This window comes from Lepisma saccharinum, chromosome 10 (assembly GCF_977018435.1).
Source record: "Lepisma saccharinum chromosome 10, izLepSacc3.1, whole genome shotgun sequence".
Lineage (NCBI taxonomy): Eukaryota > Metazoa > Arthropoda > Insecta > Zygentoma > Lepismatidae > Lepisma > Lepisma saccharinum.
Genome location: NC_139238.1, coordinates 52,268,985 through 52,412,203, shown reverse-complemented (window position 1 = coordinate 52,412,203; position 143,219 = coordinate 52,268,985). Strand labels below are relative to the sequence as shown.

The following is a 143,219-nucleotide window of genomic DNA, read 5'->3' as shown; positions in this document are numbered from 1 at the left end:
CAGTTCATTAATATGTTGATTAGTTGGTAGAGTGGCCACTGTCTGAGTAAGTTGTTTGATCTCTGTCTGGATATTCTTGATATCTTCTGATTTCAATATGCGATTCACTGCCCTCTTAATATTTTCAAGTTCCTGTGATGTAGGCAGATTTGATACTGTATTTTGCAAAGATTCAAGTACCAATTTTACATCATTTAATTCAGAAGCATCAACCACACCACGCATAGCATCTTGGAGCCTGAGTGGGTGTGGATTGTTGTAAAATTTCAAGCTTTGTTTGGATATCATCGATCAATTGATGAAAATGAGATAGCTCAGATTCAGTGTTGAGGTTTTCAAGTTTTGTGATCTGTTGCTGGACACTGACAAGGGTATCTACAATCCCAGGCAATCGGGATTCTAGAGTTTCTTGTACATTTGTCAAATCACTTTGTACTGCTGCTATTGTACTCTCAAGATGGGTTATGGTACTTTGAATTTTTCCAAAATCTTCATATGTTTCAAGTTGCAGCTTAATGTTTGCAACACTCCGAGTTATTGCACTCAAAGCATCAGAAGATGGCAAGTTGTTCACAAAAGTTTCAAGTGTCTCAATTTTTTCTTTAACCTTGGCTATGGCATTGTTCAGAGGGTCCAGATTAGGTATCTCCAGTGATTGAATCTGTTCCTTTAGAGTGGAAATCACTAGATCAAAATCTTCTTGTGATTTTATGCTTTTGACAATTGTTTGGAGCTGTGCCTGGACATTATTAATCTGTTCTTCTAATTGGTGTTTCAATTGCTCAGAGTTGTTAGCCTGGGTCTTAAATTTGGCTTGAAGAGCTGCTACAGCTTCTTCCAAACTTTGAAAATTATCCAATGTGGCCAAGTCAGTATATTTCTGAAGCAGCAATTTGAGTTCAGAATCAATTTTAAGAAGAGGGTCCATGCATTGTGATTGTAAATTTGTAATTTCTAGTTGAAGACTGGCATTGAGTGTGGTTTGTAAAGCTTGTAAATCACTTCTTAATTTTTTCACTCTGACATCAAGCATCAGAATCTCATCACTGTGATCTTCATGCCTTGTATGGCCAAATATATCATTAGGCATTTTGTTTTAGTGGTTATTTATTATTGAATATCTGATTCTTAATTCTATAAAAAAGGTATAAGCTTGTCATAGGATCCCGGGACCTCAATATATAAGCAGTCACCAGCAGAAACAGTATATACAGTGCCAGAAATCATGTTTGAGTGCTTTATCCTGTAAATATTTCTCCCTATTGAAATCTTGACATTATCCTCAGGGGTTGTAATAAATTGCAATTGACCACCTACAGGTAATTGGTAATGATTTAAATTATTGTTAAATATGTACAATGTTTTACCTGTTTCATCATCAACATCTGTAAGTATGCTGTTCAGATGAATAATTAACAAAGCACTTAGTTTAGATTGTTTATCAGAAGAGGGTGCTGGTGTTGGCAGGTCCATAATAGCCTGTTTTTTGAATCCAAATAAGTTCATAGGCATGTTTATTTATTTCAAATCATGCTCTGTAATTGGGCATTGATTCCCACTTTTCAAATCACAATGACCCCCATGGTAGAGTATGTATGCCACATGACAAAATACATCTCTTATCATCATGTGGGTCCAGAGCTATTTTTCTTACAATATTTGTAGTCAACAAGTGATCCACACTCTGAATTCTATTTTCTGATGTTCTGATTGTGCTACATGATTTGAGGCAATTTTTATAATCTTCAAATTCAAGCTCTTTGTCAACAATTACTATGCCAATGCCCTTGGCTTTTTTTGCAACAACACCACTACATGTTTCATAACTGTACATCTTGGCCCTTAACCCAGCAAATGCCGCAATAACATCACCAAGTGTCTCATCTTTTAACTTGCCAGGCACCTTTTTGTTGTGGGGTTGAATCTTTGTATGTTCACTGGTATCAAAATATTCAAGCAATGCAGGCTGGGACATATCTTTATAAACATCTTCTGTTTGAATATCAAGAACAAAACTATCTGTGTCCATGTACATCAATTTTACACAATCACCATAGAAAGGTTTCAACACATTATAATAGAGCTCCAGCATGTGTAATTTGGCCAATTCCAATATTACAGCCTTTACATAAATAGGCTTATCAAACTTAATCTTTGCTTTTTTCGTATTAAAAAGTGCCATATTTTCATCATAAATTCTTCTGTAGTTGAAATTAGGCTTTGCAATCAATTTTTTGCTCCGGCTGGGGTCAGTAATTATTTTAACATCAATATGTTTTATGACAGTTTCTATGGTTTTGCCATACACAGAATTGACCATCAATTTAAACAAAGATTTATCAAATTGGCTCATTGCAGATGTTCGATGCACTGTGTTTGTATCAATATATGGATTCAACCATCTTGAGTGCCTGAACCTCAAAACTTTGACAACTTTGGTCACTTGAACACCATGATTCATTAGGAACTGGAGGTTTTTGTAATATAAGACATAATCCTGTTTTGGCTCTAGAGTCATCATGAGCTTCTTCTGTTTAGAGCCAGGTGAGCATTCAACCTCAGGAATTGGGGGCAGATCAGAACATATGTTGTGTAACTCATCAGGAATTGTCAGGTGAACCTCTAAGAATAGGCCATAGTTACTGTCATCAAAATCCTTAAGATCTTCAATATTGAAATCTTCAACCCACTCAAGCCCTGCATATGGCAGTTTATCCATCATAGAATAACCATAGAGGCTGTTGGCATCTACATACAGTATATAATTTGATGGCAGTGCTGGATCATAATCAGGAATATATTTGTTATTTGCTCTGGCATAACTCTGAGAGCATTGCACCATGCTCCCTCTTATACATTGCTCCATAAACAGATACATGTCCTGATCCTGGATCAGATCCAATTACATTTTAGTGTTCAAAAACACTGCAGACCATGCTAGGCCCGGAGCACTGTAAAAATACATTGGATCCAGCTTATAATTTTGCATGGAAGATTTTCTGAATGCCTGCAGTATATCAGCTAAGAGAGTGACATCAAGTTTTAAATATGCCTTGTGATAATCACCAAATGACTTGCATTTTAAATTGTTCCACATCAACTGGGCATGGTGATAATCACCATCAGTGATTCCAGATGCTCTGATTTTGTTGTAAAACTCTTGTTGTGGTGGCAGAGAACACTCATCAAATTTAGAAAAACCTGTAACATAATCATATGGATATACACCCTTCCGCCTAATTAATTTCAGGTCCTGATTTGGAAACAAAGCACATGTGATTTTGAATTGATCATCAGATAATTGAGTGGCCAGTGTAGCCAGGCTAGCCGATAAAATTCTGTATGAATCAAGAAATCTTAAGTGAATAGGAACACCATTAACTTTAATTATTTTGCTAATAGCAATATATTTCTCATTATTTTCAGCTAAAATATTTAAATTCTGCTTGTCAAACCCCTCGTACCTGATCAAATGATGGAAATCATAATTGGATGCACCATGGCAAAATATGGGGACAAATTTTGGTCTCTGGATCTTAATATTACAGCTATTACACAGGGCCATTAAGAATTTACCATCTGTATGGGAATGGTGTTTCACCTTGATATTTATATCTGAAAATTCAGAATCATATACCGGGCATTTTTCTGCATTGTTGAAATCTTCAATCTGTTTCTCTGTTAAAGGCAACATGGGTTTTGATTTTACTAAGACATTAGATGCTATGTCATGGCACTCATTTTCTATTGTATGTGCAAATTCTTTGATGGCATCTGGTCCCATGTATAAATATTCTTTACTAACAACACCATCCTGTACAACAACATAATAAAAACTGGAAGGTTCATGTAATTGGTATGGTGTAATTGAAGGTTCATCAGGATCTGGGCTGCAGAATGCAAGAGGTTTGAGATTTGATTCAAAATCACAGACTATATATGCTGGGTGTTCCAACAAGGCTTCAAATTTTTTGAATTTGGCGTTTTCACTTGGATTAGGCATAAGCATATGAACAGGTTTATGGTTGCCACAGTATTTCAGATGCTCAATTAACTTGTTTTTAGCAATTTCTGTATTCACTTTACAAACCCCTTTTATTATTTTTTTACCATCAAATACAGTCAAACATCTTCTGCACAACTTAAATATTCTATTAGATTTGTCTAGTTGTGTTCTGACTAAAGCTTCAAGATTATGTATCAGAGTGTAATGATATGTATCTTCCCCTTCAATTAAGAGCAGATCAATCGGAACAGCAGAATCATCATCTAATGTACTGATTCTGAGAGGTGCTATCAAGCAATTGCCACGGACAGTAGAACAAATAAATACATTAATAGATAATTGTTTACCATTGATATCCCTGGCCTTTTTTTCAAATTTATCAATATTCTGTAGACACATTGGATATTCTAAACCCTCCATTGCTTCATCAAAATTGTGTTCATATTGTTTATAATAACTTATTCTCTCAGGATTCCTTGAAACTGGAAACAAAGCAGCTAAAATACACCACAAAAAGAATTTCTTATCATTATTTTCTATGTTAACCACGGTTTTTTTGTTTTTAATATTGGCAGGTAATGGCAGATATGTAGATCCTTGTAATGGGCTGAATTCAGAAATATTAATATATAACTTGTGTGGAGAACCGCATAGGCTCCATCCAGACTCTTTTGCTGCAAATTCAGAGTGTTTAATATTCAATTGATCTATCAAACTGCTTATTATTTTGTCTGAATTTGTATTTGAATATACAGGTACAGTTTCTGTTATGTGGGGCTGTGTAAATTTTGTGCCATTTGGCTTCTTATATCGTGTAAACAATTTGAGGGACAGCTTATAAGAGCCATTTTGTGCATTTAGAATTGCCTGCATATCAGGATTTATACTGTTCAAAAAATTCTTAATACCACATTTTTGCTCTGATACAAACCGGTAATCCCTAAGTTGGCCAGCAAAACTGCTATGGACAGGTGGTGCATTGCGTGGCTTCTTTGCCGGTCTAGCATTAACAGGTGTTTCATGCTTCCTTTTCAGACCAGATGTAGATGGTTGTGGGGGCAATGTTGATGACTGTACATAAGAATTACACTTATGCCTTTTGTAATATGCCTTGCTTAATATTTTATGGCATCTTGGACACATTTTTGTGGCCTTTCTGCATTTCTTACGGTCACAATTAAACCGGTGCCTAGACCAATTAGAACTAGATATATTTTTTTTGCATTGATTGCAATATTTTTGATTTGGCATTTTTATTGTTTATTTATATAAAATTTCCTGGTCCAAAAAAAAAACAGAACTATGGACAATATGCCAAATCAATTATAACAGCAGTTAGTGGCTGAGCTGGTGCTTTTATACCCAGACAACAGCAATAACTAGGCTCTGATGATCCCCAATATAAAATAATTTTGCTCTATTATGCTGTTGTATAACACACTTTACCAAGTTTCAGATCTGGGAGCTATCAGTTGTATATCAACTAGCAGTGATTATTCTCAAAATCTCACATGTGGACATATTATTTTGCCACATGTATTTCAATCTTACTCATTTTACCAGGATTCAAATCCAGAGCTCTTGTTTACAAGGCAGCAATATTAACATTTTGCCATCAGGGGAGGCCTCACATTTTATCAGGATTCAAATCCAGAGCTCTTGTTTACAAGGCAGCAATATTAACACTTTGCCATCAGGGGAGGCCTCACATTTTACCAGGATTCAAATCCAGAGCTCATGTTTACAAGGCAATAAACCATGGGACTATGTCCACATTTTATTGAGTATCAGAACCCAGAGCTCTTGTTTACAAGGCAATAAGCCATGGGACTATGTCCACATTCTATTGAGCATCAGAACCCAGAAGTTATTAAGCTCTATATCAGCTAAATACAATTCAAAGTTGGACTTTGAAATGTGCAATGAATATTCTGTAAGTCTCTCTCGGGTATATATTATCAGAACAAAGCAAAACCTAAATTGGATTCAGGCATATATGACAACATGCAAGAGGCCAATGTTCTTTTTACTAAGAATTTCCCTTGGAGTTAATGACATGATGGCATGTATAGAGAATGTTCCCTGAAAGAGCACAGTGTAGATTTTATCTCATGCATGCAAGCATATAAAATCTCCCAGGCGTGCATAATTTATTGCTGGCCAGGACATGAAAATGATCAAAGATTAGAAAAAACATGAAACCATTTTGCTTGCCTGCTCTCGTCCTATTGTATTGATCTGTAAGTTGTAGAGGATGAGAATATAAGCATTTTGCTCTAGTTTTAAGTATAGTCAAAACAATATCAAGGGGGGGAAATTTTTGACAAGTTTATGGACAGCAAACTGAGAGATGTAGCTTTTACACACATGGGCAAATCTGTCTAAGAAGAGTTCTTCATTTCTACACTAGGATTCAAAATTCTTTAGATTTTAAATATGTACACACATGGCCGATTGGGCTATATGCCCTTTTTGACATAGTTTGACATAGATCCATGTCTATTAGGGTTCTTCTTTTCTACACTAGAATTCCGAATTCTTAGAATTAAGAGCTTATCACACTTGAAGAAATAGGGAATAAGAGCATCTTGGCATAGTTTTAAGTGTAGACAAATCGGGCTGTTTAATCAAAAAGCTCTTCATTTGTACAATTTTGGTGCTTATAATATATACTTTCATACTACTCATTTTACATGTGCGTTTTCTCGGAAATAAGAATATGCAGATATTTTTCGCCCAACTTTATTTGGTGATGAGGATATTTTCACAGTCGAATTTCACATTTAGCGTAATGTAATGGGTTGGTATTTATTTGTTCCAGGTGATCTAACATGGTTCTAACCCTCCAAGAACGGATCGAAATTGTTGTTATAAGTGGGTAGCGCAATCCCAGGGTCATTACAGAATAATTCAATGTCCGGCATCCAGGGAGAGACGACATCTCACATACCACAGTGTTGCGTGTAATGCAGATGTTTTCTTGAATCGGGATTCGTGTGCGCGAGAGAAACAACGGGAAGAATCGTCTAGAGGGCCGCCAAGAAACTGTGGGGCCCAAAACCGGGGTCTGTCCAGAGTCGAGACGCCTCATGCTTGCCAGCGGTACCAGCGTCCAGGCGATCTGGAGATAAGTATATGCTCTTTTACTGTGCTAATACATCGCCCCTAACTTCCCCGTCCTATTAATCTATTGGAGTGCTAGCCAAATATAACATCGAAGATCTTAGGAATTACTATAACAATGCAAACAGTGATTGCAATTTATATTAATTACTGCTTACATATCCCCAATACAGAAGCTAAACGAAACGAAAAATAAAATACTTCGTCCTTCCGCCGCTGAGGGCATTAAAATCGGAATAATCCATAAGGATGTGCCGAACACTTAAAACAACTTTACATACACGACAGAGTAATCGATTTGACCTCAACTTTATGACCTCAAATATTAAGACATTTTGCTTCACGAAATTATTGTGTGTGTGTGTTCATGTTTGCAAAATTTATCTGTAAAAAGATTTTAGCACAAGCTTATTTGGGCCTCTCCTATTGCATAGTGCTAACGTCGTCACCTTGTAATTAAGGTCTTCCTGGTACGTTACCTGGTAGAGGCATATAGTGGTTGGGATCCAACTTCGAAATGTAGATCCTGTCCGGATTAGCTTATCTGTGTATAAAGAGGACTTCAAATGAACTTCAAATATAATCTCTCTCAAATAAACCAGTGCAATAATGTGGAGTGAAAATATGTTGTGTCTAACTTTTTACTCTCGTCAATTCTCGCTGCTCGTCTTCTCATTGGCTATTCTTTTTCATCTTCGGGCTCTTTTTTCCATTTTGTACAGTAACACTTAAATCTCTAGCCAGTCCACCTCTACCTCACGATTTTATGTCAGACACTTATGTGCACCGACTTAGCATCAAACAAAACCTTTGAGTTGCTCTCTGTAAGATAATTGACCAATCAGACCTTTAACAGTGAAAAGTAATGTATCCTTCTTCTACTCAGAAATCAACTCTCCCAACATAGGACTCACATATTATAACAGAATCCCACAGGATTGTAATTTGCACACGAGATACTATCAGCACTAGCTTCCAACTTGGTCAATCAGTGGTCGACTTTCGATCTCGCCACCAAAGTTCTTGGGTTCCAATCCTGGCCTGGGAATGGATGTTGTTTGTAAGTGTTATTTCATCATTTGTATCTGAAAATCACTCATCCTCATCGTCGTGGTTAGCAAAAAAGTTGCAGAAAATGGACAGAGAATAACGGAATTACAATTACCATAGAATTGAATATTCTTAAATTTGAAATATTTATTATTTTGAAATGCAAATATACAATACATTGAAACTATATTTATTACAAAATTTTCAAGCCCAAAACTCCAAAAATAGACTTAAGAATATATGGATTCGCAATCTGCTCCATCTTCTCAAAGCTTCTGTGCAACGATGAATTCATTATCTACGTTGAGGAGTCATGTGTTTCTAGTACACTGGTATGTCTGCGGTAAGAAAGATGGTGTTATAATTAATAATGTAAATGTTATTTTTTAAAACTTAAATTTATGTTTGGTGAAAGTTATTCTGAGCACTGGATTATTAAGTACGTTAGCAGTATAATTCCGGACATTAAGGAAGTTTGACATTATCATCTACACTAGTTGCCTATGTGGCTGTCATTACAAGAATTGGCAACACCGTAGGCAGAGGCGTCGCCTGAAGGGGGTTCACGGAGCACACGAATCCCCAACAGAAAAAGGAAAATTTTCAATTTGCTCTCTTTTCTACATTTCAGTATTTATTTATTTATGCAAGTATTATCCTTCTGAAAAACAGCTGGCTGGCTTAGTACAGCAGTACATATACATGTAAATACAAAAAAGTCATAAATTTATAATACAAGATTGAATGATAAAGATGTGACTGTACAAAAGAAATACTAAATACAATAAGAGGTACAATAAAATATGAATGATATATACATTAAAGTATACATGATAAGTCATTAAAATAGGCCTGATTAAAATACAATTGATCTTTAGGTTAGTTGGAAATCATTATAACTACTGACTATGGAGTTTAGAAACTCATTATATTTATAATCTGTGGATGTTGTCAATAACGACCCTTTAGTGCGTACTCGATACGGCGTAGCTCGTATAGATATTCTCGATAAAAGCGTAGGGACAGAGTAGTAACCTTCTAAAATTTTCTCAACGATTTTTATATCATTTCTGTTTCTTCTAGCTGAAAGGTAATCAACTTTTAACTTGTTCAATAGGTTGTCATAACTATAAAATAATTTAAACAGTTTAAATCTAAAATATAAAAAGGAAAGAAATTTATCTTGTATATTCTCAATGATGTCACATTTTCCAACACTACAGGAAAAATTCCATGTCACAGAACTGAATTCCAGAATGGGTCTGACAAATGCTATATACATAACTAAGAGAAGGTGGAGGTTGTTCAGATCTTGCCATTTGTTTATGACCCAACCTGTCAGTTTTCTACTTGTTGACACAATATGATTAAGATGCACCTTAAAGCTAAGTTTCCTGTTAAGAAAAACTCCAAGATCCTAAACATCTTCTACAAGACTAAGATTCACATTGTCTATGTTATAATTGTAGCAGGAGTGCTGTCTCTTGCGTGAGAAGGTCATTACAACTGACTTAGACAAGTTGATAGAAAGTTGATTCTTATCTAACCACTTCTTAATTGCATTAATGTTCCGTTTGTAGTTTATAATGATCATTCACAACATTAATCTCTGAATACAGCTTAAAGTCATCAGCATAAAAAAGACATTTCGAATACTTTACAACTTCTTCTATATCATTTAGAAATAAAATAAACAAAAGGGGACCCAGGGGAGACCCCAGGTTTGGAAAGAGCATTTTGAAACCTGACTTTAAATAATCTGTGCCTAAGATAATTACTAAACCAGTTACAATAAATCAGTGTACAACCATAGTTGCTAAGTTTAGCAACCGATGTTTTATGGTTCACAGAATCAAAAGCCTTAGACAGATCTAGGTAAATAGCATGTAATTGGTGTCTATTGCTAAAAGCCTGAGAGATGTGACACGGTCGTGCCAGGTTCAACTATAGCATATTAATATCCATAAGAATAGATTTATCTCAATACAAATTGAGCATGAGTAACATGAGACTGTATACCGGTATACACGTGATACCTCCCAGGGCACGGGAAAATATTAAGATTTGCAGTAAATTAACAAACTCAGGACTTACGTGTTAACATCTAGGTTCAGAATATATTTATCTTGATTTGCAATTAAGAACAACATTTTACATCATAACTAAATGCACTAAAAATCATAGTAACAGCAGCACAAAAATTATCACATGAACTTCCATTAATCTCGTAACTTCTATCCCAAGATTCATATCTATCAGGCGGGATGATGTACTTCAGCAGACTGTTCATACGTCCGGGAAGGACATGTCAATCGCCCCCTCCATTGAGAAACAAAATCGACGACGACTCGTGGAAGCACTCACAGTCTAGGAGATTTTGGATTCAACCTTCTAAAAGTATTTTCCTCATGTCTGGAGAACAATTAAAAATCTTCAGATTGTCGAAATTTAACTTGCACACTTCCTTACGAGTTTTTGTGTCCAATAACACTGCCGTGTTGAATTTCACTTGGGTAGCTATGAACGGTCCTGTCCACAAATAAAACAACTTGGAAATGGTTCGGTTAACAGCTGAACTTGGACGATGACTTCTTAGCAGCACCAGGTCATCCTCCTTCAACTGCAAAGCATGGCACTTCTGCTTCAGTTTCCGCCCCTGCACAGAATATCGTTCCCTTAACTGCACTTGAACAACCTTACGTCGTACACACATGTTTCATTCCCATGGATTCGATGAAACTCTGCCATGACCTGGAAGTGAACTGGGATCCTCTATCCAACAAAATTAGTTTAACAGCTGGATAATGGGCGAAATATCTCTCCTTCATTAATCGAATTATCTCAACTGTACTAGCCTTCCGCACAGGATAAACTGTGACGAACCTGGAGAAAACATCTATAAGACTGAGAATATAATAGTACCCTGAAGAAGGCGGTAAATTTCCAATAAGGTCAATGGAAAGCATCTCATGAGGTTCCTTTCCACTAATGTGCAGCTTTTCCTTCATGATACCTAACTTGTCAGGCTTCACTTTTGCACAAATCAGGCAATCACGGATATAGTTAGAAATATCAGGTTTCATTTTTTTCCAATAATATCGGGATTGCAATTGCCTATAACACTTTCCCACACCAAAATGACCGCCGTCATCATGAATTTTTTTCAGCAGCTCAGGACGTCTGGAATTCGGAACACACAACTTGTACTGTGGAGACTCTCCACTGTAACTTCTAAACAGCAATCCATGATGAAGTTTAAAGGACTTCCGTAACCTGGTCATGCCTGCATCTTCGTTTTCAGTAGGCTGCTGAAGTTTAGCAATCATTTCACTGCAAAAATAATCTTTAGCCTGGGCTTCTTTCCAATCACTCACTTCTTCATCTTCATCTTCTTCCCACAGAAAATTTATGTGGTAATGCAGACAATCAGACTCCGGTTTGCTCTCAGTATCTGCTTTCACAGGATATCTAGATAGCCTATCAGGAATAATGTTTTCTTTTCCACTAACATACAATATTTCGAACTGATATGATTGGATTTTCAAAGACCAACGGGTCAATCGACTATTCCAATTTTTGCTATTTTGCAGCCACTGTAGTCCTTTATGATCAGTATAAATTTTAAATTTTCGCCCCTTAAGATAGACTGCAAAGCGTTCTATTCCAAATAATATAGCAAGGCACTCAAGCTCATGAACAGAAAAATGAAGTTCATCGTTACGTAACTTTCGGCTAGCATATTGGATAACGAAAATATCATGTCCATCTGTCTGGAACAAAACGCAACCAAGCCCTTTTCCACATGCATCTGACTGTAGACAAAATTCTTTAGTAAAATCTGGTTGCGATAGCGCAGGTGCACTAACCAAATCAAGTTTCGTCAATTCGAAAGCTTCATTTTCTACTTCTGTCCATTGAAACTTCACATTTTTGGACAAAAGATAAGTAAGTGGTTGCACTTTTACTGCAAAATTTTCAATGTACTTTCTCCTCCAACCGACAAGTCCCAAAAATTTCCTAACGTCTTTTCTATTTCTAGGCCTAGGAAAATTTAAAATGGCGTCGTTCTTCTTAGGATCAGTTCGGATGGAATCCCCAGAAACAATATGGCCTAAATATAATATTTCCGACTTAACTAAGTCACATTTCTTCAACTTCACCGTCATTCCAACTTCTTCTAGTGTGGTCAAAGCATAATTAATGTGCCGGAAATGTTCGTGCAAATCACAATCGAACAGTAATAAATCGTCGATATACTGGGTCAGAAATGAATCAGTTTCGGGCCCAAATATAGAATGCATAGCCGAAACAAAAACTGAAACTGCGTTAGCTATTCCGGAAGGCATTTTTGTAAACATCCACTGTCTTCCTTTATAAGAAAATGCAGTGTATGACTGGCATTCTTGCTTTACAGGAATCTGCAGATACCCGGATACCAAATCTAAACTAGTGAAGTACTTGGCACCTTTAAATTTCTGAAGTGCTTCGTCTATTGGTTCAACAGAACTTCTAGGAACAATAACAAACTTATTCAACAACCGAAAATCTACACACGGACGTACAGACCCATCCGGTTTGTCTACAACAATGAGCGGGTTCAAGTACGGAGAGTTACAAGGCACAATTATTTCCCAATCTTTCCATTTTTGCAGCTCAGTCTCTAGTTTTGCCCTTTTTGCCACTGGAATCGGGTACGGTTTTTGACTCACTGGAACGGTACTGGACAAATTAATATCACAGACTAAGTTCTTGGCAGTGCCAGGCCTCTCTGAAAACACCTTCCTATGTGCAATAAATATCTCGAACAATTCGGCTCTTTGTTCCTTAGCCAATAATTCACTGGAGTCAATCTTCTCTCTTATATCCTCTAGCGGTGTAGCCCATATATCGTAGCTAGCTTCAATCCTCCGGACGCTCATTTGCTTATCAACGGAATCATCATCATCTAGCTTTTGCTCAATTGGCTCTCCATCCACCATTAGATACAACTTCTTATGCTTTAGATTGATCTCTGCTTCATATTTATGCAGGAACGAATAACCCAATAATAAGTCTGAAGGCAAATCCTTCACAACAAAAATTCCTAAAGGTATGGTGCTCTCAGCAATTTCCAGCACGATTCTGCTCTTTCCCACAACTCGAGTTCGACTTTTTCCAGCAAAATCAATAAGTCGTACCTCTGGAGTAGCTTGTAACATGGCCCCTGGCAAATTTTGCTTTATTTTCTTCCAAATCTCGAGACTCAGAACAGATATTTCAGCTGCAGTGTCCACTATACAAGTGATATCAACATTTGCTACACGTGCCTTGAACTCAGGCGCTCTTCCAAAGTTTTTAGACTGACTAGCCTGACACAAACTGTAAAGAAACTCACTATCTTCATGATTAATAACAAACACCAGCTTCAGATCATTACTTACAGACTGGGAATTATTTTCTGCAGGCCCCAGTTCTATACGAGACCGCCCGACATCAGAAGGGGACGTTTCTATGCCAGGCGTGGGTTAAAATCCCGCACCTGGTCGAGATTTGCTCCATTCTCCTAGCAAAAATTTCTGGTCAGCTCAACGCTCTGTTGCTGCTCGTTACTAGGGTACGACACTGCAGCATCTGTTTGTAAGCCACTGCTCGCCGCTTGGAATCGTGGAGAGCTACGACCTTCCCTCAAAGGTTCACTGTGCTCCGGTGAAGATACACTGTTCTCATTTCGTGGTCTCTCACAAGGTTCGTATCTGGGAGCAGCATACTCACGTCTCTGCCTATTTTGGCTTTGTTGACGATAACGATTGCCGTCTCTATATGGGCCTGCAGGGCGATTTTCACTGTAATTATTCTGCCTCTGGACCATACGAACCCTCGGGTTTCTGTTTGCCGAGTTGCCTGGAATATCTCTGTTGTTCTGGTGAGTAGGATTCTCCTTCCTCCACGCAGTTCGCCAATCATCCTGCTCTTCCGCTTGCTCGTATCTCTTAACAAAATCTGCAAGCAAATCAACAGTTACGGGAGCGTGGGCCATACAAAATTGCTTCACTCTATAAGGCAATTGGCCGATTATGAGGTTTACCACCTCCTGCTCTGTGTAGTGGCTACTCAGGTTTCTGTAAGCAGAGTATACAGACCAAACATATTCTTCCAAACTATTGTCATTGTTTTTATTGTACCGTTTGTCCCTAACAGATGCCAACTCCCTTTCTCTTGCCTCTGAAGACGCAAAACGCCTCTTAAACGCCCTACGGAAATCTGAATATGTGTGGAAATCATTCTTATGAGAGTAGAACCAATGATAAGCCATGCCCGTTAGCAAACGAGGAATAATCTCCAGCCTGTATCTATGCGGGATCTGAAGGATCTCAAGGTTGGTATCTAATTCTTTGAGATAAATCTTAGCCGAAGTGGCTATAATATTTCCGTCGAATTTCCGCATGGAATTCAGGTCAGCCATCCGGGGAGTCATCCCACCACGCGTAGCATTGGTTCGAAATTTTCTTTCTTTTCTCTTTTCCGATAAAGTCGACTCGCTGCCTGAAGAACTGGAAACGATCTCTCTGTGGCGTCTTTTTTTTAAATGTGTACGGTTTCGTTGCCCCGAAGAGATTGTTTGGATTCCATATCATTTTTCCACTCTTCAGCATTCTCTCTAGGACCCTCTGTGCCTTTAAGTTTTTCCGCCACAGTCTCTTCAACTCGCAAATTCAGGTTTTCTCTCAGCTGATATGCCATATTGGTCACCTGGTTTTCCAACTCTCTGGACATTTCTTCTCTGAAACCGCTCTGCGTTTCACTGATTTCCTTTCGGAACTCCTCCTTGGTCTGCTCAACTTCTTCCCTCAACAGAAGAACTGTTTCTTCGAGTTTAGATTCCAGCTGCTAAGAATTTGACTGACATGCTTGATGTAAGCTCATCATCTCAATTTCAAGGCTTTCGTTCAATTTCTGCTGTCCCTCAAACATTTGCAGAGTCAGTTGTTCGATCCTCCGTCCCATCTCTGAATTGGACGCAGCGAGTTGTGAACAACTATGGGCCAGTTTCTCCTCCATCCTTGCTTCTAGCCGGCACTCAAGAGTTCTACTACTTTCTTCTAGTCTTAGTTGTAAACTGTGCTCCAAGATATTCATATTTTCCTGAAGTTTATCCTCTAACCTCCTAGAGTTCTCATGTAACTTAGCCTCCAAGCTATCAGAATGTTCCCGCATTCTAGATTCTAGATTATTAGAATTTTCAGTAATTCTTTCCTGTATTCTAAGTTCTAGATTACTAGAATTTTCAGTAATCCTTTCCTGGATTCTAAGTTCTAGATTACTAGAATTTTCTGCCATTTTAGCTTCCAGATTGCTGGAATTTGCCTCCAGCATTCGCTGCAATGACGCGAGCAAATCAGTAGTAACAGGAACAACAGGAACTGCAAGTTTTTCTTTGCATGCGAGACATGTTAATTCACAAGGAGAATTACTTTCCTTTGGTGACATTAGCTTTGCACAATTTAAATGAAAAGTATTGTGACACTCAGTGCAAACAAACGTATCATCAAGCCTTGCTGGTCTCACAGCAAAACACATGAACTGTGCTTTCGTCAACATTTAAAGCTTTGCTTCCACTTCTTAATATTTTATTTTCCATTGTTGCGCATCAAAAGTTCTGAGTCAACTGCAAATCTAAAACACGTTACCAAAGATTAACGTAACAAATGCACAATGTGTTCGGGCCCCACGTTCTGTGCGCCAAATTATTGACACGGTCGTGCCAGGTTCAACTATAGCATATTAATATCCATAAGAATAGATTTATCTCAATACAAATTGAGCATGAGTAACATGAGACTGTATATCGGTATACACGTGATACCTCCCAGGGCACGGGAAAACATTAAGATTTGCAGTAAATTAACAAACTCAGGACTTACGTGTTAACATCTAAGTAGTTGTATTGGTGCTATTACTGGGACACTTATAGCTTACAAATGAAGAGGTCATTTGATTAAACAGCCCGATTTGCCTTCACTTAAAATTATGCCAAGATGCCTATATTCCCCAATTCTTCAAGTGTGATATGCTCTTAATCCCAAGAATTTTGAATCCTAGTGTACAAAATGAAGAGCTCATACGCCCGATTTGTCTACACTTAAAACAATGTCAAGAGGGGCATATACCCCAATCGGCCATGTGTGTACATATTTAAATCTAAAGAATTCTGAAATGAAAAAAAAACCCTCATACAGATTTGCCCATGTGTGTAAAAGGCTGAATCTCTCAGTTTGTTGTCCATAAACTTGTCAAAAATATGCCCCTCTTGATATTGTTTTGGCTATACTTAAAAACTAAGCCAAAAATCCAACCACACCCACCCACATACACACCCACACCCACACACATACACACATATTTACTTCCGGTTTAAGTTTAATTGGGCACCGGGCTCAACTTGTGCAATATGCAGAGGCTCTCTAGAATTGCTCTGTGACTCTCTCATTTCTTACATCAAAAACATATGATTTTTCACCTATAAGAATAACACTACATATGGTGTCATCAGGGAGTGTATCGTGGAATTCACAGATAATTTTAATGTTTGTCCTGTCATTAACCACAACTTGTTTTCTTTTTGAAGTGTTGATGACAAACATGGGGCTCTGTGCTTTGAATTCATCTGGTGTGTAATACATGTCGGTATTGCCAGTAGTGACCCTTTTGTAGGCTGTAAATGCTTCATATAATTTAAGAAAATCATCCTTGGACATGTCTAAATTATAATTTTCTCTAGGAAATACCTCATTTCTGCCATTTTTAAGATATATGTTCTTGATGTTGCAGTTATCAAATTTACTTGAATTTTTTTCCTGATTATTGTGTCTTCCAGTCTGAAACAGTACCACCACAAAATCCGGCATGTCATATTGTATACTGGAGAATGAATTTGTAGCATCAAACTCATAATAGGTACCAGCGGCAGGCTTCTGTACACATTGATATGTATACAATTGTAAAGGAATCTGTGGATTTTTTAAGATATCAGCTTTGTATTTAAGAGCATAACTGGCTTCATATTCAACAACTGGCATTCTTAGCTCCAAAGTCTGAATAAGGCACTTGCCTTCATCAGGTAGGGTATTAGGCAGAGCTTCCCCGGTAGAGTTTAATGTACTGTACCTCATCAAAGCATTATTATCATTTGCAGCTCTTTTAAATGTGATTCTTAAACCACCCTTCCACATAATATCTTTGTAATCTGAGAAGAATCCTGGCAACAGGCGCATAGGAAACAGCATTGTGTGGCTCTTAGATATAATTTTATCACCAGCCTCAAATCCACCTATTTTGAAGTATGATGCCTCTGTTTTGGATAATTTTAGTGTGGCCAAAGCTGTGGAGGTAATGCCGGGGTAATCTACTCTGTTTATAACAACACCATGTTTTCTGATCTCAATTTCAGAGAACAGATGTGGCACAAAATTGTCTACAAGTCTTATATTTGAATTTGCCGGATAATCTGTACCATCGAGCTTTACAACATCAAATTTGATGTATAGATCTGCTCTGTGAGGGTGTATAAAGCCATCCCCTACATCAAGATCAACCTCAATCTCTGTGTTGGGTTGATTTAAATTTGCAAAGGTCCTCCTGTTTGGGGGGAATGATTGTAGCTCATAACTCTCAATATTTTCCATTTTTTTGTATGTATTTTTATTTAAATATTAATCTCTATGATTGAAGTTGTTGTGGCTCCAGCAAAATCAACTAATTCTTCTTTTTCATTAGTGACCATCAATTCAATATAATCTATTCTATTATGGCACACAGGAAAATATAATGTTGGTGATGGAGTGTAGATGATGGGCTCCATAAATTCAGAGTTAGACAAGAATGTTGCAATGATGCCAGTTTGTTTGTGAGTGCCTATGCCATTTGATTTGGTGATCATACCCTCGGCCACATTACAGTGAATATTCAGAGTCTCTATGGCTAAGAATTTAGGTATATTAATAGCAGTGTGTTTGATGGCTGGTTCAAGTTTTGTGTTGTTCTCAAAGCCTAACAGCTCTCCTATAGTACCCAGATCCACTGTCTCTGTAGCAGACCAATATCTACTCTGTGAGTGACAGAATTTTGACTTAGCACTATACCACTGGGTAACTGAGCATTTAAAGTGGACAGATTATACTGCCCTGGAGTGATGACAATGTTTTGATCCCCAACTGCAATCTTGTTGTTGTGGTGTGTAAAATTTGGGATCAAGTACATGCCATAAAATGCTCTGAGAGCTATTGTTTTGGGATACACTATATCATCATGTAATTTAAGTTTCAATATTGAATTTTGGCTGGTGAGATGGAATACCCCCATGATGTTTCAGATAACACAAGGCTTTTTGAAAATCTTCAATTGATGGTTTATTTATTTGAGACATATATCTAAGAACAGATAAACACAAATGTCCACAATTAACATCTTTGAAATTTTGAACACGGGCATTATTGTAATAAAGATTAGTTGATTTTAGATATTTTATTAAATTTTCAGGTGGAACACCTCCAAATGAATCAAACACAAATGCCTCATTGATTAAATATTTAAGATAACAGATCCAGTCAGTGCCCTGATTTTTTTACTTATCCAAATTAACTATGCCACACTCTTTGTTGAGTGGTTGTTCTGGTAAAGAATCAGACATGTACACACCTCTAAAATTTTTGATGCCCAGTGGCTTGATTAAAGCTTCAATATCTTGGTTTGTAAGCGGCTCTTGTTTTTTTTTAACTTCTTCATGGCTCTCTTAACACCTTTGCCTTGTTTCTCCATGGCCAGGTTATGGCGCTTTATTTCATCTAATTCTGCCCTATTTTTCTTGTCATCTATTACTGTTTTTGCTATGGCAGCTGATCCCCCAGCCAAGCTCCCCACAGCCACACGTGCTGCTAAGTTAGCCGGGATGGTAAATATAAATCCACCCATATGTGATTTTTTCCTGGATTGCTGTAATTTGTTTAATTGGGGGGTGCTAAGCAACAATTTCATACCATGGCCCTTGGCAAGACAAGAGCTTTTTTTCTTGCGCTGCTTTCTAGTTAAAAGGCTATCAATAGTTTTAAGAGATTTAAGACCTGCATAAGGTATCTGATACATAACACCCTTGGCCTTCATCCTAGGTTTATTATATACATATTCATAACCCCCACCCCAGTTTGTGTTTGGTGTTCATAGCTATGGTGGTCCCCAATGCTGCTCTTTTTTCACTTAAAGAAGCATCTTTGCTTACAAATCTACCAAATGCAGCCTCTTCTAATTTCTTGTCTGCAACATGTCTCTTGTCAAGATCAGTATGTGTGTTGTATGCTATGTCATGGTCTCTACAAGCAGCATCTAGGGGATTAACACCAGGATCACCTCTGTTTAATCTATGGTCCAATTTTGTACCGGGACCACAATACTGATAGCCTGGAATGTGTAGTTCAAATGGCAGCTTTTTTATGATGTCATTAACCAACCCCCGACCCTCAGAAATATTCCAAAATTTAGATGGTAGAGTATTAATAATTTTTATAAGATATCCAATCCCCTTAGTGTCATTCACTATAAAATTAGACAATTTGGTGCTTATCATGTCCATAATTCCAACTTTTTCATTGTAAAAATTGTGGTTGCCAGCATTTTCCTCCCCAGCTATCACCAGCAACCTATCTACAAGTTTCCTGACATCATCAACCCACACAAATTCCTTAGGCAGGGTGTTGAATTGTTTGATTCCACTACCTGTCTTGATCTGTGACCATATGGGCTTGATTAAATTGTTGTATTTTGCTCCACTGCTAGACTTGACTCTTTTTTGTGTGGGATCATTGTTCTGGTATAGAGCATCTGATTTTATTAATATTTCTTTGTAATGTTCATAATCTTGATCTGTATACTGCCAAGTCTCTTCCTAGTCATCAGTTCCCACAATCCAGGTGTGCCAGGATATTTAACAAAACCACCTCTCTCTCCAAGATGAGATTCTGAATATACAATCAGATCATCTCCCATAAATGTTACTCTGAAATTGCCAATTCTATGTATGATGCTACCATCACGCTCTGTGTCAGCATATAAGCCAAAGACCTCATCTTTGTTGTCTTTAGGTGTGCTTAAATATTTTTGAGCAAGAAGACCCAATTCAATAGGATCCTGACTAGCTTCAATTCTTCGAGGAGCAACAGGACTAGGTGTACGAATACTAGAAAGTGGGGTGATTGGATAATCTAATTTGTTCCTAGCAGCTACAGGCACAAGCTCTGTGATCAAATTTTGATTTTGCTCTGTAACAGTTTTGATATTTTTACCTAATTCACTAATAGCATCAATAATAGGCTGTTCTGTTTGCTTGTGTTTTTCATAGATTCCTCGGTTCTCTGATTTCCATCCCTTAAATCTTTTTACAAGATAATCTCTTAATTTAAGATCATCAATGATTGGCCTTTTCATGGTTATTTATTTATGTTTCAATGTCTTGAAAATTGTTGATTTTATTTCTGTATTTACCACTATTGGGTTTTCTTGTCATCTCAATTGTGACAAAGCCATAACTGTCCTGGTTCCAGCACCTACTGCAAAACTTGGAAAAATCATTGTAGCTCAAGTCCCCACCTACATATTCATCATGTATGTGTTTGAGGTTGGTATGATCTTGATGAAACACACATATAAAATTGCTGTTGTCTCGGATCAGCTGCTTCGGAATTTGAGAAAAAGTCTGTGCCAGGTAGAAGCAATCTATATTTTTGTGTCGGCCCTGTGTAAAGAAATTTCTAACCTTGTTTTGATTATCGAGTATAATGTCATCAAATACAACAACAGAATTATCGAGACATTCATGGAGTGGCTTAACATCTGGTTCAAAAGTGGCAATATCCAGTCCATCATATAGTTTCATCGGTTGCTGATATTTTAATTGTTCCAAGCTCTTAGAGAAGACATACAAGTGCCTGTTTTTCCAGTCTAACCAGTTGGGTGCCAATAAAAAATTATCAATCATTAGTGTAGTTTTACCACAAGCCGATGGCCCAACAATAAGACATCTAATATTATCCGGCAGCAACTTGCCATTTCTCTTAATCTGCTGTTCAGTTTCTGGCAGCCTCTTTATAACATCAAAGGTGTTCATATTATCACTTTGTTTGCCTCGATCCAGCTGTGTTCTGGAACTCCTATCCATTTGACAAGTATCTTTTTGCCTTTTCTGCGGATGATTTTTTTTATGAGATATGTGTCAGGCTGTTTAGTTTTGTTGAGTTCTTCTTCATAAAACCTGCCTTTGAGAATTTCTCCTCGGTGATCTTTTATTATATATGTGTTAGGGGTCCCAGGTTTAACTTGAACCACTGTAAATAATTCGGTGCTCCAGTTTCTTGTAAAGCCTCTTTTGAATAAGTGTTTATATTTGCTGATTCTTACTTGATCACCCACCTTGTATTTGGCTTTTCTTGTTGTTTGCTGGTATCTATGATAATAAACAGTGCTGATCAATTTTTGCTCATCAGATGAAGTTACCTCAGAGGGTTTCATGTTGATTGTGGAATGGACCGAGTTGTTATATCTATGTAAAAGTTCTGGAAGAATATTAAGCCATTTATAATTACCTTGAAGTGTGAATTGTTTATACATATGATTTTTTAGGGTTTTGTTGAATCTTTCTACAATTGAGGCCTTGAGATCACTGTAACTCGAGTAATGTTGTATTGACTGGCTTTTAATAAATTGTTGAAATACTGAATTATAAAATTCTTTGCCATTATCTGTTTGCAGAAAATGGACAGAGAATAACGGAATTACAATTACCATAGAATTGAATATTCTTAAATTTGAAATATTTATTATTTTGAAATGCAAATATACAATACATTGAAACTATATTTATTACAAAATTTTCAAGCCCAAAACTCCAAAAATAGACTTAAGAATATATGGATTCGCAATCTGCTCCATCTTCTCAAAGCTTCTGTGCAACGATGAATTCATTATCTACGTTGAGGAGTCATGTGTTTCTAGTACACTGGTATGTCTGCGGTAAGAAAGATGGTGTTATAATTAATAATGTAAATGTTATTTTTTAAAACTTAAATTTATGTTTGGTGAAAGTTATTCTGAGCACTGGATTATTAAGTACGTTAGCAGTATAATTCCGGACATTAAGGAAGTTTGACATTATCATCTACACTAGTTGCCTATGTGGCTGTCATTACAAGAATTGGCAACACCGTAGGCAGAGGCGTCGCCTGAAGGGGGTTCACGGAGCACACGAATCCCCAACAGAAAAAGGAAAATTTTCAATTTGCTCTCTTTTCTACATTTCAGTATTTATTTATTTATGCAAGTATTATCCTTCTGAAAAACAGCTGGCTGGCTTAGTACAGCAGTACATATACATGTAAATACAAAAAAGTCATAAATTTATAATACAAGATTGAATGATAAAGATGTGACTGTACAAAAGAAATACTAAATACAATAAGAGGTACAATAAAATATGAATGATATATACATTAAAGTATACATGATAAGTCATTAAAATAGGCCTGATTAAAATACAATTGATCTTTAGGTTAGTTGGAAATCATTATAACTACTGACTATGGAGTTTAGAAACTCATTATATTTATAATCTGTGGATGTTGTCAATAACGACCCTTTAGTGCGTACTCGATACGGCGTAGCTCGTATAGATATTCTCGATAAAAGCGTAGGGACAGAGTAGTAACCTTCTAAAATTTTCTCAACGATTTTTATATCATTTCTGTTTCTTCTAGCTGAAAGGTAATCAACTTTTAACTTGTTCAATAGGTTGTCATAACTATAAAATAATTTAAACAGTTTAAATCTAAAATATAAAAAGGAAAGAAATTTATCTTGTATATTCTCAATGATGTCACATTTTCCAACACTACAGGAAAAATTCCATGTCACAGAACTGAATTCCAGAATGGGTCTGACAAATGCTATATACATAACTAAGAGAAGGTGGAGGTTGTTCAGATCTTGCCATTTGTTTATGACCCAACCTGTCAGTTTTCTACTTGTTGACACAATATGATTAAGATGCACCTTAAAGCTAAGTTTCCTGTTAAGAAAAACTCCAAGATCCTAAACATCTTCTACAAGACTAAGATTCACATTGTCTATGTTATAATTGTAGCAGGAGTGCTGTCTCTTGCGTGAGAAGGTCATTACAACTGACTTAGACAAGTTGATAGAAAGTTGATTCTTATCTAACCACTTCTTAATTGCATTAATGTTCCGTTTGTAGTTTATAATGATCATTCACAACATTAATCTCTGAATACAGCTTAAAGTCATCAGCATAAAAAAGACATTTCGAATACTTTACAACTTCTTCTATATCATTTAGAAATAAAATAAACAAAAGGGGACCCAGGGGAGACCCCAGGTTTGGAAAGAGCATTTTGAAACCTGACTTTAAATAATCTGTGCCTAAGATAATTACTAAACCAGTTACAATAAATCAGTGTACAACCATAGTTGCTAAGTTTAGCAACCGATGTTTTATGGTTCACAGAATCAAAAGCCTTAGACAGATCTAGGTAAATAGCATGTAATTGGTGTCTATTGCTAAAAGCCTGAGAGATGTGACACGGTCGTGCCAGGTTCAACTATAGCATATTAATATCCATAAGAATAGATTTATCTCAATACAAATTGAGCATGAGTAACATGAGACTGTATACCGGTATACACGTGATACCTCCCAGGGCACGGGAAAATATTAAGATTTGCAGTAAATTAACAAACTCAGGACTTACGTGTTAACATCTAGGTTCAGAATATATTTATCTTGATTTGCAATTAAGAACAACATTTTACATCATAACTAAATGCAATAAAAATCATAGTAACAGCAGCACAAAAATTATCACATGAACTTCCATTAATCTCGTAACTTCTATCCCAAGATTCATATCTATCAGGCGGGATGATGTACTTCAGCAGACTGTTCATACGTCCGGGAAGGACATGTCAATCGCCCCCTCCATTGAGAAACAAAATCGACGACGACTCGTGGAAGCACTCACAGTCTAGGAGATTTTGGATTCAACCTTCTAAAAGTATTTTCCTCATGTCTGGAGAACAATTAAAAATCTTCAGATTGTCGAAATTTAACTTGCACACTTCCTTACGAGTTTTTGTGTCCAATAACACTGCCGTGTTGAATTTCACTTGGGTAGCTATGAACGGTCCTGTCCACAAATAAAACAACTTGGAAATGGTTCGGTTAACAGCTGAACTTGGACGATGACTTCTTAGCAGCACCAGGTCATCCTCCTTCAACTGCAAAGCATGGCACTTCTGCTTCAGTTTCCGCCCCTGCACAGAATATCGTTCCCTTAACTGCACTTGAACAACCTTACTCTGCCAGTCTTTCTCACCGTCTTCTGACACAGGCCATGGAAAATCTCTTAGCACTTGTGGTGGAACTGAATGGTGGAAAAACAATTCAATGGGTGAATGTCCTGTAACTTCAGAAAGAGAATTGTTAATTAACCAGGCAACTTCATAAAGATGCTTGGATCAAATCTGGTGATCGTGCTGGCAATAAACCCTAAGTAAACGAGTTAGCTCTTGGTTTGCTCTCTCTACTAAGTTTCCTTGAGGGTGGTAGGGCGTCGTACACACATGTTTCATTCCCATGGATTCGATGAAACTCTGCCATGACCTGGAAGTGAACTGGGATCCTCTATCCAACAAAATTAGTTTAACAGCTGGATAATGGGCGAAATATCTCTCCTTCATTAATCGAATTATCTCAACGGTACTAGCCTTCCGCACAGGATAAACTGTGACGAACCTGGAGAAAACATCTATAAGACTGAGAATATAATAGTACCCTGAAGAAGGCGGTAAATTTCCAATAAGGTCAATGGAAAGCATCTCATGAGGTTCCTTTCCACTAATGTGCAGCTTTTCCTTCATGATACCTAACTTGTCAGGCTTCACTTTTGCACAAATCAGGCAATCACGGATATAGTTAGAAATATCAGGTTTCATTTTTTTCCAATAATATCGGGATTGCAATTGCCTATAACACTTTCCCACACCAAAATGACCGCCGTCATCATGAATTTTTTTCAGCAGCTCAGGACGTCTGGAATTCGGAACACACAACTTGTACTGTGGAGACTCTCCACTGTAACTTCTAAACAGCAATCCATGATGAAGTTTAAAGGACTTCCGTAACCTGGTCATGCCTGCATCTTCGTTTTCAGTAGGCTGCTGAAGTTTAGCAATCATTTCACTGCAAAAATAATCTTTAGCCTGGGCTTCTTTCCAATCACTCACTTCTTCATCTTCATCTTCTTCCCACAGAAAATTTATGTGGTAATGCAGACAATCAGACTCCGGTTTGCTCTCAGTATCTGCTTTCACAGGATATCTAGATAGCCTATCAGGAATAATGTTTTCTTTTCCACTAACATACAATATTTCGAACTGATATGATTGGATTTTCAAAGACCAACGGGTCAATCGACTATTCCAATTTTTGCTATTTTGCAGCCACTGTAGTCCTTTATGATCAGTATAAATTTTAAATTTTCGCCCCTTAAGATAGACTGCAAAGCGTTCTATTCCAAATAATATAGCAAGGCACTCAAGCTCATGAACAGAAAAATGAAGTTCATCGTTACGTAACTTTCGGCTAGCATATTGGATAACGAAAATATCATGTCCATCTGTCTGGAACAAAACGCAACCAAGCCCTTTTCCACATGCATCTGACTGTAGACAAAATTCTTTAGTAAAATCTGGTTGCGATAGCGCAGGTGCACTAACCAAATCAAGTTTCGTCAATTCGAAAGCTTCATTTTCTACTTCTGTCCATTGAAACTTCACATTTTTGGACAAAAGATAAGTAAGTGGTTGCACTTTTACTGCAAAATTTTCAATGTACTTTCTCCTCCAACCGACAAGTCCCAAAAATTTCCTAACGTCTTTTCTATTTCTAGGCCTAGGAAAATTTAAAATGGCGTCGTTCTTCTTAGGATCAGTTCGGATGGAATCCCCAGAAACAATATGGCCTAAATATAATATTTCCGACTTAACTAAGTCACATTTCTTCAACTTCACCGTCATTCCAACTTCTTCTAGTGTGGTCAAAGCATAATTAATGTGCCGGAAATGTTCGTGCAAATCACAATCGAACAGTAATAAATCGTCGATATACTGGGTCAGAAATGAATCAGTTTCGGGCCCAAATATAGAATGCATAGCCGAAACAAAAACTGAAACTGCGTTAGCTATTCCGGAAGGCATTTTTGTAAACATCCACTGTCTTCCTTTATAAGAAAATGCAGTGTATGACTGGCATTCTTGCTTTACAGGAATCTGCAGATACCCGGATACCAAATCTAAACTAGTGAAGTACTTGGCACCTTTAAATTTCTGAAGTGCTTCGTCTATTGGTTCAACAGAACTTCTAGGAACAATAACAAACTTATTCAACAACCGAAAATCTACACACGGACGTACAGACCCATCCGGTTTGTCTACAACAATGAGCGGGTTCAAGTACGGAGAGTTACAAGGCACAATTATTTCCCAATCTTTCCATTTTTGCAGCTCAGTCTCTAGTTTTGCCCTTTTTGCCACTGGAATCGGGTACGGTTTTTGACTCACTGGAACGGTACTGGACAAATTAATATCACAGACTAAGTTCTTGGCAGTGCCAGGCCTCTCTGAAAACACCTTCCTATGTGCAATAAATATCTCGAACAATTCGGCTCTTTGTTCCTTAGCCAATAATTCACTGGAGTCAATCTTCTCTCTTATATCCTCTAGCGGTGTAGCCCATATATCGTAGCTAGCTTCAATCCTCCGGACGCTCATTTGCTTATCAACGGAATCATCATCATCTAGCTTTTGCTCAATTGGCTCTCCATCCACCATTAGATACAACTTCTTATGCTTTAGATTGATCTCTGCTTCATATTTATGCAGGAACGAATAACCCAATAATAAGTCTGAAGGCAAATCCTTCACAACAAAAATTCCTAAAGGTATGGTGCTCTCAGCAATTTCCAGCACGATTCTGCTCTTTCCCACAACTCGAGTTCGACTTTTTCCAGCAAAATCAATAAGTCGTACCTCTGGAGTAGCTTGTAACATGGCCCCTGGCAAATTTTGCTTTATTTTCTTCCAAATCTCGAGACTCAGAACAGATATTTCAGCTGCAGTGTCCACTATACAAGTGATATCAACATTTGCTACACGTGCCTTGAACTCAGGCGCTCTTCCAAAGTTTTTAGACTGACTAGCCTGACACAAACTGTAAAGAAACTCACTATCTTCATGATTAATAACAAACACCAGCTTCAGATCATTACTTACAGACTGGGAATTATTTTCTGCAGGCCCCAGTTCTATACGAGACCGCCCGACATCAGAAGGGGACGTTTCTATGCCAGGCGTGGGTTAAAATCCCGCACCTGGTCGAGATTTGCTCCATTCTCCTAGCAAAAATTTCTGGTCAGCTCAACGCTCTGTTGCTGCTCGTTACTAGGGTACGACACTGCAGCATCTGTTTGTAAGCCACTGCTCGCCGCTTGGAATCGTGGAGAGCTACGACCTTCCCTCAAAGGTTCACTGTGCTCCGGTGAAGATACACTGTTCTCATTTCGTGGTCTCTCACAAGGTTCGTATCTGGGAGCAGCATACTCACGTCTCTGCCTATTTTGGCTTTGTTGACGATAACGATTGCCGTCTCTATATGGGCCTGCAGGGCGATTTTCACTGTAATTATTCTGCCTCTGGACCATACGAACCCTCGGGTTTCTGTTTGCCGAGTTGCCTGGAATATCTCTGTTGTTCTGGTGAGTAGGATTCTCCTTCCTCCACGCAGTTCGCCAATCATCCTGCTCTTCCGCTTGCTCGTATCTCTTAACAAAATCTGCAAGCAAATCAACAGTTACGGGAGCGTGGGCCATACAAAATTGCTTCACTCTATAAGGCAATTGGCCGATTATGAGGTTTACCACCTCCTGCTCTGTGTAGTGGCTACTCAGGTTTCTGTAAGCAGAGTATACAGACCAAACATATTCTTCCAAACTATTGTCATTGTTTTTATTGTACCGTTTGTCCCTAACAGATGCCAACTCCCTTTCTCTTGCCTCTGAAGACGCAAAACGCCTCTTAAACGCCCTACGGAAATCTGAATATGTGTGGAAATCATTCTTATGAGAGTAGAACCAATGATAAGCCATGCCCGTTAGCAAACGAGGAATAATCTCCAGCCTGTATCTATGCGGGATCTGAAGGATCTCAAGGTTGGTATCTAATTCTTTGAGATAAATCTCAGCCGAAGTGGCTATAATATTTCCGTCGAATTTCCGCATGGAATTCAGGTCAGCCATCCGGGGAGTCATCCCACCACGCGTAGCATTGGTTCGAAATTTTCTTTCTTTTCTCTTTTCCGATAAAGTCGACTCGCTGCCTGAAGAACTGGAAACGATCTCTCTGTGGCGTCTTTTTTTTAAATGTGTACGGTTTCGTTGCCCCGAAGAGATTGTTTGGATTCCATATCATTTTTCCACTCTTCAGCATTCTCTCTAGGACCCTCTGTGCCTTTAAGTTTTTCCGCCACAGTCTCTTCAACTCGCAAATTCAGGTTTTCTCTCAGCTGATATGCCATATTGGTCACCTGGTTTTCCAACTCTCTGGACATTTCTTCTCTGAAACCGCTCTGCGTTTCACTGATTTCCTTTCGGAACTCCTCCTTGGTCTGCTCAACTTCTTCCCTCAACAGAAGAACTGTTTCTTCGAGTTTAGATTCCAGCTGCTAAGAATTTGACTGACATGCTTGATGTAAGCTCATCATCTCAATTTCAAGGCTTTCGTTCAATTTCTGCTGTCCCTCAAACATTTGCAGAGTCAGTTGTTCGATCCTCCGTCCCATCTCTGAATTGGACGCAGCGAGTTGTGAACAACTATGGGCCAGTTTCTCCTCCATCCTTGCTTCTAGCCGGCACTCAAGAGTTCTACTACTTTCTTCTAGTCTTAGTTGTAAACTGTGCTCCAAGATATTCATATTTTCCTGAAGTTTATCCTCTAACCTCCTAGAGTTCTCATGTAACTTAGCCTCCAAGCTATCAGAATGTTCCCGCATTCTAGATTCTAGATTATTAGAATTTTCAGTAATTCTTTCCTGTATTCTAAGTTCTAGATTACTAGAATTTTCAGTAATCCTTTCCTGGATTCTAAGTTCTAGATTACTAGAATTTTCTGCCATTTTAGCTTCCAGATTGCTGGAATTTGCCTCCAGCATTCGCTGCAATGACGCGAGCAAATCAGTAGTAACAGGAACAACAGGAACTGCAAGTTTTTCTTTGCATGCGAGACATGTTAATTCACAAGGAGAATTACTTTCCTTTGGTGACATTAGCTTTGCACAATTTAAATGAAAAGTATTGTGACACTCAGTGCAAACAAACGTATCATCAAGCCTTGCTGGTCTCACAGCAAAACACATGAACTGTGCTTTCGTCAACATTTAAAGCTTTGCTTCCACTTCTTAATATTTTATTTTCCATTGTTGCGCATCAAAAGTTCTGAGTCAACTGCAAATCTAAAACACGTTACCAAAGATTAACGTAACAAATGCACAATGTGTTCGGGCCCCACGTTCTGTGCGCCAAATTATTGACACGGTCGTGCCAGGTTCAACTATAGCATATTAATATCCATAAGAATAGATTTATCTCAATACAAATTGAGCATGAGTAACATGAGACTGTATATCGGTATACACGTGATACCTCCCAGGGCACGGGAAAACATTAAGATTTGCAGTAAATTAACAAACTCAGGACTTACGTGTTAACATCTAAGTAGTTGTATTGGTGCTATTACTGGGACACTTATAGCTTACAAATGAAGAGGTCATTTGATTAAACAGCCCGATTTGCCTTCACTTAAAATTATGCCAAGATGCCTATATTCCCCAATTCTTCAAGTGTGATATGCTCTTAATCCCAAGAATTTTGAATCCTAGTGTACAAAATGAAGAGCTCATACGCCCGATTTGTCTACACTTAAAACAATGTCAAGAGGGGCATATACCCCAATCGGCCATGTGTGTACATATTTAAATCTAAAGAATTCTGAAATGAAAAAAAACCCTCATACAGATTTGCCCATGTGTGTAAAAGGCTGAATCTCTCAGTTTGTTGTCCATAAACTTGTCAAAAATATGCCCCTCTTGATATTGTTTTGGCTATACTTAAAAACTAAGCCAAAAATCCAACCACACCCACCCACATACACACCCACACCCACACACATACACACATATTTACTTCCGGTTTAAGTTTAATTGGGCACCGGGCTCAACTTGTGCAATATGCAGAGGCTCTCTAGAATTGCTCTGTGACTCTCTCATTTCTTACATCAAAAACATATGATTTTTCACCTATAAGAATAACACTACATATGGTGTCATCAGGGAGTGTATCGTGGAATTCACAGATAATTTTAATGTTTGTCCTGTCATTAACCACAACTTGTTTTCTTTTTGAAGTGTTGATGACAAACATGGGGCTCTGTGCTTTGAATTCATCTGGTGTGTAATACATGTCGGTATTGCCAGTAGTGACCCTTTTGTAGGCTGTAAATGCTTCATATAATTTAAGAAAATCATCCTTGGACATGTCTAAATTATAATTTTCTCTAGGAAATACCTCATTTCTGCCATTTTTAAGATATATGTTCTTGATGTTGCAGTTATCAAATTTACTTGAATTTTTTTCCTGATTATTGTGTCTTCCAGTCTGAAACAGTACCACCACAAAATCCGGCATGTCATATTGTATACTGGAGAATGAATTTGTAGCATCAAACTCATAATAGGTACCAGCGGCAGGCTTCTGTACACATTGATATGTATACAATTGTAAAGGAATCTGTGGATTTTTTAAGATATCAGCTTTGTATTTAAGAGCATAACTGGCTTCATATTCAACAACTGGCATTCTTAGCTCCAAAGTCTGAATAAGGCACTTGCCTTCATCAGGTAGGGTATTAGGCAGAGCTTCCCCGGTAGAGTTTAATGTACTGTACCTCATCAAAGCATTATTATCATTTGCAGCTCTTTTAAATGTGATTCTTAAACCACCCTTCCACATAATATCTTTGTAATCTGAGAAGAATCCTGGCAACAGGCGCATAGGAAACAGCATTGTGTGGCTCTTAGATATAATTTTATCACCAGCCTCAAATCCACCTATTTTGAAGTATGATGCCTCTGTTTTGGATAATTTTAGTGTGGCCAAAGCTGTGGAGGTAATGCCGGGGTAATCTACTCTGTTTATAACAACACCATGTTTTCTGATCTCAATTTCAGAGAACAGATGTGGCACAAAATTGTCTACAAGTCTTATATTTGAATTTGCCGGATAATCTGTACCATCGAGCTTTACAACATCAAATTTGATGTATAGATCTGCTCTGTGAGGGTGTATAAAGCCATCCCCTACATCAAGATCGACCTCAATCTCTGTGTTGGGTTGATTTAAATTTGCAAAGGTCCTCCTGTTTGGGGGGAATGATTGTAGCTCATAACTCTCAATATTTTCCATTTTTTGTATGTATTTTTATTTAAATATTAATCTCTATGATTGAAGTTGTTGTGGCTCCAGCAAAATCAACTAATTCTTCTTTTTCATTAGTGACCATCAATTCAATATAATCTATTCTATTATGGCACACAGGAAAATATAATGTTGGTGATGGAGTGTAGATGATGGGCTCCATAAATTCAGAGTTAGACAAGAATGTTGCAATGATGCCAGTTTGTTTGTGAGTGCCTATGCCATTTGATTTGGTGATCATACCCTCGGCCACATTACAGTGAATATTCAGAGTCTCTATGGCTAAGAATTTAGGTATATTAATAGCAGTGTGTTTGATGGCTGGTTCAAGTTTTGTGTTGTTCTCAAAGCCTAACAGCTCTCCTATAGTACCCAGATCCACTGTCTCTGTAGCAGACCAATATCTACTCTGTGAGTGACAGAATTTTGACTTAGCACTATACCACTGGGTAACTGAGCATTTAAAGTGGACAGATTATACTGCCCTGGAGTGATGACAATGTTTTGATCCCCAACTGCAATCTTGTTGTTGTGGTGTGTAAAATTTGGGATCAAGTACATGCCATAAAATGCTCTGAGAGCTATTGTTTTGGGATACACTATATCATCATGTAATTTAAGTTTCAATATTGAATTTTGGCTGGTGAGATGGAATACCCCCATGATGTTTCAGATAACACAAGGCTTTTTGAAAATCTTCAATTGATGGTTTATTTATTTGAGACATATATCTAAGAACAGATAAACACAAATGTCCACAATTAACATCTTTGAAATTTTGAACACGGGCATTATTGTAATAAAGATTAGTTGATTTTAGATATTTTATTAAATTTTCAGGTGGAACACCTCCAAATGAATCAAACACAAATGCCTCATTGATTAAATATTTAAGATAACAGATCCAGTCAGTGCCCTGATTTTTTTACTTATCCAAATTAACTATGCCACACTCTTTGTTGAGTGGTTGTTCTGGTAAAGAATCAGACATGTACACACCTCTAAAATTTTTGATGCCCAGTGGCTTGATTAAAGCTTCAATATCTTGGTTTGTAAGCGGCTCTTGTTTTTTTTTAACTTCTTCATGGCTCTCTTAACACCTTTGCCTTGTTTCTCCATGGCCAGGTTATGGCGCTTTATTTCATCTAATTCTGCCCTATTTTTCTTGTCATCTATTACTGTTTTTGCTATGGCAGCTGATCCCCCAGCCAAGCTCCCCACAGCCACACGTGCTGCTAAGTTAGCCGGGATGGTAAATATAAATCCACCCACATGTGATTTTTTCCTGGATTGCTGTAATTTGTTTAATTGGGGGGTGCTAAGCAACAATTTCATACCATGGCCCTTGGCAAGACAAGAGCTTTTTTTCTTGCGCTGCTTTCTAGTTAAAAGGCTATCAATAGTTTTAAGAGATTTAAGACCTGCATAAGGTATCTGATACATAACACCCTTGGCCTTCATCCTAGGTTTATTATATACATATTCATAACCCCCACCCCAGTTTGTGTTTGGTGTTCATAGCTATGGTGGTCCCCAATGCTGCTCTTTTTTCACTTAAAGAAGCATCTTTGCTTACAAATCTACCAAATGCAGCCTCTTCTAATTTCTTGTCTGCAACATGTCTCTTGTCAAGATCAGTATGTGTGTTGTATGCTATGTCATGGTCTCTACAAGCAGCATCTAGGGGATTAACACCAGGATCACCTCTGTTTAATCTATGGTCCAATTTTGTACCGGGACCACAATACTGATAGCCTGGAATGTGTAGTTCAAATGGCAGCTTTTTTATGATGTCATTAACCAACCCCCGACCCTCAGAAATATTCCAAAATTTAGATGGTAGAGTATTAATAATTTTTATAAGATATCCAATCCCCTTAGTGTCATTCACTATAAAATTAGACAATTTGGTGCTTATCATGTCCATAATTCCAACTTTTTCATTGTAAAAATTGTGGTTGCCAGCATTTTCCTCCCCAGCTATCACCAGCAACCTATCTACAAGTTTCCTGACATCATCAACCCACACAAATTCCTTAGGCAGGGTGTTGAATTGTTTGATTCCACTACCTGTCTTGATCTGTGACCATATGGGCTTGATTAAATTGTTGTATTTTGCTCCACTGCTAGACTTGACTCTTTTTTGTGTGGGATCATTGTTCTGGTATAGAGCATCTGATTTTATTAATATTTCTTTGTAATGTTCATAATCTTGATCTGTATACTGCCAAGTCTCTTCCTAGTCATCAGTTCCCACAATCCAGGTGTGCCAGGATATTTAACAAAACCACCTCTCTCTCCAAGATGAGATTCTGAATATACAATCAGATCATCTCCCATAAATGTTACTCTGAAATTGCCAATTCTATGTATGATGCTACCATCACGCTCTGTGTCAGCATATAAGCCAAAGACCTCATCTTTGTTGTCTTTAGGTGTGCTTAAATATTTTTGAGCAAGAAGACCCAATTCAATAGGATCCTGACTAGCTTCAATTCTTCGAGGAGCAACAGGACTAGGTGTACGAATACTAGAAAGTGGGGTGATTGGATAATCTAATTTGTTCCTAGCAGCTACAGGCACAAGCTCTGTGATCAAATTTTGATTTTGCTCTGTAACAGTTTTGATATTTTTACCTAATTCACTAATAGCATCAATAATAGGCTGTTCTGTTTGCTTGTGTTTTTCATAGATTCCTCGGTTCTCTGATTTCCATCCCTTAAATCTTTTTACAAGATAATCTCTTAATTTAAGATCATCAATGATTGGCCTTTTCATGGTTATTTATTTATGTTTCAATGTCTTGAAAATTGTTGATTTTATTTCTGTATTTACCACTATTGGGTTTTCTTGTCATCTCAATTGTGACAAAGCCATAACTGTCCTGGTTCCAGCACCTACTGCAAAACTTGGAAAAATCATTGTAGCTCAAGTCCCCACCTACATATTCATCATGTATGTGTTTGAGGTTGGTATGATCTTGATGAAACACACATATAAAATTGCTGTTGTCTCGGATCAGCTGCTTCGGAATTTGAGAAAAAGTCTGTGCCAGGTAGAAGCAATCTATATTTTTGTGTCGGCCCTGTGTAAAGAAATTTCTAACCTTGTTTTGATTATCGAGTATAATGTCATCAAATACAACAACAGAATTATCGAGACATTCATGGAGTGGCTTAACATCTGGTTCAAAAGTGGCAATATCCAGTCCATCATATAGTTTCATCGGTTGCTGATATTTTAATTGTTCCAAGCTCTTAGAGAAGACATACAAGTGCCTGTTTTTCCAGTCTAACCAGTTGGGTGCCAATAAAAAATTATCAATCATTAGTGTAGTTTTACCACAAGCCGATGGCCCAACAATAAGACATCTAATATTATCCGGCAGCAACTTGCCATTTCTCTTAATCTGCTGTTCAGTTTCTGGCAGCCTCTTTATAACATCAAAGGTGTTCATATTATCACTTTGTTTGCCTCGATCCAGCTGTGTTCTGGAACTCCTATCCATTTGACAAGTATCTTTTTGCCTTTTCTGCGGATGATTTTTTTTATGAGATATGTGTCAGGCTGTTTAGTTTTGTTGAGTTCTTCTTCATAAAACCTGCCTTTGAGAATTTCTCCTCGGTGATCTTTTATTATATATGTGTTAGGGGTCCCAGGTTTAACTTGAACCACTGTAAATAATTCGGTGCTCCAGTTTCTTGTAAAGCCTCTTTTGAATAAGTGTTTATATTTGCTGATTCTTACTTGATCACCCACCTTGTATTTGGCTTTTCTTGTTGTTTGCTGGTATCTATGATAATAAACAGTGCTGATCAATTTTTGCTCATCAGATGAAGTTACCTCAGAGGGTTTCATGTTGATTGTGGAATGGACCGAGTTGTTATATCTATGTAAAAGTTCTGGAAGAATATTAAGCCATTTATAATTACCTTGAAGTGTGAATTGTTTATACATATGATTTTTTAGGGTTTTGTTGAATCTTTCTACAATTGAGGCCTTGAGATCACTGTAACTCGAGTAATGTTGTATTGACTGGCTTTTAATAAATTGTTGAAATACTGAATTATAAAATTCTTTGCCATTATCTGTTTGCAACTAGCGCGGTGATCTTCCACTCTGATTGATGATTGTCCTGAAGGCTTCTGTAACACATTTTCCAGTCTTGGATTTGAGTGGCACAGCCCAGGCAAATTTTGAAAATGTATCTATGACAGTGAGTAGATACTTGTAGCCCTTGTTGATCTTGTCTAAGTTTTTCAGCTGTCCACTTGCTTTTTCCACCAAGTCACTCTGCCATAAATCATCTATGCCTTTTGTAACCACGGGCAATCTCTTAAAATTATGTCTGCCTCGTCTGTGTAATTCATCAACAATAATTTGTCTAGACATAATATGTAAACAAGAATATTGCAACTATAGGGTGTTCAGCAGCTGATACTACAGGATTTTCTAAATACAGTTTGTCTCCTATTTGTATATAAAATTCCAGAGAGCCATCATCTTCAGCATAAGATGTTTCTAATGTATTGTGGTCTGTAAAATCCTCTAACTCTACACTGGTGATTTTTGCTTTGTTATCAGCATTTGTTATTGATAAGGTAGGGTAGTGGTGTGCCTGTGGTTGAAGCCAATATTTGATCTTGATTGGTCTAAGTGTGCCCCCAACAAAAAATTGGTAATAAAATTGTGCAGGGGACAGCATATATATTTTACCACCTGGTGTAAATGGTGAATCATATTCTTTGTTGGGGATACTGTATAATTCAAGAATTACTGTATGTTTAGGATTCTCGATTATGCCTGTTATTTCTTTTTCTGCTGTAAGCAATCTACTTGTTACAGATTCAAGGTGCTCATTGATAGTCCTAACAATCTCATCGTGCCCAGGCTTGATCCTTATGTCCACAGCAAGTTTCTTGTATTGTTGCACAATCTTTTGAAGCTGCGTGGCAAAAACAGACAAAGCATTTGCTTGATTGGATTCCATGGTCCCTAGCTGTTGCTTGTTATTAGCTACAATTTGCTGTATATTTTCAACAACTGCCAATTTTGAATTTTGAGCAGTAATATCATGGACCTGTCTTCTGATATCCTCAAACAGGGCATGCAGTTCATTAATATGTTGATTGGTTGGTAGAGTGGCCACTGTCTGAGTAAGTTGTTTGATCTCTGTTTGGATATTCTTGATATCTTCTGATTTCAATATGCGATTCACTGCCCTCTTTTTAATTTTAAGTTCCTGTGATGTAGGCAGATTTGATACAGTATTTTGCAAAGATTCAAGTGCCAATTTCACATCATTTAATTCAGAAGCATCAACCACACCACGCATAGCATCTTGGAGCAGGGCTCTATCTGCCTGAGTAGGTGTTGATTGTTGTAAAATTTCAAGCTTTGTTTGGATATCATCGATCAAGTGATGAAAATGAGATAGCTCAGATTCAGTGTTGAGGTTTTCAAGTTTTGTGATCTGTTGCTGGACACTGACAAGGGTATCTACAATACCAGGCAATTGGGATTCTTGTACATTTATCAGATCACTTTGCACTGCTGCTATTGTACCCTCAAGATGGGTTATGGTACTTTGAATTTTTCCAAAATCTTCATATTTCTCAAGTTGCAGCTTAATGTTTGCAACACTCCGAGTTATTGCACTCAAAGCATCAGAAGATGGCAAGTTGTTCATAAAATTTTCAAGTGTCTCAATTTTTTCTTTAACCTCGGCTATGGCATTGTTCAATGGGTCCAGATTAGGTATCTCCAGTGATTGAATCTGTTCTTTTAGAGTGGAAATCACTAGATCAAAATCTTCTTGTGATTTTATGCTTTTGACAATTGTTTGGAGCTGTGTCTGGACATTATTTATCTGCTCTTCCAATTGTTGTTTCAATTGCTCAGAGTTGGTGGCCTGGGTCTTAAATTTAGCTTGAAGAGCTGCTACAGCTTCTTCTAAACTTTGAAAATTATCCAATGTGGCCAAATCAGTATATTTCTGAAGCAGCAATTTGAGTTCAGAATCAATTTTAAGAAGAGGGTCCATGCATTGTGATTGTAAATTTGTAATTTCTAGTTGAAGACTGGCATTGAGTGTGGTTTGTAAAGCTTGTAAATCACTTTTTAATTTTTTCACTCTGACATCAAGCATAAGAATCTCATCACTGTGATCTTCATGCCTTGTATGGCCAAATATATCATTAGGCATTTTGTTTTAGTGGTTATTTATTATTGAATATCTGATTCTTAATTCTATAAAAAAGGTATAAGCTTGTCATAGGATCCCGGGACCTTAATATATAAGCAGTCACCAGCAGAAACAGTATATACAGTGCCAGAAATCATGTTTGAGTGCTTTATCCTGTAAATATTTCTCCCTATTGAAATCTTGACATTACCCTCGGGAGTTGTAATAAATTGTAATTGACCACCTACAGGTAATTGGTAATGATTTAAATTATTGTTAAATATGTACAATATTTTACCTGTTTTATCATCAACATCTGTAAGTATGCTGTTCAGATGAATAATTAACAAAGCACTTAGTTTAGATTGTTTATCAGAAGAGGGTGCTGGTGTTGGCAGGTCCATAATAGCCTGTTTTTTGAACCCAAATAAGTTCATAGGCATGTTTATTTATTTCAAATCATGCTCTGTAATTGGGCATTGATTCCCACTTTTCAAATCACAATGACCCCATGGTAGAGTATGTATGCCACATGACAAAATACATCTCTTATCATCATGTGGGTCCAGAGCTATTTTTCTTACAATATTTGTAGTCAACAAGTGACCCACACTCTGAATTCTATTTTCTGATGTTCTGATTGTGCTACATGATTTGAGGCAATCTTCATAATCATCAGATTGGAGCTCTTTGTCAACAGTTACTCTGCCGATGCCCTTGGCCTTTTTGACAACAACACCACCACATGTTTCAAAACTGTACATCTTGGCCCTTAACCCAGCAAATGCCACAATAACATCACCAAGTGTCTCATCTTTTAACTTGCCAGGCACTTTTTTGTTGTGGGGTTGAATGTTTGTATGTTCACTGGTATCAAAATATTCAAGCAATTTTGGCTGTGACATATCTTGATAAACATCTTCTGTTTGAATATCAAGAATAAAACTATCTGTATCCATGTACATCAGTTTTACACTATCACCATAAATAGGCTTCAACACATCATAATAGAGTTTTAACAAGTGTAATTTGGCCAATTCCAATATCACAGCCCCTACATAAATAGGCTTATCAAACTTAATCTTTGTTTTTTTCATGTTGAAAAGTGCCATATTTTCATCATAAATTCTTCTATAATTGAAATTAGGCTTTGCTATCAATTTTTTCCTCAGGCTGGGGTCAGTAATTATTTTAACATCAGTATGTTTTATGACAGTTTCTATGGTTTTGCCATACACAGAATTGACCATCAATTTAAACAAAGATTTATCAAATTGGCTCATTGCAGATGTTCGATGCACTGTGTTTGTATCAATATATGGATTCAACCATCTTGAGTGCCTGAACCTCAAAACTTTGACAACTTTGGTCACTTGAACACCATGATTCATTAGGAACTGGAGGTTTTTGTAATATAAGACATAATCCTGTTTTGGCTCTAGAGTCATCATGAGCTTCTTCTGTTTAGAGCCAGGTGAGCATTCAACCTCAGGAATTGGGGGCAGATCAGAACATATGTTGTGTAAATCATCAGGAATTGTCAGGTGAACCTCTAAGAATAGGCCATAGTTACTGTCATCAAAATCCTTAAGATCTTCAATATTGAAATCTTCAACCCACTCAAGCCCTGCATATGGCAGTTTATCCATCATAGCATAACCATACAGGCTGTTGGCATCCACATACAGTATATAATTTGATGGCAGTGCTGGATCATAATCGGGAATATATTTGTTATTTGCTCTGGCATATCTCTGAGAACATTGTACCATGCCTCCTCTTATACATTGTTCCATAAACAGATACATATCTTGATCTTGGATCAGATCCAATTACATTTTAGTGTTTAAAACATTGCAGACCATGCTAGGCCCGGAGCACTGTAAAAATACATTGGATCCAGCTTATAATTTTGCATGGAAGATTTTCTGAATGCCTGCAGTATATCAGCTAAGAGAGTGACATCAAGTTTTAAATATGCCTTGTGATAATCACCAAATGACTTGCATTTTAAATTGTTCCACATCAACTGAGCATGGTGATAATCCTCATCAGTGATTCCAGATGCTCTGAGTTTGCTGTAAAACTCTTGTTGTGGTGGCAGAGAACAGTCATCAAATTTAGGAAAATCTGTAACATAATCATATGGATATACACCCTTCCGCCTAATTAATTTCAGGTCCTGATTTGGAAACAAAGCACATGTGATTTTGAATTGATCATCAGATAATTGAGTGGCCAGTGTAGCCAGGCTAGCAGACAGAATTCTGTAGAAATCAAGAAATCTTAAGTGAATAGGAACACCATTAACTTTAATTATTTTGCTAATAGCAATATATTTCTCATTATTTTCAGCTAAAATATTTAAATTCTGCTTGTCAAACCCCTTGTACCTGATCAAATGATGAAAATCATAATTGGATGCACCATGGCAAAATATGGGGACAAATTTTGGTCTCTGGATCTTAATATTACAGCTTTTACACAGGGCCATTTTGAATTTACCATCTGTATGAGAATGGTGTTTCACCTTGATATTTGTATCTGAAAATTCAGAATCACATACCGTGCATTTTTCTGCATTGTTGAAATCTTTAATCTGATTCTCTGTTAAAGGCAACATAGGTTTTGATTTTAATAAGACATTATATGCTATGTCATGGCACTCATTTTCTATTCTATGTGCAAATTCTTTGATGGCATCTGCTCCCATGTATAAATATTCTTTACTAACAACACCATCCTGTAGAACAACATAATAAAAACTAGTAGGTTCATGTAATTGATATGATGTAATTGAAGATTCCTCAGGATCTGGGCTTCAGAATGCAAGGGGTTTGAGATTTGATTCAAAATCACAGACTATATATGCTGGGTGTTCCAACAAGGCTTCAATTTTTTTGAATTTGGCATTTTCACTTGGATTAGGCATTACCATATGAACAGGTTTATGGTTGCCACAGTATTTCAGATGCTCAATTAACTTGTTTTTAGCAATTTCTGCATTCACGTCCCGAACCCCATTCACCATTTTTCTACCATCAAATACAGTTAAACTTCTTCGGCACAACTTAAATATTCTATTAAATTTGTCTAGTTGTTTTCTTACTAAAGCTTCAAGATTATGTATCAGAGTGTAATGGTGTGTGTCATCCCCTTCAATTAAGAGCAGATCAATCGGAACAGCAGAATCATCATCAAGTGTACTGATTCTGAGAGGTGCTATCAACCAATTGCCACGAGCAGTGGAACAAATAAATACATTAATAGATAATTGTTTACCATTGATATCCCTGGCCTTTTTTTCAAATTTATCAATATTCTGAACAGACATTGGATATTCTAAGCCCTCCATTGCTTCATCAAAATTGTGTTCATATTGTTTATAATAACTTATTCTCTCAGGATGCCTTAAAACTGGAAACAAAGCAGCTAAAATACACCACAAAAAGCATTTCTTATCATTATTTTCTATGTTAACCACGGCTTTTTTGTTTTTAATATTGGCAGGTAATGGCAGATATGTAGATCCTTGTAACGGGCTGAATTCAGAAATATTAACATAGAGCTTGTGTGAAAAACCGCATAGGCTCCATCCAGACTCTTTTGCTGCAAATTCAGAGTGTTTAATATTCAATTGATCTATCAAACTGCTTATTATTTTGTCTGAATTTGCATTTGAATATATAGGTACAGTTTCTGTTATGTGAGGCTGTGTAAATTTTGTGCCATTTGGCTTCTTATATTGTGTAAACAATTTGAAGGACAGCTTATAAGAGCCATTTTGTGCATTTAGAATTGCCTGCACATCAGGATTTATACTGTTCAAAAAATTCTTAATGTCACATCTTGGCTCTGATACAAACCGGTAATCCCTTAATTGGCCATTAAAACTGCTAAGGATGGGTTCATAGCGTGGCTGCTTTGCTGCTCTAGCATTAACAGGTGCTTCATGCTTCCTTTTCAGACCAGATGTAGATGGTTGTGAGGGCAATATTGATGACTGTACATAACAAGTACACTTATGCCTTTTGTAATATGCCTTGCTTAATATTTTATGGCATCTTGGACACATTTTTGTGGCCTTTCTGCATTTCTTACGGTCGCAATATAAAATAATTTTGCTCTATTATGCTGTTGTACAACACACTTTACCAGGTTTCAAACCTCAGCTGTTTATCAGCTAGCAGTGAATATTCTCAAAATCTCACATGTGGGGATATTATTCTGCCACATGTATTTCAATCTTACACATTTTACCAGGGCTCAAACCCAGAGCTCTTGTTTACAAGGCAGCAATATTAACACTTTGCCATCAGGAGAGGCCTCACATTTTACCAGGGCTCAAACCCAGAGCTCTTGTTTACAAGGCAACAATATTAATACTTCTCCATAGGGGGGCCTCAAACACAGAAGCCTTTGATTACAAAGCATATAAGCCATGGGACTATGTCCACATGCAATACACATTGAATATCAGAACCCAGGAGTTATGAGCTCTATGTCAGCTAAATACAATTCAAAGTTGGACTTTGAACTGTGCAATGAATATTCTGTAAGTCTCACTCGGGTATACAGGGTGACTGGTAATTCGATGTATTCCCTGAAAGGGGTTAAAGTAGAGACAATTTGCAATAAATTTGACCATATGATACCCCGTCCGAAAATTGGTGGCTTTCGAGATAATCGAGTTTCAATTGTTTTTTTAAAAAATGACAATTTTCCACATAAAAAGATGAATTGAGAAAAAACTGCTCATTATACGGAACTTATTTCAGCGTTTTCTGATAGCTAACAAATAAGTGGTTCGTTGAAAAAAAGTTTTCCCCAAATAACAATCGCATGTAAGTAACGGGTGGGTCTAAACTTACAAGTGATGATAAAAAAATGCACTCTTAGTTTACTTGGCAACGTATTAATAACAAAAATGGTATGACACGAAGCGTACAAATTACGTAAATTACTTCCTTGTGACATCTGCTATCCAACAAGATACAAATGTTGCTAACATACATATTTGTGTACAAGAAATAATACTTCATTCATCTTCATGTGAATGGAATCAATGAACAATAAAATTAAAGAACATTACACGTGTTGCTCAAAGTGGGCACCTCCGTTACGAATGCAGGCACGCAGGTTTTTACGGACATTTGGTCTCTTAACTCGTGATGTGATGGTGTCCTTGATGTGTTGACCAGCTGTTAAGATCCTCTCCCTGAGTTCTTCTTGCGAGTTTACCGGTGCCTTGGCATGTGGCTCCAAATGTAAAAGTCGCAAGGCGTCAAATCGGGGGATCGAGCCGGCCAGGGAATCGGGCCACCTCGGCCAATCCATTTCTTTCGGTAATTTTCATCCAGCCACTGTCGCACGCCCAGGCATAAGTATGGATGGGCGTAATCAACAATCATTTGATCGAGCCATTTTTCCTGCCCCAAATCTTCAATGGCATCACTTATGAACAGTTTTTGAGGAACGGGATGGCAATGTTGTTGGAGGATGTACCTCTAGCTACAAGACGTGACATGATTTATCAGCATGATGACTGCCCAGCTCGATCCCCCGATCGATTTGATGCCTTGCGACTTTTACATTTGGAGCCACATGACAAGACACCGGTAAACTCGCAAGAAGAACTCAGGGAGAGGATCTTAACAGCTGGTCAACACATCAAGGACACCATCACATCACGAGTTAAGAGAACAAATGTCCGTAAAAACCTGTGTGCCTGCATTCGTAACGGAGGTGCCCACTTTGAGCAAGACGTGTAATGTTCTTTAATTGTATTGTTCATTGATTCCATTCACATGAAGATGAATGAAGTATTATTTCTTGTACACAAATATGTATGTTAGCAACATTTGTATCTTGTTGGATAGCAGATGTCACAAGGAAGTAATTTACGTAATTTGTACGCTTCGTGTCATACCATTTTTGTTATTAATACGTTGCCAAGTAAACTAAGAGTGCATTTTTTTATCATCACTTGTAAGTTTAGACCCACCCCTTACTTACATGTGATTGTTATTTGGGAAAAACTTTTTTCAACGAACCACTTATTTGTTAGCTATCAGAAAACGCTGAAATAAGTTCCATACAATGAGCAGTTTTTTCTCAATTCATCTTTTTATGTGGAAAATTGTCATTTTTTTAAAAAAAAATTGAAACTCGATTATCTCGAAAACTACTAATTTTCGGACGGGGTATCATATGGTCAAATTTATTGCAAATTGTCTCTACTTTAACCCCTTTCAGGGAATACATCTAATTACCAGTCACCCTGTATATTATCAGAACAAGGCAAAACCTGAATCCAATTCAGGCATATATGATAACATGCAAGAGTGAAGTTTTATGCTCTTCCAGTAAATTGGAGTTAATGGCATGATGGCATGGCAATTTTCCCTGAAAGGGCACAGTGTAAATTATATCTCATGCATGCTAGCATATAAAATCTCCCAGGCATGCATAATTTATTGCTGGCCGGGACATGAAACTGATCAAAGATTAGAAAGAACATGAAACAATTTGCACGCCTGACCTTGTCCTATTGTATTGATCTGTAAGTTGTAGAGCATGAGAATATAAACATTTTTGGTTTAGTTTTAAGTATAGTCAAAACAATATCAAGAGGGGGGCATATTTTTGACAAGTTTATGGACAACAAACTGAGAGATTCAGCCTTTTACACACATAGGGGAATCTGTCTGAGGGGAGTTCTTCATTTCTACACTAGAATTCAAGATTCTTGGGATTTAAATATGTATACACATGGCTGATTGGGGTATATGCCCCTCTTGATATTGTTTTAAGTGTAGGCAAATCTGTCTATTGAGGGTTCTTCTTTTCTACACTAGAATTCAGGGTTCTTGGGATTAAGAGCATATCACACTTGAAGAATTGGGGAATATAGGCATCTTGGCATAATTTTAAGTGAAGACAAATCGGGCTGTTTAATCAAATAACCTCTTCATTTGTACGCTATAAGTGTCCCAGTAATAGCACCAATACAACTACTCATCTAGGTTCACAATATATTTATCTTGATTATGCAATTAAGAACAACATTTTACATCATAACGAAATGCACTAAAAATCATAGTAACAGCAGCACAAAAATTATCACATGAACTTCCATTAATCTCGTAACTTCTATCCCAAGATTCATATCTATCAGGCGGGATGATGTACTTCAGCAGACTGTTCATACGTCCGGGAAGGACATGTCAGATGTCAGTTGAGAATACTGAATGATTTGTACTTATTGATCTCCCAGCCATAAATCCATGTTGGTTGATACTAATCTTATTCTTAAAATTAAAATAGAGTGATTTGAAAACTATTTGTTCAAACAACTTACTAAAGATATTACTAATTGAAATAGGTCTAAAATTAGATACCTCAGTGTTTCCTCTCGCATTTGGGATATGAATAATTGTTACTTCTTTCCACATTTTAGGGTATGTACCACTTGATAGAGACCTGTTGAAGATGCTGCACAAAACAGGAGCAAGTAAATTACTGCACCCCTTGAAAATATAATTAGGAATGCGTTGAATGCCAGAATCACTTCTGGGTATAAGTTTACGAAAAGCATCTAAGATTTCCTTTTCATCAATAACTGGAGGAAATATTGGCATAGTAGACCACTCTTTATTTGCATAATTACCATTTGAAGGAAGAGAAAAATTCTTTTCGAACATTTCAAAAAATGTATCAGTTATATTTTGTTTGTCAGTTAAAATTCCGTTAACAGGATCCAGGATACAAGAATCATTGGATGTTGAAGATTTAACTTTTTTCCAAAATGATTTTTTGTCATGCATAAGACAAGAATTTAAATCATTGTAATAATTAAATTTCGCATTTCTTATCTTTTTCTTTACTGCTTTCCTAATAGACACAAATTTCAAAAACCATGAAATGTTTATTGTCACAAAATATTTATAATAATATTTTTTCTTTTTGTTCAGCAATCTTTTAATTTCAGTGTGAACCAAGGGGATGCGAATTTTTGATTGATAGACTTTCTAGTTGACACATTATCATTAATGACCTGCGCAATAAATAAATGCAAAAGTTCTACTAATGAATGTAAATCTAGGCTGGTATCTATGAAAGATACCTTATTTTCAAGATCTTTAAAAAGTTGAAGAAAATTACATTGCTTAAAATGATATCTAAAAAACTGGCCTGATTCTGATGATTTATCAGAACTTGTGTGAGGGACATGAAAAGGTAGATTCGCTAAAAATGGAGGATAATATATATCAACCTTGGACACAGGAGGATTTGAATTATTAAGTTCAATATTTACAATATCAGTGATGAAGAGATCCAGTGTAGAAAATGGATTGTTTGAATTGTAAGGCTTACAGTGCTGTTTACATTCAAGAAAGTCACACAACTCTAAAATTTTCATATCATTTAAAGATGGCTTAACCTTTGGGATACAACTTCCAACAAACTCCCAGTTGATATGAGTGTTAAAATCCCCAAGTATAATTACCTTTTCTTTTCTATCTATAAACTTCCCAATGATAATATCAAAATAGTCATTGAACAATTGCGTATCTGAACCAGGAGGGATATAGTGCAGGCCTATGACTATAGGAATGCCATTACCTATCGTTACACTGATCCACAAACACTCTATATTGTCAAATGTAATGCATATTAATTCATAGTTAAGATTTGAGCTAATAAGAAAGGCACAGCCACCACCCTTAGCTTTTAACCTATCTTTTCTTAAGACTGCATAATCATCAACTAGTTTATCAAAATAAGTTTGATTATCTTTCATCCAGGTTTCAGTAAAAGCATAAACATCATAATTAACAACTAAGATGTTCTGTTCTATGGTAAGATATTTTGTATTAAGACCTCTTAAGTTCTGGTAATATAAGCTTAAATACTTATTGAAAGATGAAGTATCCATCCATTTAGCTAGTCAGTTAATTCCAGGCTTATTACTGCCAGAGCCTGTGTTTCGGATTTTATCATCCACTGAAGAATTATTTTAAGATACTTCATCTTTTAGAACATATTCCATTCTAAGTTTACCGTGGAAATAAGTAAATAAAATGTTTTCCAGTCAAATCTCCGGATTAAGGATATTTTCGATGTCCGAAACCTTGACACCAACATAAAAGGACGCGTACGAGTTGTGTTTAGTCTTACGTTTGCAACACTCATCCACTACTATGTCCGTGTTGTCTTGTAGTTAGTTCCTAAGTTCCTCGGTGGTGACGTCAGGAGAGAGTCGTGTGACGAAAACTCCCTTAGTGGGAGTAAATTTCTTATTAACCGGTAACGTATTATCCAATTTGTTTCCAGATTTCAATTTAGAGCGAGACGCGTTAATTTCATTACGAGTATTAAAAGTACTAGCATACCTCGAATTCAGACCACCGAATTGCTTCTTAAGCCTTGTCAATTGATTGTCATTGGGAAGACTTGGTCCACTTGGAACTTCGAAGTTGCTAATTTCACTAGAATTTGGCACACGTTTGTTTACATTTGAAATATTGGAAGAACCGCTTTTATTTTCTAGATCTTTGTCTAATTTAAGGCCTTCGTGCACCATAGTACACTTCTTATTATCACTCGGGATAATATCTACAGATGAAAATGTTTGTTTTCAAGCACTGGTCTGAGCATTACTAGATGGCGGACAGAACTTGGTTCCGTTGCCATTTTCACTGTAGCTTACTTTAGATGGTTTATTGAGAATCGATGCATATGAACCATGATTAAATACAGTCGATACTTGGTCATGCAGGCTAATATTGGAGCTTTTGAGAACAACAACTTCAGATCGAAGAGATTTCACTTCCTCGATTAGGTGAGAGTTCACTCAAAACTGAAGCAATACTAATGCAATTGTCACACTCATTAACTTGAGAGTTACGTTCACAAAATCTTACATCACTATCAGCTCAAGAATCCAATTTATCTGCATCTTTGCGACCAACACGATCAAGAGAGCTGGGTGTAGGAGTGACGGGTGTTTTATCATCTCTAGCCTTGAGACAGGAATCACATTTAAATAAACTTTTGCCATCAACCATAAAAAATTCATATTCCACTGGACCCAAATTCAAACATGATTTCACATGGAACTTAATGTTGCACATAGAACAGGCCAGATTCATTTGCTTAGCAAATATCGGCTTTTTACATTTTCCGTACGAAGTTCGTGAAGAACCACCAGCCGCCATCTAGGCACAACTTGCGAGTACTTATCTTATAAAGCAGATTTTTTCGTATATAAAGTCTTCACAATGCATCAAATTTCCCAATTTCCCCCGACTAGTGACAGGGAAAGATCACCAGATTAGGCACCTAGAGCCCGGGACAAATGCGGCGGTGTGAGCACCCTCTGCTGTATTCCCCCTGTGTTGTAGCTCTACCGAAGGAGCCGAGATAAACCAAGGGAAAAAATGGAAATCGGAGCACATGTCAGCAAACTGTTCGGAGATTGCCGATAGCGGTGGAAAACATTGCATGGCAAAGGTTTTAAGTTCTAAAACACTATATCACCACAATTAGCAGATTTACACTTACATCGATAGTGAAAATGTGTTGCTTAAATCTTTAGATAATTGACATGAATCAAAACGAAAGACGACTAAGACACTGTTAGCACATTGGTACACATGCAAAACGAGTATGGATAATTAACAATTGCATTTTTTGGAAAAGAAATTATAATTGTTATAAACTCCTACAGAAAAGCTTTAAGCCATAGCTGTTCCATAAGAGGGGGAAACAGGATCATGGTGTTACGACAATTTAGACTAAGATTGTCCAGGTAGGAAATTGAAACTCCCCTTAAGGAACCCCAAATAATTTAGTCTTCGCACACCTATTGATGGGGATTATAAATATTTTCAAATAGGGTAGACCAGGGCATTACGGATCACAGGGCATTATGGATCAATGTAAGGTTCACGTGACCTGCAAAGAAAACTGTTGCAGGCACAAACTTGAAAAATATAGCGGGTCATGCTGCCATCTGTCCGCTTACTAGCGGCCTGTCTTTGTTCGCTGTGGCAGTTGGCGCGCGTCTGTGACAAGTGATTGTTGTAAGCAAGTTGGTGGAGATGGTGCAGAAAAAGTACCCATTGTAAGTTTTGTTCGACGTTTTGTAAGGTTGCATTGTAGAATGTAGGGGTTTAAGTGCTCTACAATTTAACATGTGATAAGGTAGGGTGTGTTTTTGCGATGTACCAGTATTTGATATGACTAACCCTATTTGTTATTATTTAAATGGACATATGTCGAGAATATGCACATCAGGGCATTACGGATCGGCCAAAACGGGGCAAAACGGATCTCCCACTTTCAGTACGTTTTATGTACTTTTACTTAACAGTATCTCTTCTAACACGACGCTTTCAATTTCCAGATAGTTCGCGATTATCAAAAGAAGTCCACCAGAAATTCGTGGTCTGTAGTAGGAATGTGTGAAGCTGTGCGTTTGGTGACATATATATGGAGAAAAATCTATTCGACAATCTGCGGAACTTTGTGATGTGCCATATACTTCATTGCATCGAAGAACATCTGATGGATCAGATGATGTTGGTCGTCCTGGTGTAAAGCAAGTGTTTAGTGATGAGTTTGAACAGGCTCTTTCTTCGAGATTGTGTGATTTAGCTCGAAGAGGATTCGGGCCAACACCCAAAGCTGTGCGAAGATACGTTTTCAAGTTTGCAGAGAAAGAGAACATACCGCATCCCTTTAATAAAGAAAAAGGACTAGTCAGGGCGTACGAACAAATGTCATGTCGAATGTAGACATGATTGCTAGCAATTCTTGTAGTTTTTTAAGATTTCATATGATGATCCAAGATGTGCACAGATGGGAGATTGGATTCAATGTAAGTCCTGTCGTAAATGGTATCATGAGCGTTGCGTAAATGCTGTCGGAAGAAAACAATTTGTGTGCGGTATATGTCAGATCCCAAAACTCTAATACAGTATACGGTACTTGTTTTTATGTTTTTAATCTTATGTTATATACATAAAATTAAACTGATCCATATTGCCCCGTGGTACAGTGGTTAGTGATCCGTTTTACCCCTGCTATCAGGGCAATACGGATCAATTGCAGTGTCCCACAAAATATTTTTTTCTGAATTGTGGTTCTTTCAATGCTATGCACATGTAGTAGAAACTATAATTAATTTTTTGGTAGAGTTTTGTGTTGCTAGCATAATTCCTTGGCCAATAAAAACTGTTGTAAAGAAAAATTGATCCGTAATGCCCTGGTCTACCATATTTCACAGCTATTATGATGTATTTTCTTAAGGGGGTTCTAAAGCCATGCTAAATCATAGACCCAAATTTCTAAGGATAACCGTACAACTAATATAGATTCGGTAAGGAAGAAATATTCCGATATAAAAGATTGTTTTATTCACTAGAACATGTGAACCTTATAATTTTGTTACGATTGAAGGGATTTAAGTAAATAACAGAAAATATAAGGCCTCCGTCATGTTCAAACTGCTGTGTACAGATGGCGCTGAAGTGGTAGTTTTGTTAATACCGGTGCATTTTCTTTCTTTTATGACTAGTATGGAAGATTTCGTGGCGAAACAAAGATCACATCTTCTTCCCGCAATAATTTGAAATACTATGTGAAAAAATGAAAACATTTCGTACCTTCAGAGAGTAGTGCTTATCATTAAAGTTTTTGAAGTGGCGTTTCGTCGCAATATACTCCGTGGTGCAGATTTTAGCCAACACTGTTGTCGAGATTTCACTCCGTGCTTTCTAACGATAAGATCAATGCAAGTTCTTGAAAGAGTGACAATCAAACCAATCTACCAGAGGATTTCAAATCCCGTACATATACCAGAACAAGGGAACTAATATTCCACGGCGGATGTTAAAAATCTGAACAAGCTCGAAGGTAAGTCTTAATATTTAATTGCTTGTTTCTTAATATTATCAATCAAAAGCTAAATGTTTGAAATATAGGCAAAATGTATAATTTATTTACATGTTGAAGAAATATCTTCTGATGTAATTTCCGTGAGAATATTACTTGAACCTATAAATTTCGTAAACACTGTATGACTTTTTTTTTACTTCCAAACGAAGTTGATAATTCTTTGTAAATGTAAAATCAGAATAGAATGTTATATTTTACGTTAAGCATAATCCTAATAACTACCGTTTTGAGATCATTACTAGAGCATACAATATACGTAGCCTAATATAGATTATATCTGATATCATTAAATCAATATTGCATAAAATGCTCTATTTTTATTCCTGTAAGTTAATTTCCAAACCTAGGAAACTCGTGCTATTCACATGTACAACATCGGAATGTTTATTACAAATCAGTAGTTTGTTTAAATGTTTTTTACTTTACCCTTGTACGTGGTTGAAACGAGTACTTTCTGACCTATTTTCTACAATTATTTCTCTTTTTATTTTTGAAGCAGCTCGCAAATATTCATATGTATTAAGTAGGTCAGGGTAAGTTAGGTTTGATTCGAATAGATGTAATGTGAGATCCCTGAATGTTTGCAAGTTTCGGACACAGTTCTGTTATCTTCCTTTACAGAAACATGTCAGAAAACCGGTTCTGTAAACTGTATGAAGCTCTACTGTTTTCTTGTCCTTTTATAATTTAGGACAGCTCATAATGAGAGTGCATTTAATCCAATAACTTGATGGTGTATATATTTAAAGTGTAAAAGTACACCCTACCAGTTATGAGACTAAAATCGGAGCGAATTGACAATATAGAGAAAGTCTCCAATTTTGTTGATTTTTGGTATACTAACTAATTTTGGCCTCCTAATCACGAATCTGTTGTATAAAACCGGGGGTCACGTCTGGAAATTTGAGGAAAAAGCAGATTGATTTTTTTATATATAGGTGTATATGCGTAGTTTTACGAACGAAAATGTAATCTCCTATCGTTGTTTCCAACCACGCCGTTGTTTTACAAGAAAATGATTTATGATGTTCAAAATTAGTAAGAACTCTATTTTTCGATGAATTTAGGGGTGAAATGAGTGCTAACCTAACAGGTCTAACCTAACCTCGTGTGAATAGTTCGTGGGGCTACCCGTGGATCGTTTTTAGGGCTAACGTGAATGGTTTGTGGGTACCCGTGGATGGTTTTTGGGGCTAACGAACAATGTTTCATCAAAATGTACAATTTCCAGACGTGACCCCCGCTTTTTTACAACAGATTCGTGATTAGGAGGCCAAAATTAGTTAGTATACCGAAAATTAACAAAATTGGAGACTTTCTCTATATTGTCAATTCTTACCCTAAAATCTTACAGTTTATCGAATGTATGTCTCTATGTTTACTGAGAATTTCCAAATGAGTACCAGTATAGATAAATGAAGATACTAGTTCCCATACTTGCAAGTACAAGGGCAATAATTTAATTGTGGATGACACAGAGCTTCATAGAAATCATAATTTGTCCTGATTATGCTACGTATATTTGCTTCAATATCAGATTGGATTTCAGTAGCCGTTTGTACTAAATAGTTTACTTCTACTACCAGCGAGTATGAAGCTTGACTATTTTGTCTCTCAGACCTATGACTGATTGATTTTGCATGGATGTTTGATAATATCATTCCATACAGTTAAATGTTTTAAAAATGCTTTTTTTTGCTTCTTGGATGGTTCACTATGTAGGACTCCCGTGTATACAAATTTAGGCTGATTAACTTTACCCCACAAGACTACTTCTGACATCGATATTCTGACCTAAAAGTATCACGAAACAGTTTGTCTCGTCCATAACTTTCATTTGATATATTACATGAACATATTTGGACGAGTCTGAAATTTGAAATTTTATGGTCAAAATATGACCTTGAAATAAGGTCGAAATTTTTGGTGGCACCCACCCTAGTTTTTCTGTCAGATCCATAACTGATTGATTTAGCATGGATACCTATTATTTACATTCCATGCAGATAAATGTTTTTTTTAAGCTTTTTTGCTTCTTGACTGGTCTACTATAATAATTCAAATAAAATATAGTAGGAACTGAATTTCCATTTCATAATGTATTTCTGTTATTTTACCTCCAACTTCTGCTCCTTGGGACAATGATGATCAATAATGATTTGATAAAATGGATGATTGGAACAAAGATAATGATATAAATACATACATGAAAACATGATTCGAACCTGGAGGAACCTCACTCCATACAGCGTTGCAATCATCACTCTACTATGAAAATATTTCTAACAATTATTTTGCAAATTTCTGTTTTAGGCTCATCATATTTAATATTCATTATAAAGTTAGATATCTGAAGTGAGCTCATATCGTGAACTAAACAGCCTTTTAATAACAGAACGATATCGTTAAGCATTATAGTGCCGATTGAATCCATTATTTTCAAATCCATTTACACAACATCTGTAAGTTTCATTATTAACTCAACTTGTCTAAGGTTGTAACAATGCAATATCAATGTTTTTTAAATATGTTTTGTAAGTTCATAGTCTCATATACGATGTTAAAACTATTTTAATTTGTTCCTTTTGCACTTTTACCCCAATACTATACAAAACCTTATCTACCAAGGGAAATTAAAGTGTCCTTGGCCCCTCCCAGTTTTGGAACCCAATCACCAAAACTCCTCTCAGAGAACGCAATAATGTTTTGCAGAATACGATAAAGAAAAATAATAAATATGCATTGAAACAACAACGTAAATATGATTTTATATATCCCGAGAATCTAGTTTAGTAGTCCCTGTAAATAATTATTTGTAAGCTATTGAACTTCTATTCTAATGGTATTTATTACTATATTGTATCTTCCCTCGAAATACGTTTTTTAAATCTACTTTATACACAGAAAGGCTAATTGGGGCTGGACCTACAGTTTAAAGTGGGATCCAAACCACTATATACAGTCACCGGAAATAAAAATGGGACACCTATATTCTGAAATCCCTGCATCCCTCCAATGCGTTGTTTGTGTTGCCTAAATCAACGGCAGTGACAGAACTTGCCATTGAAAATTTGCAATTACAATTCACTCATCGCCGTAGATTTAGACAACACACATGATACATTGCAGAGAAGGGAAACTTTCAGGATCTACTTGTCCCATTTTAATTTGACGATCACTGTACACTCACCGTCTATCAAACCTGGGACTCCTGTATTACAAGGCTATTACGTTACCACTTTGCCAACAGGGAGGCTTAACTTCCCTCGTAATTCATACCAATATGTTGCTGAACTCTATGATATATCAGCAATGTTTGAATAGTTACTCTTTAAAAGTAACTCCGAGTTAATCACTTGAGAAAGTAATATACATATAATTACTGTTATTACTGTTCTTTAGAAAGTACCTGACGTAGTTATTATTACAGTTACTTTACTCTAGATTTGTTTCATCTCGTAAGACGTTGTTCGGATCATGAATTCCAAGCGCGATGTCCTTTTCACCACCGATGACCACCAAATGCTTAGCATTAATTTTCATGAAATTATAACTTATTTCTTACATTTCATGCACAAACATTGATGCAATAAAATTCACAGTAAACTTCTGTTACAAAGCAATGACGATTAACATTTCATTTTATTTTGTTGAGCAAACCAAATATTTTTTTAGAATTTTTGTTGAACTATAAAATTACTGTGTGTCCATGAGAATTGTTGGAGATTATGTATGTTGTCTTATATGGTAAGTGTTCTAATACAAATAAACTTGGGATACATCCTGACTCTTGACGAGAAAAATACAAAATTGTCCTCATGGTCTCAAGATTTTAATAATCATCAATTAATTGATTGATTGATTGATTTGCTTTATTTTACTTCGCTTTTTGTGCCACTTTTGGCTAATTTACGATGATGGAGATGAATGGATATAATGAAATTGATGAACAGACACTCTCGAACATCCATGCCCAGGCCAGGATTCGAACCCGGGATCCCTGACGTCGTAACGCGATTTGCTAACCATTCCACCACGGGGGCCTGCTTTAATAATCGTCAATTTACCCATTCTTTGAGGAGAACATTTGGTTCAAGTTAATATTACTTTCCATGCAGTAAAGTAATTGTACAACTTACTAGTTAGGTGGAAAAATAACTGAGTTACAATTACTAATTTCATAACGTAAGTAGTTTACAGTTACTGTTACTTGAAAATGTTACTGATACTTCCAAAGATTCTACATCAGCTGCAGAATTGAAAACCAGAATAGACCAAATCCGTAAAGAACTATGAAACAGGACATTGTGTGGTGACATGACATACAAATAAATTAGATGCGCTACAAAACTGTATTTAATATTTAACTATTATAAAAATAACAAATTTGTCTTCTATTGTGTATCCAGGATTCTTCTGACATTTTTCTTTCAAAAACTCAGTAAAAATAAGGGTGCAGAATTACATGTTTATTCAATTCAAGGATAAAAGATTGAGGATCGTTAGAGAGCGCTAATATTTATAAATATTTACAAAATGTTCACTGAAATTCTGAAAATTTATGAAGAAAATCTGGTAACGTCACCGATAAAAGATATAAATCTGTTCAAGTACTGTCATATGAAGTGAATTCTAGAGTCAACGCAGCCAGCATTCGCTTCAAACGTAATTGCAACATGTTTTCAATTATTTCAATTACTCTCCTTACTTTATGCATTCCGTGTTTGAATTAACTTCAGTTATCTTTGTATGTTCTCTTCTGCTTTCGAAATACTAAAAGAAATACATAATACAATACAAGGGATTTTATATTACTATTACGACTATTACTATCTTCCGTTGCTGATAAATTGTTGTATTTTTTTCAATAAGAACATACAACTAAAATCTCACGATAAACATTTACGTTGCTCCACATCTAATTAGATTTTTCAATAAAATCTGCTAACCAACGTGACGTCATATCCCATCAAGGAGTATCCTAATAGACCAACCTGTATGTATCTACCTTGATTAAGCGGAGATCTGGCAACATGGCCCTCGGTTGCCATAGCAAACGGTGCTGCCATCTGTTATCGAAAAATTACCACAAAATTGCCTTTAGTACGGCATTAAGGGGAAGAAAATACCAACATCGATCTTCGATTTTGTCATTTTTAGTGTAATGAAGAGAAGCATACCACAGGGTCTTACTAACATTAAAGTAAAATGGCAACATGGCGTCTAAATTTTATAATTTCAGTTTCACAAGGAGAAATAGCTCAATAATTTAAAACAAAATTTACTTAAATTTCCATTCATAAATTCCAATGAAGCTCAAGGACGTACCAAATATAAAAATCCAACTTTTTACGGTGGTATATACTTGCGTCTATATCGTAGTTTCATAAAACCACCCAAAAATATAAATAATACATAAAACTTGCACATAGAAATGTACCACACTTAAAATATAAAAGCTGTTGTATTATGTCTTGAAATGCGCCACCATATTGCATTTAATCCATTTTTTTTGCATAATAACCAATGCTGCCTTGCATAAGATCACAAGCGACTTACTGTATACTAATTTGAACAAAGTCCCTTAGTTGTTATATAAAATGTTCAAAATATTATTCTGAATGTGGCATTATGTATTTACCTAGAAGGGGTGAAGGCGTTATCATGCAGTTTATGTAATTCACAGATCTTTCTTATTACAAAGATTGGCAGTGTTATTATTTGAATGGTGTATTAGTACTTGTCTGATTGATTCTGTCGACTCTTAATAATTCAATTATTAAAGTATTTAAGAATGAAAAACAACATGAAAATATCATTTTTGTAAAACCCGTTATTAATATTTTTGATTGGTTTTGTTATTAAACTTCGCTTTCTGCATCTATTGGCCAATATCAACGATTTGGATTAGAGATAATTAGATGATATTGATTACTGGGCGCTCAAAAATAACAAACCATATCAAGTTGGGGAAATAATCCGTGAAACTTCGGTAGTAAAATCATAGTCCACAACTTGCTCTTAAATTAAATTGTCTTCCATGGATGGCGAACATGAAAGGAAATCATCAACTTCGTGGAATAAGAAAGGCATGCAGAAGGCTATTAAGGCATTTAGGGAACGTACCAAGAACATGAAGTCCTATTCGTGTTTCCAAAGAAGAATACAGAGAGGCCAGACAAACCCCTGAGACAAGGGAATGGGTGGGAACTACTTTCGATACTAGCATTCTGATCGTGTGGTTTTGGCATTGACTCCAACATGTGAGAAAGGTTGCGTTCAAATTTGCCAACAGCAGTTCGAACAGAAATATTTACTTTCAAACAAATGAAAATTGCTTTGAATTCATTAGCTGCATGATTTCAAGAAATATAACATTTTCAAGGCAGCAACTCTAGCACGTACAGAGAGTAGTTCCCGTTCGCCAAGTGTTTCATCCTCTGAATGAACGACTTTATGCCTCCCACAACCACATACTAGCAGAAGACGTAGATGGGTATACTGCTCATTGCTTGTTCTGATCCGTCGACATCAAACACGTTGCATGATCTGCTGCCGTCTCCAGTAAAGACGATGCCTCTATAATATCATCCTAGAAAGAAGCACAAAGCAGTTCTTTTGACATTCCTTGAATACATCAAGGGAGTGCAAGGCAAAATGGACTATCACAGAAAGATGGAAGTGTGACAATTGCCCCCGTGATTTCATCGTCATTGTCATGTTCAGAGTTGGAAAAAAGTCAGTGATGCCGGAAACGATATCGTTTGAATGTACTCTAAGGTGGTTACTAATATAAAAGTCCTGTTTCTCAAATTGAGTGACTGGGTACAGTTCCAGGGGCAATCCAAGAAGAGGTGTCAGAAGTAACGTACGTGCGCAAAGGAGAAAAACATTTCTCTCTTGATGAAGTGCGAAGAAGATATGTCTTACACTCTGAACATAAGATTTGCATTGGAAATTAAAGATAACTATTGAGAATTCCAATGCTAGGTGACAGACCCGCTTCACCATAAGATGTGACTTGACTCACCCAAACTCTTAATGGGGAAAAGGGACATGCAGAGTTGAAACCTAATGGTGAGTGGAAAAAAGAGGAGGACCTATCAAGTAATTAGTTACTGCCAATTGTAGTTCAAAGATCGGTTTATTTTCCATCAAATGTAAATTTGGATGAAATTATAGAAATATTTACATTTAATTAATTTTATGACCCGATTCACCCTGTTACCCCTATACATACGAACACATTGATAATGTTTGTATGTGTGTGTGTGTGAGAGAGTTTGTGAGTGTGTGTGTGTGTGTTTGTACATGTATTGGAAATTTTACTAATAATTGCGTTTTAGGCCACTAGGGATACATGCAGTCTTTCATTCCTGTTCTATAATATTTTCTGCTCTATTGGAATATTCACTATGCGATATCTTTCTAAAATAGATACAGGTAAACAAACTAGTCCATTGTTTTCGTCTACGTATACTCGTGCCATGCATTTAGTGTTACCTCCTCACCTTGAACAACATTTAGGATATTAATTTGATTTTATCACATGTTTAAAAAAAAAAGTATATTGGTTAGAACTTTAACCTACACAGACATACTTTTCCCCATTCCTTCCGTGTATTCCAAATATTTCTATTGTGTATGTGGAACCACCATACGCCTGGTGTAAGAAATGTTGCTTAGTTTAATATATTGTTATCCTGAATTATTTGATGAACGTCGTACACACATAATAAGCAAAGAACAATTGAATGTGATCTCGTATTTTGGGAGAAATCTTGGGTTTGCATAGAATCTTACTGAAATGGTCTGACGGAAATGAACTGACGTAATACTAATTGAAAATTAAGAATGTTGGGTAATGAAGAATGTTCATTATTCTTATTATAACGTAAATTATTTGTGATTTTCAATTTTGTATAAGATGTATTCGTTAAGTGACGGCCATATGTATTGTATTTCAATCGAAAATGCTCGTCGATAAAAAAAACGCTACTTAATATGTTTCTCCAGTACTATACACAGAATATAGTACATTTCTATGTATTAATGAATTATAACTCTCCAACGAATGGTTGAAAATATCAAAACGTTAAGGCACACTGGAATTTCGACTAATGGTATTCACACACACATGCAGTTCAATTAACTTATCTTACCATCAGGGATGCAGACGCCGGTAATATTTCCAAATGGAGTGTAGCAATAGTAGCCTTCACAGCATTTTTTTGTACCGCACTGAAATACAAGTAAGAAATATGTATTAGTAACAGTCTTCTGCCTTTAATACATGGAAAATGTTTTTTGCTGTGATATCGTACGTACCGAACACATTGTACAGATACACGTATAGATATTTTTACGGATACCCACAGATACAGAGACTTGAATTTTGTAGCAATTTTAATTGTTCAAAATATAAATAAAGATTAATGGGTCAATATTCAACTCCAATTAGACATTGTAAGCATCAACATACGAAAGATTTGATTTAAAGTTTCGACAATTTCATCAGAATATAAAAAATTCCTGATATGTAACCACAAAATACAGTTTTTACAAATAATATTGCTTTCATTAACATAATGTTCGAAATGTACAAAATCCATGGAAAATTCTAATATTGCTTTCACTTCCAGAATAATTAGTCTCCGTAAACATGTCGCTTTCTATTTCTGCCGACTATGGGATAGATCAAAACTACAGAAACGTATCGGCAAATCAAATCCACAGGACGCTTTCCGATATCGATAATACTCGTACCTGTCGTTGCCGACATATCAGCAGGTATTGGTTCTGCCCTCATAATAATATTAGGCAGATATTGTTAGTAAATACAAGGAAAATATACAAGAAGCTTTACGCAGAGAAAGATGCATTTATAGAATTAAAATTAGGAGTATCTAGTAAATATGTGAAATTTCAAAGCAGAGACGATTTAATGAAAAGGTAAAAGGGCAATAACGGAGTTGAACTAGTCGTCTAAGACATATTTTAGTAGCTGGATCCTAATATTTGAACGATTCTAAGTTTGTACTATGAGAGAAATATTTGAGCATGTAAATTATGTAGCACATTTCTTTAAACGAAGACAGATTTCTGATGTAGTAAAACCGGTAACCATGCAAACACAATTCGAGCCTTTAGCCTTTAAAATAATTGATGGTCAAGCTTCATGCACTCAATGAAGACTTAGTATGGTTCTCAGTAATTATTCGGAGCGTGTTTTTAGAGGTTTCTATGCCGCATAGCTTCTCATTTGTTATGTATTTATAAAAATACTTTAAAATACCTTATTTTGATAACAGACATTCACTAAATTTGCTGAGTGATATTTTTTATTTGGAGAGGGGAATTTTCATAAGGTGAGGAATTTTTAAACAATGTTCGCTAGTTTCAGAAAAGTAGGATTCTTTCCGTACCGCAACGCAGATCTCATTGAACTGCTCGTTTACATTTTACAACTTAATGCTAATGCAAATGTAGGTAGAGTCCTGCCAGAGGACCCTTTCTTCTAAGGTCTGAACTTGATGTTCTTGGCGACAATCTGATGAATGTTATCTAGTTTCGAACGTTTCTTGATATTCTTAAGTTGTCCAGTCCATAAACAATGTGTCTAGTTCTGTCAGATTAATTTTAGTAGGGAGTACAGTTATAGTGTTTCGTGAACTTATTTCTACTTAACGCAGTATCTTCATAATCGAGTTGCAGTATTGGAGAAACAGTCTTTTGCGCCAAGTGGTCCAGTTTTCGAATTGATTTCATTACATCGATTACATGACAAAATGAAAAATATCTTAGAGGTTGCTTCCAAAATTCAGATTTTTCAGGGCATCTAATTGCCTGCTGTACAGTGCTCAGCCTTTCTGCAATGATGGTTATGGCTGTTGCCTGACTTCGATCTTGGCAACACCCGCCTGCAAGCGACCTGATACGGTCAAGGTATCAGTGGATGGCCACGAGGTTTGAACTTCACGGCCAGAAGAAGAGAAACCATAAATAGATTAATACGGGCATAGCTTTCTGTATCGTTCAACATTGCATTTGTATGTTACGGACATAAGTTAAGTTATCTTTTAAATATGTCGTTTGTTCACCACCGTCTGGATTTATCTTGCTCCGCTAATATTGTCCTGCATTACCATGTCCCTCACTCGAACCTATCACGATCCAAAAGGTTGTATGTTTTCAACTGCAATTTAATATCAGTTAGGGGTCATTCCATGTCAAATCATCCAGAATTTTGTGAAAATGTCACCCACCATCTCCGATTTTGATGAAATTCGGTATACTTATAGAACCTTTGATGCTGATTACAAAAATTACAACTTTTTTGAGATTGGTCAAGGGGTTCAGAAATTACGAGTTTTTAAAAATCTCCGTGTACGCCACATGCGGCTCCACTTTGAATGACACGCATTAGGTTATAAATTATAGTTTCTTCTCTCAGATTTGCCGTAGAAACTTCAGGTTTCTTTTCTTTTGCTCAGGATAGTGTAAGATTTAATTTAAATAATGTTTCAGATCAGTGTATCAATAATCATGTATTTTATGTATAGTTTCATGTATTTTTTTATAAAAATAAATGACTAACTTCAAGAGCGAATTTCGTGGAATGCCTCCCGTTAAATTTTCCCCAAATTTTATATACAGGTAGCTCAGAGTGGGTAATAATGTTTGATGGAAAAATTGGGATGGGCGGTTCAGAGACAGGGTGATAAAAAAATCATTTGCATTAAAAGTTAATCTTATTAAAAATGCTTATGTATTTAGCACAAAGTCTGAAGTACAATATGTTTTGAGGTATAATATTCAAAATTTCTGTTCACTATGTGTGAAGATAAGCATAGGCGTAACCTGGCGGGGGCAAAGGGAATCATTTTCCCTATCCAAAATTTATAGATTAATTAAAACCTACAAGTTAAATATATTTTGTGAACTTCCTGGCACTTCAGGAACAAACAAAAGAACAGTAATTATTGTGATTTTTCAAATGTATTTAGCAAATAATCTTTGACACTATTTTAATGGGACGGAAAACTTTATAATTCTCTCAACCCAAAGATAGTTCCCAAGTTACGCCCATGAAGATAGTACCGAAAAATACTTACTCGATTGTATTCTATGCATTGCCAAAATTTCATGCACTATAAATTGTGCCGTTCACATTTTCTGTTCCCAACTGAAAAAAAAATATATCTGTACCTTCTCTGGATGCTACGTAAAATGATTTTCTTTGAATTCCCGGCCTTTCAAGGAAGCTATGCTTTGTTGCATGCTAACTTCATCCACGCTTTACTTCAATTCATATCTACTTGTATGTAAAAACTTCAGTGTTTTAGGTGGACTGTCGAACTAGGAAAAAATCATCGTCGAAGTAGTGGAAACTTTGAATCTTGTTGAACGTGGAATGGAGAAGAAAGAAATAGGTGCAAGTGGAATCAATGACACCATATTCAAAATACCGTGGTAAGCATACAAATTATTTCTTAATTAAAATCGTTAAAGCAAAGTCGACTGTGTTTCATCATTTATTTGCAGTAGTAATGTAAGTATATGAAGACATGTTAGTACTAGAAACGCAATTTGTAATTTTTACACAAATCAATGATCATTAACTGTAAGTTTCTTTCACAGTAACTGTAAAGTAACTCACAGTTACTTTCAAAGTACCACTAACTGAAACTGAGTTACTTTTTAAATGAGTAACTGAAACTCGGTTACTTGTAATAAGTAACTTACCGAACTTGGTAAATAGCCTGTAGCCTAAGTTCAAAACAGTGCATACTTAATCTTCCTGGTGCTGTTGTATAGTACTATGCAATCGCTGACAAATTGTACTGCAGGTTGTTGATATTTCACCTTACGTGATTAATAAGAAATTTATGCCTCTAATACTATTTCTATGGAATTGGTACTTCATTGCTGAACTTGTTACTTGATACTGTTGATGTCTATACAAGTCATCTAAGTGTTCCAACCACCCCATCACAAGAAGATTCTCTGTGGTATGTGGCAAGAAAAGTTCCATTTGGAAAAACTTCAATCAGCACAAATGTGTATTATTAATCCTTACTTCACATTACGTATCTCCGCGAAGAGTAGCAAAAAAATCCATATTGAGATAAAATGCACAAAAAGAAGAATGTACTTGAAGAAAATTTGCTAAACTTGGGAATGCTAATGATGAGGATTATATTTTTTTAAAAAAAATTGAAGACAGTTGAAACTAACTTAGATACAGTGAAACCTCGATTTTACGTTGTTCAGGGGACCAAGCTGAAAAAATCTTGAATGTGAGAAAATGTAAAAACGAGGAAAATTTCTTAGAAATTTGCTATGTTGGGAACACCAAGAATGAATGTAAAATGCAGGAAAATGTAAAATCGAGGAACCTGAAATCTGGGTTCCACTGCGATTATTATTTGTAGGTTTTAATTAATCTATAAAGTTTGGAGGGGGGAAATGATTCCCTTTGACCCCGCCAGGTTACGCCTATGCTTATCTTCACACACAGTGAACAGAAATTTTGAATATTATACCTCAAAACATATCGTACTTCAGACTTTGTGCTAAATACATAAGCATTTTTAATAAGATTAACTTTTAATGGAAATGATTTGTTTATCACCCTGTCTCTGAACCGCCCATCCCAATTTTTCCATCAAACATTAGTACCCACTCTGAGCTACCTGTATATAAAATTTGGGGGAAATTGAAGGGGGGGCATTGCACGAAATTCGCTCTTGAATTTAGTCATTTATTTTTCTAAAAAAAATGCATGAAACTATACATAAAATACATGATTATTGATACACTGATCTGAAACCTTATTTAAATTAAATCTTATACTATCCTGAGCAAAAGAAAAGAAACTTGAAGTTTCTACGGCAAATCTGAGAGAAGATACTATAATTTATGACCTAATGCGTGTCATTCAAAGTGGAGCCGCATGTGGCGTACACGGAGATTTTTAAAAACTCGTAATTTCTGAACCGCTTGACCAATCTCAAAAAAGTTGTAATTTTTGTAATCAGCATCAAAGGTTCTATAAGTATACCGAATTTCATCAAAATCGGAGATGGTGGGTGACATGGCCTGGATGATTTGACGTGGAATGACCCTTAGGCTTTTCTATATACAATCAAACTCATCTAGTGCAGGTAAATTGTTTTAAAGTATCCTCGAGCGCTTCGAATTCAACTATAAACTCCACAAGAGCATTTGTGAAACATATTCGTCTAAAGTTGATCCATAATATTGAATAAAATGACCCGAAGCGAAACAACCCATGAAGGAAGAGCCTACCTACCGACTGCAGGAGAACAGCAGGACGAACATCCAGGTTGTAGGTTTCCATGGTTGAGGTACGCTACTTATTCGTAACTCCTCAATTTCGTCACGATGGTGGATGGCCACCGGTCCCAATCTCAGGGAAAAGTTGTTAAGCTTTTCCCAGGAGATTCGAACCGTTGCGCGTCCCTCAGATCGAGCTCAAAGCATGACGCCTTACACCGCAGGGTCACCCATAATATTGAATAGAGATGAAGAAAACTTCCACTTCCTCACGTAGGCTTTTATCGCTATTTGTTAGTTTAAATTGCTTTTTTATGTTAACTTTATTCACACACAGGCTAACCGTGACAGGACGTACATTTTGAAGTGGGATCCGAACTACTTTCCACTGTGTGATTTATCGCTGTGTTTAATCTTGCAAAATCATCGGTGGTGACAGTTTTGTATTGTAACTTTGTTTTGAATAATAGCCTTTAGCTGATTCCAGTTTATTTCTGTTTTGTGCTAATGTTTTGGATTTGTTGTTTAAGTTCCTCCACATCTTTACTTTGAACTTCCTGCAATTTAAGTAAATCGGCTTGGAGTTTAACGACGCTCTGTTCCATGTTCTATATTTTTTTCCATTCGTCTTCGCGAAGATCGAGACAAAAATTAAGAGGACTCTCCTCTGTGGGAGATGGAAGTCCGGGAAAGGTTGTAGAGGAGGAACGTGTGTGACGCGCATTGACTCCAGGGATGTGCGAGAAACAACGGTTTTGCGATCTAATAGAATAATTTGTGTAAGGGAACAAATCGCTTAAACTAACGTTTAATAAACTAGTATTGGTTTAGAGGCTTTCATTAAGTGGACACCGGAAATTTTACAAAGACTAGAAATTATAGGTCAAAGTCCAGAAGATCGGACTTGAAAAAAAAAAAAAACATTCATTAAAAATATTAATAACCAATAGCACAACAGCATGGTCGTGAAAATACATTTCAAGTATTCATAATTATCACAATGACTTTGTAGTTGCAGAAGACACATTGTAGAGTTTTGTTACCGGAGGATACACAAGAAACACTGACGACTACAGGTCAAATAAGGAATAAGGATATATTGAAGAGACGATTAATACAGAAGGTCGATCCGCGTATATGTGTCCGATTTTGAACCGTCACTCCTGTGCACAGAATCGACTGATCCAAGCTGTTAAAAGCGTGGGAGGACGGCTAGAGCCTGTAGTATCGTGGCACTATCACGAGTGTGTGTTGTGTGTATCATGGCTCCACAGGTGAACCGTTTTTGGGAAGGGTACGTAATTGCACTTTTCCAAATATCCGGTGTCAAAAATTCAGAAACAGTGCAAAGAACATGGATGTGCCTTGGGTTCGACGACCATCAAGAAAATAATCAAGCGGCATAAACACCACAAGGTTCCAGCTATTCAGTCGCCCCCCAGTGGGACGAGGAAGGGAGTGTGCACTGCAGTGATGCCACCCGTGTCTCGGAAGCTGCATCGAATGGCACTAAAGGAAACCTCCCGACGCAACGTGTGATGGCCACACTACTCCACGTGGCCCAGACAACTGTGAACCACTCCCTGTGTGACAAATTAAACATACGGAAGGATTTAAAAGCTGTGAACATTACCTCAGTGAGGCCTATCGGTGTAAGGTCTCACGACATACATCTCGTTCTACTAAGAACTTTCTGCCACAACATCTGCATTCGGGGTATTCCATTTCACGATATACTGGTGAAGTCATCGGATGCGAGTCCCATGAATTTCTGTGGGTTTGGTCTACTGAAACAGGCACTTTCCTCTCATCGTGTCACCACTCTTCGGGGCCTGTGGAAAGCCTGTCAGGAGGAATAGCAGAAGATTCCACTTCCTGTACTTCGTCGTAGCCTCCTACAATGGAAGTTACGGTGCAGGGCTATTGCCAAGACACACGGTGATCACATTGAGGACAACCGATGGTCATCCCGTGGATTTTATAAGGTAAGTGCTAGTCCAAAATCGGACACATATACGCGGATCGACCTTCTGTAAGAGAAAACTGGATTCATGAGAAGAGTCAGTGTTCGCCGTCAATGTAGTAATATCCCAAAAGTATTACCTTTTAGTGTGAAGTATTAATAAAGAGAAACATTTGAACATTGAAAATTGTATTACTTTTGTCTTGCTCGTAGAAAATGTCTGGTAATTGAAAACCATCTGGATCTGCAAAATCGTACAGCCATGTTCAAAAAATCTGTCGCATGGATTTTTTATAAGTCCAACGTCTTACGAAATTATGTTGGTAGCTCTGAAACAAGGAAGTGTTGTGAAATATACGATCCTCCAATCAGAGTGAAGTTCGATTCGGAGGAGCAGGAGGCGTGACTCACGGTCTTGTCCGCAGGAAGTTCAACCAATGCAGGATTTCCAAATATGAGATAACGTCCCATTGGTTAAATATTGTTTCAATAACGCCAATCGGCAAAAAGATTGCCAAAAAGTTTACTTTGTCGTTTTAATTTTAATTGCTTTTAATCGTTTCAAATTAGTATTAAATTGTCCCAATTATAGTTCACGAGCTTAATATAATGTATTCATGTATGTGTTTGACAATCATATATCACTCATTAGAACAATTTTCACATTGTTTTCACTACGTGAGATGACATTTCATTACATTTACGATAAAATAGTGGTTTGGGTGTAATAACAGTTTTCATTCATTAATGTAGAGATGCATTTTTATTTGGTGAGTTAATGATTAGGTTAATTCATTATTTCTCGCAAAAAGAGGGAACCACAGCTGAAAGAAAATACACAACTTGTATTTTTGAGGTGAAGAGTTAGTTTTAACATCACTTTTTACACACATAGGCTAATCACGACTAGGGATACATTTAAATTGGAATCTGAAACATTATGCAACCTGACTATAACTCGGAAAAGGACACACTGATTACAAGACGTCGATACATTACCACTTGGTCTGGCGAACGTCGATAATAATGAGGGGTTGTGGGAGTGGGAGATGGGTGACGGAAAGTAGAAAATAAATAGTATTTTTGGGGGTATTTAATGTTATATTTATACACATACAAACCTAAGAAAATATGAAAATATTTATTTTGATACATGTGTGTGGGGGGTTGGGGAAGGGGGAAAAGAGAGGGACAGAACGATATTGGGAGAGATGGAAGGAAGAGGTGATTGTGGAAAATGTTTTATTTGACGTTCAGTAATAAAAACAATCAAATCAATGATGATTATCTTATAAATACCATATTTAATGTAAATTTGTTTTAAAAATTGGGGGTAGGGAACTGTTTGTTTTACGTTCAGTGCAGGATAACAAGTGGAGACACATCGTGGTTCGTATCTCACTTTAAACTGTAGGTCCAGGCCCCATTAGCCTATCTGTGTATAACGTGGATTTAGAATTCAGGAGAAAATAACGTCGATCTAGTATTTTGGATTTTAGATGCGTTGAGACCACTAAAATGTCCAATTCTTATAATAAGAAACCTGTCCTCATATTACCATTTTGAAAGAGAGAGAGTTAATTGTATAGTCTTTCGTTGTTAGTTTCAAAGAAGACTAATTCATATAGTAACAATGGGAACGAATAAAGTTTACGAAACGTTTTTGCCACTGTGGGGATTTGAACCTAAGACCATTAAAGTGACAACCCAGTGCGATAACCACTACCCCACGAGTTCGTTCCTTCTTACGGCATGATTATGAGTTAAGATCAATTCGTTCAATATGCATTAGAAATATAATCCCCACCTCGCCTCTTTATAAACAACACACCCAAACGCTCCTTTGTAGCAAATGAAATAAAGGTGGTATGAATGTCACAAAACATTTAAGCAATATCTACTATATTTACGACGCAATCGTTTTACATGGAGAGGCTACAGCTTCGAAAATTGATGTTGTGACTTTTTTTCTTCTAGTGGTAGGGTAGATATTCGTATGGCAAGGTTCTAGCGTGCACTAGCCAGTAATTTCCGAGAAAGAAACTTCAATTTTTTTTTATGATGGTAAAGTGGTTCGGTGATAGGCTATCAGTATTACACGCCGAAGATTATAGGTTTGACTTCTGTTCGATTAACCCTATTATTATTATGTATAGCAACTAAGTATTGTATTTAATTAAGAATTTAAAGAAATAAAAATTTTATATATTTTTTTAAAAAAATAACACTCCTCTCTAATGATTTTTCAATGTTATTTTTGAAAATAATTTTTCAGAATATGTTTTTGAATTTTTCATCATTTTACTAGGATTTGCATAAAATGATCCATGTGTCATATTCGACGAAATGTCATGTACAGCAAAAGTTATACATTTTTATTTTAGGGAAAATTATCAAGAAACAAAACAAATAAATACTATTGACATCCTTTTGTGAATAGTATTTATTTTACGTTATTTTTTGTTCACCATGCATAGTTGTATTCTTGTGAAAAGCATGAAAAACAATATATTCTCTACATTTCGCAAAGCAAATAATATACGAATTTTCGTAATAAGTAAAATGCAATAAATAATTTTTCGGTTTAATAAGAAATAAAAATCGCAGAGTCAACCGAACGATGAATCGAACACAGAATTTTACAACCCATAAAATGCCTTGTATCCTTTGCAATGAAGTGATGTAGATTCAAGTAATAAAATTTCATGCAAAATCGCACGTTATAAGATTGTTCAAATATATTAAATCAGTGTGTCCATAAGTTATTATACTGTCAGCCATTTGGCACATCTCGTTACAAAATCTCAGCATATCACCATTCACTAATTAATCGAATTGAATATTGATTCACTTCACAGTTCAATGTGCAACAATAGTTTTGACTCATATCATGTGAGATGTAAACTCAATTCAATTCTCTCATTGTATGTAACTTGTATGTTGAGCTCATGTAGAAATATCAATTATGAGCTCTAAGCTAAAATTGACGCTACAATCGCTTGATCAACTCTTTCGTCTCGCTGCCAGACATTCTACGTTCCTGTTTGCTCCAGGTCGCTTCTGCATTTCATTATCATTGTTTTTCCTCTGTTTCATTCTCAAAGTCGTTATAAACCTACGTAATTTCTACTGTTTACAGTAGACAGAATCTACTGTTACCAATTGTAGTACTCTACTGCGTCTCTCGGAAATCTACTCAAAATCAATGATTTCCTACTGAACACTTTTAGTAGGCCTAATGTGTAATTACAGTTGAGGAACTACAAGTGAAATATTCTCTTCAGGACTACATGTAATATTGCATGTAGCGTGAATTTGAATTTGAATTCAAAATTTTGGGTGCGTCAGCACTTAGGCTATTTTGCACCTGTCACATTATACGGGGTCCAGCCCCTTACCAGAACTAAAATAACATAACTGTGACGTCGTGTTGTAACTAAAATATTAAAATATTCTGAATTCGGTTAAAAGCTGAGGCTGTAAAGAGGCACTCAGCACCCACAAGGACCAAACACAGGACAACACAGAAAAGTATACTGGGTGTACTAAGTGGAAGCAACAATTGGGTGTACATACTTCGTGGAAGGTCATCCCTTACACCCATGTAGTGTGTTTAGCTCAGCATGGTAGCTGTAAATATAACTTTTTATTCCTCCTCACCAACAATTTGTTTTTATATCTATTTAAAATTTAAACCAACCTCACTTCCATGTAGTACACCCTGAACTGCATTTTGCAGACTAACGAGGCTCTGGTGACTGGACCTACTGTTAGTATAATCTTTGTAGGACTGTGTGTGTGTTGTCCTTGTTTGTGCTGACTTTCTGCCCTTCATGGGCTGTTGCGCGACGGATTATTATTATTAAGGATATTTTAGTTTTCAGACACGCTTTTATTTTTGTCATGATAAGGGGCTGGACCCCGTATAGCGTGACGGGTGTAAAATACCCTAAGTTTTCAGGCACACAAATTGTAATTCAAATTTTAAAAAATCTTAACATAGATGTTTAAAAACACCTATTGATCTATTGAAACCAGTACAGTAGAGAAACTGCAAGTGAAAATAATTTATTCAGTATAGTGTATAATATGTTAAGTTTAATATTTTGGCTGTAAATATTAATTTCATACCCCCTTATTATTTTTTTGTATCTATATCTTTTTGAAAATCTGAACACAGTAGATGTTTCAAAACAACTATTGATCTACTGAAAACAGTAGGCAAAAGTTCCATTGGAGTAAGTAGAAAAGAGCCATGAAATAATACCCAAAGAAGTCAACCATTATGAATTAATGTTACATACTTTTTTTTATTTCACTTTCCAGAAAATAGGCGCTCGAAATAATACATGGCATGCGATGTACTAGACAGTTCAAGGTAAAAGGTGAAGAAATCCACCACAGTACCATGACGTATGAAGTAACATGTTCACAGGCATTCAATACAACTGATAAGGGTTCACCTGACCTTGGAAGTGTGGGAAACACGTTTCACGCTAGTTTCCAGAATGCTGTGGCTAAATCTGGAACTAACTGTGGAATAAGAAATAGTTTGTATCATTTAACAATGACATTTCACATTTACAAAATATGAGATATGTAGACTTTGATTTATTTATTATAGTAGACGGTAGAGAATTACTTACCACGAAAGTCAAGTTCTAAATTGCAGACATCAAAATCTACTCCAGGTTGTAAAGTACATTTGTGATAGACAGCAGATAGGTTAATAAGGTTTACAAGATTGCTAACGACTCTTAAGACAAACGTTCAACGAAGGTTATTGAGTGAGAAAATGGGAAATTGATAAAAATAGCAGCCTAGTTGAGTGAAGATCGAAGGTTCGAATCTCTTATAGAACCGGCTATTTTTTGACACTAATTTTTGTTGCGTAATATATTTAATGTATTGTCGACATTTATAGGAAACGAAATATGAAAACTCTCCTCCTCTGTAACGGTGCGGTCTAAGACTCTGTGCTTTGGACTCCGACTGCAGCAGGACGGCATGGATTCGAGTCGTCCTGGGTTCTCGGCCTGTTATCTGTATAGGACCGGTGGCAACCCACCATCGTGAGGAAATCGGGGAGCTACGAGTGACTGGTGTAACCTGGTTTCAGATATCTGAGGGTTCGACGTGCTGACCAACGTCACCTCGTTGCCAGTTGAAGATAACTCTAGGTAGGATTGTGGAAGGGAGACCGACAGTCGGGAGATAGCCCAAGGCTCTTCGACGATTTAAAATATGAAAACTATTCCTTCCGTAAATCTAATTTCTCGTCATTGTCACGTGAGATTTCTTTTCAGTATGCCTTCTGCAATACTAATTAGTTCCTAAGTGAGATAATGAGATGGACAGAGAGATATTAAATTATGAGTTCACTGTTTAAAAAATAAGCATTAACACATTTTTATATTCACATACCTCTTTACAAATTCCTGAGCACGTCACTACAAATGAACCAATCTAGTGCACACTAGAGCGTTGGCTTATCGATACCTATGGGGTACCCTACAATTACAGTCAAACAACAACCTCAATTCTCGAAGCAGTAGCCTCTCCATGTAAAACGATTGCTTCGTAAATATAGTAGATTTTGCTTAAATGTTTTGTGACATTCATACCACCTTTATTTCATTTGTTACAAAGGAGCGTTTGGGTGTGTTGTTTATAAAGAGTCGGGTGGGGATTATATTTCTAATGCATATTGAACGAATTGATCTTAACTCATAATCATGCCGTAAGAAGGAACGAACTCGTGGGGTAGTGGTTATCGCACTGGGTTGTCACTTTAATGGTCTTAGGTTCAAATCCCCACAGTGGCAAAAACTTTTCGTAAACTTTATTTGTTCCCATTGTTACTATATGAATTAGTCTTCTTTGAAACTAACAACGAAAGTCTATACAATTAACTCTCTCTCTTTCAAAATGGTAATATGAGGACAGGTTTCTTATTATAAGAATTGGACATTTTAGTGGTCTCAACGCATCTAAGATCCAAAATACTAGATCGACGTTATTTTCTCCTGAATTCTAAATCCACGTTATACACAGATAGGCTAATGGGGCCTGGACCTACAGTTTAAAGTGAGATACGAACCACGATGTGTCTCCACTTGTTATCCTGCACTGAACGTAAAACAAACATTTCCCTACCCCCAATTTTTAAAACAAATTTACATTAAATATGGTATTTATAAGATAATCATCATTGATTTGATTGTTTTTATTACTGAACGTCAAATAAAACATTTTCCACAATCACCTCTTCGTTCCATCTCTCCCAATATCGTTCTGTCCCTCTCTTTTCCCCCTTCCCCAACCCCCCCCACACACATGTATCAAAATAAATATTTTCATATTTTCTTAGGTTTGTATGTGTATAAATATAACATTAAATACCCCCAAAAATACTATTTATTTTCTACTTTCCGTCACCCATCTCCCACTCCCACAACCCCTCATTATTATTGACGTTCGCCAGACCAAGTGGTGTATCGACGTCTTGTAATCAGTGTGTCCTTTTCCGAGTTATAGTCAGGTTGCATAATGTTTCAGATTCCAATTTAAATGTATCCCTAGTCGTGATTAGCCTATGTGTGTAAAAAGTGATGTTAAAACTAACTCTTCACCTCAAAAATACAAGTTGTGTATTTTCTTTCAACTGTGGTTCCCTCTTTTTGCGAGAAATAATGAAGTAACCTAATCATTAACTCACCAAATAAAAATGCATCTCTACATTAATGAATGAAAACTGTTATTACACCCAAACCACTATTTTATCGTAAATGTAAATGAAATGTCATCTCACGTAGTGAAAACAATGTGAAAATTGTTCTAATGAGTGATATATGATTGTCAAACACATACATGAATACATTATATTTAGCTCGTGAACTATAATTGGGACAATATAATACTAATTTGAAACGATTAAAAGCAATTAAAATTAAAACGACAAAGTAAACTTTTTGGCAATCTTTTTGCCGATTGGCGTTATTGAAACAATATTTAACCAATGGGACGTTATCTCATATTTGGAAATCCTGCATTGGTTGAACTTCCTGCGGACAAGACCGTGAGTCACGCCTCCTGCTCCTCCGAATCGAACTTCACTCTGATTGGAGGATCGTATATTTCACAACACTTCCTTGTTTCAGAGCTACCAACATAATTTCGTAAGACGTTGGACTTAGAAAAAATCCATGCTACAGATTTTTTGAACATGACTGTACGTAAATCAGAGGAATGTGCAAGACTTTTACATTTATGAAATGAAGGACTTTGTCATGTCATATAATATGTATGTGCTAAATTAATAAAATATATAACCTTATTTTACAAATCAAGCTTTTATTATCAATTAACTCGTCAATTCCCAGTGTCAACATCCAGGTTCAATGATTTCGAAATATCATTGAAAATACTAGTCACAACAGAAAAAATTTAATTTTATTATATTTTTTGTCGTAATGCTTTACGATAACGGTGACATGCCGATGGACAGTGCTCCGCTCTTGCGTCGAGCTCTGTAACTAATTGTTCAAGCTGGTGGATTGCAGAGACAAAAGATCTCCCACTGCCTGCAGTTCAAATGTCAACCCAAAACGTATGTCACTATTATCATATTCGCATATTCAGTTGCAAGAACATCAATAGTAGTGATATACAGTATATATTTTTAAAGTAGTAATATGTATTTTTGTTTCATTCCTAAACATTTAGTGTCACCTACGGGTGACAGTTGGCATTATATCTTAACGACACACAGTAAATTAGTAGTGCAGAATATGCGGTGGAATAGATTTTATGAGATCCAACAGTTCTTACACTGATGCAACAATTTTACATTTACCAAAAAATGAAGTTAGAATCTATTTTGATTTAGCGAATTCTAGTTTTATGAAAAAGATTTCCCAACGTGTTTCTCAAGTCAGACGATTGAACCATCATACTATGGGCGACACCCTTCAAAGTAACACATGCACTGATAACATGTAAAGTTAGGTTTCAAGATATGGTCAGCAGCTACAAGAAGTTTTTACCTGATATCCTTTGAACCTTACCAAGGTGCAAATCAAGATGAGCCAGCTAGCTATATTGTATTTTTTAGAAGCAGCTGTATTGAATATGGAATCTCGCTTGTTAATGATCTAGGTCCATACAAACTATATTTTGACAATTAATTAACTGACATTCCATTACTAAAAACACTTACTGCAAAAACAAAGGTAGAACAGGAAGTATTCAAGGAGACACAGTTCATAATCGCCTCATACAAAGTACAAAATCAATGAAGAATGATACACGTCTGTTTTTATCATTCTGAACAACCAACAAGCTGATCGATGTTAGTTGGCATGACTACTAGACTTACTAGAGTCAAACTGTCAAGAAATTATTGATTGATTGATTTGTTATTTAAATCCACTTTATGCACAGTAATGCTAATCGGGACTGGACCTACAGTTTAATGTGGAATCCGAACCTCTATGTGCATCCACCGGGTTTCGATCCCGGGACCCCTTGATTATAAGGCAACGACGATACCACTGCACCATCGACGAGGCCCCAAACAAATTATTCCTTTTACAAAGGTGGATAGGGTAAGATCAGTTGTGGCAAAGAAGTCAAAAATCGAAGTGAACTGTCCCTCTGTAGGACAGAAATACAACACATATATGTGTGGTGTCGATCATTTCGATGAAAATGTGGAGTCTTAAGAGTTGGTCTTTGGGGTAAGAAGTGTGGTTCCCTCTTTTTGTATTGGGATTAGATTCAGCATTATAAAATGCGTGGTTATTTTTTTTAAAGATGTGAAACATTGATACGTATAGCTAGTGTGACTTTAGATGAAATATAGTATATACATACTTTGGGCTATATGGAAAAGGGTGAGAGCTAAGTGTGTGTTGCGGAGTTCCATTGAGTGGGAGAGATCCAGCTGAAGTACGTACAGCTTAGCGAACAAGTTGAAGAACATGTTCGTGTTGTCTGCAGTCAGGGAAGATGTAGCTACTGCCATAAATACACCAGAATTACGTGCCAGAAGTATAGTATTGTTTGCATGCAAAATGTTGGTATAATTTCCACACATGAAAAATATAATATGAAAGATTTGATTTCGTCTTGCATATAATTACTTAGTTTGTTTCTTGTTGTGAAAACAAAGCTATGAAACTATATTTTTTTAGCTTTTGTCTACATAAAAATATGTATGTAATTGATGAAACAATTATATTGGAAGGCAACTATGCTGACCATTATCAATGAGTATCTGGAGGCAAACGTGGGGGTGAAGGTGGCTGGAGTGCGGTGCTGATGACATCACCTCCAAAACGGCCGAGCTTTAGAACTTGTGGGACACTACTTACATCCCTTAAAAGTGCCTTCATGGCACGGCGCTATATGCAAGGGTAATGACGTCAGAAGTTGTAAATATCAATTAAGTACTCAGAAGTTTGAATTTTTTAGGAATAATGCCCAGTGTCACCTGCAGGTGATACGTAAATATTAATGGAAATATTATTTCATTTTTTAAAAAAAATCCATGCCAGTCATATATATTAACATTATATAAATGAAAAATAAAGCCGAGATAACAAAAAACATTGTTCTCAAAGAAAGGTGAACAATTTGGTTAATTTTAGGGTTAATAATGCTATTAAGTAATAAGCAATTAGATAACTTTATACATATTACAAATTTATGTTAATATGTTTCCTTGGAAAGATTATTCTGAAAATTTTTTGAAAGCAAGAAATAGACTCTTTTTTTTTTCAAGCGAAATGAAAATAATTAAAACGCTCATGAATGATCCTCTCTTGAGTTAGAGGAGTCTGTACATAGATTCCGCTTGCTGCCAAGCCTGTTTGCTTACCAAACTTGAACACTTCACACACACGGTGACCAAGAAAAGGAAGGCGACGAGAGCTAGACTCAAGGCTGCTGCAGGCATTGCGTCCGTTTCCTGATTGACTGAAAAGGAAAGTGGAACAGCTTCATAAGGCTTTGCGTGTCCCAAGTTGAGTACCCTTAGTACGCCGAGCGTTCTGACGAAAGTAAGCCCAGTGTCGCCGAGGCTTTGAACGCGAAATTTGAATTCGTGTACATAATGGAGAAAAATCGTAATAACTCTAGCACTATGGGACCAAACTACTTCGGATAACTTTTGTTTTGCAGGTAATTCATCGGTGCACGCAACCATATAAAATTTGGATGCCCCAACCGCGGGGGGGGGGGGGTTACGGCCGGGGGCTGTATCCCCCGAATTTCAATGAAAAAAGCATGAACATGTGGCGTTTGCCCTCTCTTCTCCAGCTACTTTGGGGAGAAAATGGAACTTTTGGTTTTTTTAAAGAATGGGACCTTCCGCAACAGAACAAAACTTGATTCATGTTCGTGGGTGAAATACAATTTGAATAATTAGGCAAAAGGTAAAACTCTAGCGAATTTTAGCCAATTTGCGTATTATTCAAAAAATTGTTATAACTCTGACCCTATGGGACCAATCTACTTCGGATAACTTTTGTTTTGCAGATAGAACATCAGTGCATGCAACCATGTAAAATTTGGATGCGACAACCGCGGGGGGGGGGGGGGTTACGGGCGGGGGCTACATAATCAGAATTTCAATGAAAAAATCATAAAAATGTTGAGTTTGCCCCCTCTTCTCCAGCTACTTTGGGGAGAAAACCCGAACTTACTTTTTTCGTTCGCACTTGCATCTTGTGTAGCTACGGTGAATCTATTTCTTCCCTGTTGATTCGGCTCTTTGTGGAAATATGTCATTGTGGAAATATGTCCGGAAGGAAACGATTAAGAAACGATTGTGCAACGATTGTGCGTTAGGGAAGTCGATGAGCTGTTATATGATACGGACTGTTTATGGTGAGGCCTTTCCTAACAGAGGAGGGAAGGGAGCCTTTGCAATCTTTTTGTCTATACTTCTGGACAGACTCACGCTTCTGGAATCTGGCCGGCTATCGTCAAGCTTCATTGCATTTCTAACATAGAGGCGACAGAAAGCTGACACCGCCAAAGCTCATCCAATCCCCTCTCTCCTTCCCTCCCCCCGGCCACTACTTCAGCTGGATCACCAGGTCTAAACACAAAGAAGAATGTGTGCCTTATCAGTATTAAATCACAGCGTTGGAAGCTTGGAGGAAAACATCATCGTAAATACCAAGCATTTATTGTGTCTGTCAACTGACCAGCGAACACGTGAGCCCAAAGCCCAAACACGTGACATATTCCGAGAAAGGAGGGGGGATTTGGAATTTTCGTAAACACGATTGCAAAACCTGTTCCCGAACGAACTGCCAGTGTTTCAACCTCAATATACAAATATAAGTGTGGCAAACCCTCGATAATTGTATCTAAAGCTGTTTGTTGCATATGTGCCACAGCGGCTACAAGGGACATACTTTTTGTTGCATATATGCGCCGGGGGTGGACTAAGGTAATCGAGATAACTTCTCTAGGTAATAGGAAATAACTTAGATATGTAATATTTATTAAGGAGTAAGTTTTACAGGCCAAAACTTTCAGAAACATACAGGCATCAGAATTTATACTGAATGGCGAAACACCTTTCGTAACCATTTTGTTAATTTTATACCCTAGGGACACGTAATGAGTTTCTCGCATTATTAACCTTGTAGTCATGTTATCAAGGAGTCTGCGGTTCGAAAAACGGTGGGTGTACGTAGATGTTCGGATGTCACATTGGACTGTTGGTCCACAATTAGCTTTCTGTTGCGTAAGTAAACTTGAAGATATACAAACAAGAAAAATTAGACACTTATGATCGTCCTGAAATATATTTTTTTATTCTGGTACACAGCTTTACTAAATGTAAAGTAGTACTGTTGGGATCATTTTTAAATAATTCTATCTCTGCCAATATAGGTGAGACAGTCCGAACCACCTCCGCAGGTATTAAGGAATTTCTATAATTTTATTTTTGTATATATCAGTACATAATATTACATGCTGCTTGATTTTGATTGTTAATTATATATCTTGAATTTAACAATCAGAATTACAACGTTAATAAACACAACAAGAACAACTGAGGTAAAAACAATAATAGTATTAATATGGATACGTCTTTCATGCACTTGGACGAATAGCCATTGGAGGCCATTGAGATAATGGAATTTCATTTTAAACAATGAAACCCATCTCTTTCCTTCACTCCTATAATGCCGCAAATGTTCAAGTGATGTCCTCGTGGAACCACTGCTTCTTAATTAGCTGAAGTTACAGTTCTTTTCTGTTTGCAATATTTGATAGCGAGGAAAGTATATCTTATGAATTTGTATTACTGAGGTATATTATTACCAGTTTGAGACACGAAAGGGTTATTTACATGAACGCTGTAGTGGAAGGGATAAACAAAATTTGAAGTTTCCTTAGAAATATATTTATCCTCATTTACGTACCATTTGGAACATTTTTTTCGGTGACATATGTCTGTAGTTCTCATTGGCGTACAAGGGAGTCTGTTTGTTTTTAAACGATGTGCCTTGGGGATTACCTGTCTGTAACATGTCTGCAATTGTTTTCCGATTCCAGATATCAGCATTGACTAACACTTATTCTGCTAACCAGAATCTGAATATATGTTTATTCATAGTGTTGTATCCAAGAAGCCTGTGAAACCTTCTTTATTGCAAATGAATTATATTTTGGTAAAATGTAACAATGGGTAACAAAATCATTTCTGCGGCCGTTTAAAATTCACATTGTAGCTCTTACCAGATTTCTAAACTTCTTTACTAGCACTGATTGTCAGTGATATAGTAGGACGTCAACAATGTAAAACAACCTTATCCCCTTCGATTTTTCCAAGGAAGAAATGCGATTTCTATCGAAACACACAATAGACTCCAGGCTTCATATTTTTCTCAGAACTGCCAGGAAGGAAAACTACCAGGAAAATACTCACTCACTTCAACTTCTCCAAGGCAAGTGAAGTGTGTTGTTTTGTCTGCCCGTAGCTCTGCATCTGCGAAATGGGAAAGTTCGCAGCCAAGGCAGTGATGTCACAGTTGTCATGGCAACAAGGATAACAAAGTTACTATCTTTGTGTGCATGAATATCGCTCCCCCCAGATAGAGCTCTCCAATTCCGGATAGTTAGGTGCAGAAGAACTTTTGTCGAGAGTTGGCTAATTTGCGAGGATGGAGATCAGTCATGATATGATGAGATTAATGGAATGGACTTTCACAAACATCCATGCCCATGCCAGGATTCGAACCCGGGACACCTGTCGTCGTAGCGTGATCAGGTAACCAATCCGCCACGGGGGCCAACAAGTACTTTTCTTTAATACTAATATATGTGATGAGGATAATTTAATAGAAATGCATTTTGAACATTAATATCTTGTGAACTGTCACTGAACCTACAGTACTTCAACTTAATAGCCGCCACTGCGAAAAGTATAAAAATAGTGAATAGAGGTCTGAGGTTTCGATATTATGTAAGAATATAACCCAGAGTTTGCGCTTATTAGTTAATATTGAGTTCTATTGTCGCTGTTCGTGTTAGTTCTTAAAAAGAGGTTATTTACTTTCTTAAAAATTTGAAAGGTTTGCTTCCTACATATATCTTAAAAGATTATTCCTATCTATTATCCTTCGTATACATTGTATTTATAAATTTAAATTTACTAGAGAAGAAAGAAAGACTAATGAAAGGACATGCAGTAAACAGTCATATTATTGACGTTCACTGGCTACAAGGAGAGAGAGAGAGAGAGAGAGAGAGAGAGAGAGAGAGAGAGAGAGAGAGAGAGAGAGAGAGAGAGAGAGAGAGAAATATCTTATTTTTGTGGGATGCACAAGAATTCATTAACGAGATTTTTATTTTGCAAATAAAACAGTCTATATGTTACTTTGATAGAGAAAAAATAAATTGATGGTATTTTATTTACACTTCTTACTATAATTTTCTCGATAATTTCTAGATTGTTTGAAAGTCCACGTATAGCTATGCCAGCTAGATAACAAATCGTGATATTTTAAAATATTTTCCCCCTTTCAATTGACGTTCCTTTGAAGTTGGTATTGCCTAACTTGACTGAATTCAAGGTACTGTCTCCTTCGATCTCCTTCAATTATTTCCAGTACGGCTATTCCTCCTGCATAGACGGAAATTGTGTGTGGAAAGGTTTGCCTATAGTAGAGGGAGGACATGCTAAGGGGGGAAAGGTTGAACAGCGTCATTATAGCACAACAGATTGTCAGAGTGCTTTGCTTAGCAACGGATACAAAACACAATCTTTATATGGTATGAAGGGGTTTTTATTTTCCATCAAAATCTGTGGGAAAGAGTAGCTACATAACTGTGTGTTCTGTCTCTTTACATTGATTTGCCCAGCCGGTCTTCTGATGTGGACGAAGACCGAGCTTGTCTAGACACACCAACAATAAACACGAATAAAATATTCTTAGATAAACACCGTTGGACATCAGCGAACATTCTCTGGAGACTGAAATTTAATCAGAAAGAACTTAATAAGTACATTATAAACAAATAATTCATAAAATATATAATATCTACCCTAATTATGATATATTTATTTCCCAGTTCTAACTAACCTTCTGTATGATAACTTTTTTATTAATATTATTTATTTAAGCTCTACATTATGTAAATATCTCACGTTTAAGATTTTAATCTTCATTAACCCTTTACTAACCTATTTAATTATAATTATATTTTCATAATTATGCTGATACTATATCATATATTTCCCACACAAATAAGTAACAAATAATTGTTAATCATACTCACTACCTGCTCATCATAGTTGTGACTGTTTTCAAATTGTAAAATATATAATCACTTCTTGTGTAAAAGAAAAAGAAAGAAATGTCATAGCATACTGTTTTGTTGCGTAGCAACCAGTTGTAAGAAACAAGTGAAAAGAGATAACAAGAACGTTTTTTGCCTATAGTTCGAATCATAGTAATTGGTGCATAATTAATGTATTTATTCAGTGCAAATAATAAGTATACTCATCAGAGAACAGTGTTGTGATTTTGAACTATATATATTATTGTTATTTCATAATTTGCTGTGAAGTAGAACAGTTATTTACTGAGTATAATGTAAAATGCTCAAGCCTCTACGACACTAGCAAAAAGTGGCGACCGTGTGACAGGACTCTGAAGTTAAGTAGTTCTTCGGATAAATGATGTGAAATATAATCTCAGTAGGTCTGGGATTGAAGCGGATTCTAACTGCATTTGATTCATATTCAAGTATTTAAGTGTGTGTAAGTTTTTTTTTCGTTAATGAAAAATGTCTTCCAGATATTCATCTAAATCTCGTAGCAGAAACAAGACTGCTAGCAACGTTTACAAACGTTCAAGGTCAAGAAGTTAATTCTGATGATAAGACTGATACCAGTACTCGCAAGGTGGAATGTTGTGGTGATACGAAAGCTGACATCAGATTTGTTCAGTGCTATAAATGTCTTTCATGGTTTCACTTTTCTTGTCTTAAGTTGTCACTTGTTCATTGGTCTATTTATTCTACTACGGTAGAGAATTACTTTTGTAAATCTTGTGAACCTAGCTTTAATCCATATGAATTGTCAGCTTACAAAGAGAGTAACATTATTAGTCCTAATTTTAACGATCTGCTAGAAACAATCAAGAGCATTCAGTTCGTTGCAGTTAATTCTAGTAAAGAATTAAAATCTCAGCTTGAGGATTCAAACAAAGAATTAAAATCTCAGCTTGAAGCTTCCAATAGAGAATCGAAATCTTCCAGCGAGGAATTAAAATCTCTGCTTGAAGCTTCTAACGAAGAGTTGAAATCCAAAATTGAAGCTTCCAATGTCGAATTACAGTCTAAAATTGAATCTATGAATTTTGATTTTAAGCAGGTTAATAACCGTATAGACATGTTGGCTTCTGATGTAACAATAAGAATCGAATCCTTAGCAGAAACGTGTGTCAGTTCAAATGCAGAATTAAGCCAGAAGTTGCAAGAAAGCATGCAAAATTATGACTGTAAAATATCAAACATCCTTAGTATACAAGATCTTCGTGAGAAACAAATAAATGACATTGAAGGTTCTTTACAAGGTGCAAAAGACGATATAGGTAAACTCAAATGTGGAATTGATGATTGTTGTTCGCAAATTGGAACATTCGATTATAAGGTTTCACAGTGTTTCGAAATTGTTAATCAGTACGATAATAATTTGAAACAGCTTGCATTACGTTTTGATGTCATTGAGAATAATATGCACAAACCAGTTAATGTAAATTATGGTGGTGCTGATTGTGGTGTTACAGGTACTTCTCATAACAAATATTCTAATACCAACACTCAAGTTCATGGTATTGATAATGTTACAAATCTCCAATCGAGAAGATTAAATGTAAGGAATGATTCTGGAACTGGTAATAATCATGATTCTGGTTTGAGTGATTCAGATGGAAGTTCTATTAACTCTACGGATACTACTAAAGTAAAGACGTTTTATGTAAGGGAACCGCATCTTAATCATGTAAGTTGGAAGCAAAATCGCAAACAATCTAGTTTACATAATGCTAGAAAGACGCAAGTAAATTTTAATTGCTCTTGTATGAATAGATCTAGTTGTATTTTAAACGAAAGCAGAGTACAAACAGAGAATAACATTGATGTTTCCTCGAATAACGCATTTCCTGAAACAACATCACATATGTTAGGTAGGCCAGAGGACTTCCGCAGTTATGGAGGATATTGTAATTTAAATTACACAAACTATCCTTGCACTTGGTCTTCCGGTTCTACTAATTATACGCAAATTCATCCAGACAGGTCTGAAAACACAGCTTTAAGAATGAATAATACACAGAGAGCATTTAATTCTCATAATGATAACGATGAGTCTAGAAGGAAACTGTTTAATCGTTCTTACCCTTGCACATATTTTGCTGGTAATCAACAGTCACCAAACATTCATTATAGTGCATTTGTGAATGGAATAGAAAATTGTAATGGTGCACATAATTTTCAAGAATATTGTAATGCAAGACCGAACTCTGATTCTTTGCCCTTGTACATGAGGAAAGATAGACATTTGAAGTTAAATGAATTGTCTTTATTACCAAAGTTCTCAGGTCGAGTTGAAACGCAATCTGCAAGAGAATACTTGGAACAATTAAACTCAACGTTAGATCAAATAGGAGTGTCTGCTGATAAACGATTGCAGAGCATTCAGAATTGTTTTACAAATCGAGCAGCTTTTGGTTTAGAACACACAAAAGACATTTCTGTTCGTATACTGATTTCAAAAGTAAGTTTATTCAACAGTTTGCTTCGCCTGAAATGTTACAGTCACAGTTAGCTGTTTTAAGGAATCAAAAATACGACCAAAATGCACATGGAAGTTTAGAAACCTTTGCACTAAAACACATTCCACATATTGTAATTTAGTGAACAATCCGAATGATGTTGATGTTATACAATTGATAATGAACCAGTTGCCTGATAATGTTGCTAACAATATCGCTTGTCATAGTGTTCAGACGATGGATCAGCTTACAAATATGCTTCGTAAATTAGATGTTATTAGAACTAGTAGGAAAGGACTTATGCATTTACCTGAAGATTTAGATTGCGACAAGTCTAACAAAGGTCTTAAGAAGAACGGACATCAAATATTAAATGTACGACAAGTAAATATTCGACAAACAAGAAGTACTAGTTCTTCTTCTACTCAAACTCTGCCCTCTGATAATTTGTGTGCCTCTGTTGGAAATGGTTCAGACAATATAAACCAATCTATGAGTTCAAGATATAATGCAAATAATGCTACTAATTTTGGAAATTTCCGACGAAATAGAAATCAGATGTTTCCTAGGATTTTTTACAATACTAGCAGGTTTTACCGTAATAATAATAATAGAAATATCCCGAATGAGAATTCCAGACAAGATATTGGTCTTAATTTTAGGCAGCCAAATTACAGATTTTCTAGGAATGGTTACTATAATAGTAACAGATCTTTGCTTCCCTCTGTTTACGAAAACTATCCACCACAAAATCGAGATGTGCCAGTGATGAGTGATACAATGAGGAATCAGCCCAGCAATATGCAAAGTAATATAATGACGAGTACATCTAATACTGGTGTAAGTCCTAATTTGACTCAAAATCCAACTTCTGGTGTTCAGTCTTTACAATTAAATTATGCTAGGCAACAGCAGTTGGAAAGGCAGTCTACTTTAAATTAAAGTGGCTGTCGGAAGAGCCTCTTTCCCTCTGCACTACCTACAAGAGGTACAAGGAAGAGTCAAATGATTTATTTAATGTTTGTGATGCTATGCAATTTTCAAATGAAAATGCATTAAGTAACTTGCAAATTAATTTTTTGTTAGAATGGTTTGAGGAAGAACCTGACTGGGTTATTAACGATGAAGATATTCCTGTACCTTTAACAGAAGTTCCAATTATACATGGAATTATATGTCAATTGCCTATCATTTGTATAATAGATTGTGGTAGCCAAGCAAATGTTATGAATTATGAGGTTTGGTGCAAGATATCATCATGTATTGGTAATCTTACGTTCGACAAGGTGGATGACATTAAACTATCTGGATTTGCTGGAAATAAAAAGTGCAAAATTGTCGGTTGTAAGACGATATATATTCAGATTGACTGCGAATACTTTCCAATGGAATTTTTCATTTTAAAAGAACTTAATGCAGACATTATTTTAGGTGTTCCTTTCTTACGAAAGTACAAAGCAATTGTGGATTTTAGGAATCAGAATATAAGTTTAATAACTTCATCAGGAAAGCAAGTGTGTACAACATTAGATAATAAGAATTCTAGTACGATAAGTGTTGAATCTGACAAGCTTGTATCTGATGTCAAGCACGATACTGACATAACTGAGAATAAATTCCAGTCATGTAGAATGTTAAAATATGTACATATGTTAGATATTGAAACAAATTATATGCCTTCCCAGAGGGATATTCACGTGAAAGTATTTGCAATTGAAGATATCGGTGACTCACAGAAACGTAATTTATTTTCACTCTTATGGAATTATCACGAACAATTTTCTGACAAACCCAGACATGCTAAGGTAGAACCATATAAGATACAGTTAGACAGTGACGTACCTATTGCCACGGCACCTTATCCTATACCAATTTCTAGGAGAAAGAATTTAGAAGAAGAACTCGCCAAATGGGAAAGTTGGGGTATCATATATCAAGAATCTTCCCCATATTTAAATCCTCTACACATTGTGCCAAAACAAGGTGGTTTATGGAGACCAGTAGTGGATTTTAGAAATTTGAATAAGCATGTCATCATTCCTCAATTTAGAGTTGAACCAATTCATGAAACGTTACAACGATTTTTGGGATCAAAATATTTCTCTTGTATTGATTTATCGTGTGGTTATTTCCAGATCCCATTAACTCCAGAATCACATCTTTATACTGCTTTCTCATATCGTGGTAGAAAATATTTATTTCGATATCTTCCCTTCGGCATACGATCTGCTGTGTCCATTTTTCAAGACAGGATGAACAAAATTTTCACGAGAGAATTCAACAACTTTGTTGTTTGCTATTTAGATGATCTCTTGATCTTTAGTAAAACTTGGCAGGAGCATTTAACACACCTGGAAGCTGTTCTGCAAAAATTGAAAGATGTTAATATGTCCATAAAGTTTTCAAAGTGCAAATTTGCTTCTAAAGAAATTGCTTTCCTTGGACATATTGTTTCTGGAAATGAAATTAAGGTAGATAGTAGCAAGAATTCTGCTATAATAAATTTTGCAACACCAAATAACAAAAGGTCACTTCGAAAATTCTTGGGTTTAGTTAACTGGAGAAGAAATTTCGTGAATAAATTTGCAGAAGTTACCCATCCGCTTTATGAACTTCTAAATTCGAATATTCTCTGGACGTGGAAGGAAGTGCATGCAGAAGCTTTTGAAAGGTTACGTGATTTGGTTAAATCTCCAGAAGCTTTAGCACAGCCTAATTTTTCTAAAACTTTTAACATAAATGTAGATGGTTCAAAGAAAGGTATTGGAGGTGTTTTATGGCAAAATGGAGAGACACCAGAACATAATAACAGGATTATTCAATATGCAAGTAGAGTTCTTCGTGGTAATGAGTTGTCTTACAGTACACATGAAATCGAATGTTTAGCAATTATTTTTGCTTTTGAGAAATTTTATATTTATGTAGCCGGAACTAAAATTAATTTGTTCACAGATCATAAATCTCTTTCTTGGCTGGAGTCAGCAAGAACTTTAAATACACGTTTAAATAGATGGTGTTTAAAACTGCAAGGTTTTGATTATAATATCCACCATGTTTCGGGGGTAAACAATCAAGCTGCTGACACATTAAGTCGATGTCCCGATACTACAGGGTGTTCCACGAACGGCGCAACTGGGAATTAAGAGTGACGTTACTTTGTAACCGAAACCTGTACATACATAAGTCATACACCAAATGTTAGCCCTGTTCAAGTAGATATTTTTAAACATAGAAACAACAAACGGGGTGCAGTGTTGTACATGCAGTGTTGCCAAATGTAGTGAAAGTGTAAATTTATTTTTCCACAAAGCATGGAAAATTGCATGTCAAACATTCGTACGGAAATTTGGACGTCAATTTCCACCTTGGGTAGGTGGACTATTTCGCCATCTATAGTTCAGAGAAGAAAACCGATCGTTTTCGCGTATAGCCAATCCTGAAATGCCTCGTAAAGGCGTACCGGTCCAAATGGGTGTTTTAAAAAAATTATGAGGTACAGTGGCAACACTGTTGATGTTTGAAGGCAACAAAAGGTGTGTTTAGTGATGGTCTATGACATGGAAATACTGGAAACAGGAAAAAAGGAAAATTTTCATTTTCTTTTTTTCCTGTTTCCAGTATTTCCATGTCATAGACCATCACTAAATTTTCATTTTCTTTTTTTCCTGTTTCCAGTATTTCCATGTCATAGACCATCACTAAACACACCTTTTGTTGCCTTCAAACATCAACAGTGTTGCCACTGTACCTCATAATTTTTTTAAAACACCCATTTTGACCGGTACGCCTTTACGAGGCATTTCAGGATTGGCTATACGCGAAAACGATCGGTTTTCTTCTCTGAACTATAGATGGCGAAATAGTACACCTACCCAAGGTGGAAATAGACGCCCAAATTTCCGTACGAATGTTTGACATGCAATTTTCCATGCTTTGTTGAAAAATAAATTTACACTTTCACTTACATTTGGCAACACTGCATGAACAACACTGCACCCCGTTTGTTGTTTCTATGTTTAAAAATATCTACTTGAACAGGGCTAACATTTGGTGTATGACTTATGTATGTACAGGTTTCGGTTACAAAGTAACGTCACTCTTAATTCCCAGTTGCGCCGTTCATGGGACACCCTGTACTACAGGAAATATTTCTTTATCCGAGTTGTTTATTAACAACTTAAAATTAGATATTATTGAAGAAGATACTTTGGAATTCTGGAAGGAGTCTCAACATCGTGACGCATATTGTAGTGCTTTAATTCAGAAGATTAAGAACGGAAATCTTTCCAAGTCTTGTAAGACTCAATATGCTTTCCAAGATAACATTTTATTTTTAAAATGTGTTTCTTAAGGTAATTGGAGATTAGTTGTGCCAGTTTCATTAATACCGAAAATCTTACATAAACTGCATGATTTGCAAGGACATTTTGGATATAGAAAGTGATGAGCGTTTAAAAATAGGCGATGAACCATGTACAATGATTTCGGCTTCATTATTTAAGCATATGGTTTTATTACCCACAAAACAATATTTTACACAATCCGTGCATTCGCCTTCATTCACATTACCGACATCTTACCAATCAACAAAACAGAATATACTCTGACAACGTGCAAGTTGTCTTCTTCTTCTTGAGAGTGTAATATAAACCAATCATTCCTCCACAGAGTACAAAAAATATTAAAATTGAACTTTAAAATTAAATACAAAAGATTCTCTTTGTCACTGCATTGTATGGGAATCTTCAACATTTAAAATGCAGGTATGTACGTAAAATAAAATTACGAAATACACGTTAAAAAGATCATCGGTAAACCATTGTTATAATCAGGCCGATTTCCTATATTCCTCTTGCATTGTACTTCATGTACCACACTCCAAATTCGTACTCAATTCTCTTGATGTGTCTGTCATCTTATATCAGTGATCCTCTTTCTTGCCCGTCACTAGATGTAAAAATGCACCTAACCGTCGATAGACTTCAACTGATGTTTCCAGAGAAAATTTACGCAAACCGCGTTACATTGTTGATTAATACGCAAACCGCGTTACATTGTTGAATAATACGCAAACCGCGTTACATTGTTGAATAATACGCAAACCGCGTTACATTGTTGAATAATACGCAAACCGCGTTACATTGTTGAATATTACGCAAACCGCGTTAAGTGATTTATATTTCGCAAACCGCGATAAAAGTTAAATTATATGAACTGTACTTTCTACAGCAAGTTCCTTTGGTAGTCCACCAAAATAATCAAGCTTCTGTAGTTTATAAATATTATACTCTGGTCTAATGAGCACCATTCTGATAAGTATCACTTCGATTTCGGTACATGTATAATTGTCACATTATTCTGGATTGGCAGTAAGCTGTTAATGCCATTCTTCTTTATCAATTGAAAGCAAACAATATTAGACCTAATAACGATGTAATAATAGTTTGATAAGCAGTTTATGTACTTGCATTTTTCCCGTTAGTTAATGCACTCTAATCACAGAACACAACAAAGAGTAAAAAGCACACATAATGTTCAACCTAATAAGTTTTGCCCTTGCACATTTCAGAGTAGCTTTGCCAATACTTGTAACGAATTGAACAAATAGATAATGTTGTGTTGTTAATAAGGACTAAGTTGATGATTCATTGAGCAAGATTTTTTCACAACACTGACATCTCACCGAATATTTCGATTAATTACCTTCTTCGAAATTTCCGGGACAAATTCTCAGACATAACCCGCGATGAACTTCGTGACAAAACCTGTCGTCCAACCCACTTTTCGGTCGATTTTTTTCTGTAGTGATGAAGCAATGATCTAATTCACAAACCTTGAAGTATGTCCAAATAAATTATGTCAAATCCTGACAGTTCTGTCCGCTGAACCAAGATTCCGAAACAATAAATTCCTTTCACGTGATGAGGTTAGTGTAATCCACACTTCCATAGCTGGTTCAAAACTTAAATATCCTTGCTCAAACTATCATTCTTCTATCCATCCTACCATCCTACCATCCTATCGACTGCGCCATAATGATGATCGTTTAAAAATAGGCGATGAACCATGTACAATGATTTCGGCTTCATTATTTAAGCAAATGGTTTTATTAACCACAAAACAATATTTTACACAATCCGTGCATTCGCCTTCATTCACATTACAGACATCTTACCAATCAACAAAACAGAATATACTCTGACAACGTGCAAGTTGTCTTCTTCTTCTTGAGAGTGTAATATAAACCAATCAGAAAGGTTTTCAGTAAATGTAAGAAATGATATTATTGGCCAAAGATGAACTTCAGTATTAAACAGTATTTGAATAATTGTTTAACTTGCGCCAGAACTAAACAAGCTGTTTTTAAAAATGAAAAGAATGATTTACACGTTTATTCTACCAGTCCACATTATTTGATTTCAGTTGATTTGATAGGACCACTTCCGAAATCTCAAGGGTACACATTTATATTGACTGTAATAGATGTAATGTCTAAGTTTCTTATGGCATATCCTTTAAGGAAAGCAACATCTAGAGAAGTAATTAATAAATTTAAAGTGCAATATTTTTATCATTATCCTGTATGTAATAGTCTACTGTTTGATAATGGTTCGCAATTCAAGTCAAAAGAATGGAAACCTTTTGTGGAAGAATTTAAAATAAGGCATATCACAACTTCAGTTTATTCTCAGTTTGCCAATCCTACTGAACGATACAACAAGGAGTTAATTAGATTATTAAGACTGTACATAAGCAAAAATCATGAACATTGGTCAAAATATTTAAGTTTCGTTTTAGGACTATTAAATAACTCAGAAGTAACGGGATACACTCCAAATGAATTATTTTTGCATCATGAAATAAGAGACCCTGTTTTAAACCAAATTGATTGGCCTGAGATATTGAAAGCAGTTCCTTCGAAATATAAATGTTTAATTGCCAAATCTCGTTTGAAGGAAAAGTATAAAATCAAGCCTAAGGAAACTAGTGATAGATACACAAGGATAGAGAAAAATGATATAGTATTAGTCAAAAACCATGGACAAAGCAGTACTGAGTGTAAACGAATACACATATTTATGGACTTGTGGCTTGGTCAATATTTAGTTAAGGAAGCCAATGGTAACTGTTGTAAACTGTTATCGTTGGATGGAAAGGGAACTGTACAAACACATAATGTATCCAATTTAAAGAAATTCAATTGTAGTCAGGAAAGAAAGGACGAATTATGTAAACTTAAGTAATTTCAAAAGATTTCAAAAGCCTTTCATTAAGAAATGTTAATATGTTTTAAATAATTATGATATGTTTTAAATATTTTCTGTGTTAATTAATGACAATATGTATGTCATGAGAAAGTTTGTTTTCTTTGTAATTTTTTCATGTTATCTAAAAATTTTAAAACCAATGTTCTAAAATTTTTCTCCGAGGGAGGGAGAATACTGTGACTGTTTTCAAATTGTAAAATATATAATCACTTCTTGCGTAAAAGAAAAAGAAAGAAATGTCATAGCATACTGTTTTGTTGCGGCCCGACCCTGTGGCCGAGTGGTTAGCACATCGCGCTGCGACGCCAAGGGTCCCGGGTTCGAATCCCGGTCGGGCTTGGTTGTTTGTGAATGTCCATTCATCAATTTCATCATTTCATCACTCATCCCCATCATCGCAAATTAGCCAAGAGGCACAAAACGCGAAGTAAAATAAACTAAATCAATCAATCAATCAATGTTTTGTTGCGTAGCAACCAGTTGTAAGAAACAAGTGAAAAGAGATAACAAGAACGTTTTTTGCATATAGTTCGAATCATAGTAACTGGTGCATAATTAATGTATTTATTCAGTGCAAATAATAAGTATACTCATCAGAGAACAGTGTTGTGATTTTGAACTATATACTTTATTGTCATTTCATAATTTGCTGTGAAGTAGAACAGTTATTTACTGAGTATAATGTAAAATGCTCAAGCCTCTACGACACTAGCAAAAAGTTATGTTATTAAAACACGATACAACATAAAATCATATCCAATTTATGTTTAGATAAATTTAACAGCAAAAAATACACCGATAATCCTTTTCCACCATCCCTCAGTGGTTTCATAGCTTTCTTACTACAATCTCGCGGCTGCATTGGTATGTGCGGACGTTGCAACTTGGACTACAGACATCTTTGCTCCAGCGAAAGAATACTTACGCGACTCTTCTAAAACGGGCGCGTGTCCTCGACACGCAACACTGCATGTGTCAGCGATGAGGTTTTTGATCCCCACAAGGAGTAAATGAGACAATTTGTTAAATACACAAAAGAAAACAAAAAGCAACGAACCATAAATGAAATTACTTTGTCTAGTTCAAGTTCCGGAACCCAGAGCGAGTACAGAGAGTCCGGACATGCTAAATCGCATTCCATCCTACCTAACCTTTCCACAACAACACTTCATCCCCTTGCAACATACGTTTGCCACGTCCCATACATATAAACCACTGTTCTGGACTCCAGAATATTTTTCAAAAATGGATAACTCAACACTGTAATATTATTAAATGCAATAAGACGTATCATTACAAGAACGTTATAAATATTTGTCACGGTATCCAGTTACGTCTTAAAAACACCGTTCGATATTAATCATTTTAGTTTATTTATTCATATTACGTTTAAATGTAAAGTGTGAGGTTTGGTTTATTTTGTGGAAAAATTTGTATCCCAGCCAGACGACGGTAGTTGGGAGACGGGTTTTCTGAGTGACAGCCGAACTGTCAATACGGCAAAGTACATAACATATTTGCACCAAAACGGGTCGTCACGGAGAAAGGGAAGACTTATTTTCGTCGAGACCAAGGGAGAATTCGCCGCGGGAGGTCGAAACTATTTTTCACGGATGACCAGGATAATCAGCTGGAGCCCAAGCTTGCAAGAACCGAGGACGCGCCTTGTGACCGCATTTCGAGACAAGGGACCAGAGGTCATTTCTATCTCTTCGGAAACCTAAGCCAAGCCACTCTAACGTGTTTTCAACGGAAAGTTTTATCCAGATCTTGTATAGAGAGCATCTCCGCTCTACACTCTCGCGTAACTATTCTTTTGTCTCCGTGGACTTGTTTTTCTTGCGTACCGTGAGCGAGTTACCGATATTGAGTTTACCATCGTGCCCTTTATTCTGTGAAGCATTTCGCAGTGGTTTGTAATTTACCAGGCGTGGAATATCATAAGGTTGGCCGGCTAAAAAGATAGAGGAAGGAGGCCGTCGCCTCCCCGACTCCCGCAACGATGTACCACCACAATCCGGTGAAGCCAGTCAACGCCCGCAACGATGTACCACCACCATCCGGTGTAGCCACCCGGCGCAACGACCAACGACCGACACGCAACGCTATGAAGCCAACCATTGCCCGACGCCCAGAAGGACGTTTCATGTCCGACGTCTAACAGAAGCCCGTTATCAGAGAGAGAGAGAGAAGGATGACTTCAGATCAACTCCCGACAAACTCTCAATGACAGAAGGGGAGAGATGATTACAGGACGACGTTTGATTGATGCCCGACACACAAGAGAGAGTCCGGACCGACGCGTGAGAATGTACAGCCGACGCTTGTGAGATGAGAGACAAGTGGCGTTCTATGAAAGTAAAAGTGCCCAATATCGTCGCAATCATCCTTCGCCGCGTTCGACATCGAAGAACATTTTCGCCGCAAAGGAACCTTGTTCAAATTCCCGCATCCAGGAAAGATGAACGATCACACGATGTAGCAGAGTCTGGTAGAGTATTCTTCATATGGTCTATGTAAGCATGAATTGTTTGTATCAACGCCGTACCGTGTAAAGACCCTGCTTGGTCTCCATTTAATTATTATTAGACCTTGCGTGGTCACTATATTCTTTTTAATCTGATGAAAGAGTTAAGCGGAATGTCCCTGCGAGGCGTACGCTTTTAGTTTAAATGTATTCTGTGAACGTTAATGGTTCCACCTCTACGTTTACTAGCTTCACTCATTATTAGACCCTGTGTGGTCGCTATATTCTTTTTAATGTTATCAATTATTGTCGTTTACATTGTTCAACGTGTTGTTTAGAATAGCAGAGTCCTGCGAGACTCATTATTAATTGTATTGTCTGAATTCACACAGTTTTAGTTTATATTGTCACGTGCATCTAGTGATTTTCCCACTAGTGATTTCTCAATGTCAAAACCTTGATATTCCTCAGTACGAAGTTTGCAATATGTAAAAAAAAAAATGAGTTAGCAACGCGTACTTGTTGTTAACATTTTCACCACCCATGCGCCACCGCGAGTATAAAACCCAGCGCAGCGAGACCGGAGCTCAGTTGGCTCCCTGATGTCAACAGGCAAACATCCAGGGTTAACTGGCCTCCCAGCCTGAGAACTAGAAGCCATCCCAGAAGGAAGGACGGAGAAAGAAGAAAGAAGAGCCTAGCAGCAACCTACCTACCTGGTCCGCTCGCTTAGGCTGATAGGTGCCCAGGTTCTACCTGCCCGGCTTGTCTGGGAGCACCCGGACCTTCCTTTCTAACCTGCCGTCCCTTCATAGGAGACACCGGTTGGCTTGCCAATTCCCAGCTAACGCCGGGGGTGTCGCGGCATCCTTTAATCCTTTTTACCCTGCGCCCGTTATTCGGGAGTACCGATTGGTTTCTGCCAATTCCCGGCTGTGGTTGGGGTACTACGCAAAACCTACTCTCTTTTACAGGGCAACACATGACGTTAGCGGCGACCAAGGCCCTAAATAAAATTAGGTCCCCATACTCCCCCTGGCGCCTCACAGCGAGGAATAAATTGGATGTTCCCTGCCCCCCCTTATCTCTTCGAGACCAAAGGTGGTACAGTTAAAAGAACGTGCGTGGTACAGGTAAAAGCACGTGTGTGGTACAAGTAAATGCACGCGCGTGGTAAGGGTTTCAGGTAAAGAGACGTGTGTAAGTGTGCAAACGGACACTCTTGTGTTGAGACTATAATAAACATATATAAATATATATATATTAAGCTGGTATAGTCTTTCCTTACACCCAGCAAGCCCTGAGATATTTCTGAGTCCATGTTCTACGACTGACAAAAAGTTAGCGCATATGGGTAGAATTTTGCCGTCCTCCTAAGTGAAGTGTTTAGAGTGTGGTAATAGTGTGTAGGTGGGACGTTGCAAAAGTTTTTGGCGCCATAACGTGGGGCCCGACAGAACTGTGCAATTAAGTGAAGTTAACCGAACCGTACATTAAAAGGACTGTCCAGTGAAAGTGAAAGTGTGGACTGTATTAAACATGGATCAAGAATTTACTGGTACGAACCTGAGAAGTAGAGGGAGGAAGACCATGGATTCAGAATCTGGATATGGTTGCTGTGAAGAACTGGGAGAAGAGGCAGCACATTTCCAGTGTTGCCAGTGCCAGCGCTGGATGGAAAAGATGTGGCTACCTTCCCCGCTGTAGGAGTTAAATGCCAGAGGTGTGAATCTGCTCCGCAGACTCAAGTAGCGGAGACCGCAATACAAGAACCAAGTCCGCTGACCAATCCTCCATCAGACCATTGGTTATTGGAATGGCTGACGAAAGATAGAGAAGACAGAAAGAAGGAGAGACTTGAAGAAGAAATACGCCGAGAGAAAGAGAGACTTGAAGACGAAGAGCGCAGAAGGAAAGAGAAACAGGAGGAAGAGAAAGTGCGCAAAAGAGAGGCAGTTCAGGCTGAAAAACTGAGGAAAAAGGAACTCATGGAACTTAGATCCCTAATAGAGTTTCATGAAGAGAAAAGGGAGCTAGAGAAACGAGAGATTGAAGAGAAAAGAAAGGTAGAGAAACGAGAGATTGAAGAGAAAAGAGAGCTAGAGAAACGAGAGATTGAAGAGAAAAGAGAGCTAGAGAAATGAGAGATTGAAGAGAAAAGAGAGCTAGAAAGAAGAGAAATTGAAGAGAAAAGGGAAAAGGACTTTGAAAATCTCCGAGCTTTAATTGAGAGCCTAGAGTAAATAAGAAAGAAAGAAGATGAGGAAGAAGAAGCCAAAATACTAAAATAAAAAGAGGAAGAAGAAGCCAAAAGACGGAGAGAGAAAGAGGAAGAAGAAGAGAAGCGTAGGAATGAACTGCAAGCCCTCTTTGCCCAGCAGAGGACTGACATAGAAGGTCTTAAGGCAGGAGTAGAAAGTATCCAACTTACTTCTCAGCAAGAGATAGCAAAGGTTGAGATGAGAGTAAAAGAGGTACTTCAGGAAAGACTGGAACCATTATCTCAGTGGCGCGGACAAGTAGAGATTACAGTGGAGTCCATTGAGAAAGCTGTCCAAAACTTGGGTGACAAGACCGAATCCATCGAGAAAGTCGTGCAGGAACAGAAGGAAATGATGGAGTCAATGACCTCAACTCTGCGGAAGGACGTAGAGCAGGCAGCTGAAGAGAAGGTGAATTCTCTTAGGGTAGAGACAAGGAAGCTTGAAGTATATCTGCGAAGAGAAATGCAAGATCAGACAGGAACATTTGTCCAGAGGGTAAGTGAACTTCAGATTCAGTTCCAAAGATTGAATGTTCAGCCAGAACCCACTCCAGATGTTCATTCCAGCCCTTTTACTCCGGATAGAGATCTGAATCCGGATGCTACTCCTTATGAGCCGCCCACGTTAGCTGAGAAACCTCTATTCGCTGCCAACAGAATGAAGGCTGATGGAAGAAAGAGGCCTCGATACGATGATACTTCAGATGGATCGCCACCTAGAAGAAGGCCAGATTTTAAGATGCCTAGAATGGCGGATATCGCCCACATTCCTAAATTTAAAGACGACATTGAGGCTCAGTCAGCCGAAAAATATCTTCGGGAGCTAAACGTCAGCTTTGAACTTATGCTGGTACCCGAACATTATAGGCTAGAGTTGCTTCCTAGAGTCTTCACTGATAAAGCTGAACACTGGCTTGCAGGAAATATTGATAGTTTCGTGAATTATGCTGACTTTTGCGCCAGGTTCAAAGAAGAATTCGCTTCTGAGAAGGCTAGACAACGGCAGCTAACAGCTGTGAGAAACAGGAGATATTCCAGACTTGTCGACGAAAGTATGGAGAGCATTGCCTGGAGCGTTTATGCGGCCTATAGAAACCTGAGTGATAACTTTAATGAGGGAGAAGTACTTAATTTGATCATCGGACAACTTCCTTATAGAATGCGAAACCTTTGTTTAGCACATGCGCCCAGAACGGTAGATGACCTAACCCATTTCCTGAAGGATTTTGAAATCTATGATGAGCCAGATGCATGGAGGAACAAAGATGAACCGAAGGGAAAAGAACAGAATCCCTCAAGGAACTATAAAATCCGGAACATAGAAACGAGGTCAGAAGGTAATTATCAGCGCCCTCAACGTTTCACTAATGAAAGAGGAGGCAGGCGTGAATTTAGAAGAAACTCTTTCCGACCTTACCAAAACCAAAGACGTAGATCTCCTGACCCAAGAAGGATCCGTGAGGGTAGAAGTAGCCCTAGTCCTCCGAGATGACGATTTACGGGTGAGCAGAATGAGATTCGCGGACCTCCATCTCCTAGACAAAACATTACATCGGAGCAGGAGGATGCCGTAGAAACAGCTCGGGAGTTTCATCAAAATCAAAGGTCCCAGTCTAGCCAGACAAACTAGGACCTTGTCTAAATGCTTCGTTCCTGTTTAGGCAAGGGACTTCGATGGAGCGGCCCAAATTAATAGATAAAGATGTCCAAGAGTTACTAGTAAATTTCCAGCTAACAGAAACTGAAGAGACCATTTTAGAAAAGGAATTGAAGTCTGCAAGGGAATCCAAAATTAGATACAGATCTCCAGTAGTGCAAGCTAAATTAATGGACTTTACAGTGACCTGTGTGATTGATACTGCAAGTGAATGCTCGATCCTTAATTATTCAATCTGGACTAAGTTAGTATATAAGATACCTGGCATACAGATCCAGAAAGTTCCAGAGGTGCGATTGGTAGATTTCTCTGGAAGTCATAAGAAGCGTGTATGTGGAAGCAGGCGTGTGGAGTTAGAAATTGGTGGTTTAAATTTCAGTACTGAGGTTTTCATATTAAAAGGATTTGGAACTGATCTTCTGTTAGGAATGCCTTTCTTGAAACAGCACGAGGCTGAAATCAACTTCAGGAAAAATATTGTAACGTTGTCGTTCGGAAAAACTTCTGAGCAGAGCGAGGGGAATCCATTAAATATTGATATAGTGCGGTATATCCAAAGAATCCAAGATGAAGAAGTGGATTGGATGTATAAACCCACTGACCTCAGAGAGAAGGCCGATACGATAAATAATTTGCTCGATTCCCAGAAACAGGAGTTATTCAGTGTGCTGCTGCAGTATCTAGAGGTATTCTCAGAGAAACCAGGAACCATGGAAAGTGCTGAATGCGAGATCGTACTGAAAAGTTCTGAACCAGTTTACCGCCACCATTACCCAGTACCGCTTTCCAAAAGAAAAGCTTTGGAAAAGGAATTAGATCTCTGGAAAGCATGGAATATCATCCATCCATCTGTGTCTCCGTATCTGAACCCATTATTAGTGTTCGACAAGCCTGACGGAGGTGTACGGCCTTGTCTGGATTTTCGTCAACTCAATGCAATCATGGTGGTCCCTAAGAGCTCCGTTCCACCAATTGACGAATCTTTACAACGATTCCGAGGATCACGATACTTCACTAGTTTGGATCTGGCCTCAGGTTACTTGGAGATTCCCCTAAGAGCAGAGTGTAGAAAATATACAGCCTTTTCCTACAAAGGTCGTCAATATGAATTCCTAAAAATGCCCTATGGCTTATCGAATGCAGTTTCTACTTTTGTATCTGTTATGCACCGTGTGTTTGGACCTGAGACTGAAAGTTATTTAACGGTGTATATTGATGATCTCCTTATTTTTGATTCGGATTTTCCAACTCATTTAACACACATAGAAGAAGTTCTTCGCAGACTGGAAGAAGTCGGTCTCAAGGTGAAATTAAGAAAATGTAATTTTGTGAAAGGAGAACTAGTGTATCTCGGACATTTAATCTCTGGTGATCAGATCAAGGTAGATCCAAAGAAGAATGAAGCCATTATAAGGTTCCCTCGCCCTAATAGTAAAAAGGACGTTAGATAATTTTTAGGACCAGCAAAGTGGAGAAGAAAATTCATAAAGAACTTCTCTGTGAAGACAGAACCTCTGGTGCAGCTGCTTTCCAAAGCTACCAAATGGAATTGGAGTCCAGCTCAAGAAGAAGCTTTTTCTCAGTTAAAAGAAGAATTAGTAAGTACTCCAGCGTTAGTGCAGCCGGATCTAGATAAAGAGTTCTGTATTCAGAGCGATGCTTCAACAAAAGGTTTAGGGTGCATCCTATTTCAAGAGCAAGGAGAAGATAAAGCTGTTGTTCAGTATGCTAGTAGAAAATTAAAGAACAATGAAAGGCATTATTCAATTCATGAGCTTGAATGTTTGGCCATCTTATTTGGAGTGAATAAGTTTGAAATTTATTTGAAGGGTAGACATTTCAAGATTTATACTGACCACCGTGGATTAGTATGGCTACAAAGCTCTAAGAACTGGAATTGCCGTCTTACTAGATGGTCCCTCAGATTGCAGTCCTACTCTTTCGAGATTATTTACATCCAAGGAAAAGAAAAATTAGTACCTGACGTGCTTAGCAGATATCCAGCGGAAGATGAAGACGTGGAACCAGAAACCATAAATTTCCATGTAAACTACATCTGGCAGGAGCGAGATGAAATAGAGGAGGTGGAAAGTTGGATATAAGCTCAAGAAGCTAATGACTTTTGCCGGCCTATCATCAAAATCCTAGAACAAAAGGACGAGCAAGATTCGCCTGCAGAAACAAAAGTTAAGAAATTGTACCAAAGGTATGGTAATCTTTTGTTCAGGAAGAGTTCTGGAGATGAAGTAACGTGGAAGTTGTGTGTTCCAGAAAAGTTCAAGGAGAAAGTTAGGAAAGAAATTCACTAAGAGCAGGGACATTTCGGCATAGCCAAAACCTTAAGCCGAATTAAGTCCCTTTATTTTTGGCCAAAATTGAAGGCAGATGTAGTTAAGCATGTCAGAGATTGCCTCACGTGTGCTAAGACTAAGATGGATAAACTAGGAATTCTTAAGGACAAGATGCACATAAATCAGAAGGATCCTCACCAGCTGCTGTCCATAGATTTAATTGGAAAGTTACCTTCATCTCAGGGATACCAATATATCTTGTCCCTGGTAGACGTTGGTACAAAGTTTGTCTCAGTTTATCCCTTACGGCGAGGGACTGCAAGAGAGATAATAAATATAATGGAGAGAGGATACTTTTCCAACTTTCCAAAAGTTAAGGCCATCTTGTCAGACAGGGGTACCCAGTTTACTTCAGGACTATGGAAAGACTACCTTGACCAGAAAGGCATAAGATATTTGTTCACGACCGCCTACCACCCAAGCAGTAATACAATTGAAAGGATGAATCAAGACATTGTAAGGTTACTCAGATTGTTCTGACATCGTGAACATCAAAGTTGGTCTAAATTTTTAACTGAAATCTTTTGGCTACTCAATAATTCGGCATCTGAAGCCACCGGCTTTGCTCCTTCAGAATTATTCTTCAACAGACCCGTTCCTAACGAAGTCCTTGATCATTTCAACTGGCCTATCAACGAAGTAGACCCGCAAATCTCCAACTGGAATCAAAAGCTGTTTCGAGCCAAGTCCAAAGAGCGCTCTAGAAATATCAAACGAAAATTTAAGACTAAAGGCCATGCGCTCGAGCTGCAGGAAGACGACTTGGTTCTTGTTCGAAATCATAAGCTTAGTTCGAGAAAGAATAAAACAATAGCTAAGCTCTTCGAAGTGTATATTGGACCTTATTTAGCCACTGATCTTCGGAACAACACAGCAATGTTAGTTCACCCCAGGACCAGGCAACCCGTCGACCGAGTCAACTTCGACAACCTTCGCCTCTACAGGTGTTCATCGGAGCGAAGAAGAGAAGTGGTAGGGGAAAAAGATGACCTAGTGACTAATGTGTAGGAGAAACAGACTCTTATTACTGTCATTTTTTCTTTTGAATTTGAAATCAATGTTACATGAAAATTTTTCATAAATTGTAAGATTTAAATTTCTTCAAAATTTTCGGCCGAGGAAGGGGCATATGTAACGACCCTGCTTGGTCGCCATTTAATTATTATTAGACCTTGCGTGGTCACTATATTCTTTTTAATCTGATGAAAGAGTTAAGCGGAATGTCCATGCGAGGCGTACGCTTTTAGTTTAAATGTATTCTGTGAACGTTAATGGTTCCACCTCTACGTTTACTAGCTTCACTCATTATTAGACCCTGTGTGGTCGCTATATTCTTTTTAATGTTATCAATTATTGTCGTTTACATTGTTCAACGTGTTGTTTAGAATAGCAGAGTCCTGCGAGGCTCATTATTAATTGTATTGTCTGAATGCACACAGTTTTAGTTTATATTGTCACGTGCATCTAGTGATTTTCCCACTAGTGATTTCTCAATGTCAAAACCTTGATATTCCTCAGTACGAAGTTTGCAATATGTAAAAAAAAAATGAGTTAGCAACGCGTACTTGTTGTTAACATTTTCACCACCCATGCGCCACCGCGAGTATAAAACCCAGCGCAGCGAGACCGGAGCTCAGTTGGCTCCCTGATGTCAACAGGCAAACATCCAGGGTTAACTGGCCTCCCAGCCTGAGAACTAGAAGCCATCCCAGAAGGAAGGACGGAGAAAGAAGAGCCTAGCAGCAACCTACCTACCTGGTCCGCTCGCTTAGGCTGATAGGTGCCCAGGTTCTACCTGCCCGGCTTGTCTGGGAGCACCCGGACCTTCCTTTCTAACCTGCCGTCCCTTCATAGGAGACACCGGTTGGCTTGCCAATTCCCAGCTAACGCCGGGGGTGTCGCGGCATCCTTTAATCCTTTTTACCCTGCGCCCGTTATTCGGGAGTACCGATTGGTTTCTGCCAATTCCCGGCTGTGGTTGGGGTACTACGCACAACCTACTCTCTTTTACAGGGCAACCCGTGACGTCAGCTTCGACCAAGGCCCTAAATAAAATTAGGTCCCCATACTCCGCCTGGCGCCTCACAGCGAGGAATAAATTGGATGTTCCCTGCCCGACGTGCTTCACCACTTATCCTAGCCCGATGACCTCCCAGCGCTCCTCACGCTGCTTCAGGGACTGTACAACATAATTCAGACGTCTTGCTCTGACGAACAGCAAATGGCCATTGCCAAGCTTGCCGACAAATTTTGATAGTGTTTTATGTCTGTTTTGTTTTTGTACTGTCTGGGAACAACCATACTCTCTTCCTGGCTTGCAACAGTTGCTACCGGTTTCCACTTATATCTTGACTGAGTTCCCGTGTACATTACCTTGTAATGGTATGCCTTTTTATCGTATTTGATATTGTTATGTACATGACATGTCTATTTCACATGCAAGCTAAATATTGTATTAACACTTGAATAAATATCACCCATGAGTTCTAATATATGAATATTTATTTCTATGAAAATAAATATAAGATCAAATTGCAACTGGCAACATCGAAGACTTAGGTCACTTGCTGACACCTTATTTATATAGACAAGAGGTGTCAGCAAATGACCTAAGTCTTCGATGTTGCCAGCTGAAATTTGATTTTATATTTACTATATATATATATATATACATATATACATACATACATATATATATATATATATATATATATATATATATATATACACAACAGTTGTTAGCAAATGACCTACGTTTTCGATGTTGCCAGCTGAAATTTTATCTTATATTTACTTTCATAGAAATATGTCAACCATTTCAATGTGGATAAATTGTTTTTAGTGTCCTCGGCGTCTATAATTCATCTGATTTATGTTGTTCGTTAACAGTCAAAAGAGATGCAAAGAAACCCACTTGGTCACAGTTTTGTCTTGTAATTTGGTTTTAAATGACACTTTGCAGCTCATTCAAGGTGCTATATTGGGCTCCTGTGTCTCTAGTTGTTTCTTCAAGTTCCTCCACGTTCTTAGTTTGGATGTACTTCCTACAATTTTGAGTAAGTCTGCTTGTAATTTACGGAACCTCAGTTTTATGTCTTACATTTGTAACAATTTTTGGCAATCTTCTTCTCGAGTATAAAGACAAAAAATAAGTGGACTTCCCTGTGTGGAACATGGAAGTCTCGGAAATATTGTAGCGGAGGAAAGTGTTTAAAGCTTATTGGTTCCAGGGAAGTGCGAGAAAGAAAAGTTATGTGATCAGAAAGGAAAATTTGCTTAATGAAAGAATCGAAGAAACTGTATTTTAAGAAGATACGATTTATTTAGGGTATTTAATTAAGTGAACAAATTTTACAAAGCCTACAAATTTATATCGGCGCTTAACTTAAAATTTAAGACTTCATTTGAAAGATATAAAATAATAATATTATTAACCCGTAGCGTAACAACACGGTCATGAAAAGGGTTTTCCAGTATTCACCATTATCACACGAAATTTGGTGTTGCACAATATGCATTCCACAGTTTAGTTAGCGGAGGATATATAAAAAATATAGACGACTAATAGTCCAATAAGGAGTAAGGATATATTGAAGAGAAGATTAATAAAAGAAGAATACTGGATTACAAGACCCGTAGATGTGCTAGTGGTCGCCGCCATTGCAGTAATACCCGGAAATTTTCAAGTGTCAGTGTGAATGATTATTAAAGAGTAAATTGATGAAATATATCAAGTATTTTGAGTTCACCTGAGACTAAAACTAAAGCTAAATCGAGTATGATTTTAATATTTTAATCCTGAGTAACATAAATAACCAAGAGGTCAACTTCGTTCTCTTCAGGGCGCATGTAATTGTCATTTTTAATTTCCAGCAAGAACGGCGAGAATGTATGGAGAAGTTACTACTTCCAAATAACGATATATGTGAGAAATTGGAATATTTTGGTATTCTGTGGTAACAGTGTTGAAATAATTCGCAGTATTTAAAAAGAAACGATACATTTATATCGTGTACAGAAAATGTATTACTTTCTTCCTCCACCACGTCCGGAATGGACTTTGGAGATGATGTTTTAATTGCATTAATTTTGTTCCTAGAATCTATCTAGTAATTTAAGACCCTCTCAATCTGCATAATTTTACTTAAATTACAAAGAAATGCGCATAATGCACGTACCTCATAATATGGTAAATTGAGCTTCGAAAACATTTAAAATGTTTGTATTGCCGGCCTCCGTTGCGGAGTGGTTAGCTCATCGCACTACTGCGCCAGGTGTTCCAGTTTCGAATCCTGGTGTGGGCATGGATGTTTGTGAATGTCCATTCATCAATTTCATCACATCACCACTCATCACCATTTTCGCAAATTAGCCAAAATTTATACAAAAAGCTAAATAAAATAATTCAATCAAACAAGGAAATCAATCAAGACTTTCACATACAAAAATAACTTAGTCATCTCATGTCATATGTAATGCTAAGTTAATAATATACATAAAATATAAGAACGTTATTGCAAAAATAGGGCTTTTATGGAAACCTAAGCTATCCCTCCTTTGAATGTCGTACATTTTGATATTCCCCATTAGTGTTACTTAGACGTTGAGTTTCATTGTATTCTGTTCAATTGTGTTCGAATATCATGTTCACATTATCAATTAAATTTTAATTCCAAATTTAACAACAACATGCCAATATTATTCTTTGAACGACAATTTTAAGAACATTGTGAAATCAACCAACTCACCCTGTTTCTATTCAATTCGACATGGAAACATTTAATACAATCATAGAAGGTCCTCCTTGTGTTACCGGAATGGTAGTCTTTACACTGATTGAGTATTCTGCCAAACCTGAGCGCTTACCTTCTTCTCACATCCCGCCCACACGGTGACCAAGAAAAGGAAGGCGACGAGGGCTACAATCAATGGTGCTGCACTCATTGCGTTCTTTTCCTGCTCGACTCAAAGGAAAGTGGATCCTTTTGAAGTGCAGCAGCTTTATAAGGCATTGCATGTCCCATGGAGAGCAATCGAGATAAGGTCCTTAGGTAATAGTCAATAACTTAGATAACTTAGTAAATTTTACAGGCCAGACTTTCCAGAAACGCATAGGTTTCAGAATTTTTACAAGTTGGTAAGAAAGCTTTCCTAAACATCTTGATAACAATCTTTACTTTGGATCCTAGGGACATATAATGAGCCTCCCAGATGTCGTATTGGTAACCTCTTCGTCATGTAATCAAGGCGTTACCGGTTCGATACCCGGTTTTCTCATAAAGTGGTTAGGATCTCATTTTACACTTTATGTCCATAATTAGCCTTCCCTTGCATCAAGTTCACTTAAGAAAATTTGCAATATACAATCCTAGACACTTTCGATCTTAAAATTATCCGACTTTCGATAATATTAATTGCAACTTCATGTCTGCACATTTGAGTTGACCTGCAGACATCTAAATGGTCAACATCATTCTTACAGTTGGGTCGCCGTATGTTGCTCTACTGAATAGTGCCAGATTTGACGAGCATGCGCAATCACATTCACAATTGATGTATAAACTAGGAGAGTTTCTGTATCTTGTAATATAAATATCATAATATCTTCCTCCGTTCTTAACACACGAACTACCAAAGGGGTCATTTTGACCCCTCAACGTCATTCATCATTCTTTAATTTGAACATTAATTAAAATATGCTCAACAGGTGGCGCCACTTTTCTTCTCTCTAATCATTGTGATTACACCCTAAATATCAGATTTAAATTATTATTGGTTTTCTTTAAAAATGATGATTTACCTAGAACTACCAGGGGGGTCATTTTGACACCTGCCTACTTTTTAACCCTGGATACAAAAGCACGACTTTTTCGATTCTTGTAGATACCTTTTTATGAAGGTGCATTATAGATGCCCCTGAAACAATTGTGAACAGCCATTGTGGTTGTTTTGAAGCAAGGTGTTTTAGTGTTTGGAAATTGTGGAGTCTGCAGGGAGTAAACGACTTACAGGGGCAGAAATTCTAGCAAAGTTGCAGGATATTGACGATATTGTTTCTGGTGATGAAGGCAGTGACAGCTGGACTGAAAACCAAGATGATACAGACCTTGACCAAGAAGGTGTCTCCAGTAGTTCTGACATAGATGTCGAATGTACTGATTGTGATTCAAGTGATTCAAGTGAAGAATCTGCACAAGGGAATTCTACTCAAATTAGTGGTAGTAAAGTGGCTCCGGATCAGATTGTGTGGACGGTATTGGATGTAAACAACAAGACATGCGGAAGATTACAAAAACATAATATACGCGTAGTTCGTATCAAACCAGGGCCCACGTCACACGCCACCCGTAATGTGGATGATACTTGTGCAAGTGCATTCAGGCTGATTGTAACTGATACCATGTTGCAAAATATTAAAAAAAAAGTGTACAGAAGCTGAGGCCAGTCGAGTTTTAGTTGATCCTAACTGGTCGATTTCTCTAGATGAGCTTGATGCATTTATTGCCTTGTTGTATTTCCGTTGAACAATTGGGATGAATGGCGTAAGTGTAAAGCGTCTCTGGTGAAAACTTGGGCTGCAGCTTCTTTTGGAATGTCATGCCCAGAAATAGGATTGAAGAAATAATGAGATTTATAAGATTTGATCTCAAATCTACGAGAACCGAAGACGTAAAACTGATAGGTTTTGCTTATTTTCTGATATTTGGTATCAGTTCATTGGAAATTCCCGAAGGTGCTACAATCCCGATACTTATTGCACCATTGATGAGCAGCTCTTTCCTATGAAATATCGCTGTCCGTTTATTCAGTTCATGGGTAGCAAGCCTGACAAATGTGGCGTAAAATTTTGGATGCTTGTTGAAGTGAAAAACAACTGTATTGTAAATAGTTTTCCATATCTAGGAAAAGATGAATAGAGTAAAGTACAAGAATGTCTTTATGATTTTGATTTTGATTGAAAAACTTAATTTTAGGAACAAAGATGGTTGAATTGTTCAGATACGCATTGAAATATATACCTATATGCCTCATCATTATACTATTACTATTATAAGAACTTAAATTTACTCTTGACACTCTAACCTAACCTGACTTAACCTTGTACTCGTTTATTTGCTCATATCTTATATTTTTAACTAAATGTGTAATCTATTGGTATAATACATATTCCTGAGCTTATCTTTAAAAAGATTTCGACTATATATTTATACACATATTGTTTAACCGCCTTGGGTGTGGGAGACCAGAGTTTGATACCTGGTTGAAGCTAGTGTGGCTTGTAATGCATATTCATTTTTGTATCCAGTCACATCAAGTCTTGGTTGCTAAAGGAACGCTCAATTACAACCTAAGAAAACTTTAAAACACAAGAGGTCAAAATGACCCCTTTGGTAGTTCTTGTATAATCAATTTCCTGGTAGTGCTAGTGTAAACGCTGAGCATATATTTCTTGATTCCTGCTAGGGGAACAAGTTGAATTATTTATTCTGGAATACCGCTTTAATAAAAGTAAAATAGTTCTATTGCGTTTAAGTTTATCTTAATCCTAGCAATGCCAAGGTATTTTTTTTAAACGGATAACCAAGGTGGGGGGGGGGGTCCCTCAGAGGCCCATGAATGAAAGTTCAATTGAACTGGACTGATGTGTTTTTTCTGTCATTTGTACACATAAGTTAAATAATTAGACACTACTTTCATGTTTTGTTATGGATTATACATGTAAGATAAATTACATAATGATTTTTAAGTAATTATAGTAAATCACTGTAACATTTATTACTTTTCTTCAATTACAATGTTGATACTTAGAACAATGCTTAAACTGTGCAAATTTTCTAGCAATGTTATCTTTGTTTTTCTTTTTCTACTACCCATACGTTCATTATTTCAAATTGTTACTAGAGTTTAGCAATTGAATATATCCTCTCATGTATTGAAACCTTTAAAACATCATTGCGAAATATTGCCTTAGAATTACAAGGGGTGGGCCTTTGAGGCCCATAAACAATATCAACGAAATAAAGTAACTTTTTAATGAACATTTTTGGGAAAAATCACGCGATGTCATTCTAAATATTGCAAAGAACAATTACTATTTTTTATGAATTTTTACACTGATGGATATACATGTAATACGCAAAAAATGAATCACTGGGCCTGAGAGGCCTCCGCTTCTTGGTATTGCTTTAATGTTGTGGGTAATTGTGGGTAATTTGTTTGAAAATAAAAGTTACAACTGATTTCTATCCCTCCCATTGGCGGTTATACCATATCCCCCTTCCACCGCCGCAGTTATAAAGTGAATTATATAATTTTCCTCTGTAAATTTCAGTGCATATAGTACATGCTACATACTTTTGAATGTAAATCGTATATTGTAAATTCAACTATCAGTATGACACCTTTAAAAATCTTAACAATGAAGGTAATAACAATAACAATATTAATATCAATACGACATTAATATACTTGGACGAATAGCCATCGGCGGCTAGTGAGTGACAATTTGGAGAAAAATGGAGTTATGGAGAAAATTAGATAAATAGTTACACATGCTTATTTTAGCATTGGAACCCGCCTATGTGTTACATAAAATTCATCTTTCTGTTCTTTAAGGCCCCAAACCTGTCAGTGATGTCTTCGTGGAACTACGCTTCTTAATTAGCTGAGGTCGCAGTTCTTTGTTGTTAGCAATATTCGCTAGCAAGGAAATTCTCTCTTGTTAAATTGCTTTCCATTTTATATGCTTATGAGCTTGAGACACGAAACGTTTATTTCAACATACACATCAGTGGATTGTATTTAGAAAATAAGGGAGAACATTTTATAAGTGTCCGTAAGAATGTATTTATCGTCACGTACCATTTAGAATATTTTTTCGGTGAGGAATATCTCTAATTCTCATTGGTGTACAAAGTACCGTGTGGCCAGAATTAAAGTTACCCAACTCAGAGCCCTCAATAGCCTGTTTGATGCATCGTAGAACTCTGAAATTTGTTGAATCCACTAGGCAGACCATGGGGAAGAGGGTGGCGAAAAAAATAGTTCAATTTTCCGCCACCAGGTTAAAATGTGGCGCTGTAATAATGAATATTTATAATCATATGTCAGGTGTACAAATCTTTATTGTTGGTTTCTGTCAGTACAACAGTGTTCAATATGCGTGTCAGCAATATTACTGCCGTTCTGATAAAACAACTTCACCAGCAGTGCACGTTCTATCTTATTCAATGGCATGGTGATCACTTTCGAACTTTTGTTCAGCACTCACGTTAAGTGGTTTAGCTGAGTTATTAATTAGAAATACATTTGTTAGGGGCTGGAAGTTGTGTCAAAATAATCTCTAATTTATTGCAAGATTACAAGGTAAAGGCAAATCCATAACCAATTGGAGCAGTTTATGTCATTATTACAACCCATCATGGAAGTAAAGCGCCAAATTTCAACCTGGCAGAGGAAAACTGAACTATTTTGTATCGCCATCCTCTTCCCCATGGTCTGCATTGTGAATTCACTAAATTTCAGAGTTCTACGATGCCTCAAACAGGCTACAGAGGGATCTGAGTTGTGTAACTTTAATTCTGGCCACCCAGTAGTTAGTTTTCTTAAGAGCCCGTATCACTGCTGTTGACGATACCTAAAAAATAGGTTGTTGCGTCGACGTTCTGTGCTCGAACAGTCAAGTGTGTGGCATTTAAATTTTACTGAGTTAAAGATCAAATATGAAATTAGTTATGTCGCGAAGCCTTTTTTTAAATACATTATTTTTACGTAGTTTTCCTTATCTCAATTTCGTAAAATTCACTTGCTCGCCAATTGTATGTAATAACTTAAATCAACATTTTGAAGCACAAGAAAGCTTCAACTGTTCTTCTACAGCAAAGAAATGAAACTGATCTTACATAATTTTCTTTAGAATGTCTGTAGTTTGTCGACGTACAGAACAATGTATGTAAATTTTAACTTCGATTTTTCTTAGTTGGTCGCGCTAACCGTTTCCCCTTTCTGTACCGCTCGCGCTCAACCCCGCGGCCCCCTCCAAACTCCTCCCCGTCCCTTTTTTCTTTCACAATCGGTCAGTCTTCCAAGAAAACCGCATAATGAGAGCTAGGAAAAGAAAAAAGAAGGCAGGGAAAGGTTTTGGGGGAGAATCAATGGTTTGGGCGATGCTTGTAAACAGTTCTTCACTATGCGATATCCTAATACTAAATCACGATGGAGTTGTAGTGCAATGACAACAGTGAAGGACGGGTTTTCCCAGTATATTGTTCACAAATGGGAAGAGCTGGTTGCACAGACTGAAGTACATCTTTACAAAAGGTTTGCCTGCAAAAGAAAAATTGTGCCAAATTATAACTTTTTTTTTGTGAGAACACGAAAGGGATTTTTTTAGGGGAAAGGTGACTTTACCCAAAGTTTTTAGGTAAATATTGTGTAAATTCTATCTGGTGGTGGATTATCAACCAGCCATGCAAATGAATGACTTTTTAGCTGTCGATCATAAATAAGTTCAATGAACGTTCATTGTCAGTTTGAGATATTTCTGAGGGTCAATGGTAAAAAATACTTGATGATCTGTTATGGAAATAGTGCTATTTTTAAACATTTTAAACGTCCGTTCAATTTAATTTCGAATTTGACTCCTTTCATGATTTGTAAGTAAATATATTTACTTAATGCTTTACTCCGTTATTTTATCACCAATTATATATATATATATATATATATATATATATATATATATATATATATATATATATTACAGTCAGACCCAAAGAAATCACAACATAAGATAGTTCTGTGTCGTCATATACAAAAATACTTTTAGGCATAGGTCTTATGTAAAATAAAATACATTAATTATATGTTGTTTTTTCTTTTCCAAAGACATTATTTAGTGGAATAATATGACAGACTTACTATTGATAATGACCATACAAAACACACCATAAAAATTTCATTCACTTTCAACTTTCTGGGGCCGGCCACCGTGGGGGAGAGCTTAGCACATCGCGCTACGACGCCAGGGGTCCCGGGTTAGAATTCCGGCTTGGCCACTGATGTTTGTGAGTGTCCATTCATCAATTTGATCATATCATCACTCATCCCCATCTTCGCAAATTGGCCAAAAGTGGCACAAAAAGCGAAGTAAAATAAAGCAAATCAATCAACTTTCTGGATATACGACAAATAACACTATTTCTGTATAAGGAATTTTAGGCGTGCTCAGATCCTCCGATTATGGGGAGCAAGGGCCTTGATAAGAGTTCAGCTGACGAAATAAAGCCCTCATTCCATCTCACTGTTTTTATTACATTGGTGGGAACAAAACAGGGTCTTGTGTGTTCCGACCCACCTAAAATCACTTTATTAGATGAATTTCAACTTCAGTGGCACCATTGTTCTCTGCTGGCGCTTTATTTTCCATCTCTGTCGTTCAAAGACTAATTTACGTATAAACGTGGTTTAGTACCGCAAATTCAAAAGAACTACACATAATTTATTCATGTGCAATATATGGGCAATTTATTCTGCAGACACATACAGATAATACAACTAAAGAATAAAATATGTGGAGGTGTTAATAAGAAATTTGCTAGTGGGAGAGTCCAATTACATAGGAAGTAATTCACTACCCTTTCCTTACGTAGTTACTTGGAACTTTCGTAGGTTTGAAAATAGTATTTACTTTTATTTATAAAAACTAAACCCACAGCGCTACAGCCCTTGAAGGGCCTTGGCTTACCTACCGACTGCTGGTCTCCCTACCACACTGTTCCTCCGTCACCTGTTGTAGCATAATGTTGTTTAAGAACGGTTATTAGATTCCTCTGCACTAAATTTCTAAGTGAGACTATTAAGGGGCAACTTCTCCCTTCCCCCCCCCCCCATTTACTCACCGTATGCAAAGAGTGTGAATACTTTTTTGCTGAAATGGGAAAATGAACTACAGCAAGAAACTAATAAAATACGTCTGTTTTTATGAACAGCTGCAGAATTATCTACAAACTTGTTGAAATTCACAGTTTTGCTAGGTTGTACAGTGGGATCCATGAGTATTATTATGCAAATTGTCCATGACTATTTTCATTAATTTTTCTCTTACATCCTGTGTGTTTTTAAGCGATTGATTTTTATGTATGCTGGTGCAGAAATTGTCAACAGCTTGTTTTGAGTTTTCTTTTAATTCTTGAAGTTCTTATTGGGTCAAATAAAGTGCACGAACATGGTGATGGATAATTTGCACGGTAATACTTATGGATCCCACTGTACTCATTGGACGAAATACATACAGCCAGGGACGGCGCTACAAAGAGGTTAGTGGGGATGAAACCCCAACAACGGATCTAAGCTCCCTGTAGCTGCCTGATTTTTATAGTACGGTAGACGCCTTGCGATCGAAATTTAAAGAAGTAGAAGCTATCTTACGTAATATTTTCCATTATAAAACTTCCCTTAGGGCAAGGCCATTGCAGTGTTCAAGTACATTTCCTGCTTTTTATAAGATCGCAAGATTATTACAACGTGTTGTACGTAAAATCGTGGTTGGAGGTGGCAGCTGCAGATCTGCATGGATCAACAACGGACCAAAGGCTCCCGTCTACCAACCTACCACACACAAACATAAACACAAACATACCCTCTACGCTCTATAATATGTATGTGTGTGTGTTTGTCTGTATGTATATTATAATGCATGTGTGTGTGTGAAGTTCTTGATTTCATGTTGACAAAGTCACATCTAAGAGCCTAGAGGGTGATTCAAAAGTCCCTCAACAACTCATATATAAACACATTGGTGTGTTCCAAGTGGACGTCATGGCACGGTGCTATATGCACAGGGAACTTTAACTTTACCTTTACCCAGTGGCGGCGATTGGGTTCCAAAACCGAAGGGGGGGGAACAGTATATTTCCTATTGTAGATACTGTACGGTTTAGCATAGTGAGGGGACAAAAGTGGCGAAAAGTGGGGGCCGACTGTCCCCCTCGCCGTCACTGCCTTTACCTGTATATGTTGTATTCGTTTCTGAACCACTGAGTAATTAACTTTAGTTTTTAAATACGCATATACGAACCCTATACTATGTCAATCACTGAGGGCCTTCTAGAGACTTACTTGTCTCTGCCCCCACCCCCGCACTGCGGGGTCTTGCGGCTTGTAGATCCGGCAGTGCTCGTTTCTGTGTTCTTCCCCTGTTCTTGTATTCGTGTATTTAATTTATTTTTGTATGAGATCCATATCTCAGTGGCAGTGATGATGATGTATTATTGTCCTGTAAACACATTTCCAAATTATCTCATGAAAACTGAAAATTCTGATTTTTTTACCATGCATTTCCGTCCGAAGTTAAAAAAAAGAGCAAATGCTGTCGAAAAGACAACTTTGAGGTTACTAACTCGAGAATTTGTTATGCACAATTTTCTACCAGAATGTTATGAAGTCTGAATTACTAGGAATTATCACACTGATAATTACACTTACACATCAGCAGGTCAGTGCTCGCGCAAGACGTGTCAAGTAGGGATGGCCAAATCCAGATTTTTTTTTTTACTATTCGGGAATCCGATGGAAAAATGAGAGAATCCGGATTTCGGAGGTAATCTCCCCATTTCGGAGACAATCCAGATTGGTCTACAACCATAACTTACGTAGAATTTTCAGTGAAAAATGCAGGCTGAACGAGAACTCGAACCCAAGGATGAAAGGATGGAGAGAACATCGCTGACAATTATACGATTGTCAAGCAGGCAGGGTTTCGGAGCTAGGTCGCGGTGGTACTAAAGGAGCCCTCCGGAGCGGAGTGATTCGTTCTTTTTCACATGCATGCTCGGATCCGGAGAGATAGTTCGCAACTATGAATAATAGGAGTGTACAGTTAACAGAATCAAGCATATCTGGAAACTAGTAAGCTGCGTGAAAACTGGCATACGTGTATTTCAGGATAACTATGATAGATATGAACAAGAAACTGTATTAGCCTTATCTGCGGATGTTTGAAAAGTCCTGTAGTAAATTCACAAATTCGTCGTTCCGGTTCAATATGAGTAATATGCAATGGCTCTAAATAGTTTTAATTGTATCAAAAATGCTAAAAGTACACATTTTACTAACTACACGACTTTCTCAATGATTTCAAATGGCTAACTTGGAGTGATATTCATGTGCATTAGCACTGGGTTCTTTGTGAGTGTCCGTTTATCAGTTGCATCATATAATTCATCCTCAGGCGGAGCACAAAGCACGACGCCTTAGGTTGTAAGACACGTTTTTATTACGGTTAAGAAAAGAAAGAACATCAAAATCATCTCACCTAGGATAATCCACCAACTGCAGAAAACACAAAAGAATGTCTTCCGCCTGTTCTGCACATGGGTCACAACAGGCTGAATAGCTATGCACTACTACAAAACATCGTCATTATTTCCCTAGTTTACAGCACAATACAGGAGAGATATCCTGCTACTCGATGTTATAAACTATTCCATATATGTTGGTCATAGGCATGCGCACGGGCGGAGGGGGGAATTGCCCCCTAATCACAGATTTTTCCACAAAGGGACAAGAAAGGTATTTTTTTTCATGGGGCATATTACCCTGATACTAGTGCTGTCCCCTCTAAAAACACCACTTGAATTTGAAATTATCGCATTCCTGCGTCCCCATTACATAATAATTGATTTAAATTACTATGACTGAAATATAATTATACTTGTGAAATATATACTTTTAGGTTGACCTTCGTTTTCGAGGTGTGGTCATCCTTGCCCCCTTCCAGACGTTCCATGCCCCTATATTATTATACTTTCACCTAGAAATTTAGTGGAGAGCAATATTGTCGCTGTTATTAAACAATATTATTTATACTCTAAAAAGAAATGGTGCAACCACAAGGGGACAGGGGGGCATTGCCCTTTTTGCCTTTTTCCAACCTTGGACGGAAATCAATTATAGGGGGGGCATACATTGAAGTAAAAAAGCAAGACTAGCAGAATCTATACTAGTAGCAGGACAAAAGGATACTCAAGACGGAATTAGTTTTCACGTCCATCTTGCATTATTTCTTCCAGACGGTCAGGATCACTTGCAGGGGGTTACAGAGGGACAATTGTCCCCTCGACTTTAAATTTTATACAAATAAAAATACATTTCGTAAAATTTCCTTTCTCGCTTCGCTCGCGGTATCTGCTTTTCTTGCAGTCTTGTCAACTTCCGAGCCGTAGGTAGGAAGTAGCGGGAGTTGGCCCTGGGCGCCGAACAATCTGATTGAGAAAAATTGTAAAAGAGAATGCCATGCCGTCCCATGAAATTTTTTGCGCCCTATTAAATCAATACTGTTTTCAACTTTCAAAAATTTGGATCGAAAAATTTTCTTGCTCGCTTCGCTCGCAGTTTCTTTTCTCCAATACATTGTAAATTACCAGAGAGAAAGTAAGAACAAATAAGTAATGCAGACAGTTTCTGCTATAACAGTTTGGTTTGGAGGAAAACGAGCAATCACATTTCAGAGACAATCTATATAATTTTTGCTGTTGGTTTGTTAAGGGGCGGATGAATAGATTATGTAATGTATTTAAATAATATGTTAATACCTAGGTGTATATATATATATATATAATATACACGCGCTCGCGAACACACACACACACACACACACACACACACACACACATATATATATATATATATATATCACATCAATGCAAAAAACTAAACCAGTGAGATAAAATGAGGTTTTTCTTTCCCGATCTGACTGAATTTTCAAGGCTTTTGCCCCCCCTTATCAGAGAGTCTGCGCACGCCTATGATGTTGGTACCTTCTTCTTCTAATAAAAACAAATTAAATTAACTGTAATATTAAATGAATATTTAAAATATTAATTAATATTGTTATTACATGAATGGGAAAAAGACGGCATATGATTGATTGATTGATTGATTTAGTTTATTTAACTTCGCGTTTTGTGCCCCTTGGTTAATTTGCGAAGATGGGGATGAATGATGAAATGATGAAAGTGATGAATGGACATTCACAAACAACCAAGCCCGACCAGGATTCGAACCCGGGACCCTTGGCGTCGCAGCGCGATGTGCTAACCACTCGGCCACAGGGTCGGGCAAGACGGCATATGAATAGGAATATAACAGCACATATTCATTATCTAGCTCATGAATAGTTCACATCGCTTCAATTTGTATAAAAACAACTGCCCTGGCAAGGTGATTGTGAAACAGATAAGGAATTGAATATTTATTGAATAACGAAAAAGGATGTTAGATCCATTTGACGAAATGAAAAGCTCTTAATTTAATATTTAATCATATTACTTAAGTAGTGGTGTGCATAAATCTTATTTGATACAGTCATCCAAAGTTGTTTGACCCCAATGTAATCCTTCCCTTAGAATATGTTTGACGGAAATACACGTCTCTCGATTATACGACAGATGCTAAACAAAACAAGCATATTACATTATTTAATTTTAGTACTTCGTAAGTCTCTCGTGGGAGATTCGGACTCCCTGGACACCCCGCCTCCCCTAAATAGTCCTTGGCTCTCAGTTGTATTGCGATGTTCGTCAATGTGTGTTTTTCTTCTTTCCGACACTCGGAAAACGTTTTGTCTTGTAACAGGTCAGACTCTTGAGCGGAGGGAGAGTAGCGGACAGGGAACCTTGGGGTCTGCTTCTTTCGACAGAGCAACCCCTCCCTCCAGCAAAGTCTCAATAGGTCTCCCATGCAATGAATTTGCTTTCGAAGGGGGAAATGGAATCAATATTGGTAAGACTAGGAAGAATAAATGACATCTGTCGGCTGCTTTCTTCGAGCGACGCTGATACGGGCTCTTAAACGATGTGTTTTGAACATTATCTGTCTGCAACATATCTGCAATTGTTTTTCGATTCTAGTTTTCAGCATTAACTGACACTTATTATGCTCAACAGAATCTGAATATCAGTTCAGTGATAATGTTGTATACAAGAAAACAGCGAATCTTTCTTTATTGAATACGATTTATTCATTGGTAAATTGGTGGCTAACAGAACTATATCTGCCATAATTAAAATTCACATTGTAGCATTTACCACATTTCTTAACTTCTTTACTAGCACTGATTGAGTGGGCACCTACAATGTAAAACATCATTATTATTTTAGTTCTTTCCAACGAGGAAATGGGGTTTGTATGAAAACACATAATATACTATTGACTTTATATTTATATCAGAACTGCCTGAATGAAAACGTCCAGGGGAAAAAAAGCAATCAGTTCATCTTCTCGGAGGGAAGTGAATTGGGTTGCTTTTTGTGCCCGTAGCTCTGAAGTAGCACAACGGCAAAGCTCGCAGCCCAAGCAGTGATGTCTCGGTTGTCATGGTAACAAAGCCAATACCTTTGTTTGCATGAATATCGCTTCCCCAGATAGAGCTTTTTACTTCCGAATGATTCTGTGGAGCAGAGTTGTTGTTGAAGGCGCGCGACGCTTAATCTTCCACAATGTACAAATACGTTTATTTGATACTAATATATGTGATGAGGATAATTTCATAATAACAAACAAACATTTTCAACATTAATATGTGGTAAACTGCCACTGCTCCTACTTTACCTGAATAGCTGTTTTTGCGAAAAGTATAAAAATATTGAGATAGAAATCTATGTTTTTGATATTGTAAAACACTACAGAATGGAACAGAACTCTACTAACAAACTTTCACAGGTTGTTCAAGAATATTGGCTGAGTGTTTCTACGTAAGGAAATAACCCTTGGTCCGGGGTACCTTATTACAGAGTATTTGCATTTCTGTCGTTTGTTCAAACTACTACCTTTGTGTATATTAACAAGGATTATCTTTCATTTCTCGAGCCATACTACATTTGTGAATCTTTTCTCGGCGCAGTAAAATTTGACTGATTGCCACGGTATTCGCTTTGTGATCGAGACTCCAGTCGACACTCCCATGGGCCTGGTTGCTAGGAATCTTGCTGTCGCTGAAGATGCGGGTCAACATGCTGGGCCCATGCTGCGTTTGTCGTGATCATGGCGGTTGACATTTTTAACAGCTGTTGTAAAGAAACAGTGCGTATTAGAAATTACACAGTGTACTGTACTGCACGTAAAGTATATTTTTTTTAACAAAAAAGACGAGTTTTGTCCTACGTTTGGTACCTTACTCATGAAATGTATATGCATTGTTTGTATTGCTATTCATATTACAGATGATGACGAGTAGTTGATTATTTTTTCTCTTTGACTTATCAAAACCCATTTATCACAGTGCAAGGGACATAATACAACTTTCAAACAGCAACATCACATCGCACTATAATACGTTACCGGGAACCATGGGTTCTTTGTATCTAAATACTCAGCCAACATCCCTTAACAATCTGCGAAAGTTTGTTGGTAGAGTTTGGTTCCACCATGTATAACAAACTCTATGCGCGAGATATATTACAAGATATTATGTATCTATTTTTTCGTATTATATTTACTTTCATTGAACCAAAAGGTAATTTGACACTCTATAAACTAATTAAAATCCGTTGATTGAAATTTTATTCCCATCGCATACCTTAATAATTTTGGTATACAAATCAACCAGGCTGGAGGAGAGAGGCTGACCGTTAGTGTCAACTGCCTCAAAGGTTATCAGAGCATAAAGACTCTATTTTGTGAATCCATTGTATGGGTTCTACGTTTTAAGCTTGTTTTATGTGTTTTAACAGTTGCAGAAAATAACTAAATGTCATAGGTACAGATTTCAAAATTTCAGTTTTGGTTTGGTAATTTATGCATGAAATGTTTTAACGACATGATGAAGAGAATTATGACCTTCTTAACTGCATATTGGGTTGAGTCTTCGTATCTGACCGACACATTTATTTTCTTCTTTTTCTTGTTATCTGCTTTCTATACAGAATATTAGAAACAACACATTTCCATTAACAGTATTTCATGTTATGCAGAATATTTAAGTTTATACACCATAGGGGGTGGGATTGCAACAACGTTACCATTACGTCATCCGACAAAGGTCAGGATCGGTATTGTTATATTTTATTGCTCAGGTCATTTATTTTATTTCATACGTACAGCTATAGGTGAACATAGTACGAACTTAAGCCCTCAACAAATATACACCTCTGTTGACTGCCTTGTGTTGGGGAAGGGGGGACAATTGTAGCTGTTGGTGCAATACACTTTGAAGTTTTGTTTTCTAAGTACCACACATCAATTTCATCATAATTATCATTATGCACCCTCATCGTTGCCATTAGCCAAAATTGCCTCTTCTTTTTTACAAATTTTTGTACTGATATCCGTACACCCTGGGCCTTAGCAGATTAACAGAAATCGTCTGAAGTTTGAACTCGTGACCCCTCCCAATACCGTTGCAAGCTTATTTGTGATTGTTCTCTTCAATTATTCAAAGTACCTCACTTTCATATTCAAATACACACAAGTAAAAGAGATTCATATCACATTAGTGATTTTAAATTGTATTCTTGGGGTCATGCACACACTTTCTAACATTGTTGCCTGATATTAAAATAAGCGAAAACACACTGCTATGCTTAATAAAAGGAAACATCCATTCATTGCCAAATTGTACACCTGTATAGGTCGAGGTTCATAAACCTCGTCCATCTCATTCTAGGGACTGCATATTTTGTATAAAGTTTATAGTGGCATCACAACACAGGTTTTAACTCATTATTTAGTCTGTTAAAAAATCGTCAGTAAATATGAGAATTCTGGCTGTGAAATTTTTATGCTGTTTAACCTAATAGAATTCGAATCCCTGAGGGAGCCAAGTACAGAGCTTTTGCATTCCATATTAGCAAAACCTTTATATTTATAACCTCAATTTACTAATCGGGAAATTCCGCTTAGTCAACCAATCAGCACGTTCACATCACCTCCTATACAGAAAGGAGCTGGACGCATAACATTCCTGAGCTAATATTATTGATGTAACATTCTTAACAGATTAATGTCCACACATAGCTGTAAGTGCATCAATCTCTACGCACACACTTAGGAATGTTTGGAATGCAAAGAATTCTTGTAACAAAAGAAGTAATTGGAAAATTCCCCTTAGCCAACCATTCAGCTCAAATCACATGACCCTCTCTCTCTCTCTCTTTTTTATAAAGAAAAAGAAACTGCATAACATTCCCAAGACAGTATTATCGATGTAACATTCTTAACAGATCAATGCCTTAATGTTTACACCCATACATAAGCGCATCAATCTCTACACACATACACTCACACAGGAATATGTAGAATGGAAAAGATTCTCAGGAAATTCCCCTTAGCCAAGCAAACCACAAGTTACATGACCATCTCTCTCTCTTTTTATAGAGAAAAAAGAAGGCCATGACATTCCCAAGCTAGTATTATTGATGTGACATTCTTAACAAGGTTCGACCATGATCCGCCTATGGTACCTGATAGACGACACCTTTGGGTTTCATGGTGATGGTATTTTATTTATATATCATGCGAGAGTAGATAGAAAACAGGCATTTAAGAACATCAAGTGTCATGTGCCATCGGGCACTTAACAAGTGCAAACAGGTATTTAAAAACAAACCGGTTATAACTGGTTATACAAAATGTGTCATGTGCCATCGGGCACTTAACAAGTGCAAACAGGCATTTAAAAACAAACCGGTTATAACCGGTTATACAAGTGTCATGTGCCATCGGGCACTTAACAAGTGCAATCAGGTGACCCTGTGTCGGGATGTGTCATCTTGCATCTTGGAACATGCATGTTAGAACATGTTATTTCCCAGTAGGGAACAGTGCATCTTGGGCTAAACTGGTTATAACTGGTTATACAAGTGTAACTTGTCATCGGGCACTTAAGAAGTGCAACTTAAGGCTATGCCTACCCCTCTGCAAGAGGCTACCCCTCTGCAAGAGGCCACCCACCCCCACTTCCGGTCCACTTCCGGTCCACTTCCGGTCCACTTCCGGTTCACTTCCGGTCCACTTCCGGTCCACTTCCGGTCCACTTCCGGTCCACTTCCGGTTTGCCTACTTCCGGTCCACTTGTGGCCTATTTCTGGTTTATATATATTGCATCATGCTGTGCAACAAATTATTATCCAATAAATTATTAGATACGTGTTGTTTTCTGATTGGCTGCTTATGACATAATGTGATGATGTCGTGTTTTCTGATTGGTTTAAATAAGCAGTGTTTCTATTGGCTCTGTAAATCTATATAAGCCAGGGCACAGTGCAGATTCTTCACCATTGCTGGATCGGCAGTGGAACCCACAAGTGGGGGGCAGAACCTGAACAGGCTCCACCAAAGTATAGGAGACTTGAAGCACATAATTTGGCGGAATAACCCAAGTAAGGTCATAGAAACAATATACACTGATACAATAAAAGCCAATTTTTGGCAGGGGGGCCAAAGTGGTTCCTAAATACAAAATCTCAAGAACTAATTGACATAGAGCTATGCAGTTTTTTTTGTCTGCCTGGTACTCAAGTGCTCTATCATTGTAGACTATAGTCGAGAGCCCCAACTCAATTTTCTTCTCTGATTCTTGTTGTTCTATAGCTGGTCTAGGAGGTTTTTTAAGTGCTAAAGGTGTGTGAATATAAAGCTCTGTTCTTAAATATTGTATATTAATAATTTATTGCCTGAAATTATACAATTTGAAAAAGAAACCTATAAAAATAAACATATACCCCAGTATAAACTCTATTTCATGATATTTGTTGTTTTTTCTATAATTTTTATTAACATAAAATTATAACAATTTTAGTTAAGTGTGAGTTATTCCAACATTTTTTTCTAATTGTATATAAATAAACAATAGGTGAAAAAATGAGTAACAAAATAATTAGATCAAACCAAAAACAAGAAATCTTGTATAGAAATGAATATACTACAACAGACATAGATGATGATCTCTCAGATATTCCAAATTTTCTGGCTAAACTGAAGCAAAAAATTATAGATGCAATTCAAAGCATGCTTTTGAAATGTTCCCTCAAAATATACTTCACTCTATCCTCACTGTATATAAATCCTCGTGGTGAACAAGAACAATATTCTCATTGTACCCGTGTGTCAATTTTACACCGTGATGATATCACTTGTTTGAATGATATTTATGATAAAATGTGTGAACAACTTAAACTAAAACAACAAGAATTTGAAGGCAGAGGTTCAGGATGGCGATTGTGTAATACTGATCATAAACTTGAAATTAAATTAGCTCGATATACTCCCCTTGGTGGTGGGTCTAGTTATATTGAGCTGCCCAAAAAGATTAGAAACAAACATGCTGTGTTAAATATTCAAAATGAAGATGATATGTGTTTTCTTTGGTGTATTATAGCACATTTTTATCCAGCACCAAATAATAAACATCGTGTCTCTCACTATATGAAATATTTTGATGAGTTTGAACAAATAATGTTTGGTATCCAATATCCAGTAGGTATTTCAGCTATCCAGCAATTTGAAAAACAATATGAACAGCACCACAATCAACCATTATCTGTGTTTGTTTATGGCTATGATGAAAATTTTCACATTAATGTACTTAGACACCATCCACCAGCTAATGATGCACATATTATTAGATTGCTGTATGTTTCTGAGGGAAATCAAAAGCATTATTGTTTGATACAGGATCTCCCAAAATTAGTGAGAAACCAAATAACATTATATCATAATAGAATTACCATATGTGATTGTTGCCTATCAATATTTCATGGCACAAGTATGAAAACAAGAGAAGAACAATTAAAGGAACATATTGAAAAATGTTACCTCCACCCTTGTGTGACTTATAAATTTCCACTCAAAACTATAAAATTCAAAAATTTTAAATCACTAGTGCAGCATCCATTTGTGATCTATGCTGATTTTGAGACAATACAGAAACCAATGGCAGTATGCCTCCCAGATTCAAATTCATCATACACAACACATATTGCTAAACATGTCGCTTGTGGTTTTGCTCTGAAATTGGTAAACGCATATCACACAAACAGTCCACCCCCTTATATTTATCGAGGTGAAAATGCAGCCCAAAAATTTATCCAAACTCTTCGAGAGTGGGTGGAAACACTTGCTCCAATTTTACATAACACAAAACCGATGAATGATCTTACACCAGAGCAACAAGACCAACATAATAATGCAACACAGTGTGCATACTGTAACAATAAATTCGATTCACATTGCCCAAAAATTCAACATCACAATCACTATAGTGGGGATTTCATTGCCAGTATTTGCAATCCATGTAACTTGAAAATACAGAGATACAAATTTATTCCAGTATTTATTCACAATTTGCAAAATTTTGATGCACACTTGTTTATCTCAGAATTGGGATATGATGCAGAGGATATTAATATTATACCACGCAGTAAAGACAAATATATCACCATAGAGAAAACTATTAGATTAAAAAATGGAAAAATTGTTTCTCTCAGGTTTCTTGATTCATACCAATTTCTATCTAGTAGCTTGGCAACTCTGGTGAAACAATTAACCGATAGTGAATTTGTTCACACGAAGAAATATTTTGGTGATGATAACATGAAATTGCTGAGAAGAAAGGGTGTCTACCCTTATCAATACATGGATAATTTTGATAAATTTAATGAGACACAGTTACCACCACGAGAACAATTTTATAATCATCTTCAAGATGAGGAGTGTAGTGAGGAAGATTATCAATATGCCCAGAAAATTTGGAATACACTAGATTGTAGAACAATGGGAGATTATCATGACAAATATTTGATTCTGGATACCCTCCTATTATCTGATGTGTTCGAGGCTTTTAGAAGTAGGTGTTTCCACATATATCAACTAGATCCTGTATATTATTACACAACACCTGGTCTATCCTGGCAGGCTATGTTTAAGTATACAGGAGTTGAAATTGGTCTTGTTGACAATATTGAGCAGTTCATGTTTATTGAGTCTGGTAAACGTGGTGGTATAGTACAGTGTCCTTTGAGGTATGCAAAAGCCAACAATAAATATCTAGCTGATTACAATCCTGGCAAATCTTCTACATACATACTATACATTGACATGAACAATTTATATGGTTATGTCATGACCCAATCACTCCCAATTGGGAACTATCAATGGATGACTAATGCAGAACTTGAAAACCAGGATTTTCTAAATTGGGGTGAAGATCATCCAGTGGGTTGTCTATTAGAAGTTGATTTAGAATATCCATCTGATCTTCATGATGAACACCATGGATTTGCTATGGCTCCAGTTTCTCAGAAGATTCCGGGTACAGGGGAAACAAAATTGGTGTTATCTTTTGAAAACAAATATAATTATGTGCTTCATTATCGACTGTTACAATATTATGTCAAGCATGGTTTGAAACTCACCAAAATCCACAAGGGATTGAAATTTGAGCAACAAAAATGGTTAGCCCCTTATATTCAAGAAAATACAAATCGTCGCATACAGACAAATTCCAAGGTTGAGAAAAATTTGTATAAATTAATAAACAACTCTATTTATGGGAAATGTCTAGAGGATAAAAGAAATAGGGTGAGATGCTCTTTGGTGTCTGATCCTAAAAAAATCCAGAAGCTTATTAATGACCCCACATACAAGAGCTTTAACAGCATCACTGATGATCTACCTCTTATTGAGAGGAACCCTGTCAGTGTAATATGTGATGCACCAATAGCTGTGGGTGTTGCAGTTCTAGAATTAGCTAAATTGGAGATGTATAAGTTCCATTATGATGTTATGAGGCCCAAAAATAATATTCAGATAGCCTACATGGATACTGATGCTTTTGTATATGTAATAAAAATAGATGATTTATACAGTGATCTGTTTTCTATGAGAGAACATTTTGATTTTAGTAACTATCCAAAAGATCATCCACTGTACAGTGTTGAAAATCAGATGATCCCAGGAAAAATGAAAGATGAGGTGGAAGGGTCCATAATATCAGAATTTGCTGGCCTCAGGCCAAAAATGTACTTCTTAAAGATAGATGGCAAAAATGAAATAAAAAAGGCCAAGGGTGTGAGTCTAAGCTGTACTGCTAAACTCACAATAGAAGATTTCAAACAGTGCCTATTGAAATATGAAACCTTATTAATGTCAGCTCATCATCTTACTAGTAGATTGGATGGTGTCCATACCACTATAAAAAACAAAATAGCACTCAATGGCAATGATAATAAATTGCAAATATTAGATTGCAATGTTCATACAAGAGAGTATGGACACTATAATACAAGCAAATCTTGCAACAAATGTTCATCATAGATAGATGTAACTTAAAAATTGTTATATCTCTATCCCTAATTGAGCTAGGAGGATGGTTGATAACTTGTTAAACATATAGAAATTAAAATTGTTCTATTATTCTTTCATTCTTCACATCATATATGTATGACTTCTCTACAATTAAAATTGCACTGCATGTAGTGTTCTCTGGTAGTGCATCATGAAATTCACATACTATTTTAATATTAGTTCTATCATTTATAACTACTAATTTTCTTTTTGAAGCATTTATTAGAAACATTGGCCTATGAGCTATGAATTCATCTGGATCATAATACATATTCATATTTCCTTCAGTAACTCTCTTAAAAGCAGAGTATCCTTCATACAATTTTAAATAATCTCGATTTGCTATGTTCAAATTGTAATTTTCACGGGGGAACACTTCATTTCTACCATTCTTTAAATATATGTTTTTAATTTTACAGTCATCAAACTGGCTGCTGTCTTTTTCTTGATTGTCATCTCTTGCTGTTTGGAACAGTACAGCTACAAACTCTGGCATGTCATATCTTAAAGATTGAAACTGTGTTGTAATATCATATTCAAAAAACTTGCCTTCTACAGCTTTAGATATGCACTGGTAAGTATAAAAAACTAAAGGAATTTTTGGATTCTTCAAGATGTTGGATTTATACTTGAGAGAATAATTTGCTTCATATTCAACAATTGGCATTCTTAGTTCCATGGACTGTATAACACATTTTACAGCCTCTGGCAAGCTAGCATCATTTGCTGTACCATCTGCATTTAAAGTTTTGTACCTCATGATGGCATTGTTATCATTGGGTGCTCTACGAAATATGATGCTAAGACCTCCTTTCCACATGATCTCTTTGTAATCACTAAAGAATCCAAATAGCAATCTCATAGGGAACAACACTGTGTGAGATTTTGTTAGAATTTTTGTACCTGCTTCGAATCCAGCAGCTTTGTAGTAAGCACTTTCTGCTTTAGATAGTTTCAAAGTTCCTATTGTAGTGGATGTAATACCAGGGTAATCAATTCTGTCTATGACTGTGCCATGCTTCTTGACTTCAACTTGTGAGAACAAGAAGGGTACAAAGTTATTTATAAGTTTCACATTAGCAGTAGGAGGAAATTCTTCACCAGTGCTCTTCTTAACAATATCAAATTTTATATACAAATCTGATCTGTGTGGATGAATAAACCCATCCCCTGCTGTGATTTCAAACTCGATCTCTTTGTTGGGTTCATTGAGGTTTGCAAAGGTCCTCCTGTTTGGAGGGAAGGACTGTAATTCATAACTTTCAATATTTTCCATTTTGGGTATTTATTTATATATTTATTTATTAAATATTTATTTCAATTACTGCAGTGGTATTGGCACCAGCAAAATCAACTATCTCATTCTTCTCATTTGTAATTGTTATCTCTATGTAATTAACTTTGTCATGTGAAACTGGAAAATAGATTGGTGGGATGGGGGAATAGAAAATTGGCTCCATGAATTCAGAATTTGGTTTGAATGTAGCTATGATACCTGTTTCCTTGTGTCTACCAACTGAATTTTCTTCAGCTTTGATAATCATCCCTTTAGCAATGTTGCAGTGAATGTTCAGTGTCTCTATAGCCAAGAATTTTGGTATGAATTTACCTATGTGTCTAATACCTGGTTCTAGTTTGGTGTTGTTGGGAAATCCTAAAATCTCACCCATGCTAGACAGGTCTACCGTTTCTTGAGCAGACACAATCTCCACTCTGTGTGTTACAGAATTCTGAGATAGGAGTACACTGTTGCCAAGTTCTGATTGTAAAGTAGATAAATTATACTGTCCAGGGGGAATAACAATTTTCTCATTGCCCACAACTATAGAATTATTATAATTTGTTACATTTGGAATAAGATACATGCTGTAGAAAGCTCTGAGAGCTATGGATTTTGGATATATGATATCATCATGGAGATGTAGTTTCAAGATCGATGTCTCACTAGAAAGATGAAAAATTCCCATGCTTAATGTACCACACAGCTTTTTGAAAATCTTCTAATTTGATGTTATGTATTTTATTCAAAATTCTGAGCATGGTAACACAAACATGACCACATATAATTTGATTGAAATTTTGTATACGCTCATCATTGTAATAAATGTTTACATGTTTTAAATAATTAATTAATTCTGTAGGGGGCACCCCACCAAAGGAGTCAAATATGTAAGCATTGTTATTCTGTTTATAATAGCATATCCAGTGTGTACCAATATTTTTGGACATATCCAAGTTAACCACACCACATTCTCGAGCCCCCCAAGAGGGGGGAGAACTATTTTTAGGGAGAGCGTCACTCATGAAAACACCTCTGAAATACTTAATTTTAAATATTTTAACTAAAGATTCAATATCTTGGTTGGTGAGTGCTTCTTCTTTTTTTTAAATTTTCTGAGAGCTTTGGATTTCATACCACTGAGTACCCTAGACTTTACACCACTACCCCCTCGTAGGGGGCTCTCCATAGCTAGATTATGTCTTTTCTGTTCTTCTAGTTCTGCTTTATTCTTTTTTGAATCTATTACAGTTTTGGCAATAGCAGCGCTCCCGCCAGCCAAGCTCCCGATAGCCCCTAGAGCAGCTAAGATGGCAGGGATGCTAAATATGAACCCACCACTATGTGATTTTTTTCTTCTATTTTGCAACCTTTTTAATTGTGATGTGCTAAGTAATAATTTCATTCCATTCCCTTTGGCTATACATTGTCTCTTCTTCTCTTGTTGTTTTTTAGTTAAAATTGGATTAATTTTTAAATTTTTAAGATTATGATATGGAATCTGGTAGACAACACCTTTAGGTTTCATGTTGTTTATTATTATTATTTAAGGGTATTTATATATATTTATATTACAAACCCCACCCTAACTTTTGTTTTGTATTCATAGCAATTGTTGTACCCAATGCAGTTATTTTTTCACCCAACGAAGCATCTCTGCTGGTTAATCTTCCAAATGCTGCTTCTTCTAATTTTTGATCAGCCACATGTCGAGTATCAAGATCTGCATGTCTATTGTAAGCAATGTCATGTTCCTTGCAGGCTGCATCGAGAGGATTAACTCCCTTGTCTCCCCTCTTCAATCGCTTGTCAAGTTTGGTACCTGGACCACAGTACTGATAGCCAGGAACATGTACCTCAAATGGCAGTTTATTAATAATATCATTAACTAAGCCTTTACCCTCTGCCATGTTCCAGAATTTAGGTGGTAGAGTATTGATAATTTTAATCAAGTATCCTATGCCTTTAGGATCATTTGCAATAAAAGTAGCTAGCTTGTTACTAATCATATCTACAATCCCCATCTTCTCATTGTAAAAATTGTTGTTTCCAGCATTCTCTTCCCCTGCTATCACCAACAGCCTGTCTATAAGTTTTCTTACATCATTAATCCACACAAACTCTTTAGCTAAAGTGTTATATTGCTTGATACCACTTCCAGTCTTGAGTTGGTTCCAGATGGGCTTGATAAGGTTCTTGTACTTGTCTCCACTACTTGATTTAACTCTGTTCTGACTAGCATCGTTGTTTTGATACAAGGCATCAGATAGTATAAGAATATCTGAATAACTTTGATAGTCTTCTTCAGTAAAATGTTTTGGTTGCTTCTTGGTTAAGAGCTCCCATAGACCAGGGGTACCAGGGTACCTTGACCAACTGTTTTCATCACCCAAATTGACTTTTATGTTGTCCCCCTCGAATGTCACTCTAGACTTCCCTATTTTCCAAACTGCTCCTTCATTAGGTTTCATAGTAGGGTACAGTCCAAAGACCTCATCTTTCTCAAACTTGCCTGTACTCAAATAATCCCTTGCCAAGGGCCCCAACTCAATTTTCTTCTCTGATTCTTGTTGTATAGCTGGTCTAGGAGGTTCTTTAAGTGCTAAAGGTGTGTGAATGCTAGATAAGGGGGTAGGAGGGAAGTCTGCATAGTTTTTAGCAGTGAGAGGCACCAAATCATTGATGAGATCTTTATTTTGCTCTGTGATGCTTTTAATGTCTTTACCAAGACCACTGATAGCATCTATAATAGGCTGATCTTGATGCTTGCGCTGCTCATAAAAGCCTCTGTTCTCATCCTTCCACCCCTTGAAGCGTTTAGCAAGATACTCATGTAATTTTAAATTATCTTCAATTTTATGTTTTGACATATTTATATTTTTTGATTGATGGTTATTTATAATGTTTCGACGTTCAAAAAGTCGTTGATTTTATTTCTAAATTTCCCATTGCTAGGTTTTCTTGTCATGTCGATCGTAGCAAATCCAAAATCATCGCTGTTCCAGCATGAAGAGCAGAATTTTGAAAATTGATTATAATTTAAATCTCCCCCAACATAGTCATCGTAAACATGTTTCAGATTAGTATGACCTTGGCGAAATAAACAAATTAAATTTGTATTATCTCTTAATAACTGCTTGGGAATCTTGGAGTAAGTTTGAGCTAAGTAAAAGCAATCTATTTCCCTATGTCTACCCTGTGTAAAGAAATTTCTTATCTCATTCTGATTTTCTAGAATCACATCATCAAAAACAACAACAGAATTCTTCAAACAGTGATCGAGAGGTTTTACTTTTGAATCAAATGTAGATATGTTAAGTCCCTCATACACCTTCATGAGTTGCTGGTATTTTGGTTGTTCTAAACTTATTGAAAATACATGCAAGTGTCTATTTTTCCAGTGTAACCAGTTAGGGGCCAGCAAAAAATTATCTACAAGCAAGGTAGTCTTCCCACAACCTGAAGGCCCTACTATGAGGCATCTTATGTGATCAGGCAGCAACTCACCATTTCTCTTAGTATTTTTTGCTATATCTGGCAATCGCTGTACAACATTCCATGTTGGTGTCAAAGAATAACTTTGTCTGCATCTATCCAACTTTTCTCTGCTAATCCAAGCCATTTAACATAAAGTTTATTATTATTTTTAAGTAATACTTTTTCAATTAGATATGTGTCTGGATATTTTGTTTTACTGAGCTCCTCTTCATAAAATCTCCCTTTTAGTATTTTATTGCTACTATCTTTTATCATATAGGTATTTCTATTCCCTGGCAAAACTTGAACTATAGTGAATAACTCTGTAGACCAATTCTTAGTAAATCCCTTCTCGAATAAATGTTTAAATTTACTAATTCTTACTTGTTCTCCTATTCTGAATTTTGGTTTCTTAATTGTATGTTTATATTTATTACAGTAAACAGTAGAAATCAATCTTGCCTCATCAGCTTTAGTTACCTCAGCTGGTTTCATGTGAATAGTACTGTGTACTGAGTTATTATAATTATGAACTAGGCTAGGTAAAATATCTATCCACTTGTAATTACCCTGTAGAGTAAATAGCCTCCACATTAGATGTTTTAATGTTCTATTGAACCTTTCCACTATACTTGCTTTGAGATCACTATATGTAGAATAATGTTTAATATTATACTGTTCCATTAACTTGCTAAATCTAGAATTATAAAATTCTTTTCCTCTATCTGTCTGTAGATATTTTGGTGTCCTGCCTTTGCTAAATATCAATTTAAAAGCTTCAACAACACAAGCACCTGTTTTGGATTTTAGGGGAATTGCCCATGCATACTTACTAAATGTATCGATAACTGTAAGCATGTACTTGTAATTATGATTTATCTTATGTAAATTTTTCAAAGTTCCTGTTGACATTTCTATCAGATCTGCTTGAAACAGATCATCTACACCCTTTGTCACCACACTCAATCGCTTGTAGTTGCGACGAGCTGGCTTATGTAATTCATAAACTATATCTTGTCTTGACATCTAATAGTATAAGAGAATATGACATAAAATGGATTATCCTCTGGGTATAATTGTTTCACTTCAAATAATAATTGATCACCTGCTTCTACATTAAAAACAGATAATTGTTCATCCTCATGTACTTTATATCTTTTTGCAGATTCATCCCAGTATGCAACAGGTATCTGAAGTGCTCTATGAACACCATCTTTTCTTTGTATGGTGAACTGTGGTACTTCAAAATGCTTACCACTCTTCAAGTAACCAAATTTGAGAAATTTAATATTACCATCGAGGAAAAATTCATGAGACTGATTGTAAGGGTACAATTTGTAAACATTGCCTGCATTGACATATGTCCAGCGACCTCTAGTATTTGGAATACTCTGTAGTCTAACAATATCAACAGTAAAAAAATGTTTTAATTCTTGTTCCTCCAACCTGCTTAATATTTGTTCCAGGTGTTCCTCTATGGTTTGTACTACTTCACTGTAGCTAGGTTTGATTCTCACATCAACATGCAATCGTTTGAACTCTTCCTTGAGGTTGTGGAGTTGTGTGGTAAAATTAGATAATGCTGATTCTTGAGTAGATTCCAGAGTAGCAAGCTGTAGCTTGATGTTTGATATAATCTCTTGTAAACTCTCTACAAGTTTCAATTTGGTACTCTGGCTTGCAAGATCGTGCACTTGATTTTTGATTTCCACAAATAATGCATGAAGTTCATTGATTATCTGGTTGGTAGGTAAAGTATTAATAGTATTTTGAATTACACCAATCTCTTCCTGTATGTTTTTGATGTCCTCTGACTTGAGAATTCTATTCACTGCTCTTTTTACAGATCTTAACTCTTGGGAAGTGGGCAAATTAGCTACAGTATTTTGAAGTGTGGTCAAGGCTTCTTTCACAATATTTAACTCGCTGGCATCTGCAACACTGCTCAAGGCATCCTGAAGGTGCTTTAAGTCATCTTGGGTTGGTGTAGATTGCTGTAATATTTGCAATTTGTTCTGAATGTTATCTATGAGATGGTGAAAATGCGATAATTCAGTTTCGGTATTCAGATTTTCCAATTTGGTGATTTGTTCTTGAATAATGTTTAAAGTTTCGGTTATACTTGGCAACTTGAATTCTAGAGTTTCTTGTACATTTGTTAATTCATTTCTCATAGTAGTCAAAGTATCCTCAATGTGAGCTATGGTACCCTGTATCTTACCAAAATCTTCATAAGTTTCTAACTGTAGCTTGATATTGGCAACGCTGCGTGCAATAGCATTTAATTCTGAAGATGAAGGAAGATTATCGATAAAATTTTCTAATGTTTGTAGTTTAGCTTGAACTTCTGCTATAGCTGTATGCAACTGATCTGTTTGGAGTTCAGTTTTAATATTTTCCAGTGAAGGGGTCTCAAAAGATTGAAACTGCTCTTGTAATTCCGCAATACTGGCATTGAGCTGTTCATATTCCCCCTGAGTTTTGATATTTTGAATAATAGAAAGCAGTTCTGTGCGAAGAGTATTCGCTTGATTGTTTAATTCTTGTTTTAATTGCTCTGTAGCAGTTGTTTGTATTTGTCTAAATTTCTCAAGTTCAATTTTCAATTTGCCTACACTCTCCCCCAAGCTTTGAAGGTTGTCTATGGATGCTAAATTTGTATATTTTTCAAGTAGGGATTTGAGTTCACTATCAATTTTCACTATGGGGTTAATCAATTGAGTTTGGAGATTAGTAATCTCTGTTTGTATATTTAAACTTAGTGAATTCTGTAATATTAACAAGTCAGCTTTAAGCTTTTTTAATCTTTCATCTAGTCTGGCAATGTCACTTGAATTATCTGGTATTTCTTGTCTTCTTCTGTTTCCAAATATATCCATTATGTATATTAATTTTGAATATGTATTATTTAATTTTATTTTTTATTCACGGTATTTTTATATATTCATGAGAGAATAAATTAATTTAATTTCCATGAAGAAGGGGATTAGCTTGTCATACTCGCCAATAATTTCTGCATAGAGATAATCATCTTTCTCTACATCGTATGTGCTGTCGGGGTTCATATTATTGTGTTTAATTCTATACAGATTTCTACCTATATGTATATTTACCCCCGTAGGGGGCCTCCCTTCCCCCGTGCTAAAAGAAACAGATATTTGAATTTTACCTGTGACAGGAATTCTGTAAGATGCAAGATTATTATTGAACACAAGCAATTGTTTCCCTGTATCATCATCAACCTGATACCAGATACTATTCAGATGGATGATAATTATTCCTTTTAATTGGCGATGAATTTCTTTAATTACATCCATGTTTACAGCTGTTTTCTCTACAGGTTGAATATGTTTCTTAAATCCAAACAGGTTCATTGGCATTATTTTTCATTGGGTTATTTATTATCATGAAATAAGTATCAGAACTTTATGCCCAAGATGCAAAAAAATAGGTGTAGGTAAACTTGGACCAAGATGCAAGAGGGATCATGCGACACACCCTTGACACAGAGTCGCGTGATTGCACTTGATGTTAAGTGCCCGATAGGGGCAAGTTACACTGTATAACCGGAAGTGGACCGGAAGTGGACCGGAAGTGGACCGGAAGTGAACCGGAAGTGGACCGGAAGTGGACCGGAAGTGGGGGTGGGTGGCCTCTTGCAGAGGGGTAGGCATAGCCTTAAGTTGCACTTCTTAAGTGCCCGATGACAAGTTACACTTGTATAACCAGTTATAACCAGTTTAGCCCAAGATGCACTGTTCCCTACTGGGAAATAACATGTTCTAACATGCATGTTCCAAGATGCAAGATGACACATCCCGACACAGGGTCACCTGATTGCACTTGTTAAGTGCCCGATGGCACATGACACTTGTATAACCGGTTATAACCGGTTTGTTTTTAAATGCCTGTTTGCACTTGTTAAGTGCCCGATGGCACATGACACATTTTGTATAACCAGTTATAACCGGTTTGTTTTTAAATACCTGTTTGCACTTGTTAAGTGCCCGATGGCACATGACACTTGATGTTCTTAAATGCCTGTTTTCTATCTACTTGCGAGGTTAGGAAGAAAGTTTGCGCCTCAGTCAAAGCTATAAGTTGTGTGATGATGTTGTCTGTTTCCGCGTTTGACTCCTACCAATCGTCCGTATATCGTCTCCTTCCTTCCCTCGCCTCATGAAGCTCGTCCGTCCTATCGGCCAACTTTTTGCCTGCAGGCCGTAAAAGAGAATCAGGATTCTGCAAGTTTTTCATACAGTATATTTTGCGAAGATTGTCAATAAAAATCATCTCGCACGGTGGACGAAATTCAGGCGCTATTTTGCTTAAGTCAACGAGCCCCGCGACATCCTCACCTCCGTCGAATGTGTACGCAAAAATCTTGTGCAGCAGTTCAAGTGGTAAGTCTGTTATACAAGTTGTCATTTTCACGAGGTGTTATTTAAATAGAAGTTTCTCGGTATTTATATATAAATTTTCTCAGGGAAAAATACAAAACGCACAATAAAGTCAAAATTCAATAAGATTCTATTTACGTGAAAAAAAAACACTTTTAAACTTTCGATAATTGATAGCATGTAACTTAAAAGACAATAGTTATAATTATAACATTTTTTCAGCTCTGGTATTTATATATAAATTTTCTCGGGAAAAAATACAAAATTCAATACAAATACAAATTTATACAAATTCAATCTGTGTGAAAAACAACTTGAACCACCTTCAAAATAAAATAATTTTAGCTATTACGATAAAATTTTCAGTTATGTTATTTATACAGAATTTCCGGAGACAACAAGAAACATCTGATCAGATCAAAACCCAATATGATCGAAATTACTATGAAAAAAATCACTTGATACACTTTTTAAACTTAAAATAATAAATAGTATGTAGCTTTAAAATAAGTTAAATACTTAACTTTTAACAAAAAAATATGAGGAGCACTGCAACAACACGTCCGTACTCTACAACTGATCTCGCAAAACTGACTAATCTGTCACGTCACATCTTATCATGACAGGTTAGTATTTTATTGAGTTTCAGTTTTTTGTAAGACTATTCCTCAGTATGTTTGGTCTTTAGTGTTATTTTTCATGTTGGTATATATTGTAAAATGTCAAGAAAATGTCAGATTCTGCAACTGTCGAAGAGTATTTAGGTGTGGTATTTAGATAGGTTGCATAAATTCAAATAATGTAATACAAAAAAAACTCTTTAAGTAGCCTAAAAACATCTGAGACAAAAAGCTAATCAGAAAACACCACGTCAGATACAAGTCATTATAATATTACGTAATAACCTGTTTGCATAAACATGATGCAACAAGTTACCTTCTGTACCATTGTAACGTTGCGTAATGTTATGTAGTAGCCTGTTGCATAAGCGTGATACAATAGTTTACACTTATAGAAATGCAATAAAAGAAGCTTAATGTGGAGGCATCACAATATTATGTAATGTTACGTAATTTAACTCACAAGAAATTATAACACTCGTATCAAGTATGAGATGAAAAATCACAGATTTGCAATAGTATAAAATCGACAAAAACATCATCAAAATAGGTTTACCATTGTACTTAAATTAATAAAGATAACACTGATTAACAAAAAAAATATTGGCGGATATCTTGGTATCCAACTCGCGTTCTAAGACAATTGAAACATGCTGATTCAAAAATGCAAACCATTTGTCTGTAACACCCACCATTCTTGAGATATACGACATCAACCATTTATAGGTGTTTAAACATTGTATCAAGGCAAACAACTCACAGACATAGGTTTCACTAGAACACTTATTGCTACATGGAATACCAATGAACATGTCTTTAGCTAAGAAAATAGTGCAAATGCGTCACATGACACATATTCTATATAGTAACATCTAGTTGAAGGTATAATACACATATTATATATATATATATATATATATATATATATATATATATATATATAGAATATACTTCCTTAATTTGAGGTGTGTTTCGTTTGAATTTCTTGGCTGTAGATTTGCGTTTGTGCTGAGCATTTGGCATGTCGCGCTGAAGCATCCAACAGTAATCGGCCAACATTGCTGCACTCCATCGACACTGATATCATGACTCCATCACCAAGATGTTCTGATGAAAACCTTCACCATGTTCGTCGCTGACTGAACCTAGGTTCTCGGTGAAGAAGTCAAGATGTGAGTCAAGGAGATGAATTTTGAGGGACATGTTGCAACCCAGCTGTCTGTACGCACTAATGCACTTCTGCACAACATTCACATAGTCAGCAGATTTATAATTTCCAAGGAAATTGGCTACGACTGACTTGAATGCCACAAATGCATCTCTTTCAGTGCCACCCAGTAAGTCCTGGAAGTGGCTGTCAGCAATGATCTTCCTTATTTGTGGACCTATGAACACACCTTTGTTCAGTTTCGCATAACTCAACTCCGGAAACGTGTTGCACAGGTACCGAAAAGTATCTGAGTCGTTGTCTAGTGCCTTCACAAAATTCTTCATGAGCCCCAGCTTCAAATGAAGTGATGGCATGATAACTTTTACACGCTCAACCAACGGCACAGGAAGGACGTTTTTACTTCATGCCTGCATTCTATCTCTGATCGGCCAATTCTTCTTTATGTAGTGGTGCTTTCAATCTCTGCTATCCCACTCGCAGATGAAGCAGTATTACTTCCTCGCCTTCCTTATCCAAACGCGCAAGTTGCATGACCATGTCAAACACATGAACTGTGATGACCACGATTTACCACTATCCACCTTCAAATCAAATTATACGAGTTCATATGCTTTCTTCAGAAATGGTGTAAAAGACTTCCGATGGGATTTGTCTGTTAGATAGCCGCACACTATCTAAGTACATATACATTAAGTATAACTGTTTTTACAAACGACGAAAAAAAAATTCGGTGTTGCACGAAAAATAACGAAAAACGACGAAAATTTTTTCGACGAACGGTATTCCATGAAAAATAAAATGTTGTCGATATCTCCAAAACCTGACGTGATAGAGCAACATGGTTTTTGGATTTGAAATCAGCATGAAAAACTGCATTAGAAAATGTAAACATAATGTCAGATATCTACAGCTTGTTTATCAATGTAATAGGCCTCGTACCAAGTATTGGTTTGAACATACCCGATTATACTACTAATATATCTTAATCAGCAATTTTTAATACGGAAGTTGTAAATCTAATTGGATACAAATGAACATGATTATTGAATATCGATCAAAACTGAAAGGACCATCTGCGTAATGGTAGCATTAAACATAACATAACTTAATAGTGCACAAATGAAAACAATTAACTAAATGAAGTAATATGAATCATAGACTAAACTTAAATATATTATAATTATACTATCAGTACACAGATGATGACTTCAGCAGACCGATTCTACCAGTTCAAGGTAGAGCTACGAGATGTGAACCCAACCGCTGCCAGTGTAAGAGAGAGAGAGAGAGCTCCGCAAGCCACGTGAGAGCCTTCCCTTTCCATAGTGACATGACCTGGTGACGTATTACTTCTCCAAAAAAGGGAAACAAACGAATAACGAATTGCACACAATCTGACTCATGTTCCTTTGCGAGCGAGGAATAGCGTTACATCCAGCTTACAACTATTGACGCGTTTCCTCTTCCTTCCCTATCCTGATTTTCTATTGATCTTTCTGGTATTTAAAAAATCAGATGTTGAAGGGTGACAAGTCTTATCTTTCTCACCTTCATGTTGAATAATTTCATTTGACCGATCTATATACATTTTCTAATTCTTCTGTAGTAACGTCATTAACCGGGGGGGGGGGGGGGGCTGTTAATCACTTAATATGTGATCAGGGTCTTCGTACTGAACTCGGAGTCTATTATTTTTTTAGACGGTTCCTCACCGCTTTCATCTCCAAGACATTCATCCTGCCCTTCCACGATTTGAATAATACCTTCGTCGTCAAATACATCCGTTATTTTCATGGAAAGACGATAGGAGTAATGCATGATTATCCAGAATGAGAAAAAATCTCCTTTACTCATTCATACATACTGGCCATGAGTGAATTTTACTCCAATAATGCGTGGTTTTTACGCACATAGCAGTAAAATTAAAAATATATGTGGAAAAGTTTATATGTTTGTAAATGCTCTTGCCGAAGTTGCCTCTTGCTTGGTAGCACGCTTTTAATCAGTCTCAGCAGTGCGTTAACAGGTCAAATAAACAACACTACACATTACACATGCACAAAACTGAAACGCTGCATGCTTTAATGCTAAACGTGAGTACATTTCACTCAACAGATTTTCTACACATACTATGAGTAAAAATTACCCCCTAGCTTCTATTAAGATAGCAGTGGTGCACAGACAGTATATCAGGCAAACCACTCCCTTTGGCGTCTTGTTGCTTACTAATGTGTGCGAGGTATATCTGGGAGCGGGCACAGTAATATTAAATGGTAGTCACAGTAAATACCAGCAGTGCGCTTATATCTTCTGGCTTGGAGATTTCCGCATTATCTTCTACTTATTATCGTATGATATATTTTCTGTTTTTTTTTTTTCAATATGCATCCATGTAAACTTAGGGTCATTCCACGTCATTTCAACGAGGTCATCACACCTACAAACTCCGATTTCGATGAAATTTGGTATACACCCTTCCTTTAAGGTTGAAAGAAACTCCATAAATTTGTTTCACTCTATTTCAAACTGTTTTCATTTTACAGCACTTTGAAATGTCATCAAATCAGTGTTGTCTGTCACTCTTGAGACCCTCTACACAAGATACCCTTGCTTATATTTTATTTCTTTTCTCCTTAACCAATCATCAAATCTCTTTGAAACTTTACACATAGTTCAATGAAATAATGAGGAGTTCAGAAACAAATACCACAGCACTCACGAAATTTTACAAATGCCTATAAAAAATCTCTTTGAAATTTTACACATAATTCAATTAAATAATGAGGATTTCAGAAACAAATACCACAAATGCCTATAAAAAGACTAATAATGGGTTTGCAGCCTAATCTTTGTGGTGGGAAAACTAGGTTACGAAAATCTGAATTTTCATCATGTGGGTATGATGGAACCAAAAATTTTTGATATTGAAAATCATTGCAAAGACATGCTCTTTCTCTACAAAAAATGAATTTTCGTTTATTTCTATTCCTTCTAACGAAAGTTTAACGTTTTTTGGAAATTCCCTAAAATTTCAGGGTCAATCTGTTTAAAATTTTTCATATGTTTGTCATTGTAATCCCTGTGCAAGGGTAGTTCAAAACAGGCATTATTTTTCTAAAACTAGACTTTGTTTGAAAATGGCGGCCATTTTTGTTTCATAATTTGCAACATTTTTGGCCTATGCAGAGTGTTGCGATAATTATGATAACTCAGCTAAGAAAAATTATAGAAATCTGTGGTAAAACTATTGTTTTCAGTACATTTAGGGCTACATTGTATATTCCGTATCTTTTTTCAACACATCTAATGCAAATGGCTGAAATGTAGGGTCGAAACTGACTGATATTCAATTTTGAAGGGAAATCAATGTAATGGATAATTTTATTGTAGATAAACAATGAAATATCAGAGCTATAATTTTTTATATCCGCCATTTTCAAACGAAGTCTAGTTTCAGAAAAATAATGCCTGTTTTAAAATACCCTTGTACAGGGATTACAGCGACAAAACAAATGAAAAATTTTAAAAATGGTCGAGCGACCATTGGGTACGGATTGACCCTGAAATTTTAGTCAATTTCCGAAAAACGTTAAATTTTCGATAGACGGAATAATAAACAAAATCATTTTTTGGAGAGAAAGAGCATGTCTTTTCAATGATTTTCAACATCAAATATTTTGGGTTCCATCATATCCACATGATGAAAATTCATATTTTCCTAACCTAGTTTTCCCACCACAAAAATTAGGCTACAAGTCCATTATTAGTCTTTTTATAGGCATTTGTAAAATTTCGTGAGTGCTGCGGTATTTTTTTCTAAAATCCTCATTATTTCATTGAACTTTGTGTAAAATTTCAAAGATATCTGATTATTGGTTAAGGAGAAAAGCAATAAAATGTAAACAAGGGTATCTTGTGTTGAAGGTCACGAGAGTGACAGACAACACTGATTAATGACATTTCAAAGCGCTGTAAAATGAAAACCGTTTGAGATAGAGTGCATCAAATTTAGGGGGTTTCTTTCAACCATAAAGGAAGGGTGTATACCAAATTTCATCGAAATCGGAGTTGGTGGGTGTCAAAATATTAGTTTTTGCGTTGATTTGATGTGGAATTGAATGACTCCTTATGAACATTCATGTGTGGGAAGATTGTTTCGAAAATTATTATACTCTGTTGATAATTACCCATTTTCGATCATTTCCTCAACTACAAGACTTTCCATTACATTTTCTATATGGTCACTTACCTTAAAAATGTGTGATCTCCAATTATTATTATTAGTATGTACATTTTTTATTTTGAATGGTGTCCTTCGTTGCCTTATGCAAGTCTTCTTTATCTGATTTATTTGCCTTCTATGGAAGTATAACATTGAATAACAGATATGGGTCTAATTTTAGAATAGAATCGAGTCATAAAAATTTTATCTGATATTGGTGCCCAACTCAGTAATGATTTCATAGCTAAAGGCAACAATAAAAATCTAACTATATGTCTGTGTTCTTCCTCAACTTCTTTACCTGAGTAGAGAAATGGCACTTGATCACTGGTTAGCTCCCCATATTTTTTTTCATCTCGTTCCACTTATTCCCATGATTTATATCTCTTGTCGTTCAGCTTCTTGTATCAGCTGCTACAGTTTACCTGCATCCCTCAGTGTACGAACATTCAGTGAAGATATTCTTCCTCCACGGGCCAAAATTTGTCGTCGATCGATCAGTCTGATTTGACTCCACTTTGTTCTTTTTTAATATCAAAATCTACAAATTTTGTCTTTTTTCTGTTAGAGAAACAAAAGTAGCTGTTGCTTACTGAAATTGACATCCTGAACATGAATATGCACTTCATTTTAGAAACTGGCTTTTAATTTTAAGTTACGGCATAATTCATGTTACCCATAAGAAAATCATTGCACTTATTTTGAAGATATACATATTTTGCGTTGCATAACAATTAATCATAAGAAATGTGGACATTATTTGATAAACATATTGAGAGCGTTAGTAAAAGGAGGCCAGGGGAAACTTACCCCCAGTCAATATCTGGTAATAATAAATAGAATTCAAAATTTGAAATTCAGAGTGAAAACATAGATGAAAGATACCGTGAAAAACAAGTTATAGCTTCTATGCAAATTCACCTTGTGCTGGTGATGCTTTATGATAAACCTCTTAACTGGGGGAAAACATAACGCTATGATTCCTCGACTTTAAAGACTGCCGCTTCGCCCAAGACGAACAAACACACAAAATCCTGCAAGGTTCTTGAAATAAATGGTTACTGCATGCTCGTCAAGTATGTTTTTTTGTTGTGTTGTAGAAAGCACCATATCTTCACTGAAATACATTCCTTGAACAATAAAGAACACTAACAGCAAAGCACAAAATAAATAAATTAAGTAATACTAATACAATGCGTGTTGAATTTCGAGCCAGTCTTTTGATAAGACGTCGAAAGATCTCCACGGGTTGTTCATAGTTTCGTGCTCACGTATTCTCCATAAAACTATGACACACTTGTCGAAATGCATTCCATGCAGTTCACCTACTATCACCAAATAATTTCCTTCATGTTTTCATAAGTTTCCTTAATATCAACTACATGTACAACAGGGATTGTTGTTAGAACAGCAAAACTGCTTTAAGAGGGAACTTGGAGGAATCAATAAAAAGTCTTCAGTCCTAGGTCTTATGTGATACATTCATCGATGCAAAGAAGCCTTTATCATTGCACACATTCAGGTCACTTTTTGTTTGGCAAAGTGGAAGATATTCTTTGTCTGTAGTAGTAGTACCTTCACATGATCTGTGAAGTGATTCCATTGTTGCAGCCGTAAGGCCAACATTTGTGCTTATTTTTTGGGAAGTTCTAAGCCCCTGATTATCTCATTTAGTTTACCATGTGTTATGGTGTGGTTTACATTATTCTTGTTGGTAATTCCGGATGATAAGATACCTGTAGGAAGACGAAGATGGAGAGATAACGTTGAGATGAACGTAAACAAAATCGGCAAAAATGGAAAAGACTGGATTGATCTGAAACAGGATAGTGACAGATTTAAGGCTTGTGTTGCTGCAGCCATAAACCTTCGGATTTAAGAAGGCTGGAGAGTTCGTTAGTTAGTTAGGTGTCTTATGAGGTTCACTAGCAGCCAAAGTTGGTGAAATATTAACACAATACATAACATGTCGGAATGAAGTACTGTTGTTGGGATGCCCCGTTGACAAACAGTCACCAGAATTGCCACGTCGCTAAATATACTGTATATACGAAATCTAACAATACTCTGGAAACACTGTACAACTGATTACAAACTGGCCAATGTTGAGGGGGATCTTGAACAGCATAGTATGGCGTGAAATACTGGAATGCGACGTGTCAGGCTGTCAGCAGTGTTGCCATATATTTATTCGTGTTGAGCTAGGTAACTTGAATCTGTGACCTCTCTCCTATTCCCTTCTGTTACGCCAAAACGAGAACCAACCGACCTTTTTTTTAATGTCATTTCCGCGCCCAGCATCCTCAGTTTAGATAAGATTGGCAACTTTCATTTCTGTAACAAAATCTGTGTAGAGCAGTGTAATTAATAGTTATGTGAGTGAGGCTGCATCTAAATCTTGGCATTTGCTGGCCTTTAAGTAAATTTGTTTTATGGTATGGTTCACAATAACTTTCCTCCTTTCTCAACCAGGCTTATTAGTATGGTGGAGTGTCTTTTTATGGAACGCCTTCAATAAATCTCAATGTAAATTTGTTCAACTTTTATTTCAAACAGGGAAAATCCCAAAACTTTAGAGTTCCTTGAAAAACAGGTAAAAAGAAGTAAAGTGTTTTCCTTTGCTTTGTACCGTGCCATAAAGGCGTATAAGGGTTATTGGGGTATCGCCCCACACTTTCTTCATCCAGTCGTCAGTTCGAGTTCCTTGAGCACCCCTCAACTCAAGTCAATGCCACGTTATCTTGTAATCAGCATTGGATTGTAACAGTCCATCGAATAACACCAAGATAAATGGAGCTGAGACACTTAGGGGTCTGTCATCGTACTTGATGAAAAGTAACTAAACTATATAACTGGTTGTAATCCCCAGACATAAAAAAAATGTAAAACTGTAGCCACCTTGTAAAGACAAATGTAGATCGTCACACACACAACCTCTTGAGGCAAAAATCCTAGGACGACTTTTTTGTCTAAGTTTAACCGTACCGTCAACTGAACAGTTGTAAAGGTGTAGTAAGCAACTGGGATCTGAAGAACGCTAGAGAGGAAGATATTCTTCACAAGCTTTCCGACCAAAGTGTTATTGCCGTGCAGCGATTTAAGGGCAAGACGTTCGGCGAACTTGTGCCCGAAGCTTCCCCCATTCTCAGGTTCAGTGGGACCTCTCTCCCGAGTAAAGAACGGGCTGGATA

General features: G+C 36.7%; 1 long non-coding RNA gene across 1 annotated transcript; it reads right to left on the bottom strand.

Moving 5' to 3' along the window:
• Window positions 1-22,125: 22,125 nt before the first annotated feature.
• Window positions 22,126-104,469, bottom strand: LOC145994355 (uncharacterized). The gene is made up of 3 exons (XR_014442344.1): window positions 104,385-104,469; window positions 59,107-59,185; window positions 22,126-22,208 (listed from the first exon to the last, which is right to left on the bottom strand). It is a non-coding gene; the product is annotated as an uncharacterized LOC145994355 (long non-coding RNA).
• Window positions 104,470-143,219: the final 38,750 nt, after the last annotated feature.